This window comes from Anoplophora glabripennis, unplaced genomic scaffold (assembly GCF_000390285.2).
Source record: "Anoplophora glabripennis isolate ALB-LARVAE unplaced genomic scaffold, Agla_2.0 scaffold108, whole genome shotgun sequence".
NCBI classification, from domain to species: Eukaryota; Metazoa; Arthropoda; class Insecta; order Coleoptera; family Cerambycidae; genus Anoplophora; species Anoplophora glabripennis.
This window is the reverse complement of record NW_019416209.1, coordinates 274,228-418,406: the sequence shown is the minus strand read 5'-3', so window position 1 is coordinate 418,406 and position 144,179 is coordinate 274,228. Positions and strand designations below refer to the sequence as shown.

Here is a 144,179-nt window from a genome sequence, read left to right as displayed (position 1 = left end):
TCAAACGGTATCAGGGTTCCCTATAACTATCTCTTCTAGCTGTTAATGGGGGTCATATTGAACACTTATGACATTTTTTAAGTATTTTTTTTTATCTTAGTGCATTATTATTATCAACATACATAATTAAAATTGTGTATTACTTATGTATGAAGTTGATTTTTTAGAATTCTTAACTTTATTCTGCTCATTGGTGGAAAATTGGGATATGTCTCATTAAAAACTGTAAATGTTCAGCTTAGAATCCCATTGCAACGTCTGTGAATAAATAATAATATATAACTGGTGACAGTTCAGTTGTTTGTTTTGAAGTTTTGCTAAAAATTCCACAGCTATCCTCGCAAGAAATTACATGATTTTAGGTGATTACACACAAAATAGTAGATGACTTAAAAACTAGAAGAGATAGGTATAGGGAACCCTGATACCGTTCGAAAGAGAATAAAATTGTGTATCAGAATACAATAGAAAAACATACAGGGTGTTCCATTTAGAAAAACCGACTTACGAAGGTTTGAAGTTAACTAAACTCGGCATTACATTTCTAGCACCCTGTATGCAATTAAGCCACTTTCAAAGTATGGATGGAAAGCTTAGGGGTCTAGCTATCCTCCTTATAAATATTGTTGCTTTATCTTTCTTACTATAAAATACACATGGTCACTGTTTCTCTCCATTTCTTTGAAAAAAATTAAATATCTCGAAAACGGTTAAATTTAGGAACAGGGAAACTTCATAAAAGTCCACCTAAAATTACACGTAGAATCCAAAATTGCAATAATATATAGGGTGTTCTATTTAAAATAAGCAAGTTGATGGCGACTTCCGGCATAACCGGAAGTGGTACGTGGACGCCATTATTTTAGTTGAGAAGGGCATGCCCGAAACCCAGTATCTCAAATTTTCAAAATTCAAATCGAAATAGTTTGAAATAATTCTAATGGGCCGGTCACCGTGAGACACCCTGTATGTAGTTTCAGTTATGAAAAACAACAATTACACCAATCACAGCCGGTGAAACAGAATGTTGCGTTTTAATGTGATCTTGAGCTTATTGTTTCAATAATTTAAAAAATAATAATAATTCCAATTTCCCACTATTATTATTTTTTTGAACTGTAAAATGCCCGACCCTGTATAGAACATCGATTAGATTAATCATTTGTGCGTGCTCGTAACTTAACACGAATTGCTGTTAATTTAATTTGAGACGCTCGCCTGGGAGTGTGGCAACTATCCAACAAAATAAATACAGAATCTTCATTGAGCGTTGAACTTGGGCGATTTTGAGAATCACTATTGTTTGCCCGTCCATGTGGTCGGATCGCTTTCAAAACGGAGAGCTGTTAAATTTCGAGACGTTCATTAGTTGTTTTATTAGCCTTAATGAGGTTTAGAATCAATATTTGTTCAAGGAACCAGATAGGAGTTTTTAGAATGCGATAAATTCGAATACTTGTCTTCTTAGAACTTATACAGGGTAGCTTCAAAAAGGACGTGGGGGCTAATTTTTTTTTGAAAGACCAAATTTAAAATCGATATCTCGACAACTGTAAAAGTTATTAGAAATTTTTGTAAAAAAACATGTTCACTATAACTGTAACACTCTGAGTAGCTAATATCAACTTTTAAATTGCGACCTAACAAGTTGACTTTCTTATCTCACATGTCTGTTGTAATTTGAGGTTTACTTTGAGAGAAAAAAACATGATTAGCTAATAATACTAACCCATTTGTCATCCTCAAAAACTTAATTGTACCCAATTTCAATAAACACATGTAACATAGATGTTATTGTTGGTATTGTTACCTTTTATACATGGGTCATCACAAAGCAGTTATCTCGACAACAGCCGGGTCATTCGTCAGAAATTAAGAGGGTATATGAAACAAATAACAAAATTACTGTTCTGTCAATAAAAACAAATAAATAGGTAACTCACCAGGGGGTTACACTCCCCCTAACCTTAGGATTCAAGGTATATCCTTCCATATGTTTCCATTACATTAATTAGCAACTGTGTATCATTATTTCTTCAACAACTAGCTAGTGTCACCTGAAATAAGTCAAGGCTCCCCCGGACGTCAACTAGTAAGCATCCCAACTACCGGGTGTGTGTCACACTATTATTATTATTATGCCACACCCAGTATGTGTCAATCAAAGCGCATGTAAGACCCCGTAGAACTTACAAGACACACTTTGAAGGAACCACAGCCATAAAGACCGGGAACACGTGGCATGCCCTGGGGTTTTCAAAAACATAAACGAGTATGGCATGTTACTCACAAATTCACAAATTATTAAACAAATATATTCAAGCTAGCACACAGATATAATAACCGACCTTATTCGGACGCTGGCCAGGCACCACTGTCTCAAAGAACACCCTCTCTGTTTCGGCATCTTGAGCTACATCTTTGTATATACCCATAAATTACATTATCTCAAGGGCACATAAATACTTGGCTGGTGCATTTCGTGTGAACAGCTGAGGCCTGATTCAAAGCAACCACGATAGTTTCATTTCATAATAAAATATATATTGATTCGCATTATTACAATACTTTTAAAAATAACAAGTGTTACACACACTGTTTTTGACTCAAAAGTGGATCTTAAAATATATTTTTTAGTGTCACGTGTCTCAATAACAAAAAACAATAGTCTCATAGGGAAAAAAAGGTCTTACTTTTTATGTTCCGCCAACTTCTGTATTGTACCATTTTTGAAATATGCAAATAGTAACAACATCAATGCTTTCAATTTTCTTTCGTTTATGAAATGACCATTATTTTTCTTTTAGGTCGAATTGCAGCTGGTGAGGGTAGGTTCAACTCCAACAGCGAAGTCAACATAAACACCGAAGTGAAGAGCATCCCTGTCACTAAGAAAGGGGTGTATTTTGCCTTCAGAGATCAGGGCGCCTGCATCTCCCTCCTAGCTATTAAAGTAAGCAGAAAAATATCTGAGAAACAATCATTTATTACGTTCATCTCGACCCAGACTCGACAAAATTCCTTTGTTTATCAAAACAAACAATACAAACCAATAAAACAGTAAAAACCATTAAAAAAAAAGTTAAAATTCCTAACATTTTATAACCTTTGGGCAAAAAAGTTATATTTAATTTTTTTTGTTCACTAATTTACATTTATTGTGCATTTATGTATTATACTTAGCATCTGGCATTTATATACTGAGCAAATAAAATCAAAATACCTAATAAGTTGTTACTGTGCACAAATTCATTAAATTACTGTGCAAATCCATTATACTTGCCATCGAAGTTACTTACTTTGCGAATATCCTTCAAAATATCGAGTTCAAAAGGTTTTTTATTGCATTTTTTTGTCAGATCTACTACATAGTCTGTCCAGAGGTAACAGTGAACTTTGCCCGGTTCCCCTCGACCCCCACCGGCAAAGAAATCGTCATAATCGAGCAGGCCACCGGTACGTGCGTCAGCAACGCCGAGGTGGTAGGGGGAACCCCCACCTACCTCTGCAAGGGGGACGGGAAGTGGACGCTGCCCACTGGAGGCTGCAAGTGCAAAGCGGGCTTCCAGCCCGACATGGAAAAGCAGACTTGCAACGGTGAGTTTTCGGGGTACCTCAAGGATACCTCCCGAGACCCATGGTATATTTGATTCTTGTGACGTTTACTTGACTTTTTATCGGTTTTAGTGTGTCAAAGGGAAACTTATAAGGCTGAAACAGGTGATGGTCCTTGTCTTCCATGCCCGCCCCACTCTCAAGGCCCAGACTACGGTTTGACGGAGTGCCAGTGCAATCCGGGGTACTTCCGGGCGGCCACCGACCCTAAGAACATGTCTTGCACACGTAAGTGAAGTAGTTTTTTTTATGAAAAGTACATTGAACATAAAAATTAAAATATGTAAATGAAATAAAAATATCTGGTATGGCAGCTGTAACTGTCCGTTACATTTAAGTATTTGACTCTCAATATGTCTTTTAGGGTAATAGCATCTACTGCGCAACAGAATCAATCGCAAAATGCAATATTTTCTTACCTATTTTTCTAACATATCATAATCGGGTGAATGTTTAATAATTTTTCGAATTTATTGAGCTCCGCTCAAGGAATAATTTTAAATGTTGTTTCATGTATGATTATCTACATTTTTTTCTACTTAGGTTTCCGATAATCAAAATTGTGTATTATGGATCACACACATCAGCATATTGGCAGATTGAACACAAAAATTAGATCATGCAATAAAAATACCCAGTATGGCAGCTGTAACTGTCCGTTACATTTAAATATTTGACTGTCAATATGTCTTTCAGAGTAATAGCATTTACTGCGCAACAGAATCAATCGCAAAATGCAATATTTTCTCACCTACTTTTCTAGCATATCATAATCGGGTAAATGTTTAATAATTTTTTTAATTTATTGGGCTCTGCTTAAAAAATAAGACATTTTTAATGTTGTTTCATGTACGATTATCTACATTTTTTCTACTTAGGTTCCCGATAGTCAAACTTGTTTATTATTGATCACACACATTAGAATATTGGCAGATTGAACACAAAAATTAGATCCTGCGATAAAAATACCCAGTACGGCAGCTGTAACTGTTCTTTTCATTTAAGTATTTGACTCTCAATATGTCTTTTAGAGTAATGGCATCTACTGCGCAACAGAATCAATCGCAAAATGCAATATTTTCTTACCTACTTTTCTAGCATATCATAATCGGGTATATGTTTAATAATTTTTTGAATTTATTTGGCTATGCTCAAAAAATAAGACATTTTTAATGTTGTTTCATGTACGATTATCTACATTTTTTCTACTTAGGTTCCCGATAGTCAAACTTGTTTATTATTGATCACACACATTAGAATATTGGCAGATTGAACACAAAAATTAGATCCTGCAATAAAAATACCTAGTACAGCAGCTGTAACTGTTCTTTTCATTTAAGTATTTGACTCTCAATATGTCTTTTAGAGTAATAGCATCTACTGCGCAATAGAATCAATCGCAAAATGCAATATTTTCTTACATTTTTAACATATCATAATCAGGTAAATGTTTAATAATGTTTTGAATTTATTGGTCTCCGCTCAAGGTATAAGACATTTTTAATGTTGTTTTCTACTTAGGTCTCCGATAATCAAAATCGTTTATTAAAGACCACACACACACATACTCGTATAATAAAAATACCCAGTCTGGCAGCTGTAAGAGTCAATTTCTTTTATACGTTTGATTTTCAATATGTATTTTAGAGTAACAGAAAAACCAGCCGATAAAATCTTTCAACAAACGCAATATTTTATCGCCCTCTGTTCCTTGGCAATATAAACCAAGAAAACGTTTAATAAATTTATGAATTTTCTGGGCATAGCTCGAAGGACGAAACATTTTGGAATATTTTTAGTAATGAAGGCCTAAAGCAGGGCATTTAATGTACTAACGAAATTATTTAATAGCTTCCCCCACCTCTCCGCCTTACTTATGCACCAAATCGTCGAGCTCGTATCATACCATCAGCTCTCAACTTTTGTATTGTATTTTGTAACATATGAAATTAGTAGATTGTGAAATTACATAAATATAAAAATCTTCACTATGTTTTTAAACGATTTGCGTATATCATGAATCGTATTGAAATAAAACGTATTTTTTTTGTCAGAACCGCCATCGGCACCCCAGAACTTGACGGTCACCTTCGTCGACCAGTCGAACGTGGCCCTAAGCTGGCTCCAGCCGGAAAATCTGGGCGGCAGGTCCGACACCGTCTACAGAATAAAGTGCGACGCCTGCAGCTTGGGCCCGGTTCAATACAATCCCAATACGGTAAGTCCTCCACTTACTGCCGCTGTTATTGTTTTCCATAATTCTCTCTTCCAGGAAACGTTCAACGACACGAGGATCACCATAAGCGGCCTAAACTCGGTGACAACGTACCGTTTCCAGATTTTCGCCGAGAACGGCGTGTCCCACCTTCAGCTGAAGTCGAGTCCGGAGTACGCGGACATCGTGGTGACGACGGAGGCGCTTGTCGCCAGCAGCATAACCAACATAAGGGTGCTGTCGGTGAAGAGCACCGAAATTACCCTGGCGTGGGACGCCCCGACGACAGGGGACGGCTCCGAGATCGAGAACGATATGGTAGAGACCTATGAGGTAGGAAATTTTGTTGGTAATAGTTCATTTCCTTCGCGTTGACAATTAAATTTTGATAAAATTAAGAATTATTAAAACGGTAAGATGAAGAGTACGTTAAAACACAACATTCTGTTTCATCGGTTTCCACAGTTTGTCATTGTTCATCGTAGACGAATCATATTGGTGGCACCAAGATTTAGGGACTTTTAGGTGACAGTATCAGTTCCCTAAACACAGCGGTCAGGTGGCTTGTAATCATTTATAAAGGACTTGTATACAGTGTCTGGAGCGTACAAGAAGTGAAGAATGAACTGGACCTTTTGTAAAGGGCATCAGTAATATCGTTAATAATCGCTTCGATATTGACGCTCGATACTGAAGCACGCATCGATATGCTTCCATAAACACATCGATATTCTCGCGGTACTCATTCTGGCAAAAATATTCATTGTCGGAGCTGTTTCAGTGGTGGTTTTTTTTGTTTGAATTTCGAGATTTTTTTCAATTCGAATTCGGGATTTCTAACGTTGACTCACTATGCGAAAAAAATCAAAGAGAAATAGACGCTGGTCCAAAACTGAGAAGCCGCTTTACACATGAAAATGTGCTGAATTTTTCGCGTTTTACAGAACCGGACGAATGAACGAATAAAGCAACTGATATTGAAGGAAATATCGTCAATAAACTCCTAGACGTTCAAAGGGTCCTTCAATATTTACTGAAAAATAACATTTCTATCAAAATCTGTCAAAATTGATAGGAGGCTTCGATACGCTTTTAGACGGTCAATATTTCCATCAATATGGTCTTCCCATCATTATTGAATTGATTATTGACAATATTATTGATCGCCTAGGGGCTAGGGACTTCAATGTTGGCAAAACGGCAAATAAAAAAGTTATAAACAATTTTCTAGTCAACAGTGGTCGTTTAAAATCTTTAGGACTTCAGAAATTTGATTTGTTTTAATTCATAAGTGCAGTTTGTTACTAATAAGTGCCCAAAATTAAGAAAAAATCGTTTAGAACCACTTTATTACGAACCACGTCGCGTAAACCGATAAATAATAAACTAAAATAAATGCAATAAATTGAAGTGGTGACAAATTTGGTCGTTTTCGTTTCGCCGAATTAACGTTGGTCGTTTGTTTTTATCTGGTTTTATACGCTCCTAGACTGTCAATATTTCCTACAATATGGTCTTCCCATCAATATTGAATCGATTATTGACAATATTATTGATCACCTAGGGGCTAGGGACTTCAATGTTGGAAAAACGGCAAATAAAAAAGTCAAACAATTTTCTAATCAACAGTGGTCATTTAAAATCTTTAGGGCTTCAGAAATTTGATTTGTTTTAATTCATAAGTGCAGTTTGTTACATATAAGTGCCCAAAATTAAGAAAAAATCGTTTAGAAGCACCTTATTACGAACCACGTCATGTAAACCGATAAATAATAAACTAAAATAAATGTAATAAATTGAAGTGGTGACAAAGAGTGACTGCAAAAATCGCCCATTCTTTCACAATTCGCAGAGAACCAGAGAAAATACATAAAAATATGTTTTTGGTTTAAAATTACTCGTAAAAAATTAAGATGAGCATAGCTTTTAGTTTTTTGAAAATTTTCAAAAATCACCTCTATTTAGGGACTGAACTATTAGCATGTGAATTTTTCAAACGAATAATTCTTGATACAAAGAAAGATTTATTCTCATGACTGAAATAAGCATGTTGAATTAGAAAATCCATCCTTAAGCACGCTCAGGGGGTGGAATCATCCCCAAAAATAGAGAATATCAGAAATAATTGTAAAAATTCCAAAAAGAATATATTAAGATAATTCACATGCTAATACTTTTTATATCAATTGGTAATATTAAAATTCTTAATTTTTGGCATTTTTTCAACCCCTAAGTGGTTTTTAAAATTTTCAAAATACTAAAAGCTATCTATGCTCATTTCAGTTTTTTACGACAGGTAATTTGTGACCAAAAACAAATTTTTATATATTTTTTTAATTCTCTGCGAATTGTGAAAAAACTGGCGAAAATCACAAGTTTTTTGCTGTCACTCTTTGGTCGTTTTCCTTTCGCCGATTTAACGTTGGTCATTTGTTTTTATCAGGTGGATTGATATCATGTAGTAGTAGTTCACCTAAACTAGATTAGCATCAAAGGTCATCGACACTGACATTCACAAACTAAACTCAGTGCTTAAACAAAAAATCTGTCGTCTCGGATAAGGCTATTAACACCGCAAACGTATTTTCACAGGTAGCATGTTGATAAAAAAATGCTTGAGGCAAAAGGAAATAACAACACTTGTATGCGTTAACTTTGGATCGCATACTTTATGTATGTTAGAACTGACAAATTTTCGAAAAAGAAATTAGTAACAGTAGTTTAAAAGAAAAAATGTGGGGAAAAATTGACAAGTAAAAGAGAATAAGTATTACGGATGGTAAAAATGTGCGATATAATAAGAAATATACCAGAAAACAGTAAAAAAATACGAAAAAATTGTGACTAAACATGTAACTGTGACGGCCGAAAAAGTGAGTGATATTTTTTGACCAAGAAAATTAAGGAATATGGGGATCGTTTTTTTTTTTTAATTTTATTAATTTGGTTCATGTAAAATTTACATTTTTAATATTTTTTAATAAAAATTTATCAAAAAATATTAAGTTGTTACAAAGTTATGAGCCTTGCTGTAAAACTTTTAAAAAAATGCCCCTCCATGGTCACATCGATTTTCCAAAAAACGGATTGTCTGAAAAATAGAAATCAAATTGCATTAGAATCTATTTGAATGTAGTTATCGTTGTACGTAGTAATTTTTTATTTTGATTTTTTACAAAATGGCGACCGATTGAAAATTTTTTTCAATTTTTTGTCCCTTAAGCAACCTTAAGAAATAGTAATAATCAAAATTTTCAAAATCGGCTATGCTTAACCTTAGCCATTGCAAAAACGAATAAAACAAAAAAAAATTAGAAATCGGTTGATAATTAATAATAATAATTACCAGTTTGAAAAAAGTCGTTTTGAATTTAGTTTTTGGACCATTCTTTCAGTAAAAAAATTTATTTTTTTGACCCATCACAGTGGCTATCCCCCTTAAATGTTATTGACTTAAAAACTAAACTGAATCTCGCCTAAATTAAAAAATATTTTGACCGATAAAAAATTGGCTGTGCCCGAAACGCAATAACTCTAAAAAAACGTGACCGGCATTGGTTCGATCTTAAAGACGACCCCATTCCAGGTGCGTTGGTTCCAACGCAACGACATCGACTACAGCAACTCCACCAGCCTGCTGACGGCGGACCTGTCTGCCACCATCACCGGCCTGCAGCAGAGGACCGAGTACGGCCTCCAGGTCCGCGCCAAGACGCAACGAGGCTGGGGAGCCTACTCGCCCGTCATATTCAAAACTACCGGGCAAGTCCTAAACACAGGTAAGCAAAAACGACCCGCTCGTAGGACTTCCGGCGTTACCCGAGGCGTTTTTCTAGCTTATATAGGAGACGAGGAAGGCCTAAGACTGCAACTGGTAGCGGGCGGGATCGTGGCGGTCGTCGTCATCCTCGTCGCCGTCATAGTGTTGACGGTGGTGTTCCTCCGCTCCAGGTCCAACGACGAGTGCAACAAGAAGCAGCCGAGCGACTGCGACACCTTGGAGTACAGGAACGGGGAGGGTGAGTCGATTTTTTTGTAGCGGTTAGGGCGATAAGTAAAAAAAAACATTAGGTTATGCCACGACAGATATAGCAGCACATCTAGGCAGGTTTAGCGCTTAGAGGTCTTAGAATAGACGTCGCTTTATGTGATATATTGTAAATTAATGTCCGATATGCACTTTCACGCCTCCCTTCACCCTAAAAGGACTGGTAGTCACTTACAGTAAGTTTAGATTGTGTCGTCCGTTTATTTATTTACTTTTTTGGTTCGATTTTTTCCATTTCACTATTTTGCACATCATCCTTTATATTTTGTTTGGGCAAACGAGAAGAAAATGTCCTTTTTTAATTTTTTTATAACCATCTTTATCTTTTTATTCTCTTATTCCCATTTGGGAAGAAAATTGAAACTTTAGTACACTGGTTTATTCTACGTAAAATGTCCAAATATAAGATCTTCATTCATAAGTAATCATAATTTTAATATTTTCGTTATAAAAAAAATTCAAAATTACGATTTTTAGGTTATGATGTTTTACTCACTAAAATTAAGTTGGCAACTATCAACTCTAGATTGTTATGGAAATCATAAATTGGACTGCATAAATTATAATTTCTCCCCTTTGTGTTCTAATTTTATTCCACATAAAATTTGACAAATTTAGTTAAAATTCTGTTAATTTTTCATACATTCACTGTATTATGTGAACAAATGGGATTATGGACTTATTTCACTATTATTAGCTTTGTTCCTAGTGCATTAGAAACAGTTTCAAACAGTCCGACGCAATCGCATTTGATTCGAAACAATGAATTTTGAACCTTATGTAAGCATTACATCCATATGCGCATGCGTCTGACTGTTGGAAACTGTTTTGGATTCTACTAGGAACAAAGCTATTAACAAAAGATTTTTGACAGCTATGTTTAAAACCGGTCCGATTTACCCGCACCAGTTTGTCTTGGTGATTTTTAGTACTTTTCCTTTTATCGCGTTACAAACCTGTAGACACGCAAATATGGCGGCGGTACAAAGTGTTTTTAAAATTGTAACCGAAAATGGCAATTTTTTTCACAAAAATCGGTGTTATAGTGTAATATTCTTATAGTACAAAATGTACAAGTGATGTTTCTGTAGGTGTACTTATTACTTCTTTCTATATCAGCGTATTTCAACGTACGCCACAGAGAATAGGGCTTTGCTGTATCAGCAGATTTAGAATTTTGTCAGAAGTGCAGAAAATAGTACAATAAACTTGCTGTATTATGTCCAATCAATGTAATTTCATGTAATAATGAAGTATATTAAAGCGCTTGGTTATTAAATATCCGGAGTTACAGTGGATAGTGAAAGTGATCATATCTTGATAATAAAACGTGAAGCGTGGGACCCATGTTGTTTTCTAGACGATGATTCTTATATTCGAACAGAGAATTTTTATGATGAAAAACTTGGAATGGAATTTGTGAAATAAAAAAAATAAAATATGTGTTGTCAATCCTGAAATCTTGGAAAGGGTTGCGTATTGTATATGTATGTGCAAATTATCTTTTTTCATAATCGACTGATATATACAAATAGGTATTTTATTTATTTTTCACAATATTATATTTTGTTTTTAGTCATACCATCTTATTTCCAAATTCTTTCTGAATTTTTGTCATCAAGGTTCTCGATGTGAGCTTAGAAATAATCCTCTAAAAAATTGGTATAGGCCCCAAAGTCAATTATCAAAATATGAGTACTTCAGTTTTCATCAGCTGCCATTAATGGAGAAAAAAATTTGGGAAACGAAAGACCCGTGTACTAACTTTTAGTTTTTTATTATTTTTACACTTTTTTTTAGTGTTTGCTTCTATATTTTATGTCATTTAATTTATTTTTAGTTCATCACAGCTTGGACAATCCCCCTATAGTTACTACCCATACAAATGGTAATTTTTGTTTTTTTTTTCTTTTTTTCTTTTATTCATTGATTCACTGTAAAGTAGCATCCAAAACTTTGTTGAACTTCACTTCGCGCTGCACTTCTTGAAATTGATACGCTTGGGGATCCTCCTAACTGGACTGAACTCAATTCAACAAAGTTTCGGATGTTACATCCCGAATTTTTAGTACCGCGTCCTCATAAAGAAAAATTTCAGTGACAACGCCGCTTTTCACGGGAATCAGCGGCTCGTCTAGGACCTACATCGACCCCCACACTTACGAGGACCCCAATCAGGCCGTTCGGGAGTTTGCCAGGGAAATCGATGCGAGTTGCATCACGATAGAAGCGATTATCGGTAAGCCGCCTGAAATAGCCGTTATTGTATCGTTCCTTGAATAATTCTTTTAGGAGGTGGCGAATTTGGGGACGTCTGTCGAGGAAAGTTGAAAATGAACGGCGTGGACATTGACGTGGCGATAAAAACGCTCAAAGCCGGATCTCTGGACAAGTCTCGTAACGATTTCCTCACGGAAGCTTCTATAATGGGACAATTCGAGCACCCGAACGTCATATTCCTGCAGGGGGTAGTTACGAAATCGAATCCCGTCATGATTATCACTGAATACATGGAAAACGGGTCCTTAGACACATTTTTGAGGGTAAAAGTATAGACGCGGCACAAAACTTCGGGTTTACTTGAATAATTTGTGACATTTTAGGCAAACGACGGAAAATTCCAAGTGATCCAGCTCACGGGCATGCTGAGGGGCATCGCGTCCGGCATGCAGTACCTCAGCGAGATGAATTACGTGCATCGCGACCTAGCTGCCAGGAACGTGTTGGTCAATTCCCAACTCGTGTGTAAAATAGCTGATTTCGGCCTTAGCAGGGAGATCGAGAGTGCCACGGAGGGGGCGTATACCACAAGGGTAAGTTCTCGAAGGGTATGTTGCCTTTTTATTTTTTTATTATTTAGTTTTGGCGCATGGCTCGAAAATTTGCATGAATTTTCTAATATTTGTCGTTTTTTAAAATAATTGGACTCTATTTTTATAAACGACAAGTATTCAGTATTAATTTTGGTGGTGGTTGACTCAAATTTTAATTTAAAAAATAAATTTTTCTTAGTTTATCGATTTAAAGTGCTTGATCACCATTATAAGTGCTTGATCGCTAAAAAAATGCTTGATTGCTATAAATAGTGCTTGATTGTCATCAATATGCTTGACTACCATCAAAAGTGCTTAATCACCATGAAAAGTGCTTGATCATCATAAAACGTGCTTGAGCTTTTTTCCAGATGTTAAGTTAAATCTTTTTCTGACAATTTTGAGTAACATACACATAACTAGTCAGTTAATGGAAGTTTAAAAAGTGAATTTTTGGTGTTTTTCTGATTCGTACTAATGCAATTTATTGACCAATAATGTACAGTATGTGCTTGATGAACATCAAAAGTGTTTGAGCGTCATAAAAAATGCTTGACTACCATCTAAGGTGCTTAATCACCATGAAAAGTGCTTGATCTTCGTAAAAAGTGCTTGAGCACATTTCCAGATGTTACATTAAATCTTTTCCTGACAATTTTGAGTGACGGACACATAACTAGTCAGTTATTTGAAGTTTAAAAAGTGAATTTTTGGTTTTTTCATACACCTCCATTCCAGATTTTTTGAATCATGCTAATGTAATATTAACCAATAATGTACAGTATGTACTTGAAGAACATCAAAAGTGTTTGAGCGTCATAAAAATGCTTGACTACAATTAAAAGTGCTTAATCACCATGAAAAGTGCTTGATCTTCGTAAAAAGTGCTTGAGCATATTTCCAGATGTTAAATTAAATCTTTTTCTGACAATTTTGAGTGACAGACACATAACTAGTCAGTTATTTGAAATTTAAAAAGTGAATTTTTGGTGTTTTCATACACCTCCATTCCAGATTTTCTGAATCATGCTAATGCAATTTATTTACCAATAATGCACAGTATGTGCTTGATGAACATCAAAGGTGCTTGAGCATCATAAAGAATGCTTGACTACCATCAAAAGTGCTTAATCACCATGAAAAATGCTTGGCCACCATAAAAAGTGCTTCATTACAATCGAAAGTACTTGAGCACTTTTTCAGGTGTTTGGCCATATTTATTCGTCCCAGGTTAAAAAAATTATATGTTTTAAACATTCTTGAGTATCACATCACTAGTTAATAATTATTTGATTAAAAAAAAAAGATTTTTGGGAGTTTTCACACTACCCATGTCAAATTTTGTGATTATGTCTAATGCAATTTATCGATTGAAGACGTGAAGACCGAGACGTTGTAAAGTACATGTGTCTTTTAGGGTGGTAAGATTCCCGTCCGATGGACGGCCCCCGAAGCCATAGCGTTCCGTAAATTCACGTCCGCCAGCGATGTTTGGTCCATGGGTATAGTGTGCTGGGAGGTGATGTCCTACGGGGAGAGGCCATATTGGAACTGGTCCAATCAAGACGTTATCAAGAGTATAGAGAAAGGATATAGGTAATGTTATAAAACGTTAAAAATCGGGTACGGGTGTTACGTTTTATTTTTCTTTTGTAGGTTGCCAGCTCCGATGGACTGCCCGGAAGCCATATACCAGCTGATGCTGGACTGCTGGCAGAAGGAGAGGACACACAGGCCTAGTTTCCAGTCTATTGTAAAAACTTTAGATAAATTAATACGAGTACCCGATACCCTAAGAAAAATTGCTCAGAATCGGTAAGTTCTCTCTTCGTAGTTTCCTCTGATGGCGTAATTTTTTGTAATCGTACGTTTAAAAAATTTTATTTCTTATTTTTTTATTTGTTTTATTCGTTGAATTTATTTTTCGAATGCCTTTTTGCGTATTTTAAAATATTTTTCGCTTTAAATGTTGCATAAATTCCTACGTAGGAATTACTTACAACACCGATGCTTTAAATGTTGTAAAATTTATCATGTCGGGGCACCACTCTTGCTAAAAAGTAAAATTTTCCCTGTTTCTGCAAAATAATCACATTTCGTAAACAGTTTTGCAAAAATGCATTGTAAATTTACATTTTACATTATTTCAAATTCCTATCGAATGTTTCTTTACGTTCAAATAGGTTTTGCTTTAAATGGTGCACAAATATAGGAGTTACTTGTAAACCATTTGCACACAGATGGTTTAAATGTTGTAAATTTTACATGCGATTCATGTAAAATGTATCTATCAGAATATCACACTAAAAAGTAAAACTTCCTATTTCTGCAAAATAATTTCCATTTGTAAGGTTTTGGATACGAAACTGTAACCGATTTATTTTATTATTTAGACAGTTTACATTTTATGAAACTGTAAAATTGTAATTTTACATTTACGATCATATTTTTAAAATAGTTACATCTATTGGTAGTGATACTACACATTTGACACCAGTAGTGGACAATTTTGTGGTATGGTTATTAATGAATTGAATTAAATTTACAGTTTAGTTTAAAAACATTGTAATTTTACATTTTACAGTTATTTGAGTGTCTATTGACTGTTTCTTACATTTAAAATAGTTTCTGCTTTAAATGTTGCACTGTAAACCGTTTGCACACACGTTTTAAATGTTGTAAATTTTACATGTAATCCTTGTAAAATTTTCCGTTTCGATAATTTTTTTTTGTAATTCTGTAGATCTTACAACTTTTACATTTACAATTGTATTTAAAAAATGGTGAGCTTATTGATAAATACACATTTGCAGCAACGGAGATTAATTTTATGATGAATTATTTCAATGATTAAACTTAATTTAAAAATACATTGTAATTTTACAATTATTTCAATTCATTACTGAATGTCTGCGTTTCAAAATTAGGTCTGCGTTAAATACTGCACAAATTCCTACGTGGGAATTACTTGTAACTCATTTGCACATACACGCTTTAAATATTGTAAATTTTACATGTAATCCTTGTAAAATTTATTCACACTTACTAAAAAGTAAAACTTTTCCTGTTTCTGTAAATAATTGCATTTTGTAAGGTTTTGGACGCAAGATTGTCACCGATGTATTTTTTAATTTACAATCCTAACCTCTATAATTTTAAACCTCTATTTAAATAATTTACATTAAATTATAATTTTACAAATTGTAAAAATGAAATGTTTGTCTTTAAAACCATAAGAAAGTTGGATATAGTTGTAAATACACTACATATTGTCAAAATGTAAGTTTTGCATTTAAGACTTGTTAAAAAAGTTGGATAAACTGGAATTGATTGTAAATTGAATTTTACACAGTAAATGTCAATTTTACAATATTACTCTAAATTCAATTGTAGTAGCTAAAAAAATATTTAATTTTAAAATGTTACATTTTAAAATTATTATGACCTAACCTCTTTAATTTTACAACTCTAAATATTCTACATTATGAAACTGTAATTTTACAAATTGTAAAATGTAATTTTTGCATTTAAAACCATTATTAAAAAAAAATTGGATAGTAATTGTAAATTTTACACAGTAAATATCAATTTTACAATATTACTTTAAATTGACAGTTGTAGTAGTTAAAAAAATATGTAATTTTAAAATTTTACAGTTTAAAATCATTATGACCTAACCTCTAGTTATAATTTTACAGCTTTATTTAAATTATTTGCATTACGAAACTGTAATTTTACAAATTGTAAAATGTATTTTTTGCATTTAAAACCATTATTATTAAAAAAATTGTATAAAGATTGTAAATTTTACACAGTAAATGTCACTTTTACAATATTTTTTTAAATTTACAGTTGTAGTAATTAAAAAATATGTAATTTTAAAATGTTGCATTTTAAAATCATTATGACCTAACCTCTAGGTATAATTTTACAGCTTTATTTAAATTATTTGCATTTCGAAACTGTAATTTTACAAATTGTAAAATGTAATTTTTGCATTTAAAACCATTATTAAAAAACATTGTATAAAGATTGTAAATTTTACACAGTAAATGTCAATTTTACAATATTACTTTAAATTTACAATTGTAGTAATTAAAAAAATATGCAATTTTAAAATTTTGTATTTTAAAATCATTACGACCTAACCTCTGGGTATAATTCTACAGCTTTATTTAAATCATTTACATTACGAAACTGTAATTTTACAAATTGTAAAATGTAATTTTTGCATTTAAAACCATTATTAAAAAAAATTGTATAGAGATTGTAAATTTTACACAGTAAATGTCAATTTTACAATATTACTTTAAATTTACAGTTGTAGTAGTTTAAAAAATATGTAATTTTACAATTTTACATTTTAGACTGAATTGAATTGAAGACAATTCTCGAAATCCGAAACCTCACAATTTTCTCGTTCAAACGTCACGCTTTTAACACGCTCACACCTCATTCTATTTTTTTTTTTTGTTTCGACTCATTCTAGACATCCACTGCCATATAACCCCCCCTGGCCTCAACAAAACCCACCCTCTCACCCGACACACGACATACAGCTGTCAGAACTGTCCGTACCCGTGTCCCTGGCGCAACTCTCTCAGAACCCGTACTTCGGGTCCCTCCAGCGCAGGCCCAAGTACACCCCGAACATCATTGGTGCCGATACGCACCCCTATTACGGCCTGCCCGACGTGATCCTCCTGCAGAACTACGGCGTGATGCCGCAGGGTAACTGGCTGGTACCGGACGATCTGCAGCTCCATCAACGGTTGCGCAACGAGTACCACAACTCGTTGATGGTGCACGAGATGAAGAAGCAGTTCAACAGCATGTTGAACTTGAGGGAGGACGTGGAGGATCAGCCGAAAGAGAATAATTTCGCCGAACGGGGCAGGCAGTGCCCCAGCGGCCGGAAACCCTTGAATTTTTTCAACCAGACGCATTTGTACCCCAACGTAGACGGGAATTTCATGGAGATGCAGAACCGATCCGAGAATAAAGAACCTTCGTGCTTCGTTTTCGACGAAAGAGACGAGTATGATCAAGAGACGGAGAATTTTTTCGGGAAGAAACCCGGCGCGCTGTTCGACGACGAGTTCAGCCGGAGGCCCGATCGGTTCTTCTCGGAGGTGTCCCTGGACGAGAACAATTCGAACCTGCTGGAGCTGAGCGAGCGGTTCTCCGACAACTTCAGGGACGATTCCGACGTGCCGGACAGTTCTGATAACCTGTATAATAGGGTGGAGGGTGAGGGGGGCGACACAATCGACACTGTAGAGGATAGGAATAACGCACAGACCGGGGCAGCTTGGGTCAATTTTGTTAATGTGTAAATATGCTTTCTCTGGTTTTTGTTTGCAAAGGTATTTGTCTGCTTGTTTTTTTTTTTAATTCCCTGCATGCTCGAGCCACTCTAACATGTTACCGTAAGCTTTTGTTACTAACTTCGCCGAATCGTCTAGCTCCTTGATGCGAATTAACACGTATGCCTGTTGGAACGCTTTTAATTGAAAAGGGTAGTACGGGCGTTTTGGTAGGTGTGCGATTTTTTGCGAAATGTATCGTTTTTTTTTTACCAATTGTTACATTGCATACGAAGTCTAATAATTTTTTTTTAAGGTGAAATTTTTATGCTGCCAATATTTTATGAACAGTAATGCGTAAATACGTTGAGTTCCGTTCATTGGATATTATAATACTTCAATTTATAATTTTATTGTTTTTTTCTTTTTACTACGCAACTTTATGAAGTATTAAGAGGGCTCTATAGCAAATAGGCAACCAGCAATACATTTTTATAGAATTTACCACTGATACCCTGTATCTCCGCCACTGGAGCATGAAAGTTTTAGGAAAAGTCCTCAAATTTTGGACAATGTCTACATAAGGGGCATTTCACGCCAAATCAACCACTTTTAACCCCGACCCCTTTCGATTTGGCTGAAACTTTTTTATTGTTTTCTACCCCATTGGAAACCTCTGAGAACCTGAGAATTTTTCAAATTTTTTCAGCCAACTCAAAAAGAGATGAATTTTTGAAAAAAATATATATATTTTTTTAAATAACCATAACTTTTTCAAAAATTGGGTTATCGATACTCTTTTTTTCAAAATTTTTGTTTTTAAATGTACTTTTTGAAAAAAAATATCAAAATTATCTGGACCTATCTACAATTTTTTTTCAATTTTCAAATAAAAAACGAAAATTTCTCGATGATTACCATTTTTGAAAATTTTTTTGTTTTTTCGTTTTTTATTTTTTCTTATTGATAAATTATTTTTTTTCAAATTTAGTTTGTTTCACAACACCATTTAAGAAAATAAGAAAAGAAGAAAAAAATAGATCGTTTTGAATAATTTTTTTGGATTTTTTTTCCGAAAACCATCCAAAAACAAAAAAAATTAAAAAAAAAATTGTTATTTGGTCCATTTTTGGACGAACAGTGAGCTTTAAAAAAAGACGTGCAATGCATTTGAACTCAAATAAATCATTTTGAAACCATCCTCTTTTGACTTTTTGAAATTGATTGCCATTACAATTAAATTTTCACCTTTGATTAAAAGTATAATGAAGCGAATGAAAATTTAGTAGATCAATTTGCAAAAACGAAATCTATCATTGGAACTCAAAAAGTGCCCTGTGTTATACCTGACCAAGATGGTTGCCTCATGGTCAAAGATTTTTCAAATTCGAACGAATAAAGACTAAATTATTTAAACGTGCTAGAAAATAAAAAATATTAGATTCAAAATATTGTATGTGAAAGATTAAGATATTCAATAAACTGTACTACGAAGGCATTCTGATTATAAAATATTAAATTTGGAGTTGAAATATTTTTCAAAGCCCATTGTTCGTCCAAAAATGGACCAACAACTTTTTTTTTCATTTTCTTTGTTTTTGAATGTAAATTTGAAAAAAAATGTTTTTTCAATCAATAAAAAAAATTAAAAACGAAGAAACCACTGAAAAAATTTGAGGATTTATAAAAATTGTCAGTTTTTTATAAGAAAGAAAAAAAAAATCAAAAATGGTAATCTAGAAATTTTCGTTCTTTTTCGAAAATTGAAAAAAAAACAGTGAAGTTAGGCCCAGATAAGTTACATCTATTTTTTTTGAAAAAGTTATGGTTATTTAAAAAAATTCTCAAGAGGTTTTCAATAGGATAGAAAATAATAAAAATGTTTCAGCCAAATCGAAAGTGGTTAGGGTTAAAAGTGGTCGATTTGTCGTGGAATGCCCCCATAAATACCTGTGCCCAATTTAAAATTATTTCACTTACTAGTTTTTGTTATTTAAAAAAATTAAAAATATTTTTTGAAGTTTAACACCTTGCATCTTTTTAACGAAGCGTCCTAGATAAAAACTATAGGAAAGACTCCCCTTAAAATTCACCAAAGAATACGAGGTTTCATTTTTGGTCGCCATTGTTGAATCACCCTGTATATGATTTTTCGCGTATTTTGTCAAAGAACTGCCTATATGGCAGTAATGAAGTTGCAGTTTTTTTAAAAAAAGAGATAAAAGTTGTACATAATTAAATTTCTTACAAAATTGCTCCATGAAAAATTTTGTTTTTCCCAATAGTTTTCCCATAGATATTTTTTAAATGAAGTATAGATGTGAAAATTTATGTTTTGAAGCGAAAATAATGGTCAATTCATTTTTAAATTCTACGAAACTCATACAATTTTCCAAGGTTTTAATATTTATGAGCATCAAACGTATCGTTTAAAGGTTTTCGAGGGTGTACATTACAAATTAATATGCGCTTTTTAATATTTTGCAGATAGATCTGTTTTCTTTGAATTTTTTCATTTACTTTGAATATTAAAAAATAAGCACTTACAATAAAAAAAATTATATCAATATAATTTTTTTATTTATTTATAATTAAAAACAACTTTATTTATTTATTATTTTTAACAATTTTTTATGGACTTCCATATCCAGGTTTCTTATGTAAAACTGCTTCATCACTGTAGCAAAAAAATTTCAAAGAAAACGGATTTTCCTGGAAAATATTAAAAAGCGCATAATTAATCCGTAATGTTCACCCTATAAAAACCTATAAAATGATACGTTTGATGCTAAATATTGAAACCTCAGAAAGTTATATAGATTTTCTAAAAATTTTCCGCAATTTTTTTTTTCTCTAAATCACTTATTTAAAAATGAATTGACCATTATTTTCGTTGCAAAACATAAATTTTGACACCTGTACTCTGTACTTCATTTAAAAAATATACGGGGAAAAAAAATATATCTGGGGTACTATACAGGGTGTCTGAAATAGTTCAGCTAAATTTTTATGACGATAGAACAACACAAAATAAATTGAAAATTTCCCTTGGCCATTAGTGAAAAGTACTCACTTACAATGAGACACAATGTTCGATTCAAAATTCTCTAAAATTTTTCCTCAAATATTTTCAAAACACTGAAAAATTTGAGGATTGATTTTTTTGTTTTTTTTGTGAACGGAACTCTTTTGGTGCTAGTTTTATACTCACACAAGTTGTGAACGGTTCAATTGTCAGGCTTTTTTTTATAAAATAACGAATATTAATTTATCCCTTTACACAAATCGTCAAATCCTCGTAAAAACCAATCCCGTCTATTTAAACTTCCAGTTCCACCAACCCCCTGTCGGCGGACGCCCCCGACCTGACCAACTTCACGTCGGTGGAGGAGTGGCTCAACTCCATCAAGATGGCGCGGTACCTGGAGAACTTCCACGCCGGCGGCATCAACACCATGGACGCCGTCGTCAACCTGACGGTGAAGGAACTGACTGAGCTGGGCATCACCCTCGTCGGCCACCAGAAGAAGATCATGAACAGCGTGCAGAACATCAGGGCGCAGATACGGGTCAACGGCTCGGAGGGGTTCTTGGTCTAATGACGGTGAGACGGAGACGGACTAATTTTTTTTTAAAAAATCGTTGGAGTGAGGACCGAACTCGCGCGCGCGTCGGGGTAAACCAGTGACTTTCTAGTATACTTGAATCGTGGCAGCTTTGCTTTATTTATTATCCTATCCGAACAAATCAAAATGCGAACGGACTGAGAAGCGTTTCGTTTCCCCTTTTCTTTTTCGATATTGAGATTTTTATGTGATTTTCGTATACATATATATTTTTCGCTTATGATGTTGTACGTGTACGCGCGTTAGTTAAGTTTTACTCTATTACTAACTCTCTGCTTTTTTTTTTTTTGGTATTGTCGATATTTATTGCCATAACGTGGGAGGGGCGTGTTTAGGCCTCGTTTTATTTCACGGTACACGGAGTCTCTAGGTGGTTTTCAACGCCACAGCGAGTCCCAATTTGCAGGGGCTAGGCCCGTCGAGACGATAAATAAAAAACAAATGAAACGTTGCCTACGAACGCACGGGTTCGAAAACCATAACTTTCTCGAAATTGCTAATTTTTGATCCTGCTACGATTTTTTTAGGCGCCAGTTTTTGAAAAATCGAAATCTACCAACACAATTTTATATACAGTTTGTTTTTGACGTCCCATCGCCTCGTTGTCGTTTCACATCAGGGGTATTCACCAAATAGTGAACAAAGTGCTTCAAAAAAAAATATTTCAAATCTATCAGATTTCTAATTAATCTTTAATATGCACAATTTATAAAGTATCAAAAATAATTATTTTAAAACAAATTATTGGTATTGTTACTTAATAAATCGTGCAATAGTTAAAAAAAAAACATGAAAAGGGGGAGGGTCAATTCAGCCGGTTTACGGAACCCTTCGTTCTTGGCCAAAAATAAGAAAAGTAATCGATTCCATCCTCCCTCCTAGTCAGGATCAAGGTCAATTAAAGGTCATATTGAAAAAAAGTGCATTAAATCAAAGGATCTCGGAGTTTAGGTTTTTTGGGTCGCTGAATTTTAATCGGAGGTTAGTTTGTCTGTATCAGGCCATTTCAAGGTTATTTCAAGGTCAAATTGAGGAAAAGCCGAGCAGTCAAGTCTGACCATATGCTATACATGATTTTGGGGTCGCTGAATTCGAATCCGAGGTCATGTTGTCTGTATCAGCTCATTTAAAGGTCATCTCAAGGTCATTTCAAGGTTAAATTGAAAAAAACTGAACAATCAAGTCTAACCGCCTATTTTACACATATTTGGAGTTGCCGAGTTCAAATCTGAGTTCAGTTTGTCTGTACCGGGTCGTTTGAAGGCCATTTTAAGGTCATTTGAAAGTTAGTTTATGGAATAAACCCTGGAATCAATTACCATTCTTATAGTCGCTGAGTTTAAATCCGAGGTCCATTTATCACTATTAATAAAGGTTCAAGGTTATTCCAAGGTTGATTTGAGAAAAAGGATTTCTGGGTTGGTATGAGGAAATATAAGTTTTTGTGAAGTATTTGGGTTGATATGGTCAGTTCAGTTTTTAGTTTCCAACAAGATTCGGTGAAATACAGGGGTTCAAAATCGCCCGTCACTAATCCTACCAGAAAACGTCTTTTTTCTCAAATCAACCTTGGAATGACCTTAAACCTTCGTTGATACATATAAACGTATCTTGGATTCAAACTCAGACTTCAAAAATGGTAATCGATTTCTCGTTTTTTTCTTGGTTTGATCTTTAAATAACCTTGAATTAATCCTCAAATGACCTGATGCAGACAAACTCACCCCGGATTGTCACTTAGCTATCCCAAACATAACTAACGCAATCTGCTGTTATGTCTGGTGCTGCCCAGTAATCGCGTAGACAAGAGTTTTTATGTTCGGTTCAAAAACGAAATGGAACTATTAAAATTATAATTTACTCTAAAAAAAAACTTGTTGCATTTTGAATTGATTTGATTTTGTCTGAATTAATTTTAAATTACGAACAATTTAAACTCTTTCTTCCGCAACTAATAATCTACTTCTAATATGCGCGTTATTAAGATCTAATTAATAAAAAAAACCTTACGTTACGTCGACGGCTGACACATCTGCGAATTGGGACACCCTGTATATGATTTTTGTTTTTAATTCGGTGATTAACCTGAGGCTCCGTGGGGTTTTGAGTTTTCGAAGAATAAACAAAGTGAAGGGCGAAACACCAAAAAAATTCGTTTACGATGAAGTATAATCAAAATACGTTATTTTTCCACATATCAAGTTGAATATTATAAATATTTATTGCGTTCCGTTTTGAAATCGTGGAAGAAATGGCGGAGTACGATGGTCGGTGCGGAGGTGTCCGTCGGGACTCTTTTTGAGGATATTAAAGATTTTTTAGATAGAGTCAGTGTAACATTTGTCCGTAGTTTTAAACACTATATTAAAGACTGTTTGTCTAAAATAATTCTAAATATGCATTTACCTTAAAAGAGGATAGCAATAATTCAGTGTTTTTTAAAATGCTAATTTTATTTGAGTGGGGAATTACTGTAAATCGAAATTTAAATTTAATGCTGATACAATCATATTCGGTGTGATATTTGGTTTTTCTTTTTTTTTTTTGGAAATTCTCCGATGGAAAAAAAGGAAGGTATATTGGGCGTTGAATTTTGCAAATAGCTCCCGGTGTTTCATAACTGTCCCGCTGAACTTTTATATAAAGAATATGTACAATCGGAATATTTATATGTAACTTGTAATTGTACTTAATTTTTTTATACTGCTCAAAACGTAATAATGTATACATACGCCTAATTATTGTATTTACTTAAAAAAACAAGATTCTTTTTATATATATATATATTTATATAATTAAAATGGTAATTGACTGAAGTATGTATCATGGAATTTACATAGCTCCTTTTATTTATACGATTTTTTATATTATACATTCCAATATCTGTATATTATCTACTAATATGTAGGAAGGTGTCGCATCAATAACTCGTGCATGTACGAAACTCAAGTTAATTCGTCGATTACGAAATTGGAACTCGAAACGTACGTTTTCGATTAGGTTTTTCATAATAAAGGACGAAAACCACTTTCCATAAGGATTCCGCGGGAGCCTTTAAAATTTCTCGATTGAGAAAACAAAATTCATCAAACACATTGGATTCACTTAGAAGCTTAGAAAAATCACTGCAACTGTTGATTTTTTCCACCTTTGAAATTTTCGTATGGGTATGTGCGCGGTGGTTATTGCTGCGAAGTCTTCCCCAGTTTACATCTACTTCATTATTATATTGTTTCGTTGTGCATGACGTTAAGCCTAAATGTGCGTATGTGAGGTGTGACTGTAAAGGAAGCAACCACGATAATACTTGGTATTTTCTGTCATCATTATCATAATTTTTTTTTAAAAGATAGGTTGGAAACTTGTGATTTTTAAAATTGGCCTATTTTTTTATTTATACAATTTTACTAAGCAAATTTGGCCATTCTAGTATTTAACACAAAAATAATGGGGAAGGCGGGGGGGGGTGAAATAATTATTAGTTTCCGGCAGTAATTCTTACACCCTGTATATTTTTTTTACTCAGGTGTGTGATATTTACAGCAAAATCGTGATCAGAGATATTAAGGATGTCCTGGTTGTTTCCTCTTTCCTAAAAATGTAACATTTAAAACTTTAGACAGGTGTTTAAGTGTTATAAACGGGGCGTTTTCTATTTACGTAAAGAAACGTGGAAGCTCATTTCGTACGTCGTGATTTAATAATGCTTCCGGCCCAACTCCGGCAGAAATCCTCCCTACGCGTGCTTGGGAAACACCCTGTGTAACATTAACATTTTTTTCTGTACTGCTCTGAATAAGTCAGTGTAAAATTGTAATATATTTGTAAAATATAAAATTATTCATTATAAAATAATAGCTTTCCCATTTGTTTTATTTTTCCTCTCCGGTGGGTGTCCAAAATATTACCAGGGGTGCCCAAAAATGCATCTTATCAGGGGTATACAAAATAGAGTTTGCTTAAATTGTAGAAGGGGTGACCAGTTACATTTAATCAAGGGTGTCCAAAATATAGTTGCTTTGATTTTATCAGGGGTGACCAAAATTACATTTAATGGCGGGTGAACAAAATTGAATTGCGTAAAGTCTATAGGGGTGACCAAAATTACATTTAATATAGGGTGTCCAAAATCTAGTTTGCTTTAATTTTATCAGGGGTGTCCAAAAACAGATTTTTTTTTAAATGCAATGGGGGGGGGTGTCCAAAACTAAGTTTGCTTATATTTTATAGTGAAGCCATCTGTCTAGTACATAAGAGTTATATATTTGAATAATTCGGGTAAATGTTGCAAAATATTTTATAGTTACAAGTTCAAAATGATCTGATAGATGGCAGCACATATATCTCGCAGACATAAGTTGAACGTAATATTATGAACCCAAAGATGGTATAGCTTGGGTGGGAGGTCAGACAGCAACCATCTTGACTACCACGACAATCTTTGAGTTTGCTATATTATTAAGTTAATCTAGTGTATAATAGTAACGTTTTAAGAGATCATTTCACAGAAATATGAAACCTCCCGGCTCCCCCCCTTCTTGACAAGAGTTACTGATGGTTCAATTTCATATGGTGGGTCTTAATAAACCTTCAGGCAATGTATGTCCATGAGATGTAAGTGGCGCCATCTATTGTGACAAAAAGTACTTTTTTGATCAGGGGTGTCCAAATCCGAGTTTGTTTAATACAATCAGGGCTATCCAAAATTACATCTATCTAATAAGGGGTGTCTAAAATCCAGTTTGCTTAAATTTTTATAAGGGTGACCAAAATTACATTTTAATCTCATCAAAAGTGACCAAAATTACCCCTAACCAGGGGTGTCCAAAGCAGGTAGCAATGAGGAGTGTTCAAGGTTCAAAATGATCCGATAGATGGCAGCACATATATCTCACCGACATAAGTTGAACGTAAAATTATGAACCTAAAGATGGTTTAGCCAGGGTAGTGGGTGGGTACCACAATAATCTTTGAATTTGCTATATGTAAATCTAGTAATTCTAGTACAATAATATTGTTTTACAAGAGATAATTATTTCATAGAAATATGAAACCTCCCCCCCATCATGACAAAAGAGTTACTGACAGTTCAATTCCATATTATGGGTCATAATAAACCTTTGGGCAATGTTTGTCCGTGAGATGTAAGTGGCGCCATCTGTTGTGCAGAAAAGTACTTTTAATCGGAAGTGCCCAAATGGGGTTGCTTAAATTTTATCAGTGGTGTTCAATATTTATTACTTTTGATAAGCGGCGTCCAAAATTGAGCTTGTTTAAATGCGATCAGGGCTGTCCAAAACCGAGCTTATCCAAAATAAAATTAACTCGTGGATGTAAAAATGAGGTTACTTAAATTTTATCAGTAGTGTTCAATATAGTATCTTGACTAGGGGTGTCCAGAACTGAGTTTAAATACGATCAGGGGTGTCCAAAAAACCATTTAATCGGGGATGTCCAAAACCGAGCTTATCCAAAATAAAATTTACTCGTGGATATAAAGAATTTCTAGGGATGTCCAAAATGAAATAAAATCGAGGGTGTCCGTAATTATTTAGGGGTGACCAAAACCAAAGGTACTTAGTGTCAGAATTAGTTGCAGCAAGGTCTCCAAAATTAAATCGAAGTAGATATGTACAAGATTTTAAGGCTGTCTAAAAATTAATTTTATTAGAGCTGGCCAAGATATTGCAAGGGGTGGCCAAAATCAATTTTGATCAGGAGTGGCCAAAATTTAGCCATATTTAATATAAAATCAAAAACGAGATGCCAAAACTTTGTAAAGGTTGTACAAGATCAAGTCGGTTCATTTATGTTCAAAAATAATACCACCAAAATTACGTTTTGAAATATTTTATTAATGACATATAAAATTCATAAACATTAATAGAATGGACCAATTTTATTACTTATTTTCCAAAACAAAATATCTTAATTTGTTGTAGACAAATGGGAAAATTTTATTTTTCTTCAATATTTTAAATTGATGATGAAATAAAAATTGTCCCCCAAATGTCAAAACTGGCCCACTCATACATATATATCCGTTACGCTATATAATACACATTAAGTATATACAAAAGCACCAAATAAAATTGCATTGTTGGAAGAGCTTTAAAAAATTCTGAAAGCTAACGAAAACCCTAAACAATTTTCCCCAACCACTAATAAGGAATCTGTTGCTGTTGCCAAAAAAAAATTATGCTACCCCCAAAAACACCTTTTACTTGCACATACAGTGTGTCCACAGTAAAATGATACTTAAAAAATTTCACATATATTTGTGAATATTAAAAATTGTCTATTTTTTCATTGTACTTTGCCCCGTAAACACCCTATATATGATGAAATAGGCAAGACTTAATATAACAATGCAGGAAAATAGCTTTTTCGAATAAATAAAGAATAGAAGTTAAATTAAAACTAGGTGCTAGAAAGATAAGGTCATCCAAAAATAAAAATATATCTCTAGATAGAAATATCTGAGAATTAAGTGCTATCGACTGCAAAGTCCACAGAATTTAAATAATAGGAATAAAAAAAAACAGATAAAATAAATTCAACGTACTTCAAATGATCAAGCATTATAAAAAACGGAAAGTCATTGTAAAGATAAACGCGAAACAAAATGACTACTTACATCGGATTTCGCCAAAGGCTTATGTCGTCAGATCTTTAACACTACCCTATTTTTGTACAAAAATTATCACAGCAGAAGATGTAATATATTCTCTGTTCGAATTGATTTGAAGTAGATTGAAGATATTTGTATAATTTAACTACAGATCACAGCCTTGATCTAAATGAGGTCGGTACCGTGCCCACATTTCACAACAAAGAAATCCAATTTCACAGAGATGCGACTCGCCGGATGACTAAGCAACATTTCAATTAAATCGTAAGGAGAGTAAGTAACATTGTGAAATACTTTTCCCAACATTGCAACGATACCGACCCCGGCTGAGGAAACACCCCACAAGTTTACTTTTTAAAAGTTCTATCTTTGAACCGTTCCCGATACACCTTGCTCCTGTGAGCTGCATCGAACACGGGCGTCAGTATCTTCTCGATATCCGCCACTTTCCTGCTGAATCTGTCCCTGTCCCGCGCGTACTCCTCCCAGGGCCCCTTTCTCGCCTGCTGGTACGCGAAGGACCACTGCACCATGTTGTGGACCTGGCAGAGTTCCTCGTCTCCGGCAAATCTGACCTGCAAGAATGTAGAGGCGGGTTGAGTTTTTTTACTCTATTTTAAATGTATTCAGCTGATTTCAACAAATTAAAAAAATCTTTATCAAACAAAGTTAATGTTCTTCAATGTCAGAAATTTAACTGTAACTGCTGCTATTGCAGGAGACAACTATGTAAGTACTCTAGGGGGTACATTGTCCATCTAGCATTGAATTATACTACGACAATGTCAAATTAAACAATTTTACCGACATGCATTTCATTGAAATAAATGTGATAAACTTCAGATGCCTATTTTTCATTCATTTTTCAATTGAAGAGAGTTATGTATTAATATTTTTTGTCCACAACGTCCCTTTTTTTTTAAAATATGTAAATATACACAGTGTTCCATTAAAAAAACAAGTTTTTTAAAAAATTATGAAAACGCGATGCTCAATTGTTTTTTCGATTGCATCATTAGAATGGATGGAAAAAATGCTACTAGTTTGCTAATTTAATTGATTTTTGTATCTCCAATAATAAGGGAGTTAGCAATAGTGCGCCGATAAGTGTGGACACCCTGTATATTGGTACCATTAAGTAACACAATCAAAGAAATATCCTGTATTCATGCTATTCTAGTGTCACACTTCACAAACACGTAAAAAAATAGTTACTACAGAGACATCATTTTGTTGCCACATTTTACTTGGGATTATTTCATCGGGTCCTTTCCCGTATGGAATTAACAAATATTAACAGAAAAAAATTGTATATAAATATTAAATTTTATAAAAAAATGATAGTTTGAATTTCTATCTAAAAAAATATTTGCCCATTTTACTGAATTCTAAAATACACAATCAGATTATTTTGATGATCGAAGCTTGCCGATTTGATTTTTATAATCCTCCAAGTTTTAAAAGGTAGTCCTTTGTCTACTGTGCTATACACGTAGTAGAAGAATCATAAAATAAAGTTCACAAGATCAAGTTTAATTCACTTAAACTGAACAAATCCAGTAGTTTGATTATTAACACATAGTTGAGAAGCATATTTTCATATTTTTCTTCCTTAAGAAAGTAAAATAACAGTTCCGTATAACTGAAATAGGAATAACAGAAAAAAGTAGCCATGATAGAAAGATCTCAGATATTTTTGCATTTTAGGAATTATTTTTCCATATGAGGATTTTGTTTCTTTAAATTCTATATAAAACTACTTTTACTATTCTCTTCTAAAAAAAAGCACAAGAGCTAATAGCGAAATACATAATTTAAAAAAGAAATTTAGTGAAAAGGGCAAGGTTAAAAAAGTTATTGTTGTACTGCAACACTAGACGATGTCTTTTTCACTTGCTACTGCTCTTCATATTAGAAATAAACCATCATTCAACAAATTTTTTTTAATGCAGTTAACAATACGGCTAAAAGGAAAATAATACAAAACTAAAAATTTTCCCTCTAACAGATTTAAAATTTATATAATAGATGTCACTCCCTCCGTTATTCTCTCGAATGTCATTAATATCCTGTATCACTCCATGTAAAGGGATCAGCAAAACATTGCGAAAAAAAAACCTGTAATATGTACATTTGAATATATTTACAGTCGTAACACAGTATCTGGAAAGTAGTCGACATTGAACAACTTTTTTATTCACTCTAATCTAGGCGATCTAATATAAATATAACATTAAGAAATAAATATTGTTTCAATACTAACTTAAAACCGTCACAATTTTCTCATGAATGAAGTAATAAAAAAAATAATAAAAAACAATCAATCTCTTTGTCACCGTTACAATTGTACACATATATCCATTGTTTCAAATGCCGTAATAAGGTGCAATAAAAATAAGCAGCTATATAATGTATTTGTTAAATAATTTTAAGTTGGTAAGTCAAATGCATAAAAAACAAATATTACAGCTGCCGTGCAGGGTATTTTTATTAATATTCCATATATGAGAGCCCTAGTATCAAAGGCGGCAATCTCCACCATTTCCACTTTTTGTTAAAGCGCAAAAAACTGCTACACTCTTATTACTGCTTAATTCAAAGGAAGCATAGTTTCCAATGAAAGAAAATGCTAAACTACATTAGATTTTCAGGTTAATGTACCTAAATTTTTTATATTTTCTGAAAAAATGTACAAAAATAAATGGAGAATGCCGTGTTTGATACCAACAGTTGGATTTTGAAAGATTTGTTACCAAAGGTTGCACTAAAATGAGTTGAAAAATAAATACCAAGTATTTTGGAATGGACTTACGGACAAAAGAATAAAATATTAAAATTAATTCAACAAAACGTATAATCAAAAATAAAAAAAAAACTAACTAAATAATAATAAATTCATAACTATCTGAAACAGCATGTCGTGTCACGTCACGTCATATGTTCGCTGTGAGCCATCTGATTGGCCAAAACGGATATTGCCGACTCTGATTCTAAGCGGGTAATGGAGATTGCCGGATTTGATTCTCACGTGATGTTTTAATGCAGTTTTGTAATGGGATACAGCCGCTTTTGATAATTGCAAACCATATATTTAGACAGAGCGCGAAAAACCGAAAAATATCATGTATTTAACTCGATTTCGTCAAAAAGTGGAGATTGCCGCCTTTGATACTAGTGCCCTCATATACGGTTGATAACAAACAGTTTGGGTTACTTTAGAAGAAAAATATGCCTAAGTGGCCACTAGGTTGAAGTTACCATCTGTGTCATCACATTGCATGCTTAAACAATGGAACAACACTAATATATGGCCTTAAGTGGAGAAAAATTGCAGATAAAGAAACAAGATATAGGAAAAATAAAGAAATAAGGCACGTTTTATTGCTTTTTACTGACAACTGTAATATTTCAACGAGACTACAATGTAAGACACTTTAATGATACATACAGATATATGCTAATGTCGTTTGCTGGTAAGATTATTCAAATATATTTAATACAGTTCAAATTTCTTAATGATGTTCCACATAAATGTCAAACTAACGCCCCTTAAAAAATCTAAACATTGTACTAGATTGTTTCACAGAAGAGACAATCTCAACCAATACGGTCTTGCTTAATATTAACAGGTAGAGAAAGAGAAAAAAAATTGTAGCTACTGGTAAAACTAATACTGAATACGACTTTAGAAAAAAGATATGTATTCAATAAAACACCGATGAGAGAGCACACGTTTTGCTTTGCAAACACGCACAGAAAGTTGTTCGTAACTACGAGCATAACGACTTCAAGGTAATCTTTTGTAAAACGTTCCAACAAGAAAATTAACAACAATAATAACAATGAAGAATTTATGAAGTGGACCCTGAAGTCACGTTGGAGAATTAATTTTGATGAATAGGTAAGTGAAAAGCAAAAAATTGGCAAAATATAAAAGGAACAGGTAATATTCCGTAATAGGCATATAAAAATTTCCTAATATAACATCTCTTTGAACAATTTTCATAATTCGTATTGTAATAAATTAAAAATAACTTTACCATAAAATAACAGCAAAAAATCGACCAGTATTTTTTTAATCCCTAAATCGCAATTATTTCCAATTACAGTGTTTTATATCAAATAAAAATTTATTTAAGCAAAAAACGAATTAGGTAAATAAAACTAAATAATTATGATAATTAATCAAAGAATGATATTTAAAACGTGATCATATTTAAAATAAACCTTCGTGTTTTCTATTCACATTGTATTTATCGTCTTTAAAACGAAACGCCTAAGTAATTATTACAAACACGGAGCTGGGACATGCTTTAATAAAGGAAAGAATATGCAGGAATGATTACGCTCTTATCGCTTATACATATACAAATTAATTCAATAAAAACGGAAATTGAAAAATGATGGAATAGTCGAACGGATTGCGTTTGAAAGTGAAGTGGTGGGTCGATAAAAATTTAACTGTCATTCCCAAACGACAATTACACCGATAACTTAATACATGTAGAACAATGTCCTCAATTAGAATATCGCTAAATGACGCAAAAAGGAAGGCGAGAATAAAAAATAGCGTTCGGGGGATGACATGAATTTGAGTGCAAGGAGATACGTTATTTTTCCCCCTAGCACGAAAACCGTTTGTTGTAGGAGCAACCCGAACTTTTCGCACCTAATTTAATGAAAAAATAATTAATTAGTTGCACGATTTTATAGTTTATAATAATTGCGCAGCAGATTTTTACCATTTCAAATTTTTTGTGATTTTCTGTTCTAACAAACTAAGGAAAATACAGAAAAGAGGCAATTTGTTAATTCTATTGGTACACAAACATCAAAATCTGTGGACATAAGAACTTATGTACTTTAACTTTAACTTATTGGATAGCGAAGCTTCCACAAGTGCTTTTAATCACGTAACATTAACGAAATATTGCGCAGTGCATGGCGATTCATTTGATTGGATAGTTAGATATAAATTAAAACGGCTTTGCGCGCTAAGGGAACAGTTCTTGTTATCAATGTCTTATCTTTACGAAACCACATATCGAAACGATCAACTCGAAAAATGGGACGCGAAGACAGGGGCGGCTCCAAATGTTTTGCTACAACAATGGAGTAGTTCTCTTCAACCGCAAAGAAAATGAAAATGCTTGTTTCTTAAAAATATACATTTTATACTTTTCTTAAACGAAAAATTAGGAAAGTCACTAAATATTTGTTGGCAGACTGCGAGGCAAACTGCAGAGATGGTATAGCTGTTAAGAGAATTCTGCATTGATTTTATATTTTAGTCCAGGTGATAGAACAGTAAAAGTAGGATTTGACGTTTTTGTTTGAAGTCATCTATTCACATCACGATTACGTAAGCTATAAATTATTATTAATTTTACGCTTACATTCGAAGGAGGGAGCCTTGTACTTTTAGATTCAATGTATTAGTTTTTTGAAAAAGAATAGATGGCATTACTACATAACCTCAAATATGACAAAAAACAGTGTTTTTGCACATTTAGGTTAGGATATCTCAAAAACCTGACGCGATAGAGCACTCCTGCGGCCAGATTCGGATTCAGCGCACCAAAATCCTTCGGGAATGCATATTAGTGTGTCGTCTTCTTGACCCTTGTTGACCTGTGTAATATAGTTTATAGCGTAAAATGTTGAAAAATGTTAAAAAAAAATTCTAAATGGTTATAACAATGTAAAAATACATATTTTTAGTATTGATCATTGTTTATTATGACAACACGTATATCTAAAAAATTGTGTGCCCCTTTCTAAACCTTAATTTAAACCCACGGTACGAGATAAACTTTTTGAAATTTTCTTAATGAACAATCCTGTCAATCGAAAACCACGCGATCGATCGTTGCAAAAATTTTATCGTAGAATTGACTATTTGTATTTGTAAAAATTGCTCCGAATATACATATGATTTTCTATTATTTTCGCCCACTGTTAATGCAAAATTCAACTTTTTTTATTCGCAGTTATAGCTTTATAGAAAATCGTCAAATAAACAAAAAATAAAGAATTACTTTTTTTTATTTACGACGACTTACTTTCAATGTTACAGGAAAAAATATGTCGAAAAACGGGTAATTTCTCGTTCTTTTTGTATGTTTGCTGTTCTCCCGAATTTAACAATGGTTTTTTGGAATAGGCAAACTCGGACTCTAATTCTACATAATATTTGGGATTATTCTGTGCAATAAAATAGACGACTTCAAATACAAACGCCTCGAATGCTCTGCCGCCTGGACTATACACTTTCTGGATGATTTTAGGACTCAAATAAAGTCAAAATGAAAAAACCACTAGTCTCATACTTTTCTAACCGATTCCCATTTTCGGATTTGGTTAAAATGTTGGAAAATACCTCGTTCATGCTTATATGAACATGACATTTTTTGTGTGTCTCTTAAGACACGCAAAAAAAAGAATGGCACGGTGCATAACTTGATAAAATTAATATTTTCGACGAGTTTCACACAACTACATTTACTGGATTTTTGCGCAGAAGGTACATCCCCCGTCTTTATCGCTCCTATAGCGGACTCTCTTGATCTGCGCATCTCGCGAGCAAGACGAGTTAGGTTAAGCTGTAGAGGCAACTTACGGTTATAAAATTATCGCCCTTTTTACAAGAGTCGCCCTGTATATTCAGAGTGGGTAATCCCAAACGTCAAAGTACTCGAAACAAATATAATTTTATGTGCCAAGTAAACACAGGGAATTATCCTATTTATTGTTTGATTAGATATATCTGGAAAATAAATAAACAAAGCTGGCGCCTATGCAAATAAACAGTACGCGAATCGGACACGTTTTTAATTTTATTTGATTTTACACGAAATTAGGGAAAGTAGAACTGCCAAGTCATTGTACTTGATCAAAGGATTACAGTGACTTTAATATAAATAAAAAACAATGCGCATTACAGTAAAGTTTAAAAAATCCAAACAGGAAAATATACTGCACAAAAAACAATTCTATTACAAATATTTATATATCACTCTACTATTTGACTTTATTATTATTGACTGTACGTTTCTATAATCTGTATGGCAGGAAGTTCCAAGGGTATATGAAATCATTTTGAAAGGCGTGAAACCGTACAATTGTACAGTGAAATACCCATATGTAGAGTCCCTATACGTATAGAGAACCATAGCAATTGTAACAAACAACACAAAAATTCTGATAACGTCTACTTGTAGACTTTTACGACAGGGAAACATCTAGAGGCCATTAAATAGTTCAATAACAATTTAAATACCTTAAAATTAAGCTGATTACATGTTATATCAACTGAAGGTAATATATTTTTCAGGTACCTGGATATCAATTAAGTAATAAATATGCCATAAAATTTAATGAGTGCTTAGATTAGATAGGTATTAAGTATTATTACAAAGGCCATTTATGTACAAATACAGGAAAATAAATTCGACAATAGCAATTAGAGACATGTAAAATGATAAGTACGGTTCTTAATTAGAACGACTCGAGATTAGCGGCGACAATTTTGCGAAAAAAAAAAACGCGGGGGGCTCGACTTGGGGACTTAGCCGTTTGCAATAACAAACAGTTTTAACACTGCTTGAACGCTCTTTAAAATCAAATTCCAAAGTAAATACGACGTATAATTGATAATAATTCAGCAAGGACTCACCTGTCCATGAGCAAATTTCTAGAGGTCATAAATTGAGAAGCATTTTTCGAAAGTTTCATAAAATTTGATTAATTTTTAAAAAATTGGCAATAATTTTAAGAAAAACATCGATTTTTGTCATTTTTTGTAAATTGCTATGCTAACTTATAGAAAATTCCTTTTGGAACAAAAATAATTTCCTGCACTTTCTTGACAAAGCGCGATACAACCGAGATATTGGATAAAAACAGATAAAAAGTAATCCCTGCGACGTAAATTGTTAATAACATTTTTTTCCTCACTATATGACGCTTGCGCATTTTAATGTGTTGTTTCATGACATATTCGTAGCAAAGTGAGAAAATTTTTGGGGTTTATGGAAACTGACCACAATCCCGATGTTTTAAGTCTTCGCCAACTGAACTAACAATAACATCCCTAAGGCATATCACACAATACAATCAGTAGACAGCTGATAAGGGCATGGGCATAATAAATCTAACACTTATATTGCATGGAATTTTAAGTGTTTCCGGTCTTTTCGGGAAATGTACATTTGTTTTTAGAACAGAGCTTCATTTCGTGACTCATCTGTAACTATTAGTATACGACGTAATGATGATTAACTTGAATTCAACGCATCGACGAGAATATGTATGTGCGTAATATCTACAGGGTGTTATTGTAGGAAACATCACAAAGAATCCCAGTCACTTCTGATACAAGATGAGCCTCAAAAACAAAAGTAATATTTACATTTGCATGTAAATGACTGAAATTTTTGACAGAGCTAAAAAATTAGGACTGGGATACAAAAAAATACAGCAGCCTAATGATAATGTTCACTGTGGTGCTGTTTGTTAAAAATCTCTGCAATTTATACAAAATAAAAACTTGTTGCAGACTGAATTTATTGTTATTGAAGCAATTTTAAAAACATGTTTGTTTACTGGCTTTGTTTTTCTTGGCCATAATAGAAGGACTTTTAGGTATTTTCTTTGTTTTATCATGTTTGCTTCACATAAGTTATTGACATTGAAACTGAATAAGTATTCTCGTACAGAAATTTTTAAAATATCACAAGAGAATCTTCTGCATTAAAAAAAATGACTATACAGTGCGTCGTGAGCCATCTTAACATTCAAAATAGTCTATCAAAATATGAAACTCACGCAAAACTCAATTGCAAAAAAATACTTTGACAATGTTACTTTGCAACCAAAACAAATTTGGTTTATGAAATCTAAAAAAAAATCAAGATATTAATTTTGAAATAATTAGGTCTGTAGGTATAAAGATATTAAGTATGCCTGAATTTATTTACTGGGACATTGGTCAATAAAATAACTTGGGTAGTTTATATTTTTTTCAATTTGTTTTATTTTATATTGTTTCGATTTAAACCCATCTTCAGAAAAACCATCATAGGTGATTCATTATGAAAAAATTTTCCAGATGTTAGGTCTAAAAAAGTTTTTGAATTACTTAAATAAAATATTTTAAAAACACTTTAAAACTTACTTTGGTCAAGTAGGTCATTGTTCAAATTTTATAAAAATATATGCTGCATAAAATTTAAACAATACTTGACCGAAGTTTGTTTCACATTATTTTTAAAATATTTTGTTTATTAAGTAGTTGAATACTTTTTTAGACCTAACATTTACAAATTTTTTTTATAATAAATAAACTATGATGTTTCTGGAGATGAAACAATCGTAAAATAAAACATAATTGAAAAAAATATTATAAATTAAGTTATTTATTAACCAATGTCCTAGTAAATAAATTCAGGAATAATTATATGTTCAGGAAAATCATGTATATTTAAAAGGATATTATGTAATACACAAATTTGTATTTTTTTATTTAAATTCAAGTTTAAATTACTCGTAAACAATTTCTGTCTGATACCACTTCATCGGTTTTTTTAAATTAGAAAAAAGGACAAAAAATCATTGATACACAGGGTGTTCGAAAAATAAAGGACTATTTATTCTTTAAAGTTATATGTATAGAAATATCTAAAGAAATAAATTGAAACGGAATTTTGTTTGGATAATAAATGAATAAAATAGCATCTGTATGACTTATGATGGGTTTATTTTCCTAAAAATTATGCCACTGGAAAAAAATGTATTTCTCTATCAATTTTGCAGCATAAATTTTGTTTTCTTAACATTTTTGCACATTTCTTACCATTTTTCATATGATTTTATACACTCGTTCAAAATAACCCCCGTATTTAAAAATATTTTTCGAATTCCAGGAAGACAAAGGTGTATGTAAGAACATATTTTTAAATTTGTACAAGAAATATGTTCCTCCATTTCTTTGTGTAAAAACTTCTACAAACTTTAATGACAAAAGTATTTCCCTCTGTATTTCCTAAATGGTGAAATTTTTGTGTAATTTTCGGTGAGTTTATAGCAGCCTTTCGATGAGAGTTTTAGAAAATCTAAGCAATTTAGAAACAATATCTCTTCATTGTGCCAATTATACAATAATTAATTATAATGATGGGGTAATTTTACAAAATTCTCGACAAAACAGGAAAAGTACATTCCAATTTACAGAAAAAAGTTACTTAAAAAACAGAGATTCCAAAAATGTTGTCAATAATTCGTTATGAAGTTCATCTGTACGAAAATGTTACATAACCTCGTACATAACATTTTTCAATTATATTACCCGAGATACTACCCTTCTTTATATCATAAACATGTAACGATATAATCGTTCTACTTTAGTATCACGTTTTGTCTGTGCCTATCAACAAGATACCCTTTTTATGTAAAAAAAAATGTCTGCGAGACATTCGATGCTTAATAGCATAAAAAAATTAAAATCAAATAACTACACAATAAAAATAACCGACTCACCCTCTTGATCGGTATTGCTGGTGAAGCAAAATCGACTTCGTCTTCCCCCTCGTCCTCTGTCTCTTCCCACTCATCCTCGCTCTCGCTCTCGGATTCTTCCGATGATTCAAGTCCCTCATCAGTCCTGTCGTTGAACACGATAAAGCTGTCTTCTGACTCGGATACAGACACTTGTCGTTCCCTCATACAGGCCCTATTAACGTTTGATGGGGAGACTGAAATAATCGTAGCCACGAATTCATCCTCGTCGGTGTCGTACTCGTTATTTGTACATGTCGCTGCTTTAGGAATTTTACAGGGCTTATTTACTATGAAATCAGTCAAGTTGAAGGTGGTGTGTGGCATCTTCGGGCTTACGGAAATGTCTGTATAACTGAGGGACGTGTCCAAGTCGATTTCTACGTCCATCATGTCCTTTATGTAGTTTCTGGTGTTGGTATTTTTATCAGGCGTTCTCCTTCGCCTGTTTTTACGATTTCTTTTGGACCGTTTCTTGCTGCACATTGGTTGTGCGGGTGATGTTTCAACTATCTCGGGGCTTTTGATAGTGTCAAGGTGGTGCTTTTTAAGGGTGTCTACTAGGCTTTGACTAGAATTTTTCAAGGCGCTGTTTGTATTCTGTGGCTTACTGCTCGTGTTCGAACTGTCAGTATGACTGAATTTTTCGACGGGTATTGGAATGAAGTTATTTCTGTGGCTGTGTATGCTAGGATGATGTTTTATCACAAAGTTTGGGTTAGAAAAAGTCTTTCCAGGGACTATAGGAACTTTTTCCACGCTCAAGCTGAACTCGCGCTTCTGGCTTTTGTACGCTCCCATGTTATGGGCTGGGTTACCCATGGAATTCACAATACTCCACATTTTTTCGTTAATTTCTTCTATCTAGACGCAACACATAGATCTCGTATGCAACATACACAAATTTTTGCCGTGGCGATGTCGATTGTCCATAAACCAGATGGTTCTCCCTTTAAACAAACCTGCGGTTTGAAGATACGTTCTGTGTTTTGTTATAAACTTTTTCTTAACGATTTTCCCGTGAATCGCTGCTTGGTTAACTCTATTTTCACTTTCTTGGGCACTGATAATAACGCTTTCGATAATATTAGCCATTTTTAACAAAGATCAGATTGTACTCTCTATAATCACACTTCTAGGCTGCCATTTTGATGAGAAATGTCAGTTCGGCTTGGATTGGGGCTGCGCAATCGTTCCGTTTTCGTCCGATCGCTGCGGGTTCGGGAAATTCCGGAATACTGGACTGCCTACGTTAATACCGAGAAAAATTAATAATTTTCCGTGACGTAACGGAAATGGGCATTAAGAGTATACGTGATCAAGGCGTTGTACGCAAACTGAAAATAAAAAATGCGTTATTTTACATGCTTTTAATATCCACATTTTATTAAAAAAAAAAAGATATCTACTTATTGCAATAGCATTAATGAGCTCATATTTATGTTTAATGTATCGCTCGGAATGTAAAAATACATTTTAATAACTGTGATGTCATAAAAACAGTTTCTTTAAGTTTTAGTAACAGACCTTGTGAATGTAAATGGAAAAGTTTTCGTTTCTTAGATTAAATTCCAAAGTTAGGCAACCAGACTTACAAGTGAGTGTTAAAAGAGTTGCATATATATAACTACATATATAGGGTGAGCCAATTACGTTATATAGTGGGAGCCAACTACTTGAAGCTAAAATGATACTCGTATTGCTTTTAAAAATTTAAGTTTTTTAATTGAATATTTGTACAAAAAACAACAATTTTAGTCGCTTTGGATTTCCTAAATTAATTTTTAATAAATTATCCTTGTTAAATATAAAAAGTAACATTTATTAGGTTTATTCAGAAACACATGAATACTCGCAGTTCTTGTTATTCCAATTTCTTCTGGACGTCACTTAACTTTAATTTTTCAAATTCAAATTTTTCAACATCCTCTCCAAGTTAGATATTTTTTCTCATTTATATTTCTGATTTAGGCGTCTTTTAGATCCCGAAAATCGGCAAATCCTTCAGATTTTGTTTGAGGACAGCCAGTGCAAGAAAATTGTAAAAAAAATTATGTCAGATATCACCTTTATGTGTCACCAAATAAGTTAAATCATATCAAAATAAAGAAAACACCTCAAAACAGCCTACAAATCTATATACAGGGTGTCTCATAATTAGCTGCCAACCCTGATCAGGCCGATTCTATGATCAAAACTAAGTAAAAAAGTTCATATGAACATGGGTCCGGAAATGCTTCCTAAGGGCACAGGGACCCATTGAAGAGGGAGGAATGGAAATCATTTTTTTGCAATATCTCTCAATCGCGTTGTGATAAATGAATGAAATTTGGTATACACAGCTAAATTTTGATGAGCAATTTGATGGACTAATCCATTTATTTCCACAAGGTCCATTGGGGTGGGTACGGGGGGGCCCTTGGTACTTTGCGTGTGTAACTTTTTCATCTTTGACTTTTTAACAAATTGGACAGCAAATTCCGTTTTCCCGAACTGTTTTACGTTAAAAAGGTACTCTTGTTTCAAATCGTTATCTTTAACGGTTTCTGAGAAAATCGCTCTTGAATTAATCCCACTTTGGTCAATTTCATAGTAATTTAAACAAAAAAAAATAATAATAATTTTCCTTTCCTCTCTTTTCCATTTAAAGGATTAATTTTTATTTAATTTAATTTTTTATTATTATTTTTTTATTAAAATTAGATTAAATTTAAACAAAAAAATTTTTTTTGTTTAAATTACTATGAAATTGACCAAAGTGGGATTAATTCAAGAGCGATTTTCTCAGAAACCGTTAAAGATAACGATTTGAAACAAGAGTACCTTTTTAACGTAAAACAGTTCGGGAAAACGGAATTTGCTGTCCAATTTGTTAAAAAGTCAAAGATGAAAAAGTTACACACGCAAAGTACCAAGGGCCCCCCCGTACCCACCCCAATGGACCTTGTGGAAATAAATGGATTAGTCCATCAAATTGCTCATCAAAATTTAGCTGTGTATACCAAATTTCATTCATTTATCACAACGCGATTGAGAGATATTGCAAAAAAATGATTTCCATTCCTCCCTCTTCAATGGGTCCCTGTGCCCTTAGGAAGCATTTCCGGACCCATGTTCATATGAACTTTTTTACTTAGTTTTGATCATAGAATAGGCCTGTTCAGGGTTGGCAGCAAATTATGAGACACCCTGTATACATACAAATTAATGGTAGTCTGTGTGTCACTCAGGGACTTGAATACCGCTTGGTCAATTGAGCTCAAACTTATGTTCGATACAATAGTGGAAAGGTTTAAAAAGTAGTTTGAGCGATTTTCAATAGGTGGCGCTGCGCATTATGCCCATATAATATTGACAATGCGACAATGCGTCGAATTCGCCTTAGAACCCTTCAGAAACGAATTAAAAGTTTTATAAAATATATCAAATTACACTGAAATTACCTCAGAAAGGATTAGAATCAATCAAACAGTTTTAGAATACAACCAGATGTCAAATCAGCCTCAATCAATCTCAATCAGAGTAAAATAGGACAAATAGCATTCAAAATATATAAAAAACAACAAAATGCATCAAAATAGCAGTAGAAATAAGTTAGAAACCTTTAACATTACCAACTTTGGAAAAATTACATTTTGGTCTGCCTACACTTAAAAATTTAAAGTACTCTTAAATGAAAGGATGAAAACTTTAACTGAAATAGAACTATTTTTGTTTCACTGTCAATAAAAATTTGTTGAAAATATGTTTCTTAAAAAAATGTAGTAAAAGGGACATGTTCAGTTTTTGTTTCAAAATATCATTTTTGTACAGGGTGTAAGAAGTTTGACTGTCATTACTTCAACATGAGATAGAGTAATCACAAATTAACAAAAAAGTTGTATATTACAGGAGCGTAAGATTAACAGTTTTCAAAATACAGCGACTATTAATATTGGGGAGTTTCATGACAACGTGACAACAGCGCTTAACCTAACACTACACAGCTGGTGCATACGACGTGTCAGACTTGTCCTACGGAAAAAATGTAAGCAATAGTTGTTTACATTTTTTCCGTAGGATAAGTCTGCCGCGAAAGTATTTAGAAAATTTCAAGACAATTGTTTTCCAGTTTTTAAATAAATCAAATAAAATGTACCTATTGATTTTGTAGTAGGAAGATAGTATTGTGCTTAAATTTTACCTCGAATTTTAGTAATTATCAATATATATATATATTAATGAATCTCTTAAAACACGAACTTAATTTTTAATCAAATTATGAATTTGAAAAATATGTAATTAATAAAGTACCCAAAGATTCACGCCAACCAAATAATCATACGTATTAAAAATAATTTAGGTAGGTACTTACCAAAAAGCAAAATTCAGTAATTTTTAAACGCACAAGTACAAAACAAACTACAACATTTGCTTAAAATGTCCATCACCATTTTCGATGTACGCACGATACCTTCGAATCCAATTTTCGCGTATTCGCTGGAAAACACCTCAAGAAAAGGAAATAGTGGTACGCAAAAAACACTCCAACACGGTTCAATTCCAGATATCAACACCAACTGAATTGCGTATTGCTGGACACATTGCTCGATATGAATTTTAAATTTATTACGACGCTAATTATCATTTAGAATTAAGCATAAAGAAGTTAAAAAAAAGTGATAAACATTGTATTTCATGGTGTTCTATGGACGCAGTTATGTCAATATTCCTTAATTAATCGAACTTTTGTACATCAAGTTGGAGATTTTGATAATTTTTTTTCTCGGAAATGGTCGAGTTTAGGACCCATGTCATATAACGTTTTTTTGTATATTTTAATGTATTCTATCGTCTGTTAATTAAGGCAGTTAAACTTCTAACACCCTCTATATCATTTTTTTTCTACTAATATTTACAATTCCATACAATAAGGAAGGTTACTTGATGAAACAATCCCAAATAAAGTGTGGAAATAAAAAGATCGTTATGTAGTAGATATTTTTTTTACACGATTGGTCTTTGTGAAAGGTGATAATAGTACAGCAAGAATACAGGATATTTCTTTGAACGTTTGCATTATTTAGCAATTTCGTTGTATCGGAGATGTGTTTTTGTATTAATTATATTTAGACATCATTTTTAGTTTTTATATTGTATAATTATTTATTTCTAGCTATTTTACCGAGTATTGCTGATGTAATGCTAGTTGAGGCATGGCCTATACGTTATATAGTAGTCATTTCCTGCAATATCGGCATGCCTTGATTTCTAGTATTGAACAACATTGTTTGTCTTTGTTTTGAAAATATTTTTAAAAAAATTGTTTGAATTTTTCAATTAGGTTAATATCTACCTTTAAAATAGAGCAAAAAATGAATTTGTTCAATTTGAAACCTGCTTGAAAATTTTCTGAAAGGAACTCGAAAACTGTCAAAGGATATGCCGCTTTTCGAAAGTTGTATCCATTTTTTTTAATTCCAATTAAACCAAAAATTTTTTTTGAGATACATGTTGATATAATTTTAAAATAAGAATTTTCTCTCCAATAGTGAAAATTGAAAGAAAACAAGGGTATCTTGACAGCATAGGAAGATACAAAAGTATTGACACCACTATTTTAAGAAATTATTTTTCCGAAAAATGGGAATATGCTTTGGGTAGAAATGTTGGCTTTGGGAATAGAACATCAAACTGTTGTACTTTTTCAATACAGGAGCCCTATCCGGACCTATAAACGGTACAACTGTGTGAATTTTCATAAACTGTCATGCTTTTTTCATACATTTTTGATACTACCTGTATGTATATTTTTTAAATACTTGTTACTTACCAAAAGCTTTTAAATACATCTGGAGCTACCACCCACAAGGAAATCTAGTTTAGGTATATCAAACAACAAAAAAAAATGCAAATAATAAAAATAATAAAATAATACAAAATAAAATAACAAAAAATAAATAAAAAAAAATATAATTTAATAAATTAAATTTATTCCGAATCATGATTACAAAAAAAAAAAATAATTAAAAAAACAATCACACAAGAAAATTGTAATATAAAAATATGAACCGGAAAATCATATAAAAAAAAATAGATTGTATCACATTTTATAGACCTACTTTAGTTGTTCGACTACGATCACTAAGAGAGAAATTTCATGAAGCGTTCAGAGTAGAGTAAAACAGTTGAAGATCAGCGTTTAAAGACGGAAAAAATAAATATGCTCAGATCTCATTTTTTTTAACGCCAAATATTTTAACTGCAAAGTAAGGAAGAGGGCGGATCACGGGAGGGAGAAGAAAACGAAAACAAATAAAAAAAAAGAAAAAAAGTGAATAAATTAGTAAAGAATTAAAAAATCATTCAAGCCTTGGGGGTGGTCGAGGCTTCGGCTGAGGCGTCTTCGGGTACTGGGGCCACGGTGGGGATCTCGGGGTATTCCAGCTTGGCGCCCTCCTCGCAGGTGAAGATGGGGCAGCATTCGGGGAAAGCGGCGGTCTTGTTGGTCTTATCTGCAGGGCAACACATAAAAATCAATGCAAAGCCCTCGGACTGAACCTCAAACACTTTTTAGACTAAGCGACCTCGTTTTTAACGAAATACTCCTCATAACTAGGTGTCTACTAACCTTCGTCGAGTTTACACTTGGGGTTGGCCAGGGGAAGTGGTCCGCAGTCCTCAACCAATTCCAAGAGACGTGGGGGTTTGTCTTCGGACACCACGCAGGTGGAGCGGCCGCAGAAGGGGTGCAGCTCCCAGGTCTTGCCCGGTTCTACGGTGGCGCATCTGGTGGAAGCGAAGCACATGCCGGGGAAATCTGCAACGGAAAATCAAGATTGTGAACTGCAGAAAACTAACTTCGAAATATTAAAAATTTATTATACAGCTGTGGACGATAAAAAGTTGCCTACTGGAACTGCTTATTATTTTTTTGCCAGCCGTATTTTAAACAACTTTAGCGGTTTTAGGTGGCAAACCTTTTTGTCCACGGCTGTACAAGAAAACAATTGTTTTTTATAACTTGAAAATATAAGTGTTTTTTTCAATTGTTAGTATATACAGGGTGATCCATTAACGGTACGGAGCGGCTGCATATTATGTGGTAAAAAATCAATTAACAAATACAGTCAAAAGAAATTTCAAAATATAGCAAGTACTTTTTTAAAGACTAGCTTGGTATAGTTTTACAATTTAATTTTGGCCTGGATTATGTCAATGTTATTTAGAGAACTAAATAAATAGGCGAGCGGTTCACCCCTAAAGAAAGGCATGAACTTAGAGCATGAAACTTTTTTATTTTTAGTGTATTTTTCTGATAATATATATTTATATTAATATTTTTTATATTTTTCGGCGTGGTCAGTCAATTGTTAAAAACAAAAAAGTTGTAAAAAAAAATTACTCGCCGAATGCCAGTTTTTTTATTGTAAAATGGACAATATACACAATTGTTCTTCTTTGACAAAAATTCGAAAAATGCTTTGTTTCCGAGATATTTACAATTTGATGTGAAAAAAATGACGAAATCGACCAATTTTCGGAATTTTTTTCTGAAAAACTACTACAGATTTTAATTCTAAAAAAAACATAATAATCGGGGGATTTCCTACTTTAAGACATATTATTTTGGTAATGGTCAATCATTTTATTGAAGGTCTAAAGCGAGTAAAAAAAGTCTTTTAAAGAAAATTATGATAACACTTTAAATTTAAATTTTCTTTTTACAATATTTTGGATTACATTATACAATTTACAATAAACATTATTATGATTTTTTTAATCGATATATGTTAACAGTACAAATGTTCAAAATATCATTTTGTTTGGTTTTGTAGCCGGAGTAGGGTTTTTGCAAGTAATTAGTAAAATTTAAATACATATTCGATTTTTGGTTTTATAAATGGCTAAAATTGACTTGAAAGTTATACAAAATTAAACTAAATAAGATTTTTAAATCGTAAAATTAACGTAATAATAATAATTGACCTAGCGATCTCGAAAGTTATTGGATAATTTATTGTAGGTATAGGATAATTATTTTATTTTTAATTTACAAAAATATTAAGGTCACTAAAAGTATATTAATTTCTTTTTTATTTAATTTTTAAATAATAAGTTTTTCGCAATTTTCGACAAGTTCTTGAGTTGAAATAAGCGTTTCATCATCAATTTCGGATGAAACATTCTGACATTCACCTGAGCACGCACAGACTGTACAGCATTCCAGGTTCGATGACAAACAGTTACAATTTTTCGTAGAAATTATATTTAATTATTATAAATGTAGGAAAAATTATGGTTATTTCCGCATTAGCGGATTGAATTATTAAATGTTATTGTTATATATCGATTAAAAATATCCTAATAACATTATGTTATGCCATTTTGATGCGTATGTTTATCGTGATTTTCTTTAAGACTGTTTTTTACTCGCTTTAGACCTTCAATAAAATAATTGACCTACACCAAAAAAATATATCTTAAAGTAGAAGATCTGCCGATTATTATGCTTTTTTTTTAGAATTAAACTGTTCAGTAGTTTTTGAGAAAAAAATTTCGAAAGTTTGTCGATTTCGTCACTTTTTTCACATTAAATAGTAAATATCTCGGAAACGAAGCATTTTTCGAATTTTTGTCGAAGAACAAAAAGGGTTTATTTTTGGTCCATTTTACAATAAAAAACTTTCAAAGCCATTCGGCGAATAATTTTTTTTACAACTTTCTTGTTTATAACATTTGACTGACCACGCCGAAAAATATATAAAAAATATGTAAATTATCAGAAAAATACACTTTATAAAATAAAAAGTTTCATGCTGTAGGTTTTTGTTTTAAAAATTTAGTCGGTTACCTTCAATTAGAAACATCTTTTAAGGGGTGAACCGCTCGCCTAAAGAGGATGTTCTATCACAACTTTACTATTTTAGCATTAACTTGAAAACGAAAGAAGATATCGACCTCCGGTTTGTGTATTTGTTTTCCTTAATAAATGGTCTATAAAACCATGAAAAAAACCTACCTCGTTGCATTTAATTTTTCTTAGTAAAAGGAGACAATTAAAAAACTTTTCTGATTACCGTCGCCTACCGTTGCACAGGAAAATAATATTTTTATTCCGGTATCATAAATGTAAATGTTATTAATAGTTCTTTAAAATGAGCCGTCATTAAAATTTCAAGATGGCGTCTTTCATATTGGCGTTGCTACGGAAATAACAAAAAAAAAGTTCATACAAAACTTGTGAAGGGTTTAACAGTGTATTTAAAAAATGTATTTTCAACATAGGTTATATAAGGGAAATTCCGAAAAAACGACAATTATTTGTAACACTATAGCAGTTGCGCCCCCTAGCGCTGATGTTACAAACTTGAAAATATATCAATTTCTTTTGGCTGTATTTGTTAATAGATTTTTTTAACGCATAATCGTGGCACGGCTAGTTTCCTAAAAATTAAAAAATATATCTATTTCTCTGAAAAGATATTTTACATTTTTTAGAGCAGTTTAAAAAAATATAAAATTTATTACTTTTTCTGCTTGTTGACTTTTTAAATTTTTATACAGCCGCTCCTATCACCCTGTATAGTATGTAATTATTTATTTGCGTCATTCTCACTTATTATTTTTACTGAATTGGGTGAAAAGAGAAAAACCGATTGGAGAATGAAGGGGAATGTTTCTTTATTTATTTTTTTTGTCTTTCACCTGTTCAAGACAAATCTGGGGACAGGTTCAAAATTATCTTCCTTTATAACCGAATATTACAAAATAAGTATCACGAATCCTCTGTGATTAATCGGTGTAGTAATTTGCAATAAAACAAAGAGTTTTTCAACAAAAACCTCTATTTAACAAGTGCTGTTCGTTAGCATAATGCCTGCCATTACCGAACCGCGACCAAATGGTGAATCACCGCATTTAAACGACAATAAACTAATTAGAGGTGGAGGTGTAGTAATTGTATTATGACTAGCGAACCGTTAAAAACAGCTTTTTTTCCACGAGAACTGAGATCAACATTCTCAAAACAGACGAGGAAAGAATATCGCTAAAAAAATTGCCAGAAGAAACATGTTACACTTGAATATAATTATGTACATGTTTGTATGTATGCAACGCACAGTACAAGCATTTGGCAGCAACTGCGAAACTGTAGAATAATTTTAATAAACAAGGAAAGGCAGTACAGTTAATTTTTTCAGTGTAGTATTTTTATAGGCTGGTTCTAAATCGATTCTCTGTATAAAAAAGATACTGGTAACTTTTTTTTAAACTGTATTTCAGATAATTAATTCAAAATTCAAAAAATGATTGATCTCTTCTATGCAAAGCTAATTTGGCACGACTTAAAACAAACGCCTTGTGCATCCGGTATATTTACCTCCTTCTGCAAACTGCCTTGAAGTACACCCAATTGTTTTTTTCAATTTTTTCCTCGGAATACGTACAAGGTTGTTTCCCAAGTATGTAACAGATATTATTGCAGGATTTTTTCGACTACCGAACAAAACTAATTAAATGTGTAAAAAAATGACAACTTGCCGATTTTTTGCGACAAATCCGATTAACTATGAAGTAGGTGTGGATGCTAAAATGGAATTTACGAACAAAACCTGCGTAAAATACATTACTGCAGTGTTCTTGTTAATGACGTATAGAAATTGTAACGGAAATAAATGTCGAAAATTTGGGAATTTATGGAAAACGTTATTGTGTTTATAAAAGGAAGTTTGTCTTCTTTTCCCCGACGTATTTTTTTAACAAAAGTTTACATCGCCTCGTATACTGTGTTACACGTAAACTGATCCAAAATGACGATGATCTCACGTAATTACCTATCGCAAGGATAAAGGAAATTACCCCAATTACAATTTTATTCAGACAGTTGAATATGTATCTCTCCATTGTATCTTTTCCACTTTTTGCCATTTATTATTCGAATCTTCAAGCGTTATGTTTTATCAAAGTCTAAGGTCACGAATCAATTGGTCAGATGTCTCTGATTGTTTCAAATCAGTCCTCAACTGTTGTAGAAACACACCTAGTAAATGTGTTGCTTTTGTTCTCAACGGTACCTTCTTTGCCAATACAAGAAACTCTAGCGTTGCGGAGTAGTGCGACTGGCTGGCAATTACCGGGCATTGTAATTCTTTGTTTCTGTTTTGGCGCGGGACAACGTGATACGCTACGATCCGAGGCATTTTGCAACACCAGAAGGTCATGAAAAAAATTATATGGGTAATTATGTCCATTTGATACAGTCTCCGGGCGGCTGCAGCTATTAGTAATACAAACGGAAACTGTTATTTCTGTTGAATTTGCAAAGTTTAGGCGTCAGCATTTGATCACATTCCAAAGGCAATGTGGTATTGTGCATTAAAGATGATAAATTTTGTTTATATTGACGATTTTCCATTAACATTTTTCTAACAAATTGTCGTTGGTCATCAAACTTTGAATATGCCAAAAAAATGTTAATATAATGTTTGGGTGAACCATTCCAACAAGTTTTCAGATAAATATTTTGATCAAAATTTTTTCTGGGACAGAAATATAAGTGGAAATTGAACAAAGCAGCAATTGATGGTAATTTAAATGATCTGCACTTGATCCAAATGTATTTGGGATAAGCGGGTATTGAGATAAATGGAGATCGAACATCAAAAACTAAGAGTTTTTCCTATGGATCAAACTTTGGCCAGATCTTTTCCGAAATACAAAGTGTTGCATTGAAGTTTGGTACGACGAAATTCTTAAGGATGCTAAATGCTACAGTACTGTTAAGTTTATGTCTGTCTTTTAGAGGCCATCAGCTGCTACCTGTCCCGAGAACATACTTTTTTTGAGGTTAAGTTACATGAGTTCCAGTCCCTGTTGATACAATCAACTGTTTTTTTATACACTTCCTTGAGATCGGAATAAACTTTGCTAAAACTTTACTGTTTACCATTTTTTTGTAGATAGAAGGTCAAATAATAGATTTAAACGCTATAGGTTGGTACCTTTTTTCCACGATTGTCCTTAGTGATAAATTTTGGTTCCCTGACTTTAATGTATACGCAGATGACTTGGAACGTATTCAATGATGATTTCTAAAATTCTTATGCTAAAAAGAGAATGGTTTTTATCCCAATATTGGTTTTCCGCATGACGATCTATTACAAAGATTTTCGATGTCCAGTTTAGCGGCACGCCGACTTGTGTTTTAGCAAACAATAACATTTCTTTTTACTTTACACAACTTAATAGACTGTAATATTGGGTTCACTTAACTTTGGAATGTCTAGGGCTGGTTTTACACTTGATATGATGTGAAATTGTACAATATAAGTGAGATTCGACTTTTCCTTAAGCTTAGTGTACTTGATTTCTCCACTACTGGGAAAGTTCTTATTCTTCTTCTTGTTCTAGTCACTTGTCACTATTTTTGTAGAGGTTGTACAGGTTTCTATCTCTCAATTTGTCTCTTCAACCGCTCATGAGTACAGTTATGTATTCCAAAATCGAAATAAATCCATTCTCGTTTTCAACCTAGACTTTCCCTGGTTTCGATTCGCAACTCAAAAGGTGAGGCTTCTTCCCACCTTACCTCTCAACCCGATGATTTACATACTCTTATGGCAACACCGTTACCCTTTAGCGGTGACGGCGAAAAAGCGACAGCAATTTCTTTGTGCAGACGTGCAGTGAAAGCGGCGACTTTCGGTCTCGCGTCGATTCGCGGAATATGGGCCGGCGATTTGTTATTATTTTTTTCCGTCTGATTTGCAATCGAAAGTGTCCCAGATACACGCCGACATGTAAACGGCCCGAAGAGAATGTTTTGCGATGGGGGGTGGTCTCGGTGTCTCGGATGATGCGGTAATGACATTTCGGAGCGTCACGATGGAGAGGAACGTCGTGAATTCATTAAGGACGAGTGAAAGTACAAGAAAGAGCATGAGCGGTCATCGGAAACTATAGAGAAGTGGTGTCTTCCGAGAAAAATTACAAGCGTGTTGAGATTTTACTCAGTAACATTTAAAGGCATAACTTTTTTGAGGTTAGGTTTTCTGCATTGCGTTTATTCGTATACGGAGTGGGCGACATCTATTGGTGTATAGCGAAGTCACTGTAAAGATGATCAAAAAAGTTGGTTACGTTACTCATATTGTATTCATTTTGTATTTCTTGTATGTTTTTGATTATAATCAGTATAATATTTGTATTCAGTAAAATAATATTGTTTTAACAGACTAAAAATATGCATTGACCAAAAATATGTGTTGTTTCAGTGGTCGTCAGTTAAAAAGTCAGTCACTTAATTAAAAAGTTTTCACGTAGGCTGCTGTTGATTGATCACCTTTATGTCTGACATCTTAGAAATTTGCAGCGCATCTATTAGTGAACTGCACCAATAATGTAAAATTTTACTATACAAAGAAATGTGCTTTTTACTAGCATCTGCAATTGGTCATAGACATCGCCACATCTATATTTAGGTATTATAAAAAATTTGACTTCAAGTGAAAATTTCGAATCAAAGTGACATGTAGTTTAGGTTGGGAACTTTTTACTGTCCACAACTGTACGTGGCCAGCGAGCTGGAAACTAAATTTATTTCCTGTACGCTGTCATTAAACAACGTTGATGGTGTGCAGCGCTTTGGAATCAGGTTACTTTTACAGATTGACGTTCTTCAGTCGGTCAGACCGGTTTCAACGTGTAATGTGTTGCAACCGCACCCAGCATTATTTCACTTCACTTTTAGTCTCGATCTCGTTTAATGTTAATGCATTAATTATTGAATTAAATCGGTCGACTTTTATCTGGACTGGTTTTTTTAGATAAAGTGAATGCGTTGCAGAACTAAAAAAAAAGGAAATAAGACATGAAGTTGTATGTACGGGGTGATTCAGTATAATTGTGTCGTTTATAGAAGTGCTGATTACTTTTTTGATTATCCCGTTTCATTGGAATTCCTCAAATAAACGGATGAATTTCTATTAACCCCACAGATTCCATATTTGCACCACAGGAGTATATTTTTAAATCTATATACAGGGTGGTCCGAATTTTATGCAGGAAACTTCAACGGCAGATAGATCTCTTTAAAATAATAGCTGTTTGCCTTATAAACATAGGTCTGGAACGGCCTCGTTTTAGAGATACAGGGTGTTGAAGTTGTTAAAAAAATTTGATTTTTTGTTTATATCTCCGGAATCTATTAACCGATCTCAATAAAATTTAATACAGATAATGTATGACAGTAGGCCTTGAATTACTTAAAATATTAGCTGTAAAGGTTCAACCAGTGGTGTACAACTGGACAGGATCACTTCTTTTTTATAAAAAAAACCCTACGCCACTGTATTTTTTACAAGTTATTGTAACGGATTTATATTCTAATGCACAAAATACGTAAAACAGGTAACTTGAATTTTTTCTGTAAATTTCACCGTTCTCAAGTTATTCATACCAATACAATCCCCTTGTGGCAGATACTTCTAACCATAATATTACAATAGTGTTTATGTTTATGCTTAAAAGTAAGTGCAATTTATAAGCACTTCAATAAAATTCTTTACACTCGTCGCTTTCATCTTTTTGGATTAAAAAACGTCTCGGCAACTCGGGATGAGTAAATCGAAAATTTGAAAAGTTCTACATAAAGATGGTAGAAGTCTGTACCATTTACAACCTGTGCAAAATTTACTTCCGGAAGATGCAGAGAGACGCCTGAATTTTTGTCAGTGGTTGTTAAAGTCATAACATGATCCAGAATTCTTACTAAAAATACTTTGGATCGATGAAGCTACGTCATGAAATTCGAACAAGATCTTTTCAAGACGAATTTTACTGTGAAAGTGTGACTTGGAATAATTCGCAATAAAGTTTGTGGACCTTTCTTCTTGCTACCATCCAAATTCCCAATAATTTCTAAACTTTAGAAAACCATCTATTTGAATTATCACTTTCAAGCATAAACATAAATATTCTTGTAATCTTATGGCTTAAAATGTCTGCCACAAGGGGCTGTATTGGTATGAATGACTTGAGAACGGCGAATCTTAGGGAAAAAAATTCACGTTACCTTTTTTACGTATTTAGTGCATTAGAATATAAATCCGTTACAATATGTTGTAAAGAATACAGTGGCGTAGGTTTTTTTATAAAAAGAGGGCGACCCCTGTCCAGTTGTACGTCACTGGTTGAACCTCTAGAGCTCGCATTTTGGGGAATGCAAGGCCTACTGTCATACATTATCTATACCAAATTTTATTGAGATCGATTTATAGATTCCGGAGATATAAACAGAAAATTATTTTTTTTAACAACTTTAACACCCTGTATCTCTAAAACGAGGTCCTTCTAGACCTATGTTTATAAGGCAAACACCTATTATTTTAAAGAGATCTGTCTGCCCTCAAAGTTTCCTGCATAAAATTCGGACCACCCTGTATACCGTGCGCGCCTAAAAGTATGGAATAAATTCAGTAATAACGAAACAAATTTTTTTTGGAAAAAATCCTCGAACAGATCGACTTTTAATTTAAAAAATACATATTTTAGCATAAAAGGCGATTTTCAATCGTCATTTGTTTTCGAGTAATGACGTCATCGACATTTTTTTAAATAGCAACCCCCTATTTTTTCTTGATTCTGAAAGATCGCTTCATTGTCGATCCGACAGTATTAATGTGTTGCCATCTTACATAGGAAAGTTTTCGAGTAAATGACGATTGAATGTTAGAAAACCCAAATCAATTAAGATAAAGCAAAAACGTTATCAAATTTAAGGCTTTTTTCGCGAGTGAATATTTGTGAATACGTCTGACTTGTAGTTACTGTTTCTATCTGTTTTCATCTTTTTTCTGAACAGATCGCGAAAATGTATATATTCACTATTCACTATTCAGTGGTGCAGCCTGTCATATTGTAATATGTATTTTGACGACTTTGACATATGGGTTCTAACTTCTAACCAGTAACCATAATTTGTTATCCTTTATTGCTTGTGTTGTGAGAATTGGTGTTATCTCACTAAATAATAATGTATTTGCTTCGAATAAAACTGAAGGAATATATCAATGCTTTCTTTGGAATATTTTTAAGTGGCAAATTTATAAAGCGTGAAAAGTATGTTAAATTTTTTATAAAAAAAATTAAACTAGAAAGAGGTTAGGTCGGTTTTTTATGTAATTCATACAAAAAAGACCTGAATTACAAATGATTCCACCAATATTATCTCTGGCCTAGGTCACAAAAAAAAGAGGATAATCCTGAAGCAAAGTGGATCGCAAATATATCCCATATAAAAAATTAATCTTACCACTAAGTAAAATATTTGCTGTTTCAACGTCTACGTTTACTAAAACATCTGTGCCTCTAAAGTTTAAATTTAAACTGACCACTTCCACAGCCGTATCAGAATCCATCATTTTGCTGAACGATTTTTATCCTCATTCAAACAAAATGTCAAAAAGAAAAAGGTTAAGTTACCGGCTGATAATACTAGTTGAATATACCAACAGAATATTCAGCTGAAGGGTGAAGAGTTCAGTCATTTGAACTAAACTTGTGACGTCACATAGTAGTTTAAATGACTGACTATTCTCGCAAAAACGTAATATTCACTCATACTACACATACTACAACATACGACTTCACTTGCGAAAAAAAGCCTATAGTTTTTCGAAATGCCTGAAGTTTTTTATGGATCACGTAGGTGTAAATCTTTACAAAGTGTCACTGTCATACCGACTTTCTAAGTATTGTAAGCGATATAAAAATTATTGTTGAATTTAAAGTATTATGGCGCATTTAACTGTCACACAAAGAACTGAAATTTTAATTCTTTTCGGACGCGGGGATAAGACTAGAACGCAGGAGGAAGTTTGCGATTTATTTAATGAAAAACATCCAGATCCCCGTATCAGCCAATCAACAGTCAGTAAGATAGAATCTAAATTTAGAGAAACTGGCAATGTAGATATTCCAAAACTTGGAGGTCCAAGCGTTAGTGAAGATCACAAACAGAATGTTTTGAAAAGTATGGTAGATAATCCTCATAATACTTCACGATTGGTTGCATTAAACAATGAAATTGTCAGATCACAGTGCTACGTATCCTGAGGCAGGAAAAATATCATCCCTACAAAATTCAACTTGTGCAGAAACTCAATGAAGACGATCCCGACCGCCGCTTACACTTTTGTGAAATTATGATGGATTTATGTTAAGTAAATAGAGATTTACACCGGCAAATAGTTTTGAGGCCACGTTTTGTCTGAATGGTACAGTGAACCGTCAAACTTGCAGGCATTGGAGTCGGGAAAATCCTCATTGGATGGCAGAGACACATACCCAACACCCACATAAATGAAATGTGTGGGCTGGAATAGTTGACAACAGAATAGTAGGGCCTTTCTTATTTGAAGGAACCCTTACAGGAGAAAAATATTTAGAGTTTTTACAAAATGACCTTGTTCCAGCGCTTGCAGTAATTTTTCCTAACGATAATGACCCTGATATTCCTGATGACACCATATGGTATCAGCAAGACGGTGCACCTCCGCACTATGCGTGCCCTGTTCGAGATTTTCTGGACAATTGTTTTCCTAGGAGGTGGATCGGCAGACGAGGACCGATAGAATGGCCCGCGAGATCCCCAGATCTTACACCCCTGGACTATTTTTTATGGGGTTACTTAAAGCCCAAAGTGTACGTTAATAGACCATATAATTTAGAAGAACTCCAGAATTGTTAGTTACCCCAGAAATAATTCATAGTGTGCAAGAAGAAATTTTACACAAACTTGCGTATTGTCAAGAAGTGGGTGGCAGTTCGAACACTTAATTTAGGTAGAAAACTTAACGAATTGTATTTGCTTGACATAGGAATTGTTATTTTTTTAATGAATAAAATAAAATTTTCTAACATTCAATCGTCTTTTACTCGAAAACTTTCCTATGTAAGATGGCAATATTTTAATATTGTCGGATCGACAATGAAACGATATTTCAGATTCAAGAAAAAAATAGGGGTTGCTATTTTAAAAAATGTCGATGTCATTACTCGAAAACAAATGACGGTTGAAAATCGCCTTTTATGCTAAAATATGTATTTTTTAAATTAAAAATCGACCTGTTCGAGGATTTTTCCCAAAATAATTTGTTTCGTTTTTACTGAATGTATTCCACACTTTAGGCGCGTACTGCATATTTAATTTTATCAAAACTCCATCATCTGAACTTCTATTTTATACACTAACGATTTCATATGCCCCCACAGGTAGAAATGGCATGGATTTAGGTCTGGCGATCGATCATGCCATAAAATAGGTCCATTGCGTCCGACTCATCTATCTAGAATTATTTCATTTAGAAAATTGGGTACCCTGCATCGAAAATATGGTGCAAATCATGCAAAAATCATATTCCATCCTTTCAAATACTAAATGGTACATTCTCCAAAACGATAGACCAATTAATCTTTGTGGTAGAATGAAATGTCCAATTAGGACACCACTAACAAAGCCCACTCATAACTTAATTGAAAATTTTTGGTGGAAATTCTTCCTTCGGATATCACTTAGACTTTCTATGAATTATGTTTGAGACCGCGTAGAACCGAGATGCTTATTCAGAATTTTGAAGGCATTCCCCGTAAATTAAAATCATGCCCGTTGTATCTGCGTGCCATTGTCTCAAAAATTAAAAGTATATCGCCCATTCGCTCCCGAATATCCTGTATAAAGAAAGAAATGCCAAAATAAAACCGTTTCTCTTTAATTAATATTACTAAACTTCATACTTTATTTCATACGCCTTGTTAGTGATTACTATTGCGGATAAATTCCGTGTTGTGTCGAAACGGTCCCGTTTCGTCAATTAAAATCCGTCCTTTTGTTTCAAATTTCCTATCAGGAACATCTAACGGTAAACTAAATAATATTTCGTCACATCCACACACTCCGAAACAAACAAAACGCGCTTAACTGTAAAACGCTGCACATTTTCCCGACCGTTCACCGGCCGTTACGAATTTCGTGTTATTTTAAGCGGGTCCGTAACAAATGGAAAATTTTCCGGAGCGTACGCCTCCTATGATTCACGTATTATAAAACAATTTACCATCCTTTCTGCTCATCGACGTTCAAAGGATCGTTTTACGGTCCCCATCGCGGCTCCCATTGTTCTCCGGGAACTGAGCTTCCCATGGTGTGTTCAGAAACAGCGGATATTCGCAAAGTTGCAACAATAAGGGAGGTAAATGGGCAATTGTGTTTAGTAGGTCGCCATTATTTGGAGTTAAATGATGTGACGTCTAGACCGGCGAAATCGGTGTTGAATTACTGAAACTTTTACAATTTCTAATAATAAGCTGAGAGAGTTGAATTGGCGGTCGTTAAATGTTTTATAAAATTTAGGTTAGGTACTGTTAAAAATAATATTAACAAATGTTAAAAGTGAAAAAAAGAGACTGTCCAAATAAAGACATATTGCAACAAAAAATGAAAAGTTGACACAAAATTTTTCACCTCCTAGCAATATATTTTTTATTAAGCATTGAAGGCATTTTTTTGGGTTCTTCATCTTCATCTTCATCTAGTGGTTGGTCCCAATAAGTCCCATAGCACCGCGGCCTAATTAGGCCTATTGTGCGTCCCAATACTAGTCCTATTCAGCAAGTAGATTTGTCCTTTTAACAAAGTCCAAAAGCTTCCTTGCTGACACTTCTCTCAGTTCCTTGGGTTCCAAATAGGGTCTCCCAAGGAGCGCCATTCTGCTACGTGCAAATCCCGGGCACTCGCCCAGGATATGCAGAGAAGTTGCATCCGCCGATTCACATCCTCGGCAGACCGGACTGTCTACAAGCTTTAGCTTATGTAGATGTTTCATAAAGTGACAATGTCCCGTTATGAGTCCTGTCACTCTCCTGAGCCGGATTCTATTCAAGCTCAGTAGCTCATTCGTTCTTCTCTTCGATGGATACTCCATAAGCTCCTTAGAATGGCTATGTCCTGGCCTTGAAGTCCAGTATTTCCTATGTTCTGTCTCTGTCCATTTGCCCAGAGCCCGCCTGACCACACTGGGAGATGTGCCACAGAAGGGCTCCGGGCCAATGAACACTGTCTCGGATCCCTTCCTAGCAAGTTCATCCGCTTTCTCATTTCCACAAATGCCTTTGTGCCCTGGCACCCAACACAGTCTGACTGTATTGTTGGTGGCCAGTTCAGTCAGCATTTGTAAACAGTCCCACACCAGTTTTGAACTTACCTTGTGTGCGGCTAAAGCTTTAATTGCAGCTTGACTATCAGAGAATATATATATGAGTTTACGTCTATAACCTCTACGTACATTCTCTGCCAGACACGCCATTATCGCGAAGATTTCTGCTTGGAATACAGTAGGGAACTCCCCCAGACTGTAGCTTGCACTCCATCTGGGTCTGAGTCCATATATTCCTGCACCCGTCCCTCTGGTCATTTTGGAGCCATCTGTAAACCATACTAGGCTCCACCTTTCCAGGGTATTAAACCTTTCCTCCCACTCGCTTTGATCCTCTATTCGAGTCTCAAATGGCTTGTGGAAGTGAAACTTTGGAACCATCTTGTCGGATACCATCCCAAGAATTGGTTCCGACATAGATGTATCTTTGATCCTGGAGTGGGAACCACCCCTCCAGTCATTATTATTCCTGAGTCGATATGCTGCTAGCCGCGCTTCTCTCTCCACCACTATATGCAGCGGTGGCAGATTTAGCATGACTTCTAGTGCAGCTGTCGGGGTCGATGCCATCGCCCCCGTTATACCTAAACAGGCCAATCTCTGAATTCTATTCAGTTTTTCCTTCGCTGTGGTCTGTTGTGTTTTCTGCCACCATACCACCGCGCCGTAAAGAATCCTGGGTCTTACTATCGACGTATACAACCAGTGTGACATCTTTGGTTTCAGTCCCCAGGTTTTCCCAATAAGGCGGCGGCATACACACAGTGTCTGCTTCGCCTTACTCACCACTTTTTCCAAGTGCGCATTCCAGGTAAGCTTATTATCCAGTATCACTCCTAGATATTTTACTTCCCTGGAAAATGTAATGCCCCTCTCCCCTATTATAGGTTCAGAGAGTCCAGTTAAATTTCTTCTCCTAGTGAAGGGTACTACGACCGTTTTGTCAGGGTTTACTGACAGTGCCTGCCCCTTACACCAGTCATCTATCCATTTCAAAGCCTCTTTCATGAGTTCTGAAACGATAATATTATGTTTCCCGACTATGAGAACGACCAAGTCGTCCGCATAGCCTTGTGTATAAAATCCCTTTCGATTAAGGCCCTCCAGTGCGCCGTCCACCACTAATCCCCATAACAGGGGAGACAGTACGCCTCCCTGGGGGCAGCCCCGGCCTACCTTACACCTTTTTTTGGGTTAATCAACTTCTACTTATAGCTAAATGATATTTCCCTCAGTGAATCGTTAAATGATATTTAAATTATCAGTTTCATCAGCGAATAAAAGTTTTATAGTTTGTTGCAATCTATAACTTCACACAAATCGTTAATAAATATAATAAACGGCAGAGGACCTAGATAGGAACCCTGTGGCACTTCCTTTGTTGCTAAATAAGTTTGGGATTTGAAATCACTAAAACAAATATAGTAAAGGAGTTTTTAGACCAATAATTTGTTTATTAATGTAATTTGTCCGATCAAAAATTTAAAAAAAAATTGAAATTGTAAAATTTTGTCTAAACTCCTGCTGGTAATTGGAAATAGAATTTTTAATAGACAAATATATACTGACATTTCAAAAACCTTAGAAAGTTGGACAAAATTGCAACAGATTTATAGTTGATTATACAGGGTGATTCAAAAACGGTGGCCAAAAATGAAACCTCGTATTCATTGGTAATGTTTAAGGGGAGTCTTCCCTATAAAGTTTTTATCTTTATTTTTTATCTTCGTTAAAAGGATACAGGGTGTTAAACTTCAAGAAATATTTTTAATTTTTTTAAATAATTTAAAAACTAGTAAGTGAAATAATTTGAAATTGGGTATATGTATTTATGTAAACATTGTCCAAAATCTGAGGGTTTTTCCTAAAATTTACATGCTCCAGTGGCGGAGATACGGGGTATCGGTGGTATATTTGTCTAAATAAAATATCAAGTCAATATCGTAAAAAAAATTTAAAAAATTAGTATAATCCTTATAGTTCTTGAGAAAAAAATTATTGAAGTTGTAGTATTTTCAACCTCTACTTCGTTGGGCTACTGTGGCGATTTCGAATACTAAAATTAGATTTTAGTATTATCGTTGCTGTGATAGTGTTTACATTAGTTTTTCAAGTGTCAAAAATGGATTTCGTGTATAGCAACTCGGAGTTGATGGATATCGTTTTAATTTATGGTGAAGCACGATAACATTTGTGTTAGTTCGTAGAAACTGGTTAAGACGGGCCCAAATGTATTTACATGTCGGTGGACAAAATTTTGAACAGTTGTTGGATAATAACATCAGGTAAGTCAAATTATTTAATTAATTAAAACCACAAATTAATTTAATTAATTAATAATAATATCTCCGATTATTTTTTATTATACTTTGCAGCCGTGTCTGTAGCCGACTGCATGTTTTGCATTGCGTAAGGTCAGGTTTTACAGTGCAGTACAGTGTATTTTTAAATAATTTTTGAATTACCCATTTTGATTTTTTATTTACAAAATTCAAAAAGAGTACATTCAAACATTTTTCTTTGGATAGGTTCTAAATCACCCTGTATAGCTGTAAAATCTGACGTTTCTGCTATTAAATCAATCATATGTTACATGACTAAAGTGGCTTTTGATCAGTCGGAATTGGTTAAATAATGCACTTTAGCTTCTATGACTGTTTTTTAACCTGCAAAATAGATCGAAACATAGATTACATATTTGTACCTATGTTTTTGTATAACTGTAAATCGATGTATATTCAAAATATTTGGTTTGTAAATTACACAGGGTTAGATTATCATAAATAAATTGCTATTTATTACATCGATAAGCATGGGCGTAGTAGCTACAATTGTTGCTTGGGGTGAGCCCAGTGCTATAAGCTCGAAAAAGCTCTCAGAAATCAGCAACTTCCCGATATATAAAATTTGAACAAGTTTTGAATTGATTCGCAGTCACCGACTTAGCGATAGGACAAAGACTATAAAATTAGATCTTTTTTTCTGGGGTGGGCCGTGCACACACCTGACCCCTATCTACGCCCATGTAGAATAGTTTTAAATCCTTTAAGTAACTGTGAAAAATGTTGTTATAAACTATCGCGGTATATTTCGATGAAGCAATTAGATAAATGAATTCTATAACTTTTACAGACAAATAATGACTCTAATGCTCCTAAAACGCCAGATATCGTTTCTAGCACATTCCGCGGAAAAATTCCAACCATCCATTCTCACATACCAAACCCAGTTTCACCTGAACAAGGAAAGGCTTACGTAAACCCTTAGAAACCTCGTGATTGCATCTACCGTTCTACTAGACTAGTTTTCGACTATCAGCGCTGTGATTACGCAACCTTTAACTTTGTGAGGTAGATACTACCGGTAAGACGACTTCAACGCGGTAGTATCATACAAATGTTCGAATTAGAATATAAACCTCTCGACATGTAAGCTTGACCCACTTGATGCTTATTAGCTATTAATGTATTCAAGAGGAAAAGGTGAGCTACTTGTTTCGCTGTCGTCCGGTTTCACCAACACTAGGTTGTATTCGTGCACAGGATGATACGGAGAGCAAACGGTTAGCAGTTGTGCTCTTCGTACAAATAACAGATTTAATCGATAGGAAGAGGAACATTCGAATAGAGAACTAAATACACTTGACCGAACAGGAGAAATATTTCCTGGTCTACAACTGTTGTTATTAACTATTACGAAAACAATCACTAAAATTACTTGCCTGTTGACATGGTTCTATTAATTTTTTGCGCTGTCAGCCTTTCCATTCGAACAATTTGCACATTCAAGGCAACATTTATTTTAATTTAGACATAAGCACACAGACAATAAGATCTTGAATATTTCGATTACCCAAATAATTAATCAATGATTGTATCCAAAACTTATATTCAGAGATGTTTTGTGATTTTTCCGCCACTGTTAGCCGATGCAGGGGCCGATATTACCACCATTAAACGACATGGGGGTGGCGTTCTAGTACGGTAGCGGAGACATATATAGAAATTCTATACAAAATAAAATTTCAATCGCAAATAAATGGTTACCATCTTCATCAGAGTCTAACGGAACTTGCCAATAGCCAATGCCAAGCATTGAATCTGACAAATTTAACTCACTGCAATATCGGTACTTTCAATTTACAGGTAGTGCAAAATTAATTGTAATCGTCCTCTTTAGGATAGTTATGACTGTTTTGTATTGAAATGTTATATTACTTAAAATATATATTGTTTAATTAATAAAATCATAAATAAGTTTGAAGAAAGGACAAATTATTTTGACATTTGTTTCATGTTCTAGAACGAAAAGGACTTTGGCGTTCTAGAACATAAAAGTATTTTGCAGCTAGGTGATAAAAAAACTCACTTTATCAACTGAAAATTTAACGAAAATGTCGGCAGTTTTCGAAAAAGTAAAGTTATCAACTTGCAAAGACATCTGCAACCAGTAACTTCCTGTTACGCCCAAATAACTCAACCTAATTTTTTATGCAAACTGCCGAGCTTTCCTTTAAGCATTATCATATATATTAATCTGAATTTTGTTATATAATGCAATAGACACGAACCCGGCAACAATAAACCGTGGACTTAGCAAGCGAAATACTTTACAAGCTAATTTATTTAAATAAATTTGCTGGATAATCTTTTCTTTATAGCAGAGCAATCATTGACATTTGAACTATCGCGTATAGTGAAAGTTAGCCGCTTACTTTTGGTTTACGTATCAAGTCCTGGTCTTTTATAGAAGCACGCTATTAAATGCACAATTGCAGTATAAAATTGCATGCTGTCATAAATTCTACGAGACCTCAATTAAATTGAAATAATGACTGGTTACTTTGAAACGGTTTGGTAACTCCTCAGATGAATTAATTCGAAATTAGCTGACGTTCTAAAATAATTGAATACAGCTATTTGATATTCCTAAAAGGACTGGCGTCGAAAATGTTACCCAGTGGCGTAGAGACAAAGATCACGTAATTTTCCCGCGATGCTCATTTTAATGCATCGGTTGTAAGATAGGAGACACCTCTTGATTCAGGTATTTCCCACGCTTAAACGTTAAAAATAAATAATTAAAAGGTCGAAACAATTGTTAACGGTGATCGGAACAAAACTTGCATACCGGATTTTTACCTGGAATGATTGTAGTCATTAACAAAGCCTCTTTATCGGAGAATTTTATTTGGCAATTACTTACAAGGGTATCACAATGTATACTTAATCATGTAAATTTTGTAACGGTTCTTGCGACACTATTTTGAGCAATACTTTGTAAACAAAAGTGGAATTTAACCTAGTTAAAATTTGTTTTCTGTAATTTTTTAAAAATAACCTCGAAGGTGCGGTATTTTATATATTTTGTTGGAAATGTTGAATATTAATGAGGATTTACGCAACAGAGATGGAAAATATGTAAATATAATAGCCTTAACGTTTGAGGAATAGAAAATTTTATACAATGCATTTTTTTGTACTTTGTTTTATACTATCAGTTTTTGCTCTAGAACAAGTAATAGTATTAAATAAAATATGTTTTTACTATAGAAATAGCCGAGTTTTATTAACAGCTTTGCTCAAAAAAGGGCAAGATATTAAAAAAATTGAAGGTCTAAACTGTAATTGAATTAAGGTACCATAGAAAAGCATACTTTTTAGTTTCTATAGTGGAAATTTATCAACTATTTGACCATGATTTTTTTCACTGGACCTCAAATAAAATTGGTAGCTAAATATACCGCTTGTTTCGTCTAAATCAAACTAGCTTCAACTATTTTATTGCGGGTTTCTTTTTTTTCAAAGTCAACCTTAAGATGCGTGAACGAAAAAAGTAGTGTTTGGTGTTCAATTTTATAAAAAGTAAATTCAATTACAGCAAATTATCACTTCTTTAGTTATTTCCACATAGCAACACATCAATTGAAAAAGGTCGCTGTCGCATAAAAGTTACCACTAGTGAAGCAAGATGTCTTCACTTTATTTCTTTGTATATTTTTAATAATAATAATAATAATAATAATAATAATAATAATATATCTACCCCTCACTAATCTAAACCCAGAAGTCGGAGACTTGTGCGGGAGAGGGGGCCGCATATTATTATTCACTAGGCCATCTTCCACCCTACGAATATAGCTGATCCACGGTCTTACGGTCGCGGGATTCGAACCCGCAACAGTGGCATTCGTCGATTCAAGTACAGACACCTCGAACCTATCGACCACCAACCCAAGATTTTAGATAAACATGTTCAGTTGAAATTAAATTAACTAATTGTGAAATTTAGTTGTAAAAAATCAAAATGATGACATTTCTTCTTCGTTTCAAATGACGAAATAGTTATTTTTGATTCTGGGTCTAGAAACAATATTTAAATAGAGAATATTAAGAAACAATTAGTGTTAAAATACTACGACTCTAATATTAAATATGAATGAAGTGGAAAGTGAAACGGATTTTTCAAATGATGAAGGATATTCGTCATTTCAAATATCGAAAATCGCAGAAAATGCAGCATCCCAACTTTTACCTAAGACCAATATGAAATAGACATAATGTGGCATACTAAAAGGAAAATTAGGAAAACATCTGAAAATGTATTCAATAAAAATGTTCAAAAATAAGTACCTAGTCATATCATTGAAGCAAAAAAGGATTTTGCATTCCAATTAAGTAAAGTGTGTTTTTGACACTTGGGAAATGTCACCATTTTTTAAAACTTTTCGAAAAATAGCATTTTCGGCTTAAGAAAGAAAAAGTATCAGTTTCGTAGCAATTGAGCTGTGAGAAAATCCTTAATTTCGCAAGTATTTGTAAGAACCTGTCTCTTATGTCAAAGTGACAAAAAGGGCACATGTATTTATGTAAAATCTGAGGGCTTTTTCTAAAATTTTCATGCTCCAGTGACGGAGATGGCATATTTTTCTAAATAAAATAGTACGCCACTGCTTTCAGTTGGTCTTTTAAGTTTTACTCGAAAATCTGATTTTTTTCGAAAAACATAAAAGAGTAGTAATTTGTAGAAAATTGAAGGACGAATCCGAAAATATCATGGTTGTTACAGTAAAGTAGTGGCGTACTATTTTATTTAGAAAAATATGCCACCGATACCCTGTATCTCCGCCACTGGAGCATGTAAATTTTAGGAAAAGCCCTGAGATTTTGGACAATGTTTACATAAAATTCACCAAAGAATACGAGGCTTCATGTTTGGTCACCCTGTATATACATAAATTAATACGATTTAAAATATTATTTGTACTTGGGTATTTATTAATTTAGATTTTGGTAAGTTAATAAAATTTTAAGATTTTATTCATTTATCACATAGATCTGTACTAGTTACTTCAATTTTTCGTAAAACTTAAACAAAAATGCATCAATTTTGTATTATACTTTTATCCTTTCGCGAGATACCACGACCCGACGATATCCACGACCCTTTTTCGCACTTCTCGCGCTACCGCTGGCGGAAATCCTTCCGCCCTCCGCCCGTCGCACCACCAGCAAGCCGCGCACGATCACACCTCTTCCCCGGGATCGCCGTCCTTACGGACTTACCTCTGAGAACGTCGGCGGGAATCAGCCTCTTGAAAGTCTTGGGCCTCTCAGCGTCGGCCTTCTCCTCAGCGGCATAGGCGAGGGCTAGGAAAACGGCGAACACCACGAAATACTTCATTTTTTTTTATGGAACTGCTGACCTCCAAGAAGACCACTTCGGTGAACTTTCGAGTACCAACTGAAGAACCCAGTCGCGGACGCCGGGTTATATAGGCTTGGGGCTCCCCCCCAACGGGTTCCCGTCGGTGGTTCCTGCGGTGATGGTGCTCTAGGTGGATCCTTAAGGGGTGGCGCGGTGTAATTCGTCGGCGCGGCGCCTCGCGAAGCGGTCTCCGGGGATCTGATTCGGTGTAGGAGGTGAAAAGTAAATGTTTTCGATGCTATTGTCAGATCTTGGGAAGTGCTAGATGTGCATGCAGAGCTTCTGCATGTTTTTTTAGACTGTAACAGTTGGTTTTCCTTTAAAAAGTTTGTTTAAAACATTTCGTACCGGAAAATAATACACAAGCATATTTAAATTGCAATACTGGAAAAACTAGAAACTGTTTTTGGACTGTTTAAGTCTGAGTTACTCATGATGCATAACAATACAAGGTGTCCGCCAATTTCACCGACAACGTTTGACTGCACATTCACGACGATAAATAAAGATCTACGAAAAAAGTGTTAAATAAAAAATTTTTGGTTTCTGAGTTACAAGCCTTCAAAGTTGTCAAAAATAAAACTAATTTAATTAATAACTTCATAACCCTTTTACCAATCGCGTTAAAATTTGGTACAGTTATTTGAAACATTATTGCATATTATTTCTTAAAGCTTTAGTTAAATCGATATACTGGGTGATAGTTTTCTCTGGTTACCTCTCCCTTTTAGCGGTCAAAACTTTTACAGTGGTCGTATTTTTTTAGAGCGGGCGGCAATATTGAAAAGGTCGTTTTATTTAAAAAAAATATTGTCTCTTGAGAAAATCGCCTACAGAAAGCCATTTTTGAGAAAAATAGCATTATTTGCATATGTGTATAATGCCATTTTTCTCAAGAATGGCTTTCTGTAAGCGATTTTGTCAAGGGACACTACTTTTTTTAAATAACGACCATTTCAATGTTGCTGCTCGTTTTAAAAAAAATACGAATACTGTAAAAGTTTTGACCATTAAGAGTGAGAGGTAACCCGAGAAAACTATCAAAGCCTGTGTAGAAATTACCCCAAACCAAATACAAAAAGTAATTACGAACGTACGTAAAAGAACTGAGAGTGCATATAAGGAAATGGTGGATTGATAGAAGTGACAAGAATATAATTATTTAAGGTTTTAGTTTCAGTTTCATTATTTTATTTTTAATTTGTCAAAACTAAGATTAATAATAATTATTATAATACCACATTACGAGAGTTTAATTAATTTCATTTTTTGTTTTTGTTTTGCTTCATGGACAACTTGATATCAACAACAAATTTATAAAAAAAAGTAAAGACGTGTGAATTTTTGATTTGGCTACAAAATCGTTATTATTTAAATTTTTTGATAAAATTTGGTATTGCCCCAATTTGGGAAGATATGAATCCAGTAAATATATTTTTTCTCAAAAAATCCCTTATATGAAATGTTAGAACTGTACTGCTAAAAACGGACGCAGTACGCCTTGGATTTTGTGAGATCACGCTCATTTTCTTTCACAAAGCACACTTCATGAAGCTCTACATCTTAAAAAAATCGCACATTAAAGATTTTACAAAAACAAATGGGCCACACTGTATATATATAAAAGAATAGTTATTTTCTATTCGTTTTTCAGAACTGCGGCAATATTCAATCAAACAAATGCATACCTGGCAATTACCGACCAATGAAATATAACTAAAAACCGCAACAATTAACATGAAATCGAGGAAGTTTCTTGTACGATGTCGAGATCGTACAATTACTACGTTAGATCGGAGATTACTATTTCTTACAATAAAAGGGGAACGTTGTAGAGTGAAATTTAGAGAATTTCTAACATATGTTTAGTACCGGTTATTAAAAGTTACAATACACTCTCATTAGACTAATAAAAATTTTCCGGAAACCATACACATTGCAGCTACTACCAACCCATACAAGATTTCACATCGATCAAATCAACGAAATTCCACATCCACTGTTAATTATTTTTAGCATATAGTTCAGGAGATTCCCATGGAAGATAAGGCATATTCTACGGACTAAAGTGCATTTCGATCATTAAAAATTAACTCTAGACATTAGTTCCTATATACAGGGTGTCCGGTAAGTACCTCCTAATCTCTCGGGAGTGTATAGGGGAGGTAAAAATAAAACTAGTCCTTCCTATAATTTTTTTTCCTAATGTGCCCCCTAACGGAGTTATGGGGGGTCAAAGGGGTACCTAGAAATTAACGTTTAGGGTTATAACTTTGAAACCACCCTGTATATTTTAATAAAATTTTCGTACGTTGTATTACACATGGAGCTCTACGATTTGATGCTAAAATCAACTTTTTGCTATTATCAGGTGTCCAGAAACGGACTGGCCCTATCACAATTTTTCTCAAAATTTTGACAGAAGTAATTTTATCAAACTGAAAATATTATTATTAGATACTCTGAAGGTTTTTCTTTAAAAATGGTACTCTTTATTTATTTCGAAAAAATGAACGGTTTGCGAGATAAATCGGTTTTGAAAAAAATTGGTAACAAATACAACAACAATTAAAATTTATTTTTTTTACATATTATTTCATGCATTTAATTTCTTTAACTTTATCAAGTCCAGAAATCTTTGAACGGGTTGGCTATACTTTATGAGCAAGTAGTGACCAATTAAAAATAACATTTGAAAAATAACTTACTTACAAGACATGCAACAAAGAACATTCAACAATGAACAAAGGTACCTAAATGTTACTTCGGTAGATGTTCAAAATGAGCACCCCGTACTTCAATGCACTTTCTAATCCTACGAATGTTTTCCCGGTGCACTTGAAATAATATTCCGTGATTATTGCGGAGATGGTCACAGTTCTGTGTTAGCCTCAGCAGAAGTTCCTCTCTACTATTTACGGGTGTTGAATAAACGTTATTTTTTAAATGACCCCACAGAAAAAAGTCTAATGGGTTTAGGTCGGGCGACCTAGGTGGCCATAATACAGGTCCGCCTCGACCTATCCATCGATCACCAAAAACATTCGTCAGATGTTGACGTACTAAACGATCAAAGTGGGGTGGTGCACCGTCATGCATGTACCACATTTCAGTTCTTATTTGAAGGGGCACTTCTTCTAACAAAATATTTAGATTTTCCTCTAAAAATTGCAAATAAAGAGCACCATTAAGTCTTTGCTCCAGAATAAATGGACCAATCAAATGATTCCCGATAATGCCAGCCCACACATTCACCATAAACCTTTGTTGGTAGCGAGTTTGAACTAAAGCGTGAGGGTTTTCTTCATCCCAGACATGTAGATTATGCGAATTAATTATGCCGTCTCTTGTAAAACCTGCTTCATCGGTGAACAAAATAGATGTACCAAAATTATGATTCCGAATATGATGCTGTAAAAACCAATTGGCGTATTGAAGTCTTTTTGGATAATCATCTGGAGACATAGCATGTACTTTTTGGATGTGGTACGGGTAAAGCAATTGTTCTTTCAGAGTTTCATGTACAGCCCATTTTGTAACATTGTTTTGCGCCGCAAGCTTCCTTATGCTATTTGAAGGATTATTAGCAACGTCTTCCAATATTTGTTCCTCTACATGAGGGTCTCGTACTCTCCTCGGGGCTCCTGCTCCACCACGGCGTGGCAAAAAGCTTCCTAAATAAAGGATTCGGAAGAAATTAGTTTCACTAACGTTTTTCACTATTTTTTTTTACCTGTTTCTCTTAAACTACGATCAACTCTTTCAAAAGTTTTTGGACTCGGCAAATGTCGACCCGGAAACCTTTCCTCATAAAGTCTTCTTGCCTCCACGGAGTTGCATAATGCTTCCCCATAAATTAGGTGCATATCAGCATATTCTGCACAGGAATATTCTTCCATTTTTAAATGTTATTTCTAACGGCTTAAAACGAATACCACAATAAAATTGAATTTTTATTCTGTCACGCGCCTTTGACAAGTACTTTAAAATCAACAGGGTCTAACAACGAAAACAATAGAAAAGAACTCCATGGAGACAAGAGCAATAATAATTTGTAGATGTATTTTGGTCATAGATGTTGATTTTACAAGAAACGGCATTATTCATTCCCTTAATTCACCACCAGTAAATGTTTATGGTGAATCTGTAGGCTGGCACTAGCGGGAATGATTTTATTGTAAAAAAATAAATTTTAATTGTTGTTGTATTTGTTACCAATTTTTTTCAAAACCGATTTATCTCGCAAACCGTTCATTTTTTCGAAATAAATAAAGAGTACCATTTTTAAAGAAAAACCTTCAGAGTATCTAATAATAATATTTTCAGTTTGATAAAATTACTTCTGTCAAAATTTTGAGAAAAATTGTGATAGGGCCAGTCCGTTTCTGGACACCTGATAATAGCAAAAAGTTGATTTTAGCATCAAATCGTAGAGCTCCATGTGTAATACAACGTACGAAAATTTTATTAAAATATACAGGGTGGTTTCAAAGTTATAACCCTAAACGTTAATTTCTAGGTACCCCTTTGACCCCCCATAACTCTGTTAGGGGGCACATTAGGAAAAAAAATTATAGGAAGGACTAGTTTTATTTTGACCTCCCCTATACACTCCCGAGAGATTAGGAGGTACTTACCGGACACCCTGTATAAAGGGTTAGTCACTATAATCTGACAACTTATTGTGAGTTTATTATTGGAATTACAAAAAAGTTTTTAATACAAAAGTTTTATCTTTTTTTATGAATTTCTATAATACAGTATTAGAAAAAACAATTGAATAATGGAAATAACTAAATTAAAGATTTTTTTTAATGGAACTCTATATATCAGTGCACCCTCAAGTGGATCACGTCGGGGTCACTACTTGAGGTTGTTTTCGCTGTACAGCAAGAATAAAACGCTCTCTCAACGGTACAAATAAACTATTTTTATTGAAAACTAAGCTTGCGTTGAAAAAGTAATGTTGACGGTTTGAGGGTTTGCTGGAGAGTGCCCTGTGGTTGAAGTCGGTCGTAGGTAGCTTGGTAGTCGGTGGCAGAAGTCCCTGGTCCTGGCGCCACTTTGCCGGGGTCGTCTTCCGGGAACCCCGTGGTGCGTCCGGCGGCTTCTTGACGTTGTACTTAAAAATGGGTCACTTGCAACATGTGTATTCACACTGTATTATAAAAACTCATGAAAAAGCTAAAACATTTGTATTAAAAACTTCTTTGTAATTTCAATAATAAACTCACAATAAGTTGTCAGAATATAGTGACTAACCTTATACAAATACTCCGTTACTCTACTCTGATTTTTTTCTTCTGTGACAATTTCGGTGGCGAAATCGCCTTGTTTACTTAACTTTTTCACTATTCTGTGACGAAACGCGTAATTCGCTCTCGTGCCAATGAGGTCGGGTTATGTGTCTAGTAACCAGAAGACAATGGGTGCAGATAAAAATCTTATCCTCGCTCTAGTAGAAGAAGGTGAACATAATTTAATAGAAAGGATCTACACGGAGATTCGATTTGCTATGCCAGATCGCTGGGAAGGTTGATGTGTCAATTAGATTTCAGTAAAAGTTGGAGGTTTCTTCAAGAAATGTCGACAACCCCTTAGGGAGTGATTTGTCGAAACAAAGAAGAATATTATTAACTAAAAATGTATCCTTTTATCAAGAACTAAACTATCCTTTTATAAATAGCTTTAGTTTAGTTAATAGTGTGCTAGCATATAATAACAAACTGAATAGATTCCTTGCTTTTTTTGTTAGTCAAAACTATTTTGGAATCCAAGAACTAAAGTGCAATTGTAGTCTCTTTAAGGACTACAGCGCAACTTAGTATCTAGTGTGCTTAGGGACTAAACTCAACCGAGAATGACTAAAGTGTAACTTTAGTCATACTCTGAATATATATCTTGCTCTCTCTGTTGCGAACTGTTCCGCTCCTACCTTTCCATTTGTTTAAAAATTGTAAACAATATCGCGAGCTAAAAATATATATAATTGAATTATTTACGTGGGGTTTTTAGCGGCTTAGACGACCGCAGCAAAACGTGTAATAATAACAACAAATAACTTTATTATTAACACTTATTACCGTCAGGTTTCCGTTTCATGGTCGGAACATGAAGGAAAACTCTGTGACTCAACGAAATTTCGTTAGAAAGATATTATCTGTAAACATATCACTGCCAGGGTCGCACGGTACGTAATATGGCAGTGGAAAATGTGTTGATATAAGTTTAGTTTCGGTAGCAAACACAAACAAAACAACTGCTGACCTTATTTCCGCCTGTGAACTGAATATTATGCATTTTAATTTCGTGTACGACATTCGAAAGGATATTTTAGACAAAGTAATAGCGTATGTACTTATTAGGAGCTATAGTGTACGTTTTAATCTTTACACTTTAGTCATGCGGTACGATATGCAATTTAGTTTCTAACAAGAGACTAAAGTGCGTTTTTAAATCCTAAGATTTTAAAAAGTACAGTCCTGGGATATACGATGTGTTTTAGTTCTGCTAAAGAACTAAAGTGTATATTTAATCCTAATCCTAAATTAAAAGATGCACTTGTTATAAGATGTATTTTAGTTGTGTCAATGAATAAAGTGCGCTGCTAAACACCTATATTAAAAAATACACGTTAGTTTTATCATACAATATGCATTTTACCTCTGTTAAAGAACTAAAGTGCATAAAAGATGCATTTTAGCTCTGTGAGAGAACTAAAAAGAATCTTTAATCCTAAATTAAAAGACATACTTGTTATAACATGTATTTTAGCTCTGTCAAAGAACTGAGAAATCTTAATATAGAATATGCATTTTAGTCGTATGGCATAAGATGTATTTTAGTTCTCATTGAACTAAAATGCATGGTTAATCTTCAAAATTAAAAAAAAACTTTTTAGTTCTATGACACAAGATGCACTTTAGATCTGTCAAAAAACTAAACAGTATATTTAATTCTTAGCTAAAATATGTACTTCAGTTACCTGAGTTACCTTTGTTAATAAACTAAAATGTATTACCTATTACTTTTGCACTTTAGTCCTTTTGTATATGATATAGGTATTTTAGCTCTGTCAAAGAACCATATGTAATCTTAAGATAGAATATGCATTTTAGTCGCATGACATAAGATGTATTTTAGTTCTCAATGAACTAAAATGCATGGTTAAACTTCGAAATTAAAAAACTTTTTAGTTCTGTGATACAAGCTGTCACAACACTAAACAGTATATTTTATCCTAAGATAAAATATGTACTTTAGTTAGTTGAGTTACATTTGTTAATAAACAAAACATATTATTACTTTAGCACTTTAGTTCTTTTGTCAAAGAACTAAAGTGCATATTTTAATCCCGATCCCATTTTGAATTAAAACATTTGTGTCAGTTTTAAAACTTATCCAATGGCTTAAAATACGACAATTTTATGCTTATATGTTGTGTGGGGGAAGGGTACGAAGATTATTACTTGCTCCCAACTAAATATACTGAAAAATTAATTCACTTTGCGTGCGTTATTCATCAAATCATTGCTGTTTCTAACATTTAAGCTAACTAGCATCTACACCGCTTAATGAATGCATAATGCATCACATTGTGCTGGTAATGGCGTTGTTACACAATTATTAATTAACAATCGATAGAGGCTCGCGATAATTACTATAAATAATTGATGATTTTGTTGCTTATAAATGTATACAAATTTATTATCAGTCGATAATTCAGGTAATCCAACGCAACGCTGAAAAACCGAAAGGGCATGATGCTTGACAAAGGCAGTTAAAGTTCACTGATTGCTGTGTTTAACACAGAATGCGCTTTGTAAAGTTTTTAGTGTACTGCTGAGACAAAAGCAGTTAAGCTTTACAATAGAGTTATTGTCGGCTATAATGTATGGTTAGTAAAGACTGCACTTTATTGCTGATCCTCGTATTACTTAAGCAATTTTATAAAAAAAATCTCATTGTACTTATACGAAAAATTCTCAAATTTGCTGACAAAAGGAAATAAGATTAAAGTTTTTTCCTTTCAATGATACACAGTAGTTTGTTTTTTCTATTGTTGATTATAAATGTTATACAGGGTGTCCCAAAACGACTCGGACCCCCTCGATAAGTTTTCAGGATTGTGTGGTATCAAAAAAAGTTCCAAATAAATACTGTAGGATGTCAAGGAATCATGATGGCGGTGGTTTGACCTTGACTTTACATTTCAAGGTCAAACCAAGTTTAACTTGGAATAATGGAATACTTTATAGAGCGCCAAAATTTACGCTCGAATATAGAGTCGGAAATTTTTCCCGATATGTCCTTGCATTTCACTTAGAGGTCAAACCCATTTTCTATGAATAACTCGACAAAAATATTTCAAGTAAAATTTGTTGGATTTTGAATGACACATTAGATCGACCCAACCTTGAATTGACCTTAGACATTCCATTAAATTATAGCACTTTTACATAATTTATTATTAAAAATTTTTTTTTAACGATCTGCAAGGTAAAAATTCTCAGATCTCAGATTCTGCCATAAAATTTCATGCTGTAACTGTTACTGCCACAAAAAATAGCGTATTCCATTTGGTATTAAGTCGGCTTTAGTTTGACCTTGAGACTTGTGGTGAAGGTTAAATCCCAGAGAGTCACCATTAAATTGTCATTCAAAATCCTACAAATTTTGTTTGAAACATTTTCTTCCACAATTCCATTTTGTTGAGTTATTCGAAGAAAATAAATTTGACCTTCAAATGATCAGCAAGGACATACCAGAAAAAAATTTTGACACCACATTCGAACATAAAAATTTGATGCTCTATAGATTGCTGGCATAAAGAATATGGTGTTCCATTGACCAATTGACCTTGGTTTGATCTTGAAACTTGGCCGGGTTCAGATTAAGGCCTCCATAAGTTGGCTTGGCGGAATACGGAATCGAAGTTGGGAGCATCTTTGAACCAACTTAGCAACTTGTCCATAATTAAACTCATTAGTCCAACTTTAAATTCATCCAACCATTTAAATGATATTTAAATAAATGTCAACTATTTAATATTTTGTGAACACCCTGTACGTCAAAACGTAAATTTTTCTATGCTAACGCTATTACTTTGACAAGAAAATGTTTGACTTCTCAATAAATTCAAAAATAAAAGTGCTTCTCCTTTTCGGACAATAATCCGTGAACACGCTGTATATATTCTCGTAGATATTTTCTATAAAATACGCGAGACTACAGTAAAACCGAGATTTCTACATTAAATTTGTGGGCAGAAACAACTAAATTTGAATGGGACAACTCTGGAAAGTTCCGAAACCTCTCCTTTCTTTTTACACGAAAACAAGTTCATTTAGTAAAGGTTAAGCTCGTTCTCTGCGTGAATCATGGTCGATAACGAATTCAAATGTATTCAAATAGATGCATTTATAATCGTAGCGAGTAGCGCTCCAGGTACACTGGCGTATTCTAAATTAAAAGCGATTTAGCTCGTAAAAAATCACTCCATATACGCTGACGAGGAAGAAATATACCAGTCGTACGTCCATCAGCGTGTAAGGCATAAGGCAAGAATAGGTGCATTAGTCAATTTATTCATCTACACTTCCGGCATGAAATCCGTTACGTAAGAGTTACAGCTGCTCTACAGGGTGTACAAACTTAGTAGGACTAACTACTATTATAGGCTATTGATTATATCCAAAAAAAAAACAAAGTTAAAACTGAGAACTATGACGTTCAAACAATTTTATTTTTATTGTATGAATCGTTCAAACGGTCATTCTAGATGAAAAAACCGCGGGTGCTATTAAATTAGAGTTTGGAAATTGGAGATAGGGGTGAAAATGCACCCCTTTCAGTTTTTTAATTGTAGCTCGAAAACAAAGCAAAATTTCGCTATAGTTCATAGGAGAAATTATTTAGAGAATTGAATTTCCCATCGAACTGGCTTATTTAAAAAAATTAAAAGAAAAAGTTTATGCAAAAAATCGTTAATAAACAATTTGAAAAAAAAACAAAATATAAGATTTTTTGTTTTCTTTACTTTTTTGATTTTTTTTTTTAGTAGTAGTAGGCAAAGAAAATTGCTTTACATAAAAACTAGATGAGATTCCCTTCAAAATGATGCGTTATCAAAAGTTTTTGGACTAATATTGACCGAGTTATAACCGGTCAAACATGTGTTAGATTTTCGTCGGTTTTAACATAATAATGGTTATAATTCTTACTATTTTTAAAACAAATCGGTTCTTAATAAAAAATTATTTCAAAAGTTTTATTTGTTAATAATAAATAAATATTTTCACAAGTCAAAAAAGTAAAAATAAAACAAAAAATCTTATTTTTTTTGCTTTTTTAAACGTTTATTAACGATTTTTTGCATAAAATTTTTCATTTAATTTTTTTATATAAGCCAATGGGAAATTCAATTCTCTAAATAATTTTTCCTATGAACTATAGCGAAATTTACGAGCTACAATTAAAAAACTGCAAGAGGTGCATTTTCACCCCTAGCTCCAATTTCCACCCTATAATTTAATAGCACCTCACGGTTTTTTCATTTTTAATGACCCTTCGAACAAATCAAGTGATGAAAATCCTTGAACGTCTTATTTCCTTCTTTTTTTTTTGTAAAAAAAATGTGAATTAAAACGTATAAGGGTAAACCCGACGAAAATCGAAAAAATGGCCTTTGAGCGGCCATATATCAGTCAATTTTCATCCAAAAATACTTTACAGTCTTTTGTTTTGAAGGAAACTTTATCTACTTTTTTTTCTATGAAGCAATGCCTATACCTATCTTTACTCAAAAAGAGAGGTAAAAAAGTAAAAAAAATAAAAAAATCGAATTTTTAACTTTTTTTTTTCAAATTGTTTATTAACGATTTTTTGCATAAAATTTTCCTTTTAAATTTTTTAAATAAGCCATTTCGATGAAAATTCAATTCGCTAAATAATTTTTCCTATGAACTATAGCGAAATTTTGCTTCGTTTTCGAGCTACAATTAAAAAACTGAAAGGGGTGCATTTCCACCCCTATCTCCAATTTCCACCCTCTAATTTAATAGCACTCCGCGTTTTTTCATCTAAAATGGCCCTTTGAACGATTCATGCAAAAAAATTGCTTGAACGTCATAGTTCCTAGTAAAATCCTATAATCAATAGCCTATTATTCTAATTGAAACAAAACAACAAAAGTCAGTAACGCTCAGGATACGTTTTTTCATGCTTGATCCGGTGGTGAAAACCCCATCTTGCTGTCACGTTTAGTTTTGGAGATACATGATATTTTCGGAGATGCTGTAAACGCCACTATTGGCTGTTGCTGGCACTACCACATAGGAAACTAATACGAGTATTTACAAAAGTTAGGTTCCACTGGAATCTGACTGAAAATTATAGGAGCAGTATTAAAAAAATGTGGAAGGGGTATAAAAAAGTGTCTTTTTAAAATATGCAGTTGACGAATCCGAGGGAATGTCATAAAACTTCATAATTTCGAAAATAATGAATTTATTACATATTTCTCTTCGACACTGTACACTTTCTGGTAAAACATTTCTTAATATATAATTTATTATTATACCTATCCGTTTAATGACATTTTTTTTTTATGTTCACATTACAAATCTTCAATGCTTCACACAACAGCCTACCTCTAATTCTAGGTAACTTCATAATTACTGCAATTTGTACCAGTTATAATAATTTTTTATACTTTCTGTCACGTTTTCGTGTTCAGAGCTCCCACATATTTGTAATAGCGGATAATTTCATCTTTTCCAAGCGCACTGAGCCGGTTTTATTCCGTTATTCCAGAATGTGCAGACAAACAGATATAGATGGGTTAATACTTTATTTATAAATTATTCTGAAAAAAAAAAAAAAAATTGAATTTATTATTACTTTTTTCCCAACTTTATCTGGTGTGTCCTTTAGATTTACTGGACAAAACTAAGTCGGTCAGAAGTTAATTTCTCATTTAAAAAAGGTCTGTAAAATCTGTGGTTGAAATAATTTTGTTTCCAATTTTTTTTTTACTTCTATGTATTAACAGTTTTTGATATTTATTTCTTTTCTTTGCATTTTTATATTACATTTTGTCAGATGCTGTTATATCAATTAAGTAATCTGACTATTTCTTGTGTATAGTCAGGCCCAATATGGTTTATAATATAATATTCTCTAATATTGTTCGTGGTATGTATGTAGAGTTTTTCAAAAGTAACGCGAATTGTGCGCCATTTGATTCCGAAGAGCTGGCAGCATTGTGACAAAATGGAGCGCTATACGAAGGATGAGCTAGTAAAGATTGTGAAAATTCATACAAGGACGGAGAGTGTGTAGTTGAGACTGTGCGTAAAGTACGTGGAATTTCCGGTAGAAGGAACGCCTTACAAATTTGAACAAACAGGTTCGGTTGCAGACAATAAAAAATCGTTGGAGGAGAAGTTTTTTCCAGTACAAAGTAAAATACACCGTGTCACAAAAAAGTTTTGGCAGTTTAAGTCCGTCCTAATGGCGGCTTGTGGCGCCCTCTAGAAGATACAACGAAATCGTAGATAAATTCGAATTTCTCATCCAAAAACACTCCCGAACACGAAATTTCATGAAATTTCGAAAAGTAATCGAAAGATATTAAAGAAAATATTATTTATTTTTTCAACATCAACAGGGTGTATGTCGAAAACTAAGTGTTTATGAGCAACATTGTATACGACTTTTCCCCATTAATTTTCATCGTAGAATCTAGTGATCAAGTTTGGCCCATTTTTTAACGGACACCCTGTATATTACAAAAATAATTATGTAACAATATAAACTAAAGTTACATAAGTATCATAATTTTTTTATTTGAAACACATGTCAATTTTAAAGGTGGTGAGAGCAGCAGTTGTTAGAATAATTTTTTATTTAGATTGCGTCTGGGTAAAAGTAAAAAAGGATACACTTTCAAGCTGGCGTAAGCTTTATATTATCGTCCTAAAAAAAACTTTCCTCGGTCTCCGATCTATCGGAATTTATGAGACAAAACAAATATTCAAAATATCGAACTGGACAATAAAATTTGTCGGCGGTATACTTATTTCGCAAGATTAGATTTCTATTCGAAATTGGACGCGACGTCACTTGTTCCTTTTTCATGCAAGAAAGTTTATGATTAAATCGAGTAGGCACTTATGATTTACGGCCGGTCCTTGTTCGACAAAGCATTAAAATGACTATTAGATATATTTCGTTCAAGGTAAATCTATGTGTTTACGGAATTACGTGTGACTGGGTTATAAATGTTAACAAGCGACTGAGAACCTAATTTGATACTGACAGTCATAAACTAGATGCTTTTAAGGCTAGGTTGGAACTATACATTACTCCCAACAAGGACTAGGTTCTATCGAAATTTGATAACAAGGATTTTTTTGACGATGAATGGTTGTATATTTAGAATTATTAGTCCAATTAAATAATCCTTTATACCGCAATTTGGTCAGCTTGCCTGAATTTTTGATATAAGTTAGTTTGAGATATACAGGGTGTGGCGTGTATAATCTATAAAAATTAAACTACAGCTTCCTAACAATATTTGTAATATAAAAGTCTTATAAGAAAAAGTTCTATTTTCGCGTTTTTTTTCGCAAATTAAACTTGAATTTACAAAAAAAACGCGAAGACAGAACTTTTTCGTATAAGACTTTTCTATTACAAATATCATCAGGAAGCTGTAGTTATATTAAAAATTCAGGCAAGTTGACCAAAATTGCGATTCAAAAATCATACTTAATTATAATAAATACAGTTTCATTCTTCGATATGTTGTACTTGTGGATTTAAAAAAATTGATAAACAGGACGGTCGGGAGTTGTATTTTTACAAACTCACTTTTGTCTAATATGGAAGTTGACAGAGAAAGTAGAGCATGCAAATAAAACAAATAAACATATATCACTACAATGTTTCTAAAACTTTATGTTTCCAATTACAAAACATAACTTTGAATTGATTCACTCATTTTCTTTTACACCCACCTTAAACTGTTTTTTAATTGAAGATTTACTATATTTACATGCCTATGGTTTATTATGTAGCTAAGTTGGCAGTGCCAATAACGCCCAATACTACCGAATAGTCGCTTAAGTGCAGAACTCAACTCAACAAAAATTAAGAAAAAAAAAAGAAATAAATAAAATATAGACGGTGATCCTTTTTTCCTACAACTTTTTTTTATAATTTTAACGCGTAAAAGCTTCATTTGAAATTCCATCAAAAACGTCTCTAGCGAGATCATCGTCATCGAGCATCTTTAATTAACAGCTAATATCGCTCTAATAAGCTGCTTATGCTATCCTAATAGCTTGCTAATTCGCGGTGTAATTTTAAAAGACCCAAAGGCGGTGTAAATAAAGCAAAAGTGAACGGCGGCAATCGAAAGTTTCGGGTTAGTCATCGGTCGAGGAGGATATACGCCATATTTCACCGTTTCTGGCACGGCAAAAAAAGCGTGGATACGCCGGCTATATGAGATGAGAGATTAAATCCGCCCACGGATGCGTTGTTCTCTTAAGGAGAATTAAATTTCGGTATAAATGATAGCCTGACGACGGGAGATATACTGAGAAAAGGATTGATTTGAATTGTAAAGGGTTAATGGTTTTAAATGAAACCAATCCCTGATTTGTATGCATTTTGTAACGAATCGACCCTATAGAAATAATAACAAAGACGAAAAAAAATGTTTTTTCCTGAATATTTTTTGACACAGTAGATATTTGGACCAAATTTGGTCTACGGGAGTTTATCGTGATGCATAATTTTAGGCCCCCTTCATTTTTGGCAAAAGAAAAGAAAATTTTTGTTTTATTATTTATATCCAATAACTAATCGATTCTACACCAAACAGAACCTACCCCCTCTTTCCTAGTGAGGATCAATTATTAGAGGTCATATTGAGAAAAAGTGCCTAAAATCAAAGGATCTCGGTTTTTTGGATCGGAGGTTAGTTTGTCTGTATCAGGCCATTCTAAGGTTGCTTCAAGGTTAAATTGAGAAAAAGCCGAGCAATCAAGTCCGATCATATATTATACAGGATTTTGAGGTCACTGAGTCCAAATCCGAGGTCAGTTTGTCTGTATCAGGTTATTTGAAGGTCGACTTAAGGTCATTTCAAGGTCAAGAAGAGAAATTCAAATTTGAGGTCAATTTGTCTGTGTCAGATAATTTTAAGGTCATTTGAAAGTTAATTTATGGAATAATCATCCCTGGAATCAATTACCGTTCTTATAGTCACTGATTCCGAATTCAAAGTCCATTTATCTGTATTAATAAAGGTTCAAGGTTATTCCAAGGTTGATTTGAGAAAAAGGACTTCTGCTAGGGTCAGTGAGAGACGATTTCAGACAAGGTCATCTGAAGGAGCAAATGAACAGATCTTTTATCTCGAAAACTACTTATTTGACACAAAAATAACCTCTACAGAGGTTGTAGGAATTCGCATGGGTGCCGCATCAGTGATCCCTTGACCTAAAACTTGACCAATCCTCCTTACCATCGGTTCACATTAAGCTAATCGACACAAATAAAGAAGTGGAGGACTAAATCGTCATATAATTATTACCTTCGGCTTTAGCATTATTCAATGTGCACTACGAGGGTTTTTTTCTTGGTTTGACCTTTAAATGACCTTGAAATAACCCTCAAATGACCTGATGCAGACAAACTGACCTCGATTCGAACTCAGCTATCCCAAAAACCCATATAACAGGCGGTTAAACTAATTGCTCGGTTTTTTCAATTTCAATTTTTTCGACCTTCAAATGACCTTGAGACGACCTTTAAATGACCTGATACAGTCAAACTAACCTAGGATTCTAACCCAGTGATTTCAAATCCTGTGGTTGGACTTGATCGCTTTTTCTCAATTTGACCTTGAAATAACCTTGAAACAACCTTATAATGACTTGATACAGACAAACTAACCTCCGATTCCGACTTCGCGATCAACAAGAACTAAACTCCGAGATCCTTTGATTGAAGATACTTTTTCTCAATCTGACCTCTAATTGACCTTGATCCTGACTAGGAAGGAGGGGGAAGTTACCGTTAGGGCTGGAATCGATTAGTTATTGGATATAAATAATAAAAATAATAAAGGAGGTCGAAAACTGACCTAATTAACCCCTGTGATTAGTATTTTGTCACATTTCATAAATGGCCACAACTTTACAGGATAGAGAGGAAAATTTTTGCACTCACGTGACGAAAGCTTGTCGCGTATAAAAAGAGAGACAACATAGTTTCATTTCTCAATTTGTCAGTTCCCGACTTAGGCGTTTTCTTTCGTGTCATATGCGTGCAAGTAAATGAAACGTGTTATTATTGTCACATTTTAGCTATTCCTGCGTATTTTTTAAAATGGAATCGTGTGCTAGTGTTAGTGGCCAATTTATTAATAATAACGGTAGTTGTAAGGGAATGAATCTAACGGATCAAGAACGTTGTATGATAACCAGGGAATTCAAGAGCAAAACGCCGTTAAGTCGACGAATGGAAATGTGCAGCTCTTTGACCAACGTATCTGCCAGAAGTGTTTATCAATGACACTGAAATATACAAAAATTCACAAGGATATAACTTTAAAAATGAATTTTCAATTTTACACAAAATTTTCTTTTAGATTTTGCTTGTTGTATTTTCTTTCACATCTACTTAATGAAACCTAACCCGATTCTGTATTGTTGTATAAATTAGTACTAACTTTAAACTAAACAAAGGACAATTGCATTAAACAGTTTTCTCAGTGTAGGTCGCTCATGCCCAAACAAAGAACTGCTATCCTCGGATTTTTTACGATCTTACGTAAAAGTTTCATCCAAAGAGATTGCGATTTGTTTTCTCCCAAAAGGCCAAACTCGCCGCGAAATATCGCCTTACAACAGATCTACAACAGATACAATACAACCTCTGCATTTATATGCAACAATAATTTCTCTTTCATATCTCGGCTGTCCGCTATCCTTTCTTCGCCGCCTTGATAAAATTCAGGCTGTTTTAAGTGACTAGAAATCTTAGACAACGCTCGCCAGACTTCGAAAGGTCGGTACATTTAATTTCAGGCGAATAAGAATTATATTTCAGCTATTTTTAATTGAGGTTTATAAATAAATTGCTAAAGAACGAAATGATACAACTTTTTACATATCTGTTAGTCGAAAACGGCTTCATATTTTGTTCCGATGCTCGATCATGATCTGCCAGACAGATTTCTCACACTGAATCTATGCACTGGCAGTCCTTGGCACAAGTCGTGGTTGATTTTATTATTTCGAAAGAGTTTGTTCCTCTTTCTTAAGGTTTAAGGTGGGACGGGGTTGGGTCGTTATACTTTATTTATTTATTTATTGTAATACGGTTTAAGCTCAGACCATAAAGTTTACGATTTTATTATTGAAACCCATTCGTCAATTGGGTGTGTTGCGCAGCATTTTTTTAACCGTTGTTTATTTTGCATAAAAATAGCAACAATCTATCGTTACACAGAGTGGTCGTTAAATACGTTGCGACAATAAAGGTGCGATTCTCTGAATAATTTTAAGGGAGAAAGTTTCCATAAACTTTGGTTATAAATATAATTGAAACAAAAAGGTACATTAAGCCCTGGGATGTTACAGCAAATTCTCACGTGTTTATTTACTTAGCAGATTGTGGAACACATAACTATTTTGAAGCGTTTTGGTCGTTGGAAAAGCGATAAAGTAACTGAAGGGAAGGATATGTCAAAGATTTTCTTCAACAGAAGACTGGGAAAAAAATTTTAAACCACAACATTGCTGACGTTACCTCTTCTGCAGCTTGTTCTCTAATTACGGTAACAAATATTAATAGAATGACGTCTCCCAAAGAAAATAAGTCCCCTTGTGTTAGTTTTGGTTGTGGAATCCAATTTCATACTGCAACTTTTCATTTTGATGTAAATACAAATAAATAGTTAATTGTTTAATATTGTTTTTTATATTTAAATTATTATTTTATTTCGCTAGTGACTAAAATAATTTTATCACTAATTATTATTAAAATTTTATTTTAGTTACTAGAAAAAAACAGCCTGTAAACTTCTACAAATTTGCAACTGTTGCACAAAGATTAATTTTGTTCGAAAGACGAGTGAATTTCTAGTTATTTTTTAGGTTAAAATAGACTTACTACACAGTGGAAAAAATTGAAACTTGCAGGAACTATTTGTTGCAAATACGATTTTAAATACAAGTTAACCACTAAAAATTCAAAAAAATTGCCGACGTAAAAATTTTGAACTTATCGAATGACCTTTACTGATTACTCAATTACTGTATTCAAAATTGTATTTGCAATAAAATATTTCTATACTTTTTGGATGTAAAACGAAGTTTCAGAATTATTTTCGATTTGTTGAATTTTGCCAAGAAAAAAGAAATACTGCGTCTTTCCGAAGTCAGTTGAACATGTATAAAAACGCCTAGCAATAAAATTTAATGAATTTCATAGGCGTCCCTAAAAAAGTTTTCTGCTAAAGGTAAAAAATAATATTAATTTGTATACAATGTGCAGAAACTTTCTTTTATATGTATCATCATTTGGCCAACAACATATTTTAAATATTTATGTTCTCAAACAATATTATATTGATGGTAAATTTTGGTTATGACATATCAAAAAACATTTACATTTTCATTAAATGATATTACTGCTCTCCAAAAACCAATGGGAAGGTATGAACATATCCTTGCCAGGAAAGGTTGTTAGTTTAGGTCAGAAAAGATATTAAATAAAAATAATCAACAATAAAATAATTCCGCATTGCTGCACTGCACTGCTAGGAAATTTGTCAACAACTGAAATTTATGGCCCAATCGCCCGGTGCGGCTGTGTTTGTTCGGCCTTTGCCCGCGCGCGCATTCTTTAACTGGTCGTATATATTTCTACCACCTGCACAACCAGACCTGTGTATGGGTATGGCTAAATAAATATGGGAACAAGTTTTTCAAATATTTCAATGCCGAGTTGCTGTGTAGCGACCGAACCTGGTACTCACTGCCTACCATATCTCTTTGGTCTTCAATTGAGATCGGAACGGCTATACTAATAAAATTGAGCATACAATTTTTTCGAAATTGAACTTTCCATAACATCATCTAAAATAGTTTCTAGAACACATTTTAAAATAGTTATGCGTTCTTTTCACATACTCGAAGAAAACTGGTATTACAGATACGGTTGCGTTATAGAAGAATTATCAAGAGCGAAAGTAAGTCTAATTTATTTCGAAATTTGTTATGCCGTTAGTGACGTATATTTAACTCTAATATGATGCATTTTATTAAAAAATGCATTTAGACAAGAACATTCGCAGGTCTCTAAACAAATTTAATCTTTTTTTGACAGTTACGAAAGTTTTTTTTGAAACACAGTTCCATATGATAAGAAGGTAGATTTGAAATGTCTACTGCAAATTTTTCATTAACAAAGGACGTATGTCTTCGATTTTTAGAAACACTCGGTACATTTACACAAATTTTCAAAACATTACGGATGTACAAAACTAAAACAGATCTCCCTGATTAACATTTTGAGCACCACTCATTTTTTCACCAAACTTTCGACTTCTTTACAAAAACTGGAAGCTCACTGCTGCCGTCATTTGTTATTTACAGTTCGGCCATGCAAAATCCAAGGCCTACTCACAATTTTTCGTATAGTATACATTACAGAATTGTCCGCAAAAATACTTTCAGTTATTCAATAAGATTCCAGCAGCCGCTTGCATCACTTACATACAAACTACACTGTTTTATGTAAGAAATAATGATACCTATACACCTACAGGGTGTAACGTAAAGGTTGGGAATAAATTAAACGGTGGATTCTTTAGTTTAAAAAATAAATTTTTGTCACATGAAGTTATGCTCTACGGGTTTTCTTTTCCAAGCTACAGGGCGCTAAAAAATTTCAAAAAATTTAGTTTTTCTCCAATAACTTTCGAACATTAGAAGATAATGGAATGAAATTTTATCCATAGCTTAATTTGATAATCCCCTAGTAACAGGAAAAAGATTGGCTTTGTAAGTTACTCAGTGGCGTGCGTACGTCTTATACCGTAAGGTTTTTCGAAGAAAATTGTGGTACGCCACTGGTAAAAACATTTTTTTAATATCTTTTTATGATGCACATTTTATTTTAAACAAAATTACCGTCTTGCGTTTTATTCCTAGCTCTTGTCATTTTTCCGCAAATAAAACTTTTGTAAATACCATTTTTCCCCGCTGCTAACATAGGAAAATGAAAATAACAAAACATTATGATGTATGCTTTGACTCAGGCACCGAAAATGGTCAAATAGGCATTAAAAAAAGACTTATTTGTATTGAAAATGATATTAAAGTATCACATTATTTTAACAATAATAAAAAAACACTAGTGACTTAGGAATTTAAAGAATTTATTGAGTAGGTAATAAGAAATAATAAACAACAAACAAGATTACAAAAGATGCTGGAAATGTTGCCCCTCAACTTCAGTACATTTTTTAATGCGTTTTCTCATGGATTCTCTTACTCGTCCAAAAATTCCAGGCATATCTCGAATTAGCTGACAGCCCATTTCAACTCTTCTTCAACGAAGAATCTGTACATCAGAAATGGGAACGGAATAAACTATGGTTTTTAAGTGCCCCCATACATAATAGTCAAACGGATTAAGTTCGGGAGAACGAGCAGGCCACGCTCTTGGCCTTACACGACCTATCCATTTATTGGGGAACGTTTCATTGAGGTATTCTCTAACTTCTCGCCTAAAGTGAGCTGGGGCGCCTTCATGCATAAACCACATGTTCTGGCGTGTTTCAATTGGAACTTATTCTAAAGTCGCATAGCTAACACAGTATTCCCGTTGGCAAGGCCGTAAATAAAATGCATATCTGCTAATTCTGGAAATGAGTAGTCCATTTCTAACAGATCTAAACCAAAATACAACCGTTTAAGGAAAGCTAAATGTCATAACTGACAATGATGTTTTGTCTGAAAACATCTGAAAACAAATTTTGGTGGCTTGGTCAAAGCATACTTCATAATGTTTTTATTTTCATTTTCCTATGTTAGCAGTGGGAAAAAATAGTATGTACAAAACGTTTATTTACGGAAAAGTGACAAGAGCTAGGAATAAAACGCAAGAGGGTAATTTTGTTTAAAATAAAAAGTGGATCATAAAAAATTATCAAAAAAATGTTTTCACCAATGGCTTACCACAATTTTCTTCGAAAAACCTTACGGTATAATCCGTACGCACGCCACTGAGTAACTTACAAAGCCAATCTTTTTCCTGTTACTCGGGGATTATCAAATTTAGCTATGGATAAAATTTCATTCCATTACCTTCTAATGTTCGAAAGTTATTGGAGAAAAACTAAATTTTTTTATATTTTTTAACGCCCTGTAGCTTGGAAAAGAAAACCCGTAGAGCATAACTTCATATGACAAAAATTTATTTTTTAAACTAAAGAATCCACCGATTAATTTATTCCCAACCTTTACGTTACACCCTGTATATATACACGTATCTAATCAACCAGTACCTATACCAATGAAAAGCGACTGGAGTTATTTGTTATAATTATTATAATTCTCGCACTAGCAATTGGATCACGTTGTTTAGCGGCTCGGTTTCTCAACATTGCTCGGAATTTGCGGTAAGAGTAATAAAAAAAAAGGTCCGAAAAAATCGCCAGCGTCGGCCAATCCCATGCATTTTTCATAAAACTGTAAACAAACAACGGTAATTGCTATTGTCACGTAAATAGAGATATATAGGTCATTATCGTTAGTCTGTGCGACAAACCAGTCGTATAAATCACTTTAATTAAAGTGTAGTTATCGCACTAATGAGAGGTAGTTGGATTTCAAAGGTCGTGATGTGAAATATGAATTTTAAGGTTTTTACATATACGCGCAAAAGGTTAAAATATTATTAAATAGAATTTCACTTATGAAAACGACTTTCTGTAAAAAAAATTGACTATTTACAACACTTTTGAAGTAATCAAAATCATCTTGATAACCACACTCATAAGACAAATTTGACATTTTTACCACACCTTATACATATACAGGGTGTCCCAGAATAACGTGTACAACGAAAGACCATGTATAATAGGCCACTTACCGTGAATAACCCTGTATAAAAATACATAATAAATATTATATTATTACTATAATTATAAGATATCAAGTAGATTTTATGTAGTTTCCATGGGAATAAAAATAGTAACAAGAATTTTGTATTTGATTAGGCAAATCTTTGAAACCTGTGACAGAAACGGTTTAGTCCAATTAAACGTAAAATCGTTATTCTTATGTACTATTCTTATTTACAAAAACATCAAAACATGTTATTGAAACGTCACCTTTGCATTTTCACTCCTCTCATCTCGGTACTGATAAAGTCGTGGATTTTATTTAAAAAATAACCATTAACAAACCTACTTCTGGCAAATTAGAAGAATCTGCTTTTACGAAACTTGCTTCTATTTTTTAAATTTAATATGTACAATCCGCAGATGCGGAAATTCATCTGGAAGTAGCGCCAAGCCGACTGACCGTCCCATGCGGTGACGTCATTGCATTGTCACGGCCGGCTGAGACAAATATTCGCATTTTAAAATTCATATAGTTTGAAAACTGCACAACGAATTGAGTTGAAATTTTCAGAATCGGCTAATCATGAACAATTCTTTGTATACAAAATAAGAACGTTTTTGAAAATGTACTAAATGACCCCATTCGCCAGCTGTGTGTACAATTTTTATATACAGGGTGTTAGTAAATAAGTATATCCAAACCGTTGGATATGTAGGGGAGGTACGGAACATTGGCCTGCTCGCTCGCCGAAATTAAATCATCTTGATTTTTGCATTTGGGGTTTTCTTAAGTCATTAGTTTATTCCACTCCCGTTGAAAATGTTGATGACCTGAGGAATCGAATTATAGTCTGCTGTGAGACAATAAGAAATATACCAAGAATATTTGCGCGAATACGACAATCAATGAGGCGAAGAGTTGAATCTTGTGTCACGTCTGAGGGAGGTCATTTTGAACATTTGTTGTAGCTTTGCGCCTTTTCAAAATTTTATTAGTGTTATTTTCTGTTATTGTTCTGGTTTAATGTTATTGTATTAGATAGTTCTTGATAATGTATTAAAGAAATAAAAAATACGCGTTAGGATGTTTTATTTTTTGCATCAAAACGGCGCCCCATACGAACAAAAGGCAAGAGAGATTTTTTGTCACAAATTGAACGAGAAATTCAAAAATGATTTTTAATTTGTAATATCTCAGTGGCGCACTATTTTTTTACGCGCGCCAATGATAAACATAAAATTCTTAATTGCGTGTCAAAAAATGCGCAATAACTACCTCTTAAAACCCACCAAATTTCATTTGCACATCTCGACCGGTTTCAGAGCAATAAATTAAATCGTCAGTTTCTAAGAAAAACTTTGACACCCCGTATCTCGGAAAACGAATCATTTGCGGACATACGTTTATAAGCAAACTGCCATTATTTTCTCATGTAGAATCACCCCCTGAAATTTGTCACACTTATTTACTAATACCCTGTATACAAATATTTATTAAAGTAATTTTTGTGGGTTCTCTAAAATATAAAGAAATTCCAATATTTAAAAATATGTATAGGTATTCATGATAATAAAAATATGTTAGACATTTAAAAATATACTGTGAAAATTTAAATCATTAACCAAACACGTCTTTCTTATTTTTTTTAAAATTTGATCGTTTGAAATTTTTTTTAATACGATATTACTACGTATCGAATTTACAGTCATTCATAAGATAGATAGACCCGTCAAAACGTTAAGTATGTCACATAAAAGTAGGCCGCGTAGCGATTTACAATTACCTGCGTATAATTAAACTATCATATCGACCTTATAATACGTACAATTGAAAAGTATTTGCCCATTAACTGCGTTAGTATAATTAAATTTGGGACTAGCTAGAAAATTCGTTCGCGAACAATGAGGAATTGTCAAGGTTTGCACGGTAGACGAAACGACACTTTAATTTGGACAGAACAATCACTGTAGGTAATTTATAATTGTTACATTGCCCTGGAAATATGTAATGATGACGTTGTTTCATGCAGCAGGTAATTCCCAGATAAAAATTCTGTAAAATCAATTATACCTAATATTCAAAAGTATATCAAACCGATTAAAATTGAAATGAACACAATACTTGAAAAAATTAAGGGAACAACAAATTTTCCGCTACAGTACTAGAACGCCACCCCCACATTGTTTAATGACGGTAGTTTCGTTAGAATTCTGGACTCTTTTTCGGACGGTATCCAACTGATTTGGTTTTCAAATATGGTATTAGTTTTGGAAATTTTCTGATATTTACAATTTTTTGGTATTCAGTGTACTTTTTAACATGGAATATACTGACCATAACGTCGCAGATAAAATTTTATTAATTTTATGTTCGAAATATGCCAGTAACGCAGCTTCGGACACTTTTTGAATTTTCTTCGAACTACACCACCCTTTGAATTCGTTGTAGGTAATCTCATACTATCTCGACGATTTTTTGGGGATTAATTGTGAAACAGCACTTGTGCCGCTTCCAATACTTCCCCTGATAAATGCCCGTCTTCACTTTGTACCAAGTTATAATGTACCCTCTTTAAATTTACAGATTTGACCTTGTTTCATTTTATTTACTGACTTTATTCTAAGTATAAGAATGTTTGTAGTTTATGACCATTTCTTTTTGTTAAATATTTTTGTGGCTTTTGTAGGTTATAGTTAGATACTGTTTTTTATGTTTATAATTATCGTTTCTACCTTATCCTTTATCCAACACTTGTCCATTGGGTATTGTGGTATAAATAAATAAATAAATAAATAAATAAATAAATAAATAAATAAATAAATAAATATATTGGCAATTAGGAATGTTATTGAAATGTAAAATCCTTAAATNTTTAGTGTTACCCTGTTATTGGGATTTTTAATCCTGTTGTGTTCCCTACTTCTTAAATAAATAAATAAATAAATAAATAAATAAATAAATAAATAAATAAATAAATAAATATATTGGCAATTAGGAATATTGTTTGGGAGTATACAAATCTTTTACATGTCTAGATTTTTTGTATCGACTTCATTGGTAGGACTTATTTGAAAAAAAATTACTTTATTTGACAATCAGCTTAATACCTTTAATATGAAAAATGTTCACATTCTCATTCAACGAAACTGCCTTAATTGCACTAAAGACAATATACACGTATCGTTCCATTTTTCACGGTATTTGAGCAAGAATATGACTAGGCATCTGAGTAACAAAGTTGGCAGAGCTCTGAATGCTGAATGCTCTATTTCTTTCAAGTAGTTTAATAATGCACGAATTTTAGTAGAAATGGAAAATTATATGTTGTCGTCAAGATTTTTGTACAGCTATCTACTTGACCTCTTTGTTTTCTTATAAGTAATCTCAGTGATATCAGCGAGATCGTCGTTGCTAAAGTGCACACAGCACAGACCAGCCAAGCCTGTGGCTACTCGACACAGACACTAAAACCGTTTCAAGGGCACTGAAAATAAAAACCCGTTCATGAAGAAAAGTTACCTCTGGGCTATACCGCGTGTCCTGAATTCTTACGCTAATTTTTGTTCTGGTTATTAATGAAACATACTTAATTTGGAAAGAATTTTCTGACAATTCAAAAACCTATATTTCCGAAATCGGTCATAAATTAGACAGCCACACCAAAAAAAAAGTTCTGACCCAGAAACTAAAACTATCATACTTTATGTATTTTTACCTGAATTGAATACCGTAAGCCAAATTTAATTTTATGGTGTCATTTTCTTTAATATTTGATTATGTGCCAAAAATAACCCATGTCGAATGAATTGTTCATCAGTGACTTCTTGTATAAATGTTTCGATACGTTTAAAAAATTATAAAATTTACATATTTCGAAGAATTGTTCACTTTATCTACTCTATAGCAACAGCAAACGTTACAACATAATTTTCTGACAAAACACCTAATTTCAATGCGCATTACTCGGAAATCACTTTTACTTTTTCATCTTATCTAACACAAACGAATTTTGAAATGTCTGTCTTCACTTAGCATCAGTTCTAAAGATCCTTATAGAAACAAAAAGACCGAAACACCGGTGTAAGCTGTAATTTACGATTTTCGACAAAGTAGAATCCATATAATTTTTAACTTTAAACATACGACTGGGTATTATTTTTTAAATATAATAATTTTTATATGTAGATCGGGAATACCCTACAAATTACATTGGTAATATCGTTTTCCCAATGGTATGTTCCGGTATCTACTTTTTCCACGAAACATTGCAATAAACGTCTAATAATATGTAATGCAAATTTTTAATGTTATATAATAACATAAATATACCTATAATCGAGTCGATAATACTAAATTAATATTAATACTGACATAATCGTTCTGTGTGTTATAAATATATTTATATAATGCTTAGAATAAGAGGAAATTTATCTCCACGAATTACATTTTAGAAAGTTTTTAAATATCCTGTCGGTGTAATATATTTTTTGGAGATTGTCGCTGTAGCTTGATAGGTATCTTTAGTGGGAAGACTGCGTTTACATTAAATTAAATAAATCACCTGACGAGGTATCTTCAATAAAATTGATGTGATCATTGTGATCCAAATTCAAATTCCGCATGTTTGTATGGTCACAAGAATGTTATCTATAATACATATAATCTTTCCGAAGTCAGTTGAAAATGTACAAAAAACTTGAGGGTTGCTTTCGCTATACAGCAAGAAATAAACGCTCTCTCAACGGTACTAATAAAGAATTTTATTGAAAACTGGTGTACAGAAAACTTGTGCATGAAAAGATGTGTTAACAGGGTGAATGTTCGTTGGAGAGTAGTCTTCTCTGTGTCATTCGGTTGTAGGTAGCTTGGTAGTCGGTGGCAGAAGTCCCTGGTCCTGGCGCCACTCTACAGTTGTCGGCTTCCGGGAACCCTGTGGTGCGTCCGGCGGCGTTCTTGACGTAACGCCTAAAAATGGGTCACTTGCAACATGTGTACCCACACACCCCCCTGCCTAGCAATTTAATTAATTTTCTGTTAAAGGTAAAAAATTATAATAATGTATAGAAAATTTCTATTATTTATGTTCATCTGACCAACAACATATTTTAATTATTTATGCCCTCAAACAATTTTATTATATTGACGGTAAATTTCGTAAAAATTGCCTGAATCACACCAAATTCCGCATTGCTGCACTGCACTGGTAGGCAATTTGTTGACAACTGAATTTATGGTCAGGTCGCCCAGTGCGGCCGTATTTGTGCCGCGTTTGCCCGCGCGCTCATTTTTCAACTGGGCGACCAGACCTGTACAGGGTGAGTCAACGGTTGGTTAAAGTAGATTTACTCCGAATTGCTAAAGTTTATCAAAAAACTATTTATACAGGGTGATAAGTACGCTAACAGGTACATTTTGGATAAATAAAATAATCAAAATTGTTACATTAGACTTGTCAGTGCATTGTTATTGAGATTTTCACCACCAAGAACGGCGGTGACAACATTTTTAACATTAAGGCGATGTTTCGCATTGTATTAGCTATATCCTGCACTTTAGTTTCGTGCAACTCTCTCGGTTTCGAAGGTACTAATACATTGAAAAATGCAAAGGAAAAAGCCTCGGAAAAAGAAAAAGGGTGTGCAGCGAAACTTAATTTAATGGTTGAATTAACTTTGTTGTGATAATACAAACCGTTTTTTTCCTTCGGCAAAAATGGCGGTTTGTCAGTGTTATTATAAATCGTGTTATGTTTATAAATATTTAATACACTGCACCCTTTTCAAAGCGACTACTGCAGCACAAAGAAGTGTTGATTCGTTACATTTTTACCTTTTTTTTTCAACCTTGGCAGCACGAGAATGCAAAGCAGATCAACCAGATTTCCGTAAATTTTTTGTTGTTTTGACTGGATTTGAGTAGGAGTAGATTTTTTATAAGATAAATAGATCAAGGTAATTGGAAAGTGTCACAAAATGACACAAACCATAAAAAAATTGACAAAAACTTCGATATTTCGTTTGACTTCAAAGGGCGCTAAGGAAGAACACCCTGTATGACACGATTCTAAGACCAGCCCAGGAAGCTTCTACCTCAAAAAAACGACAACGTTATACAACTGTTACAGCATGAAATAAATGTTAATGAAATCGAAACTTGCTAAAGGTTAATCATTTCAAATTAATCGGTAATATTCCGTTCGTCAAGTGGGATTTTGTATCTAAAATCTGGTCCAGATCCGCAAACAAAAAATTAGAACTATGTTTTATGCGATAATAAATTACTATTCCCCAAAGAAAGTCTTTGGTTAAATTTGGGTATGACAGATGTATATTTTTTAATACATTCTATAAAATCTCGGTTAGCAACAGACACAAATAAACCAGAAGATATATTAGCTTTTCATCCTTGATTTTTTTTTAATGGTAAAGTGATGTGTTGGAACTGGATTCGTTTGACATGATGCGAGATCCGCGTATGAACTGGACCAATATTTCATTTCGGTCGTTTCATAATATAGAAGAATTAATTAGGTAAATGAGATAATTTAAAGTGTTTTTTTTTTAATTAAATATATGGATGCGGTTGACGAGAACACTAAGGTAGGTGTTTCAAGAACACATTAGAAAGTGATGTTCCAAATCCTGCTGAATGAGGAAATGGTACAAAATTTTTAACTGATCTTTCCAAAAACCTTTCACATATATTCAATTATAACATTTTAATCTGCAACAATACGAATCGTATGACTCAGAATTTCGACTGATAAATAAATCATTAACAATAATCGACTTTTCTGCCTTTGTACAGTAGACCAGGCGGGATCTGTTTCAAAACACCCATGTATGGATGTTTTATATAGTATCGCTAATTTTTGCTTTAATGGTTCTAAAATGATATAACAAAACATAATTTCAATATGCGCGCGCTTCAAAACATGTGCTAAACTTATTATTAAACAAATAGTCGAAAAATTGGAAAAAAATCCATTTTTTTTTCGCCTTTTTTCAACACTGTTCAAAAACTATTCATTTTAGAGAAAAATTGAAAAGGAAAAAAAAGATTCGTAATTAAATTTTACACCTATATACCTATTTTCAAATTAAAAATACAAAATAATTATTGCAAATATAGCAAAAACAAAAAAAAGTGAAAAAAATTACAATATTTTTGCGCTTTTTTTAAAAGTACTTATATTATATGTAGGATCCTCATACTTGATCAAAAAATCTTTTTGATATAATAAAACATCGCACCAATTTTCGTTAAAATCGGTACGATAGTTTTCGAGTAATAATTTTGCAAGATTGTTGAAAAAAAATTGAAATTTTTAGCAAAATTAACTGAGCCTAAATTAAGACTTCTAGATAGTTGAAAATGGTATCACATAAAAAAGGGTACTCAAACTTTAAAATGCGTCCAGAAAAATTGAAATCCGTTAATTAGGAGAACCGTGGTATTTGTTTAAAAATACAGTCATATGCATCAGCCGGAGGTGTCTATGGTTCTACTGCTTAATATACAGTGTGTTCCAAAGTGATGGAACAATTCATATTTTTTCTTCCAGTTTAAATTTACTTTACTTCACTTTTCTGCAATATTTTCTATTTTTTGAGCCATGTTCGACAGACCTATAACATTACCGACATTTTTATTAATAGGGCGCTCTATATTTTATAGTATAAATAGATAGGCTATTCCTACTTTTTTGTCACAATTATCAAAAAATAGAAACATTAAATGAAAACAATAATTTAGTACTATTTTTTTATTTTATTACAGCAAATGTTCAAAGTGGCCCTCATTAACCATTGCACAATGCCCAATTCGGTATTTAAAGTTATCAATTACATTTTGAATAACATTTGGTGTTATGTTTCGAACTTCTTTTCTGATACGATTTTTCAATCCTTCGATAGTGCCTGGTCTGTTCACATATACTTTTGTTTTTAGATCACCCCCAAAAAAAATCTAGTGGGGTTAAGTCAGGGGAGCGTGGTGGCCATTCAAGCGGCCCTATTCTGCTTATCCGCCGATTTGGGAAAACTTTATTAAGGTAATTTCTTGTGGAGGGGCACCATCATGTTGGAACCAGACATCACCACCAGGCATATCGTGCTCATTAGGGTTAGGAAAAATTAATTCCAGAGCTGGAATCAGCTGAAAACGCAAAAAATCCAAATAAATGTCACCTGTCAAATTGCCCTCAAAGAAATAAGGTCCCAGTATGCGATTTCCTACTATTCCAGTCCAAACATTCACTTTTTCCGGCCGTTGTGTATGTTTCCCTTGCATCCAATGCAGATTTTCTTGCTTCGTCAGTGAAAATTATGTGATTTTTTAAGTTGAGTTGTCTTGTCTCTGTCATCTGCCCACAGTTCTTGTAAGACGTTAACTGTGTAAGAATGTCACTTTTGAGACTTCAGAGTTCTGTAAACTGAGGATTTCGACAAGTTGAAGTTGACCGAGATAGATCCAATGGATGAGTGAGGATTTTCAGTAACGGCGAGCATCATATTTTGACGGTTATTTTCGCTTACCGTTCTTCGCCTTCTCGAAAAAAAGCTTTAAAGTAAGTAGAAAAAGATTAATAAAGAGTAGGTACGTTTTTTAAAGTACAAAAGAGACTATTGATTGTTTGAAATAGTCGTCAGTACGATATAAAAGACAATTTTTTACATTTTTTTTTTTGACAACTATGACAAAAATGCAGGTGTAACCTTATATCGCTGAATTCATCTATTTATACTATAAAATATAGTGTCCTATTAAAAAAAAATGTCGGTAATGTCTGTTAAACATGGCTCAAAAAAATAGAAAATATCGCAGAAAAGTGACAATTTCTATTCACTAATTGACCTGTTTCGGCGATTTTTTTATATCTGAACTGGAAAAAGAATGTGAATTTTGTTCCATCACTTTGGTACACAGTGTACCTATATTCACATATAATTAATTACTAATGTAAGTAATTTAATGTGTCGTTATCATTAATGACTTGTTCTAAAAAAAAAACTTTCTCTTCTGATCCATTAATGCTCTAAACTTGTCGCTCACGTTGATAAAAGAAAAACTGATGTTATATTTTATGAATATTTATATAAGGCTTACAACAGCTTTCAAATGAATGTTATAGCTAGACGAGATTATGTATTTAGTAAAAAGAAAATACATGTTTTTCTCTGCATATGTCATACATTACAGGAGAAAGAAAAAAATTGTGTTACCACATACAGAATTCAATATTAATTTTTTTTTTGGTGGCAACAATTTATTGGACCAGTTAAGAGAGAACGTTAAATTTTTGAGTTTATCTTATCCTCATTATAAAATCAGTTTTATGTTTTAAAGGTCAGATGATAATAAATTCGGTTACGGTGACTGGATACTCAGTCGTTTTCTGTTAATTTTAATTTATTTGAGACAACTTGGAGATCTGCTAAAATCCGAGAATTACTTGAATGAAAAAGAAATTCCAAGTGACGTAAAGGTTAAAAATCATAGGCAGGCACGAAAATTCACAACGATTATTTCTGGAACAAATTGCGAACCACGCGAAATGATCGAAATTAATTGGTTACAATATTTTTTAATACCATGAACGTAGAGCGTAAAAAAATCAGAAATTTTATCTTTTTTTATATTTAACTAATTGTAAGATAGATTATTCTTCTTCTTCCTAGTGGTTGGTCCTAATAAGTCCCACAGCACACGCGACAATTAGGCCTATTGTGCGTCCCACTACTAGTCCTATTCAGCAAGTAGATTTGTCCTTTTAACAAAGTCCAAAAGCTTCCTTGATGACACTTCTCTCAGTTCCTTGGGTTCCAAATAAAGTCTCCCCAGTAGCGCCATTCTGCTACGTGCAAATCCCGGGCACTCGCCCAGGATATGCAGAGAAGTTTCATCCGCCGATTCACATCCTCGGCAGACCGGACTGTCTACCAGCTTTAGCTTATGTAGATATTTCCTAAAGTGACAGTGTCCCGTTATGGGTCCTGTCTCTCTTCTGAGCCGGATTTTCTTCTAGCTCAGTAAATCGTTTGCTCTTTCCTTCGAAGGATACTCCATGAGCTCCTTAGAATGGCTATGTCCTGGCCTTGAAGTCCAGTATTTCCTGTGTTCTGTCTCAGTCCATTTGCCCAGAGCCCGCCTGACCACACTGGGAGATGTGCCACAGAAAGGCTCCGGGCCAATAAACTCTGTCTCGGATCCCTTCCTAGCAAGTTCATCTGCTTTCTCGTTTCCACAAATGCCTTTGTGCCCTGGCACCCAACACAGTCTGACTGTATTATTGGTTCAGTCAGCATTTGTAAACAATCCCACACCAGTTTTGAACTTATCTTGTGTGCGCCTAAAGCTTTAATTGCGGCTTGACTATCACAGAATATATTGTAATACTATAAATAATTATTAATTTTTTTTTATATTGATGGAAATTTAATTGTGTTTGAGATTTGTACTTAACTGACAAATTTAATCGTCAATTTATAGTATTATAAAGATCAAGTTTATCTTCGAAATGTCTTAAATTGTTTAAATTCTGATTGTTTTTATAGTATTCTTAAAATCTATAAAATTATATTCTATACTTACCCAAACAAATTCTTTTAATCTCACACGTAATTTTGATTTTTGGTCTTTACAGATAACTTTATTTTTTATATAAATTTTTATTTTTTTTTTAAATTATTCTCAAACTATAATTGAATGATGACAAGTTTTATCGAGCACTTGAAATCTCAGTAGTAAGTTCACAAGCTATTCACATTTATAAATATTTTATGAGGTATTTAAATTTGTTTCTTTGTATTTAAAAAAATTAGGAATGCTTAATTGATTTTGATCTTGATTATGATTACCTATCCTACACTTTGCTGTCTATTTGTCTGTGGTTTCTTACTAGTGGATGTCCTTTCTGTCTTCTCCTTCCTGTATCCTCGCCTTCCTTTCCGTCTTTGAACTGTCTTATCTGTTGCAATTTTCTTTTATTCCTACTATCTGCTAATCTCCTCCTTAGATTGCTACTCCTGGCCTTTTTCTTTTCTAATTGTCTACGACAATGGAAAGAATATTTTAGTTACCTTTATGATGAATATATTATTTCAGATTTCTTAATTTTTCCTGGTTGCTCCTTTTTTTATTGGTTTTTAACAATCCCACACGGTCGCTGTGTTGTACTCTGCTACTCTTCTTCTCGTCAATATCTGATCTGTTCTTGTTATTTATGGGATTCCCTTTTTTATTTATTCTTCTGTAATTTTCTCAATACTCTTGATTTTCAACTTCTTTTTATGGCTCCAATTTTAATATCTTCCAATTTGACTTTTTCTGTCTTAATTCTCCTCTCACTATTTATTTTTTCGTCTCCTAGATAACCACCTTTCTCTTTTTTCTTTCACCGCACTCTTATCTCTACTTACAATAATTTTGGATATGTCGTATTCAATATCAACCAATCATATCTCTTTATTACTTTATACAATTTTACTTTCCCAAATTTAATACCTTTTAATTTTTTTTTTTTTTAACTACATTGCTTTACTTTATATACACTTTTACTTCCTTTATACAGAGATTTCATTTTACTTTTAATATTATATTACATTGTCCAATTTTATCCCGCTGTCAACTAAATCATTTTTTCTATACTGTCACCATCTATCTAACATGTCATTATTTATCGTATTTCAATTTCTACTTATTACAATATATATGAGTTTACTAAGACAGATTAGGCCAGACTAGCTTTGGAAAACTGTTTTTTCTTAGGTGCGGAAAATTGTAGGGTTGAGGAAAGTTATTTACACATTACAAAGTTTTTTTTTCAAATTTTAGTCGATAAATAGTTATTTTTTATTCTAGTATGCGTGGTCGATGGTTTTTCGGGTTGCTATGACGTGCTAGGAATCTTTGACTTGTCCTTGTTGTTCTCGGGTTAGGCTCTGTGGGCGCGGATTCGCTATCAGAATCCCTAGTCCTCCTAATGATCAGCTCCTCAAACAATGGTGATCCAGTGTAACTGGTTATATTAAAACATTTTGCAGTTCTTCACTGTCTAATACAAAACTGTATTAGGTTAAACAACAAAAAGAAAGTTGGGGCCGATAATACGTTTCTATAGTTTTCAAATGGTTTGAAATCAAGTCAAGTTTGACTAAATTGATCTTGCCTCTATTTATAACTATTTCAAAGTAGATTGTCTATAAAGGATTCTATTAATGACCGATATTCACCGTTTGACGTTTAAACAGATAATGAGCTCCGGTGATAGTCTGGTAACACTGCGCATCTAAAACTCGGGGATATATTTTTTTTCAAATCAAGTAAAATAGTTCTTATAAGTTTGCAGCTACTTGACTTGATGTAGTAGTAACAGTAGCCGTAATAGATAACATGAGGCTATCTGTAATATTGACCATATTCACTCTTAGATTTGGATTTTATCAGACTTACTGGCCAGGTACTTGTCTCTGGTTATATAACTGCAAACGGTCATAGTCGACATTCGGTCGCCTGTAAGGGAAATGCGTTGAAACATCGCTATCGCTGTCGGCAGGAAATGCAGGTAATTTTTGGAGTTTCTTCTACGATGGATGACCTTGCCTAGTTTAGAATATTTTATATATTTTTTTAATTTGTTTAAATTATCTTAATACTTTTATAATAGAATAAAATTATGCACCGTAGTCTCGCGTCACGACTTTTATTTTTGCTCTTTTCCGAGCCCCCTAACGCATATCCCTCCGCACGCCCATGGCCGGCACTTGGGAGCAGGCGATCACCCGAAAGTGCAGAAACCGTACGGGCATCCGAGTATCGAGCAGGCCGTGCTCCGCGATAATTACCCGTTGTTTCAATGCTACAGCGGCTAGAAAGCGTGTTTCCCTCGGTTGACAGTCGCTAGAGTGACATGTCGCCGTGACGAAATAGCTGTTAGTACGACCACTGACATGTTAAGGAGAATAAGGACGACGAAAACAATTAAAACTCAGCCGATGTGGTACACGTGGAAACGCCCGGGGGCAACATGTGTTGAGTTGAGGACGGATATGTAAATGGGAGCAACGAGATGTTGCGAAAAGTGATATACAGGGTGTCACAATATTTCTCACAGTCCTGTTAATGCATTTACTTCGTATCATAAAGTGACATCTTATGTGGAATATGGAAGTGATAGTGTATCAAATTTCAATAAAATCATAAACGGCGTTTCAAAGTTATTTAAAAATATATATATTTTTATCAATGCCCTCTAGCGTCTAAACCAAACGACATGAGTTGGCAGTACTGCTTAGAACTTAAAACCTTAAAGTTTATTTATTTCGCTAAAATTACCTTCATTTTAGTTACAGAATAAGTAAATCCTTAAATTTTCTGCGCAATTGCAAGTACTTATGAGACTTGAAGGCATAAGGGATGTTATGATGTATGATGTATGTAACTTAAGTAACCTTGAACCAACTTTTAGAAGAAAAGTTAGTTTCCAAGTTAGCGTTTGGAATCAAGTATGAAGCCTTCTCCAAAAATCTCATATTGCTACAACGAAACATTTGCGTTTAAACCTTTCTTCTTCATGAAATTCTGAGTGCTCTACACCGAACTAATACAAGTTTTAGCTTTGGAATAATAGAAAATAAACAAAGTGTTAGCTAATCACATAATATTTCTTTTATTTAATTTAAAAATACAATGGATGATAGTAGTTTTAAATCATTTTTTATGATAAATATAGTAATTGTGGTCTAATAAAATTGAAATACAAAATTTCTTTTTCTCTTTTTAAATATCAATTACCCAAATTCATTGATTAATACAAAATTTTAAAATCAAATATACAAACCTTTCTCAGAACCTCACCCTGAGGTAAGATTGCTCATATTAAAAATTCTTTATCTTATTTTAACTTTTTTTTGAACAAAGACTTTTTCTAATAACTTAGCGGAAAAAATTTAAAATTGAATTACAACTATTTGCTCATGTGAGTTGGCGCCCAAACAAGAAATAGGACACAGAAGAAGCAAAATAAAATAAGCAAATAAAGGTAAGAAAAGCTCACATATCCCAAGATTATTACAATATATGTACAGTGTGTCCACTAATTACTGGCCGAAGATAATTTTTTGTTTATTTTTGAGAAGAATTATTCATTAAAAAAGTTTGCTTGTCATAAAAATTGCATTGTCACAGAAAAAAATTAGAATCTATTGTAGAAACGTTCAAAGAATAAGATGTGAACAAATGGAGGGCGAAGTGGCTTAATTTTTAATTTTACAAAAAAAAGTTACGTAAAAAATTCTTTATAACTCAAAAGTAGAAACAAATGTTATGTTTTACAACAAAAATAAAAAAATAAGCGTCATACCACTGACACGTACACAGGTACGAGTATATTATTATACGTTTTTAAATAATTTCTCATTTTCGAAATTAGCACCTTTATATATTCGTATTTATCTTAAAAATCCATAATGGTGAATTCGGAATTTTGTCAAAAGTGTAAGCCAATCAGTTATGAATCAAGTCAAATGGCAAGGGCAACATTTTATAAGCTACGTTATCAGATAAATCAATCTTGCCTACTAATTTGTAGGCCGTCAGAATTCAGGGTGAATTCAATGTACTCAGATTTGACCTATTATGAATTTGTTATTCATATTTATTACTTTTATTGCGGTATTATAATACTTTAAGTAACAAAATGCCCCTTTTTGAGACACACTTTCTTATATCTGAGGACATTGAGCGTCCTGCCACCTGGCCCGGACGGCCCAACTTCTCCAAAAATTGTGGGCAACGTTAACAATTAGACGAACCCTCTTGTCATGTAGGTATATCTAAGAAGGGCAACATGTTAAAAATAAATGTGACTTTTTACTTGTCAAAATTTTCGTTTTTCATTTCTCATTTTTACTATTCGAGATTATTTTTCTTCTTAGTAGATTTAAAAGGATGATCCAAGATTCAATTACAAAGTAATAGTGGAGCGGTCCGTAAATGATTGCTTGAAGACTGGCAAATGAAACAAAAAAAAACGAGTGCTTCTACTTCTGATCAATTTTTCTTAAAAGTCAAAGTAACAGTAACATTATAGTCCAATTTTTCCATACCCGTTAATGAAAATTGCGACTTTTGAAAATAAATCAAATAATGCCCTTGGACGTTTGCAGATGCAACAAATTGATTATTTTACTGAAGAAATTGATAGAGACAAACCTAAAAATTTGTATTTTTTGCCTAAATCAGAAGCCGTATAAATTACAAAGGCGCACAAAAAAACCACACACACTCGGATCAAACCTACTGCTTTCTGTGTACTTTGGAGTGCTGAACTCAAATCCCAAGCCGGAATTGCTCCATTAGATACTCACCAATTTTGAGAAAATCACCCCTAAAATGTTCAAATTCCTATATACAGAATGTTCCACCTAAAAGGGATTATTCTGTAACTCTGCAACTGTAAAAAATAAAAATAAATGTAATAAAAGTTGTCTGGGCCATGTAAAGTAAATATTTCTAGCTTTACAGGGTGTTCCATTTCGCGTGGGCGCTACGTAATTTTGTTATTTTAAATGGAACCTGTATATTATTGCATTTTTGAATTTCTTGGTTAATATTGGGTATAGTTTATTAAATGTACAAGATGTTTAAAACTTACCGTTTTCGAGATAATCATGAAAAAAATCATGATTTCAGCTCTCTAAATGAGGCTAGATAGCGTCTAAACCGTAAGAGTTAGAAACCTGCAGTTTTCACAGTTCGTTTTTGCATAAATTTCTCTATCTTGTCGTCTTTTAGTAAAACGTGTACGTTATTCAGACTCGGAAATACTGAGACCTACATTTAATAATCTCACGAGTTAAAAAACCTTTTTTTTCAAATGGAATAACCCATATTAATTGTCATGGGTGAATGCAAAATTGAATGCCCTTTCAACTGATATAAGGTTGTCCATACTTAACTTTAACAGTTTTCCAGAAAAATCAGGTTCTCTTCTAAAGTCCGAAAAACTAGTTATGTAACAGCGTCAAGAAGGCCTTGCAAAACCATTTTTCTCTCACATTTTATCAAGTCTGGACTGACAGTGTCGATATTTACTGGCGTGTTTAAAAAATGGTTTGACAAACAAAAGTAAACCACTAACAATAACTAAAACAAAACGCAGAACGAAACAAATTGAAACTCGGAACACATCAAGGAGAAGAATACTTAGACCGCTGATTTACGTCAATTGCTCGAAGTGTCCTCCATTTTGATTAATACACAAACGAATTCGGTTATTGAAAGACTGTTCAACATTGGTTAGCATATCTGGCGTAATTTCTTGAAATGCTACTGTAATGCGCTGCCACATATTATCTTCCGCGGTAGTTGATGATGTAACGTAAACTTTGCTTTTTATAAATCCCCATAAAAAGAAATCGCAACTTGTCATATCTGAACACCTTGAAGGCCAACTCACTGGTCCCCTGCCCCAATCCATCTGCTGGGAAAAGATTCGTGTAAAAACTGACAAACCGCAGCGGCATTGTGAGGTGGAGTACCATCATGTTGCATCCACATTCTTGGAAGTGTAGCTAAAGGAATGTCGCCTAACAAATCTTCTAGAGTGTTCGTTAAAAAGTTTAAATAAACTGCTCCAGTTAGATGCTGGTCAAACAAAGAATTGTCCAATGACATGGGTTCCCAAAATTGCTCCCCACACGTTCAAAGACCATCGTTGGCTATGAGTTGTCCGGAATTAGTGAGGATTTACTGTCATAATAATGGCAATTATGACTATTAACGAAACCATTTTTATGAAAAGTAAACTCATCGGAGAACATGACGTGTTTACAAATATCATCTTGATTTAACATCTCAAGTGTCCACTGACAAAACTCCAGTCTCCGCTGAAAGTCTACTTTTAGGAACTCTTGGTGTAACTGGATGCGATAAGGATGTGCTGCGCTGTGCTTTTGTAAAATCCTATTTATCGACGTTGTACTAATACAATTGCAAGGCCTTCTTGACGCTGCTACATAGCTACTTTTTTAGACTTTAGAAAAGAACCTGATTTTTCTGGAAAACTGTTTAAGATAAGTATGGACAACCTTATATCAGTAGAAGTTTTGCATTTACCCATCACAATTAATATGGGTCATTTCAATTTATGCCAAAACGAACTGTGAAAATTGCAAGTTTCTAACTCCTACGGTTTAGACGCTATCTAGCCTCATTTAGAGAGCTTAAATCGTGATTTTCTTCAAAAACAACTGATTATCTCGAAAACGGTGAGTTTTAAACACCATGTACATTTAATAAACTCTACCTAATATAGTAGAACCGTTTTAAGATTGCCATTACGTCACGAGTGTGTCCCAATATCAAAGACAGTCGTTGCGGGGGTGAAATAATTATTTGTTATACGCCAAAAAGAGATACAATGATGGCATCAATGTCTTCATAGTCTCAGTCTATCACAGACAATCGTTCCAATATTTTATGTGTATTAGAGTGAAAGAAAGTGGAGGACGTTTGTTGGGTATTAGTTTTAGACTATAGTTTGACTAGCACATTTAAAACAGAGTTGACAGTCAGATTAAAATTTTAACAGTTGTTTTGACCGCATCTCAGTACCTAATAGTTGGAAATATTTTTGGAGCGTTGAAATATCCATTTTTTGCATATTTTCGTATCCAGTAACACCAGTATTAAAATTTGCGAGATATCCAGATTTGGGAATTGTCAAGATGACATTTCATTTATATGCAAACAGTGGCTAATTTAACTAGGATTTTTTGGTCTTAGTTCATACGAATATAGCTTGTGACGCAATGGAAAATACACAGCAGTTTTAGTATATTAACCAAGGAATTGAAAAACGCAATAATATACAGGGTGTTTCGTTTAAAATAACAAAGTTATGTAGCGCCCACGCGAAATGGAACACCTTGTAAAGCTAAAAATATTTTCTTTACATGGCCCACATGATTCCAGACAATTTTTATTAAAATCATTTTTTTTATAAATTTTACAGTTGAAGAGTTACAGTTCCACTCTCTTAGGTGGAACACCCTGTATGGCACACAAAAAAATGACCTTACACTTGGACCAAACCTACTGATTTCTATGTATTTTGGCGTGCTAATTCGAAATATAGGAATTGCTCCATAACTCACCAATTTTCAGAAAATCGGTCATAAATTGTACAAATTCCTATATATGTGATGGTAATGGGGTGTAATCGTGGAAAACGATTAGACGTGATTATCACCAGGGGTTCAGGGGTTGATAACTGAGCCTCTGGAGAGTATAGGGCGAAATATGGGTGCATATAAAGGTATAGCAGGATCAAATACACAAAATAAAAGCTGAATTTCATCAATTCTATGGAACTCTATCCACAGTAGATATTCATTGCCCAGTATCATTACGGTTATAGCGTTTCTTTTTATCATTGAAGCTCCTGTGTAGTGGATTCTGAGGGCGTTTTCTATTTGTGTCTTTAATTTCTCGATTTAGTTTAGTAAAAAAATTAACCTGATTGCATTTGAAACTAATGATATTAGAACGGTTTTATATATACCAGCACGAAATTAACATTTAAAAAGTCACGTTCTTAGAGGTTGTAGTCATAACAAAATAACTATAGGGTAAAACAAAAAGTACCCCCATTTACTTCTCCAACTTTTCTCAAAAATTATTGATTTAGTTAGTTTGAATGAAATAAACAAACATATTTTTTTATGAGTTTTTCTTATTTCTTCTTCAAATTTTGAATACTTTCTTTTAACATCCTGTATTTGCATCTCAGATTTCGAAGATAGTTTATATTGTTTATATGTATAGTAGCCGCACTCAGATAAGGAACAAAGAGAAACTCCTAAATCCCATTATATTTATTGAAAATGTGTACAACATATCTCAGTGAGGGCGATTCTTCTCGATAAAAGAAAGACGACATCTAGTCTTGGAAAACGACCAGTATCAAGTGACCGATGGCGCTAACAAGTTGTGAAACAATAGCGGAGTTGTAGGACAAAAGAGCATCGTTAGCAAGCTTGGCGAAGCTGGACAAATCGGTTGTAATTGGAAGACCTCTCCACGTTGGACAGTTCTAGAAAATAACGAGCGTCCGATTGAACTAAAAAAACAAACACCGGAACAGAAGAGAAACACTTAGGTGTAATGTTTCAGTAGATACAGTGTGGACCAAGCATAGGCGATGGACGTAATATGAGAATTAGATTAAATTTAACCCAGTATATGAACGTGGAATATTAAAAATGATCTACTTAAGTAATTTAACAAATTTGATAAGTGTCATTTACTCTACTTTTAAGGTATACTTATAAAATTTTCTTTTTCTACAAATATTATAACGATACTCTTCAAGATTTTACTCTAAAACTGGTATCAAAATACTTATAATCGCGGTTCTAAAAAAAGTTATTAAAAAAAAAAAACAGTCGAAGATCATGTTTACGATATATTTGTTAAAATTAACAGAACAATTGCTACTTCTTTAGTAATGTGCACAAATCAACATTTCCAACAATAGGCGAGTTAACAATATTACCGACTTAAAATGACACATGCACACTTCCAGAAATGGCCTTGGAAGCAAAACAAGTAATTTTCAGAACAGCTTTAATCCCAAACACCTTAATTAAACCTGAATTAACAAAAGTGATTTATTTATGTCATTTAGAAAAAATAAATGACTTAATACCCCACAAATTGTTTACTTTAAGTTAATATGTACTCAGAGATCTATAAAGGTACTAAATAAAATAAATTATTTACGCAATTGGCCCTAAATACAATGCATATACCTAACATTCATTTTTTAGGAATATATTATTCCATGTAACACGATGGTTTCGAAATGTATTAAAGTAACACAATTATTAGGTATGAATTAATTATTGAAGTTTTTATAAATTTAACCTATAGATTCACAGAACTGTAATGCTTTTTACAGATTTCACGAAATGAAATGAAGGTGATTGAAGGCGATAATATGAACGTCAACAATGTTTTATAAAACAATTAAGACAGTTGGAAGCAGATTTTTTAATTGTTTTTCGATAATTAAATAATTATTTTGTTTTACCTACACTTAATTTGGTAACATTTCTCATTTGAGAATTACATTTTTCAGAAATAATTCAATATGTTCTAAACGCAAATCACATGTGTATTTCTTTGCATTGACTAGAACATAATTTGCGTTTTCTATAATATAAATTATACAGGCTGTTACAAATTCGCTTCTCACTACAGGGATCTCGGAAACGGTAAGAGGTACCAACATTATACCTCTAACAAATCAAGGCTAACATGATTAGTTTTCGAAATATTTGAAAAAAAAAACCAAATTTTGGAAATCCGTTTTTGTTTCATTTCAGCCTTGTTTGAGGTGATATTGAAAAAAGGAGAACACTATCTTATGGCCACTTTTTGCCCTCTATTGAATGGCATAATCAATTTTTGTATGTAACGTTTCGTCTCTTCAGGACCATCATCAACTTCATTTTTTTAAATACGACCCTAGACGTTTTATTACATTTTGTGCAAGCCTTTATGACCCCCAATACTCTACTGCCTCAGACTGAACCATATTCAGACGTTTTGTCTCGAAAAGTTCATCTTCAGTATATTCGTTCCAAATTTATCTAAATCTTTTATTTAGATTTTTGTTCATTGAATCATCGTACACTGTAAGTGTCGTTAGACCCTGTGAAATCCATCTAGTTATTTAAAGTATTACCACCACGCGTTACTATAAAACATTTGTTATTATTAACTATTACATCACTTTGTCATACATAACTCAATAAGTTGTTGCGTCAAAATTAAAACATTATTACANTTAAAAAAAAAACGAAATTTTGGAAATCCGTTTTTGTTTCATTTCAGCCTTGTTTGAGGTGATATTGAAAAAAGAAGAACACTATCTTATGGCCACTTTTTGCCCTCTATTGAATGGCATAATCAATTTTTGTATGTAACGTTTCGTCTCTCCAGGACCATCATCAACTTCATTTTTTTAAATACGACCCTAGACGTTTTATTACATTTTGTGCAAGCCTTTATGACCCCTAATACTCTACTGTCTCATCCTGAACCAAATTCAGACGTTTTGTCTCGAAAAATTCATCTTCAGTGTATTCGTTCCAAATGTATCTAAATTTTTTATTTAGATTTCTTTGTTTATTGAATTATCGTACACTGTAAATGTCGTTAAACCCTGTGAAATCCATCTAGTTATTTAAAGTATTACCACCACGCGTTACTATAAAACATTTGTTATTATTAACTATTACATCACTTTGTCATACATAACTCAATAAGTTGTTGCGTCAAAATTAAAACATTATTACAATTTTAATTTTATTATGACAAATTAATTCTTAAAATGCATATGAACAACCAAAACGCCAACTGAATATTATTCTTTAAAAAATTTCAATTTCAAAAACATTTTCGTTTTGGCAAAGGTTAAAAATGAAGATCAGCGTAATATTATCGGAATTTATTATATCTGTAACTGCAACTGTGAAAAAGCATGCCAGACGTTTTTTGTATGAATATCCTGAAAAAAAAATATTGGAATTTGTTTGAATTCTGAGCACTCGAGAAGCCTAGAAATAACTATGGACACGGGAATAAAACTCTAATAATGATTTATTGTAACGCGTGGTGGTAATACTTTAAATAACTAGAAGGATTTCACAGGGTCTAACGACACTAACAGTGTACGATAATTCAATAAACAAAAAAAATGAAAATAAAAATTTAGATAAATTTGGAATGCATACATTGAAGATAAATTTTTCGAGACAAAACGTCCGAATCTGGTTCGGGCTGACGCAGTATAGTATTGGGGGTCATGAAGGCTTGCAAAAAATGTAATCAAATTTCTAGGGTCGTATTTAAAAAAATGAAGTTGATAATGGTTCTGGAGAGACGAAACGTTACATATAAAAAATGACTATGCCATTCGATAGAGGGCAAAGAATGGCCATGAGGAAGTGTTCTTCTTTTTTCAATATCACCTCAAGTAAGGCTTACATTAAACAAACACGGATTTCCAAAATTTCGGTTTTTTCAGATATTTCGAAAAGTAATCACGTTAGCCTTGATTTTTTAGAGCCATAAAGTTGGTCCCCTGGCTACCCAACTTTGCCCCCATTTAAGCTACTTCGTACCTCTTACTGTTTCCAAGATCCCTGCAGTGAGAAGCGAATTTGTAACAGCCTGTTTCTTCATAATTGAAGATATGACGTTCCCAGACCACAAAGCACTAAATAAATGTAAACCAGCGTTAAATATATGGAAAGAAGACTGCAATGAAAATATTTAAGAGTTTTCGTCATCAAATATCATCAATAAGCCTTAACACAAAAAGTAGATCATAAAATAGAACATACGAGAACACCTGCGGAATTCTTTTAATAAATGTATACCTAGGTCCTAAAGAAATATGAATATATTCAATATCTACGAACTAAATGCTGTCATTGACGTATTAGAGTCAGATCAGACAACTACGCTTTGTCGGCAGTTTTCACAAAAAAGTTGAACGCATTTTTAACTCTGAAATACCTATGTATTTAGGTATAAGTAGTAGAAAAAATAACAACCAATGATCCAGTTAGAGCAATCTTATCACTCAAACCATGGCATGTAATAACTTTATTAATGGAATTAATTTTTTAATTATTAGCTACAACTATTTAGACAATTTGTTTGACTAAAATTAAATTTAGAATTGCGTAATTAATAAAAAAAATGAGGGAAACTAATTGCTCTCTCTCTGTTGGAACTCGTCGAATTTCGATATTTTTGTCTTGTGTGTTTTTGTAATATTTAAAAAAAAATACAAAGCCTTTATAAATAAATGATTATAAGTACGTCAGAAAAGTTCGGAAGAGTAACTTTATTTCTTTAATGTTGACAATTAAATTTAACTCAAATCCAAAAGTTTGGTAATGGCAGTAAATTAGCAAAATTAAAAAAATATCAGAAATGTCCTAAATATTGTTAGAAAATACTTCGCGGAATACGTGTTTTTGATTCTAATAACAACAAAAAGTGCATTTACTTTGTTTTTTAGTAGGTACAGATTTGTAACAAAGTAACATACAAAATAGGGTTTCCTAAGAATTGCTATTAGATTTTAATATTTTCCAAATAATTCAGCTGATGAGAATAATGGTCAAATACTAAATTATTTTAAACGTTTCCAACAAATTCAGCAGATACTTTTAGCTACATAAAATGTGAAAATATATAAAACCTTCACTATTGCACCATTCGGAGATTCATAAAAATATGCCGCCTAACTGATGACTGCAATGATTGATAAATATTAGAAATACTTATTCATTCATGTACCACGTTTTTGTTACACATAACAAATTATGAGGGCCGTTTGATTACTTGTCCATTCAGTTCCGTGAGATTTTGATCGTGTTCCGTAAACATTTTTAATGATCTGCCCGCATGTGTGGTGCTTCTCACGGTATTTTAACTTGGGTTAGGCTTTCGTGTTGTGACTGGATGCTGTTTGCTTCAGTCAATAAATTTCATCTATATTTTATCTGTTTATTTAAAAATCTTGCCCTAACCGATAAATTTCTAGTTAAAGGGCAAGACGTACAAGAAAAAAAAAGTAAAGAATTAAGTAATTTCCATAAAAAGTGAATTTAAATGTAGAATGGGACACGTATTGATATTATTTGGTATATGCGTTGTTGCAGTAACTTATAAGTAAGTATACTAAATATACCATGACATACGAGATACAAACCTGTACAAAATAAGTTATTAACATATATTTTGAGAAATAAGTGCCGAAATAAAAGGCATCAACATAAGGAAAGTCCCATTAATTTCGCTGAATCTGTGGTTAACTTTTTTTATCATCCTATGTGTACATTATACTTTTCTCGTCTTAAAATAAAAAAAGTTTTAATATTTTATGCGATATTTTTTTTAAAAAGGTACCAATCCAAGTCTAAGGTAGGTACGCTACATGAAAAAGTACCATTCAAACAAATCCTTCTTATATAATGTTGAGTCATTCTTGAAATATTGAAGTTGCGAAAAGTAAATTGAGCAAACAGTTATTTTCTTCTCAATAATATTTTTCGTTTATTGATTTTTTTATTTTTTCTTTATTTTGAAATTCTTATTGATGTAAAAAAAATTTGACGATCGAAATTTAGGAATAGGATATTGCATACATGACTATTAAATATTTGTCTCCAATAAATTAATTTTTCACATATGCAAATGATTCAGCAGATTCCCTAGTTTCATCTTAGGTTATAATTTAAATGAAAAATTAGATAAAAAATAAAAAATCTAGATCAGAGTTAGGTATATTGAAACAATAACGTACTCAAATTATTAAGAGACATCACTACAAAATGTCTACTTTTAGTGGTGATTTCAAAATATAACATCACATGCGAGCAATATACCATATGTCTCAAAAATTTGGAATAAAATTAATAAAACTATTATACAGGGTGTTGTAGGGGAATTCAAAATATGGTAATTTAACGCAAGTTACCTTTATACTAAGTTGCACCCCTGAGAAATTATAGGCCCTGAAAGAGGGTTTCAAATTTCGAAACAATTAGCAGTTATAGGATAGAGTAATCTCTGTAAAACCTCATCTAGCTAAAATATATGAAACTATCTTAAAAATAGGGACTTTTCAATCCTCAACAATTCGGTTTTCGCAGTATCGACCACTCTAGCCATAGATTGTCTAACATCCACAATAAACAATAGTTTTGAAGAAGGGAAATAAGTTGCTAGTCAATTTTTAGATCTGACAAAAGCTTTCGATTGTGTTTCACACGAAATTCTTATACATAAGCTACATAATTAATAGTTTTTCATCGTATAGTTCGGATTTATTAAGATCATATTTGAGTAATAGATTACAGTATGTTGTATATAATAATGTGAAATCATCCATAAAAAACATTGAACATGGAGTTCCACAAGGTTCTATATTGGGTCCGTTACTGTTTTTGATATATATATATATATTAATGATTTTCCTAATTTGTTGTTTTCCTTAAACTTTGAACAGTTAATGACATTAACTTATGTCCAACATGCATCGCTAGAAAACTGGTTTACTAGTAATCAACTCACTTTGAATACTTCGAAGACCGAAACTATGATTTTTAGTCTCCGGAATATGGAAAACTGGGATAATCCAGCACGCGTAAAATTCTTGGGAGTTCATCTTGAGCCTAAACTGATATGGGATCAACATGTTAATTATGTTTGCTCCAAGATATCAAACATATTTATTTACTCCGGAGTCTCAAACGAAGAGTCTCAATATCAAGCTTGCTGATAGTTTATCATGGCTATATCCATTTCATCATAACATATGCTATTTTAGTATGGGGTCATGCTCCCTCTATGAAAAAAGTTTTTACTATTCAGAGAAAAATTATTAGAATAATATCTGACCTTAGTTTTAGAGATGACTGTAGAGAGCAGTTTTCTAAATTGAACATTTTGACTGTACCCTGTGCATATATACTTCAATGTCTTATTTATGTCAAAAAACACATACATAACTTTGAAATCAGAAGTGAGACTCACTCTTATAATACCCGAAAGAGCATATACTTATGTAATAAATTTTTAAGACTTAGTAAAACGCGGGTCGGTACTAATTATTGGGCCATCAAATTTTTTTAATATAATACCTCACCAAATTCAAATTTTAAATGAAAATAATTTTAAATCGAGGATAAAAATATACTTAATAAAAAATGCATTTTATAGTTTTGAAGATTTTATTGACAGTAATGTAGCTCGAATATGAATGTTATCATTAATCTTAGTATGTCGTTTATCCTATTTATTTTAATTATATGTTGTTTATGTATATTTCTATAACAGTTAGTTGATTGCTGTCAACTAACAGTTATAGTGTTAAGTGGTAAATAACAATACACTATGTGTATTGTTATTTACCACTTTATTTTTTGGACGCGTGTAAACACTTTTATGTGTATGTAACATTAGCCTTTATAAATAAATAGAGTAGATTTCAATTTTCGACGGAATAAATTTATGCCTGAGAGAAATCGTTGAACAATTACTATAACTGTTATATATGTTATATATGTTATATATGTTATATATGTTATATATGTTATATATGTTATATATGTTATATATGTTATATATGTTATATATGTTATTTCATTTCTGTTGTTTAAGTTGTTTGTTATTCTTATTCCAATTTTTTTTCCTGGTAGTTTGACGTTTAAATTCACAGCCAACCTTTTTAACAAGAGTAAGAAAAGTTTTATAATTAAATTTCCATAATTAAATTTCCATAAAATAAAGTAATAATGTTTTCCTGTTACAGTAGTTTCGATAACAGAACTTTATAGGCTTATTCTTTTTTTGTAATTTTATCTCAACAAATACTGTACGGACTGTACACAAAACATCATTAATAGGAAGTTTAAAAGAGAACACGATTATTCTAATGAATGGTGAAAATGTATGTATCAAATTAATTCATGACTTGAATCCTTGTTGGCTGCAAATATTAAAGTAAAACGTGAGGAATAAGAGAATAAATATCTTGGTATGGAAGAAGCAGAACAGACGAAAGTTAAGCTGTCATATTTCAAATGAAACGGCACTCCTAATTTGGAGAACAAAATTATTTTTATAGTAATAGGTATTACACCGTAAAAAAATAGAGTAAATTTTCACTCAAAAGCAAGTTAATTTTCTGTTAAAACGAGTCTACGCTCAATTGTGTTCAAATAATAACACTATTCGTTGAGTAATATTCACTTAACTATTTGTTACCTAAATAAATTTTATATGGATAACACTGAATAACTTTTTAGTTGGCTTGCTAAACTGTGGTGTGTCACATTGGTATACCACACGTGATGGTAACTAAAACCAATTCTTAATTACAACTAAACTAAGTAAATGTATTTGTTGTTTGACAGCAGATTCCAAACTGTGCGTCGGTATCTTTTTGTACAATAGATTGATTTTAACACAATACGTTTTCATTCTTACACATTTTAATTCTTCTAACTAAAAATTGTGTTGATAAGCTCATTTCTTTGTTAAAATCTAATGTTTTATAATTCAATCAAAATAATTTCGCTCATAAATAACCTTGAACTTACACTATTATTTTTTACTGTGTATCTACTTTGCCTGGGTGATTTAGTGATGTACTCATATTTTTCTATTTTTTTTATTTGTCTGTTCTTTTCTGGGTGATATTTTTGGTTAGGCTTTCATAAAATAACTCTCAACTGATACTTTTGGTGTTTACTTAATTAACTTTTAAATATTTTTCTACAGATGAAAAAGTGCCCAAATAAATAGAAAAAAGTTATTTTCTGACTTTGAGTCGTAGCCTACATAGTAATAAATCAAAACCAACTAGAACATGGGTGGCAATAGAAGTATTTCCAAAAATGGGTCAGATGCTCTGAGTCCATACAGAATTGTGCTTAGACAATGTCAGACCTAGTTAAAATTGTAAGGTTCCTGAAATACTTGGTCAGCCATCACAATGCGATCGACCGCATGCGGTTCTCTAGACGTTCCGTCATAAATAATAATAAACGTTTCACCTACCGGCCTGGCAACCCACATTTTATTGAAAAAAGTACATTTTATAATAAAGTTTATTGCTCTAAAGTGAAAACTGTCATAAAACGGTGGCCAAGGAACTATTTGCATTGCGACTATAAACTCATTGTGAACTCCAGTCCTAATATAACTTAACTCAATAAAAACAAACCATAAAATTATTTTGCCCTACAATTTCACTCTATATTGAAATATAATGGTTTACAATGCGGTAGAAAGTCAATTTTGTTTATTTTATTACGCTATATGTCTCGATTTCTGTTTACTAGGTTTTAAATGCATAATTCAAGTTTTGGCTTTTTCTGTATGAAAGGAATATAGATAGTAAGAATAAAATTATTAAATACTCACATTTTCAATACAGGGTGTAAATAAATAACTGCGAAAAAATTCAGGGGGTGATTTCCTGTGGAAAAATAAATAAGGGTCTTTCATATAAAAAAATCTCTGCTAAGATACAATCGCTTAAAGAGGGTGCCAAAGTAGTTTTTAATTTTCTTCTGAATACCAAAAAAATTACAGACATTTGTTGATTTTCCCTTACGGTTTTAAACAAACATTAATCATTTAATATAATTTCTTTTAGTTTGTAATAATTTATACTAGTGTGTTGTTTTCTTTACATACAGTGTGTTTCACTTATAGTCGGAACACCTCCCAATTTAGGATCGCATTTCCAAAATTTGTTTTTTGATGTGATAGTACTCAAAAAGGTATACTTTTTGATATTATATTTTTTGACATGTGATTTTTCTACAGCCTAGTATCATTAATTAAAAACCTTCAAAAATTAAAAAACAGATTAGGCATTTTTTAAGAAAGAAATGGATACAAAATAGGTGCAAACTTCGAAAAATTTCACTTATTGCAGAGTGTCTGGTATTAACAGTGGAAAATATTTTCAAGGTATTTTCCCATAATTTTATTAACCGTAGGTATATCCATGCAAAGTCATTGATTTTACTCATACAGGATGCTCACCATATAATAGCTAAATTATATATTTTTTTATTGTGCCAGAAATGAGTTTCACAACGAAATTATATTTAAATATTACTGTTTTCTATTAGCCCACCACCATTTTGTATACACTGTTCAATCCGTCTCCTATTATTTCTAATAGCTCTCCTCAACTGATGTGGTGTTATTTATCAACATGCTTATCTTGTCTTGTGAGGTTTCATGTGATCGAACAATCGGGCCCTTCTTTTTTAGTTAATCTAAACGCAGAGATTTTTTAAATAATTATTTCTGAGATTCAGTACATGCACTTCCTCTTCATGTAAGACAGAACTTCTACCTTCAACTAGATGGAGCATCATGCGGTAATAGTAAGTTATTGGTTGAATGAGAATTTCCCGAGAAAGTGGATAGGTCGCAACAGTCCGTTAGTTGAGTGGCCGTCAAGGGCTCTAGACTTGGCGCCCCTTGATTTCTTTTTATGAAGAACTTTGAAAAATAAAGTGTATTAAACAAGACCCCAGAAGATATGTATGTAATAGAATTATACAGGCATGTCGACAAATAACACCACATCAGTTGAGTAGAGTTATTAGAAATAAGAGGAGACGAATTAAACAGTGGACTAATAGAAAACAGCAATATTTAAATTTTATTTTTTGTGAAAGTCATTTCCGGTATAATAAAAAAAATATATAATTTGGTTGTTTCATTGTGAGCACCCTATACGAGTGAAATCAATTAAACTGTATGGAAAAATTAATTAAAATTATGAAAAAACACCTGGATTTTCCATATTTTTTCCATACGGGACATTGCAATAAGTGAAATGTTTCGAAATTTGCACGTATTTTGTGAACACCCCGTAAAAACTATAATAATGAAACTTTGTATTTAGGGTTTTGAGGTATGATCAAATCGAAAATGATATCCATTTATTTCTTAAAAAAATGCCTAATATGTTTTTAATTTGTAAGGGTCTTTTATTAATGATAGTGGGCCGTAGAAATGATCACATGTCAAAAAATATAATATCAAAAAGTATACCTTTTTGAGTACTAGGTACCACAAAAAAAATTGGAAATCGACCAACGCCATCCTAAATATAGAGGTGTTCCGACTTTAAGTGAAACACCCTGTATATGTAATAAAATTATTGAATTAATTATAACAATTAAGTTGCCATTACAAAATGTCAACGTGACAGCTACAGCCTACTTGATAAATTACAGTTTAATAAAATTTCTACCCTATAATAATCATGCCATGTAACTGATTTTAAATAAATTTTCGCTCAGAAATCGTTAATTTTACAAAAATTTACAAGACCTTTTTTGTTTAAATTGAATCAGGCTATCTGAAATGAATTTTTAAATGGTAAGGTCGTGATAAGAAAAAAGTCTTAGAGGTGGCTTTTTCTACCCCTTACAACCGTCGCTGAAATCAAGGAATTGTTTACTGAGTGCCTTCTCGATAGCATAAAACGTCTACTTAATTTAATTTCTGTTACTTTTTTGGTATTTCAGTAAAAAATTAAAAACTACTTTTTTGGCACCCTCTTTAAGCGGTTGTATCTTCGCAAGGGATGTTTAAATGAGATTAAAGGAAATATTTCATATTTTCACATTGTAAAAATATTTTTTTTTTCTCTTCAGATTTATGTGCTACAGTAATAATTTCTCAGGACATGGTCTAATTGTAAGTATAAAATAAATCAAGATAAAAATATCTTCATTGGAGATATTACATATTAACAATTAAAAATTCTGAATTAAAATTCTAAAGTAAATTTTAATTAACCTTTTCATGAGTTATGGTAATTTCTATACCACATTTTGTTTAAATCTAAAAATATTTAAAGAACTAAAATAAAATGATGGTTTGGGTATGACTAAACATTTTGTGTTCAGTTTAATTTGGAATACACCAGGATACAGTAAAGTGTTAATTACATTCTGATCAAAGTTTTTGCTGTTCCTATTATGTACAAGACGATATCAGTCAAGTGAAATGTGATCATTATATTTTATGTAGTTATTTAAACATTTTTAGATAAATATGTAAACAATCTTGAAGATTCGTACAAATGTAGTCTTTTACTTGAAAGAGTGGCATATTCACTGTCGTGTTTAAAGATAAAAATACTTTTGTTATTAGATAAATAAGATTATACCACGGAATAAAGCGCGAAAGGGAAGGATATCAACCTAAACCAGGATATTTGAAAGACAGTAAAGGGGAATTAATAAGGGACGAGGATGACATATTGAAACAATGGGAAGAATATTTCAAAAAATTGTTAAATTGAGATGAAGATGAGAGCCAAGAAGCAGAAGTAAATTGGGAATTTCAGACACGTAACATACAGGAACAAAGAGAAGATACGCTAACATTGACTGAAGTAGAAGATATTATACATACATTGAAAAACAACAAGACTACCGGAGAAGATTAGATAGCAGCAGAATGGTTAAATATGGTGGGGAAGAGTTGGCCAAATGGATTAATAAATTATTGCAACAAATCTGGATACAGGAGAAAATGCCAAAAAATTATACTCTATACTCGTACCACTTTTCAAGAAAGGTGATAAAATGCAATGTTCCAGTTACCGCAGAATAGCCCTGCTTAACGTTGCTTATAAAATTCTGTCTTCACATATAAAGAATAAATTAACAGAAATAATGGAAAAAGAAATAGGGGAGTATCAGTACGGATTTAGGAAAACAAGGTCAGTGGTAGATCAAATTTTTACACTTAGAGAAATCCAAGCAGAGAGTTACGAACATAAAAAAGAGACACATGTGGCATTTATAGATTTCAAGCAGGCTTACGATCGAGTTATAAGGAAACAGCTCTATAAAGCATTAAAAGATTTGGGAGTGGATGATAAACTGGTTAAAATGATTCAACTTACACTGAAGGAGACCAACAATAGAGTATCATGTAAAGGTAAAGTAAGCAATGTCTTTAAAGTAAAGGAAGGACTAAGCCAAGGAGACCCCCTATCAACTACATTATTTAGCTGTGTGTTAGAGTATGTAATGAGAAAGGCCAACTTAAATAGGTCTAATTTGGTATATCACAAACGACACCAGTGTTTAGCTTTTGCAGATGATGTAGCAATACTGACCAGAAGTAGAAAAGAGTTAAAAGAATGTATCTTAAAATTAGAAAAATACGCACTGATGATGGGTTTACAAATAAATCAAGATAAGACGAAATATATGAAATGGACAAACGAGGATTACAATAAACAGGGGAAATTGAGCTTAACAAACGAGGATGGCAAAACATATGTTTTTGAAGAGCTTGAATATTTCACATATTTAGGCGTGCAATTTAGTAGAAAATCGGATACAAGGAGGGAAATTGAACAAAGAATTATGGCTGGGAATAGATGTTTATATGCTTTAAAAGGATTTATGAAAAATTCTAATGTATCAAGAGGACTTGAAGCAAAAATTTATAAAACAGTAATTCGGCCAATAGTAACATTTGCGAGTGAGGTGTGGGTCCTTGGTACAGCGGAGCAAAAAATGTTAAGAGTGTGGGAAAGGAAAATTCTTAGAAAAATATATGGCGGAAAACAGATGCAAGGAATTTGGGAGAGGAGATGTAATAAAGAACTAAGGGAGCTATATAAAGAACCGGATATTGTAGGAGTGGTGAAAGGGCAAAGGTTAAGATGGCTAGGGCACGTAAAAATAATGCATGAAGACAGAATACCGAGAAAGATACTAGAATCTAGCATAGGTGGAAAGAAGAGACGTAGAAGACCTAAAGCGAGATGGAAGACTGAAGTTATGATGGATATGCAAGACTGCAACATTACCAATTGGAAAGAGAAAGCGTGTGACAAAGGAAAATGGAAAAAAGAAGTACATAAAGCCATGGGTGTCTTGGCCTGAAGAGCTAATCTATATTAGAGATACCACTCGCGGTTATCGCCAAGTCCACACTGGCGCGAACAGTACGAGGGCTGTATGGTAAGTACCTAGCCTAGACAAGAGATGGCGCTGAAATTATTTAAAAAGTGATATTTTTCGAAAATATAACCTTTCACAACAATCCTGTCAAACTGTCAAGTCGCCATGTGGTATAGTTTGTGAATGTCAGACATCATTAATGTTTTTATAACTTTTGTTAAGTGCCTTTCTAGATCATTTTCTGTACAAGAAACTTATATGTAGTACAGAAATTTCACTTTTTTTAATAACATTAGCTATATCCATCCGTCAATATTGAGCGTTCGAAAAAATGTCACAAGACAAGTATCATTATATTTTTTATGAATGTTTCGGAATACAGATATGTGTAGGACAATCAATTCTCCACAAAGACTTAATGTATTATATTCATCACTTCAGTAATTGTACGTCCTCAAGGACGACAATGTTATTATAGACCACTTCTTTGTTTTTTTATATCGTTAATGGATTATATGATTAGCTAGTCAATGTAGATTTTCCCCATTAAAAGAGAAACAGTATTTACAACTCGTAACTATCTCCATTCTTTTTGGCTTTGATATAATTTAAAAACACCATAAATTCTTCCACTTTTTGATGTGTAAATGTCTACTACTGAGATAACTACAATGTTATCGAAGCAGATATTAAGACATACTAAATACACAGTTTTGTTCGTATAACTAGCTTTCTTCTTGCCAGAGCATTTTTTAAAAATGTTTTACTTTATTTTACTTTTACTTTTAATTATGAAGTAAATACTCAATAATAGTAATCAGTGTTGAAGGTTTTGCTTCGTAAATATGTATTAAAAGCGTTTTCTACCTTTTATTCGTGAGACCCATTGTCTAGGATTTCCCGTTGTTTTTACAGTACACAAATAACTCTTGCTTTTATTACCGATATTTATGATGTTTTAAGATTCCTAGAAAACAATAGATGCTGTATTTCATTTAGACCAATGGGGAAACGACGCCGATATTTGGAATGAGTTAATTTATGATCAACCATAAAACGTGAAGTAAGAATGACGACAATGCGGTCAATAAAAATAAGGGCAGATGCCACTCAATGTTCGACTGGAACCATTACTGCAACCTGCTGGTTTAAGTTTTAGGACTCGTAAAGCAAAATATGTTCCAAATTGTTTAAATGTAATCAGCATACTCGTTATCCTCCACTTGTTTTGCCTTTTTAATGGTTGTCTGGACAAAATAACAACAACTTGATTGGCAATTTTTCAAAAACTTTCTATATGTAATTGTATGTTCACTTTTTATTTCGAAATGTAGATGCAGAAAAATGGAGTAATTCAAATTACCTATACTACAAAACAATTCTGAATAGAAAAACTACCTACAGGAATTATAAAAATGTTAAATATTTTTTTATATTATCGTTTTGGTAATGGTTATGTGACAATATCTGTATTTCTGAACTATATATCGTAAATAATAGTTACAAGTATACCTATTGCTGTTATTTCGACAATAAAAAAGAAACTGTATCTCACTGAATAGAAGTGTGTGTGCTGTAACTTGTCTGAACTAATCCTGACATCCTGTGATGTGTTTTAGGTAAACATGAAGCTGACAGAGTCCTATTAGTTGGCACGCTACTTAACTATATGTATTTCAGTCGGAACAACATGTTTGGATTTGCTCCAAGCAAAATATTTACAGAAAATTAAGAAACATGCCGCACTAATTAATATCAGTACTAATCGTATACTTACTGTTGATATAGAACAAAAGTTTACGTGACAGAAATAAATGTATAAGTAGAATATGGTATAATACAGGCTGCATTTTAAAGTCGGGCGCATCTGAAAACGAACTGATACAGATTACGATCGAGGATATCACGAATTTTTCAGAAACATAGATTACCTACATGCATATCACTTTGCAAGAATTCAAGAGCTTTTACCCGGAGATTAACTTTTACGAGTGAGATTTTGCAGAAGAATACAATGTGAAATTCAGCGTCAACCTGAATTTGTTGCAAAAATAATATTTATTGACGAAGCTTTATTCATAAAGAATGGTGTTTTTAATTACCATAATATGCATCAATGGGCAGATCAGCACCCACGTGCTTTAACGGCAACACAATTTTGCAGTTAACGTGTGGGCGGGTATTATAGGAGAATATTTAATAGGGCCCTTTATACTGCCAAGACATTTAGGTGGACAGCAGTATTTGAACTTTTTAGAGAACTTTTTATTTGAATTGCTGAAAGATATACCTCTCCAACTAAGATGGCATATGTGGAGCTCCCGCGCATTATACTTTAGCTGTAGGGCAATGGCTTTATAACAATTTTTCAGAGCGATGGATTGGTGGAGGTCAAGACCAGTGATGGGCGGGTAGACAATGTCGACGTAGACAATGCAATTGTCTACACGTAGACTAGATGAAGACTTAATTTGGAAGAGTCGACAATGTAGACAATCTGGACAATGTCAACAATTAAGAAACTCTCAAAACTAGAAAAAGGAGTGGTAGGTATGTACCTCAAAAAAATAATTTCGTAAGGCTGTAACTCGTGATTCTTGCAAAAAAAGAAAAATTGAAAATTTGAAATTTGGAAAAGTACTTACCTATCACAACCATCTATAAAAAAAATGTATGAACCGAGTACAAAAGATCAAACACTATCTGCCGAGAATTCACAAAAAAAAGTGTGTCTCGCTTGATGCACCTCGATAGTTTTAGGTCAGGTCAGATTGACCAACATTTTTTTTTTCTATAAAATCTTTAAATAAAGATATGTCGCATATATTCTTTAATGAAAATTTTATCATTTTTAAAGTCAGCAACAATTTGGAATATCTGATTAAGTTTTAAGAACACTTTGTGTAGATATTTTAGTTTAGTTAGAACACGTTAATTTTATTCTTTCTAAAGGTGTTAGAGTTACAGAAATTAATAGAAAAAAATTTTATTAAATATTTCTACTAATTTATAATATAGGTACCCTTTCAAAATAATTTTTGTTTCAATCCTAGATCATATTATGTAAATATATAAGATCTAAGATTTTAATATCGATCATATAGAGCTGAGCTTTTCAATAAACGATAAATGGTAAATCAAACACTTCGCGGCATATTTTCTGCTGCATTTTATTAATTCAAATCTTAACCGACCAAAATTATAATTTGCTTTACGTCCGCTCATTTTATGTTTATGTAAAAACAGCCAAACAGAAAAAGTTGAGTGATGAATTGAGTACAGCACAAAATAGATCATACGTAAATGTAACGCAAATATAATATAGGTTAGATTAAACTGAAATTAGAGCGCTAACGCCGCTTTGTCTACATTGTCTACATAGTCTACGTTGTTTACATAGTCTAGGCGAAGTCTACACGTAGACGTCGACAATTAAAGTCGACGCGTAAACGCCCATCCCTGGTCAAGACGCGCCTATTACATGGCCATCGAGGTCCCCAGACCTCAATCCCTTTATCTGAGGGGCTATATGAAAAATGTGGTCTACTCTACAGAAATTAACTCTGTAGAGGAATTGCATAATAGAATATTTAATATTGGCAAAGAAATCCGAAATTCAGTGGAAACGCTAGGTAGTGTTAATTTTAATTTCATTAGAAGATTGCAATGTTGTGAAAGATCCGACGGAAGACATTTTGAACACAATATGTTGAAGTGTTTTTTTTATTTATATCTTATGTGCTTTTTTAGTTTTAGTTTAAATTATTAAGCATTGAAATGACACATGTCTTATATGTGATTTTATTTATTATGATTTCCAGTTTGAAAGGGTGGTAACTGATAAAAAATATTTTTTTTACTCAGAAAGTACTAATTTTTTGGAAAAATTGAAAGAGCAAGAAAAGTTTCTAATTTCATAGGGCAACAAAACCGTTTAATTTTTATCCATATCCATCTAGAAAAAAGTTCTGACCAAAACATCAGGAAGGGTTGTTTGTTTCAACCATTTCGAAGTGAAGGGTGCAAATAAAAATTTATTGGTAAGACATAGTTTCATCAGTAGAATATACGTACCAAATTTCAAAATTTTAGGTTAAGCGGTTTTTGAAAAAAAAAATGAAAACCGAATTTTTGGTTCACCCCATAAACGCGAATATATCTCTGCAGGGAGGGCTCAAATCGAAAAAAAATATAGAAGAGACCTCCCCCCTAAAATAGGCCATAGAATACCCCGTTTCAATATTTACCTGGAATTACAGGACACTCTGTACATCTACAATCTACAGAATTCACTTTGTGACTTTCGCTCCCAAGGAAGTACGTTGGGATAGTATTAGATGCGTATGTGGATATGAAGTTTGATATTAAATATGGGAAACTGTACATCACTAAAGAAGTTGAAGAATTAATCCTTTCACTACTTCTTTTTCTCTATCTTAAAAATTTTCGTTTTGTCTCTCCATTTATTTCATCAAATAGTGCCATTGTATCATTTAATCCCTACTTTTCTCCAAGCTCTGTCTCCTTATACGTATTTTCTATAGATAATAAATCGACAAATATTGGATATCTCAGACATTTTCAGCAAAAGATCTAAGAAAATTGTTATACAATTAATTTATTTTCTGAAGATTAGTGTATTTTTTGCCTTGTACCTGCATCTTTGTCAGTTTTAATATTTGAAAAGAGTCATTTGAATCATCTGCAATAGAACATATTTTTTATTTATTTTTTGCTCATTTAGCCAAAACTTTGTTAATAAATTTGTATGTGATTGTGTCGCAAATTGAAGGTTAATGCATTATTTAGACTAATTCCGCTATTGATCGATATAATTCCGTAAAATTTATATACATACTAAGTGTGCAGGTATACCGTTATGGATTATCGGAAGATATACAAATTACATTTTTAATTACGTCCTTTGGTGAGGTAGGCGGAAAACAATTAGTGGACGTCTTTTTCCGGCAAAAGCTACCCGGATTATTGGAAGTCTTTGCGTCAACTGTATCGCAAAAATAGCCGTCAGCAGTTCGGAGAGCCGTCGTTAAACACACGCCAGGGTTTTTCTTTGTTTTTTCGGGCGGGGTGCAACTGTGTTCGTGTTCACTGTTGCCAACCCTTAGCGGACAATAATTGATTCAATAAGGGAAAAACACGCGCTCGAGCTGTGTCGACAGCAAACATACCTATATCAGCGGACTAAAATAAAAATAAATACGTATATACAGACGGCGGGTGTCGCAAATATTTTAAGTTACGTTGCGAAGACACAGATTCCGGGCACGAATATGATGGCTGAAAAAAAGGCAGTAGGTTTTATTGTGAATTTTGTGTAGTATCGGGAATTTTTAACTATATTCTATATTTTTTATTACAAAAATTTTTACTTTTACTCTAAATGTATCTAACATCAAATTATAGGCCAATCATTATAGCTTTTTTTCGGGAAAAAAAATACTATTAGAAGTTTTTCTGCAGAATATTGTTCAGAAACGTGTTATAAACAAAATATCAAAAAATCAACTCGAGACTAGTTGGGAAACTTTGTTAAAACAATGGTCAAAATTATGGAAAAGTAGTTTTTCGACTGGCGTAAAAAAACTGTTATTCATAGAGAAAAAAAGGTTTATACAAAAAAGGTAGGTATTAAATAAATCTGTAAAATAAGACAAGTCCGATTAAATTCCGATAATTTGTTTATGCGCAAGAGCTCAAAAATGGTCGAAATTGTCCGCTTTTTTCAATTGCTAATAATTAATGCAATTTTCATCGCAGACACTTGTAATTCAGGATTTTTGAAGCTTTTTGCACCCTTAATAAGTGGTAAAAATTTCAGCCCAAAAACTTCATTAGCTTGGCGTTGGCGGAATTTGTTATCTAAGAAGATGCTATTTTCAATTCATTTTTCCCAAGCTCACAGGCGTTGTAGGGTTTCGATCATTAGTTGTTTTTGTACCTAAATAGTTGTATTGACATATGCATTTACTGATAATTTAATTTTTCAAATTTAATTTGTTTAAAAATGACTGAAAAAATGTTAATATTTATTACATCGTTAAGCGCGCATGCTAAGCCTCGCCTTCCCCACTCGTTCGCTAGACCAAGTAATAGAACGCATCGCCGCTATCTTCTTTTTCGAAATTAAATAGTTGAATTCACCTTAATGTTAATGTAGGACATGAAAATATAGCTCTTAATGTATACTCTCTCCAAATTTCGGCTCTTAATATTAATAATTAAGGTCACTGCGATTAAATAAATAAAAAAAATTATCTCAGCTTCTAATCAACTTACAACAACGATTTTTTTTTAAATTCGAAGAAAACTAAAGTAAAGAGGTTACTATTTTATTTTATAATAATTACCTATCTTAACAATTTAATAAATATTAACATTTTTTCAAAGTCAATTTTAAACAAATTAAATTTGAAAAACTAAATTCTCGGTAAATGTCTATGTCAATACAACTATTTAGGTACAAAAACAACTAATGATCAAAACCCTACAACGCCTGTGAGCTTGGGAAAAATGAATTGAAAAATAGCATCTTCTTAGATAACAAATTCCGCCAACGTCAAACCAATGAAGCTTTCGAGCTGAAATTTTTACCACTTATTAAGGGTGTAAAAAGCCTCAAAAATCCTGAATTACAAGTGTCTGCGATGAAAATTGCATTAATTATTAGCAATTGAAAAAAACGGCAATTTTCGACCATTTTTGAGCTCTTGTGCATAAACAAATTATCGGAATTTAATCGGACTTTTTTCATTTTATAGGCTTATTTAATACCTACCTTTTTTGTATAAACTTTTTTTCGCTATGAATAATAGCTTTTTTACGTGAGTCAAAAAACCACTTTTCCATAACTTTGACCACTGTTAAAACAAAGTTTCCCAACTAGCCTCGAGTTGATTTTTTGATATTTTATTCATAACAGGTTTCCGAACAATATTCCGCAGAGAAACTTCTAATAGTATTTTTTCCCGAAACAGGCTTTTTCATGTCTATAATGACTGGGCTATTATAGGTTTCTCATAATCCCCAAGTATTTGAAACTCACAAAAGGTTTTGTATTATACAAAGACCTACCTTGGGATTTTATTAGATGTGAAACAATTGAAAGTTCACGATTAGACCACCCTTGTAAGAGCGCTGAAGTAAGTGACACAACTATGTCATTTAATACAATATTTATAACTAATTATTAACTAAATAATTATTTATAACTAATTTTATTAGTTCTGATTCAGTGCCTGTCGAGATAATTACATATAGGTACTGACCAACATTGCAAAGCATCATTTCATTTTTATTTTCAAATACATCAAGTTTTCAAAATCTTTCCGTCGAAAATGTGTTGATTATTAATACAATAATTAATGAAGCGAAAACCTTGCGATAAAATAAGAAATGAAATAGTACCTACGGCCAAAGAAAAAATAAGGATATCTGCTTATGGGTGCGAATACTATTCCCATAAATTTCTGTAAATACAGTGCTGGACATAATTAGGTTCACCCCTAATTTCAATGAATTTTTTTTAGTATAACTTTTTTTTCGAAATCATTTTTCCGAAAAGCCGTTTCGTATCCATGTTTGTTAAGGTATTTTATTTGTTTTCTTAAAATTTCGATTGCATTCTTTATTAAAAAATTATAGGAATTCAAAAAAGATTTTGAATTTTTAAGGCCTTGCAACTTGGACAAAATTATAATTTCATTGCCGTAAATCACGTTTATCTTTATTTTTCTCATATTAAGTATATTATTTGATGCTTTACATATTCCTTTTGGATTTTCAGAAAAATGGCAAAAGATGTCAGGTGTTGAAAAGGATCAAATTCGAGTTCTACATGATCGAGGCCTTAATATTCGTAAGATTGCCACTAAATTTGGTCGCAATCTTTGCGTAGTGAACAATTAATTATGTGTGGAACCTGTTCGGTAACAGAAAGGAAATTGATACTCAACGGCGTAGGACGTAAAGCAAATAAAATTACCATCTCTAAAGGCAATTCACAAAGAAAACTGTCCCCGATTTACCATTGACAATATGTAAATGGATTGTAATAAGGTGTCGTTTTTTGAGAATCACCTCAATCATAAATTTAATTTTGCTGTTTTTAAGATCATCTGGAGTAATGAAAGTAAGTAGGTACAACCAGATGGGTTTCGTCATGATTGGCATCATTTGAGAAAGGAAAAGCTGAGACTTTCAAAGAAGAATTGCGGCAGCCTGATGGTATCGGGGGCACTTCAGAGCCGATATCAGCTGCGTTTGGCGTTTGTTTCCAGTAGAATGCACAGTGAAGAGTATCAGAAAATGTTGGACGCGATTTTGATACCATTTTATGAAGTGCAAGGTACGTCTTTCAACAAGGTGGAACGCCAGCTCACCACGGCAACAAGACCTGACAGTGGTCGAATGGGAGCCAACTTAATTGGCCAGTGTTCTCGCCGGACATGAACCCGATGGAAAACGTTTGTAGCATGCTCGTGTACCTCAACGTTGCTCAATTTAAAAGAGTACTTTTGGAGCATGGGCAGCAATACCCGAAGATCAGTTGGAAAATCTCGTTCAAAGTATAAATGCCCGTAGTTTTCAAGACGGAAATCGACATGGTGGTGGTATTAATTTATTAATGTTTCCTTTTTTTGTTAAATGCGATATGGTTTAATCATTAAATTGTTCTTTTAAATTAGTGAACTTATAATTTTGTCTAACTTAGGAGGCCTTTAAAATTCACAATCCATCTTTGAGCAGTCAGAATTTTTTTATGAAGAAAGCAATTTAGCTGAAATTTTAGGAAAGCAAAAAACACCAACAAACATGGAAATGGGCTTCTCGGAAAAATGATTTTGTTAAAGAGTTGTGTTAAAAGATACATTCAAATTTGGGGTGAATTATGTCCAGTACTGTAGAATTTTTACTTAATTAAAGTCGTCATGGTATTTTGTAAAATATATCATAATGGTGACCGGTAGTTCTTTTAAGAGTAACATCTTAACTAAAATGTAATTATTCCACCGTTTTTGTTCTGCAACGAATCTGATTTAGATTTTTTTCGTCCTACATCATCATGCGCAAGCACTCCAACCCTCCCATGATTACCGAAAATAAATAAACACGTCTACCCGCACATGTCCGTATAATAAACATAATGCGAGCGGCACATTATTAAAAACGTGTTTAGTTTACAGAACGCACTACACCCCATAAAGCAGATAAAAAACTGGGGCATCGGTAATCGCGTTCCCAAAACAGTTGACACGCGGCGAACAACAGAGTAACGAGAGGAGACGGCGCTCAATTTTTGTTATCCGCCGTGGCCTGCGGCGATTTCTAAATAAATACCGAATAATTAAAAGATCGGCTGGGCAACGTAGGGGAACCCCCGGTGAGTAGCTGCAGCGGCTTGGCTTACTGATATCAAATGTCTACTATCCTTCCCCAGCAAATCTGTTGGTCGTACAGATTAGTGTTTTGTGTTCATTGCTTGGTTTTAAAAGCAAAATATGTTATGAACAAACTAATGATGGTGTACTAATACATAGCGGCTATGAAAAAGAATTAAATTAGAATAAGTTATGTAAATTTTTTATAAACTGAATCATAGGGTTTACGATTTTCAGCAATCGAGCACGAAACATACAAAAACACATCAAAAAATATATAAAACATATGAGAAAATTTTGTTTTACAGATATGGATATACTATTTGCAATTAAATTTTATTTCGAGCATTTTCGCAGATTCCATGTCACAAGTAACAGAACGAAAACTACGGCCACTTTAAAGCACTTTTATCGATAGATCATATACGAATTATTTTGCTCCGAATTCCTCAATAACTTCGGCTCTAAGTAGATTTTGTTTGGCTTCTTTTATAAATAACTATGAGAAAAAATTATACCTCATCAAAGAAGTATACTTATGCTTTCAAAAGGTTTTGGGTAACTGTCTAAAAATTGTGTTCTACGTTCTATTTTTGAAGGTGAAGCCACATAAATCGATTTAAGAAAATATTCTTCAGATACCCTTTTCTCTCTGATTATTTCAATGAGAAGAACCACTCGTTCAATTTTGTTCGTCGTCTCACCCCACACATTTCATAATTTCAATACGATGGATGTTAATGGTATTCCACCCTGTTTTATAAAAGAGTATGTACAATGGAATTAAAAACTTTTTATTACATATTTTTATCTTACATAGCTTTAAAAACTCACACAATTCCATCTTTATGAAAAGATGCACTTGCGGCTTCAACTAAAAAAAAATGGAGAAAAAGGAAATCTTAGTATCTTGCATCGTTTTTAGTTTCACCAAAAATGCCTTATGGATATTTTCTTCATATCTTTCTAATTATCCGGGCATAGTTAAACATATGAATAAAATTTCTAGTAAATTTATGGCCGTTTCAAGAAAAAGAGAACCAATTACGACCTCTGTTATTCTTTATTAGTAACTGCCAACTGTTCACTAATGAGATAGAATTCATAGAACAATCGTAACAAAAACCGACTATGATTTGTTGAAAATGAGATATTGATATACTGGTATGGTTCAACTTGTCATAATAAGTTATCTTTAAACTTAAAAAAATATATTCGTCATGGCCTTAACGAAAAATATACTTAATGTACAATCAGTTTTTAGTGTAATATAAATGAAGACATTTTAAAGAAAAGCACATGTTGCGGGCATGCATTCACTCCGTAGTCGCCGAATGTTATTGTTGAGTATCCAAGGAAATAATAGTATTATTAAGATTGTGTTTTTGATATCAATCTAGAAACTAAAGTTTTAAAAGTCTTGGAAACGTATGTAAATAAACCTAAATAAAATATGTTATCGAAATTATGTAATTAATTTATCCTACACGAAGGCTAACATTTTAAACGGAAGACAGAAGGCCGCAATAAGGGGCTGCAGTGTCAGCGAAAAATTTTGAGCGAGAGACAGAAGGCCGCAATAAGGAGCTGCCGTGACAGTAACCATCTTCAGCTTGAAGAAGTCGGACGAAAACTAAAAGGATCAAGAAAAGTAGCAGTCAGTTTCCAGTCATCATCTGTCAAATCAAGTACGAGCGAGGTACAAGAAACTCAAAAGGGAGAAACAAGAGTCAAGAAAAGGAACCGAGTTATTCATGGTCGTAAAGAAGATCATATCTCCAAAGATTAATGTTATTACAAACGCAAATAATGAACAATAGGAGTAATAACAGAAATTTTAGTCCCAGTTTAGTGGCTATAGAAAAATTAGAAGTAACAGTAGAGATAGAGGTTATAATAAAAACGAAAATATGTGTTATTATCATCAAAAATTCAAAGATAAGGCAACTAAATGCGAAGGATCATGGTGCCAATTTTTAAAGTTGAAAGAGTTAAACTGAATCGTTCCGTAAGGCGGCAAATCACGGAATATGTTTTCAATGCCGCCGAATGTTCATTTATGATAAAACTAATAGATGAAACTTCTTAATCGATACGGGAGCAGACATTTCGGTCGTGCCTAGAGATATTTTTAAAGATTTCAAAAAAGATACAGATATACAGCTACCTGCAGCTAATGACTCAAGAATTTCAACTTTTGGCAAAAAATATTTAAAAGTTAATTTAGGTTTGAGAACGGAATTTCTTTTATTTTCACAGTTGCAAATTTTAACCACCCTATTATTGGCGCAGATTTTCTTACAAAATTTGGTTTAACTATCGATTTAAAAAATAAGCGATTAATAGATATTGAAACAAAGCTACGAATTAATTGTGTTATTTTGAACACTGATACTCATATTCCTAAAATATTTGCGATAGAAAATAAGTTTACAAAACTTTTACATAAGTTTCCATCATTATTAGCAGAACCAGATTTTACATTACCATTTAAACATTCAGTTAAACACAGAATACTCACTGAAGGTGCATTACCTTTCAATAAATTTAGAAGATTAGATAGCAAAAAAAAGAATTTGAACATATGGTTCAACTTGGTGTATTTAGACCTTCGTGTTCATATGTGTCTTCAACGTTACATATGGTCCAAAAAAGAAACATAAAGATTGGAGACCTTGCGGAGATTATAGGCAGCTAAATTTAATTACAGTACCAGACAGGTATCCTTTACCACATATACAACATTTTAATATGTACCTACATGGTTGTAAAATATTTTCTATAATAGACTTAGTTAGACCTTACCACCAGATTCCTGTCGCAGAGGAAGACATACACAAAACGTTCATTACAACTCCTTTTGGGTTGTTTGAATTCGTGAGATTACGTTTTGGATTAAGAAATGCTGGTCAAACTTCTCGAAGATTCATGAACGAAGTTCTTAAAGAATTAGATTTTATTTTTTGCTACTTAGATGATATCTTAATTTTTAGTAAAACTAAAGAATCTTAAACACTTAGATAATTTCAATATTAAAGCTTACCAAGTGTCTTGTTCTCAGATTGCAGATATACGAGTACTCTATTTCCAATTCTATTCATCTTTCCTAACTTGCATAGCCCTATCACCTAAGGTTATCATCCAATAATCTGTTTTATACCACGCTATATTAATATTAATTTATTAAATCCCCAAAACTGCGGGAAACAACTACTCGTACTCTATAGGCTACATGCTCCAACTATTATTGAATTACACCACATTAGTATTGACTACACAGTTAGTGAAAAATAAAGTAAAATTTAAAATAATATTGTTGAATTTGGGGTAGAGACAATCCTAGGGTAATTCAAGAACGACCAGCGTATACCAAAGAATGACAGTGTGGTGTGGATTTTACGCTGAAGGGATGATTGGTCCGTTATTTTTTGAAAATGACGCTGGAAACGGAGTGACTGTCAATGGAGAACGGTATCGAGCAAATGCTATTGAACTTTTTGTAGCCTCATTTGGATGGCATGGATTTGGATGACATTTAGTTCCAGCAGAATGGTGCCACCTGCCACACGGCACTTGAAACTATCTACTTGTCATATAAGAAATGACTCATCTCACTCGGCCACCAAGATCATGCTATTTTAAGCCATGTGACTTTTTCTTGTGGGGATTCGTAACTTCCAAAGTTTATTCTTCTCAAATGAATACCATTCCAGAATTAACGGCAAAAATTTGGAGAGTTATCAACGAAATTCAGCCGCAGGTATGCGAAAGCGTGATACAGAATTCTCTTAAAAGAAGTCAAGTATGCTAAATAAGTCGGGGAGGACATTTGTCCATTATCTTCTTTCATATTTAATGGCAATGTCTACCCTTTAAGAGCATGCAAAAACTTTTTATTTAATAAAGTCTTTTTTCCTTATTTGAAATCCTGCGTTTCTTTTGCTGTGTGTTGTGAAATAATGTAAGTGTACAGGAATTCGTCCTTGGACAAATGTCTCAAAATAATATCATGTTTATTTGAAATTTGTATTTAAAGAAAACTTTTTTATTTAATATTTAAATGCGACGTTTTAATTTTACAAGGGCATTTGTACGTAACTTTTGTTAGTTTAATTTTTTACGATTTCATCAATTTTGTTGTGTTTATTCCTATTATTCGAACCTTAAATTTAAAATTGTGTATGTTCCTATACACTATGTTTATTGTTCCGATGAATGAAGCACCGAATGTCAAGAACTGGTTAATGGCTCATCTAACAAAGTCTTCAGCATGCGGTTTCCAAAGAAAACGTTTAAATCTGAACTAATAACAGGACTACAACTCGTGCCAAAAACAGATTAGTGCCTCCGTGTTGAACAAAGCATTTCCTGTGACTGTCAAGAAAGCAGATGTGATGCAAGTTCCTATTGTCGGTCGGTATTTGTCCACAATAGATGACTTAACTATAACATTATTGCCTTCTAGTCTTATTATTGTACGCCTACAATTATGGCCCTCTAGATATATAGAAGCTTTAATAGTTACGCTGGGCATATTCAAAATAACTTAGAACTATGTATTGTAGACCGGTCTGCAAATGATAGGCGATACTAAAACTGACAGATTGTAAATAAGTAAAGCTAACTGTAATGTACAAAAATTTACTCCCTCTACTGATTATTTACAAATTTTTATATGTCAAAATAGATATTTATTATACAAGGGAAAAAAGTACTAGATTTTAGCTCGAGGTTGTGTTGTCACAAAAAACCGAGAGGTAAAATCTACTTTTTTCCCGTGTATAATACACTATTTTTTTCTGTGACGGGAAAAACAACGATTTAATATTGAAAAAACATTATTACAATATATTAGTCACTAAAGTTTTAAATTTGTAGGCTGTTATACTTATAGCGACAATTACATCTGCGTTGCTAAGGAAACCTTTAAAGTAATCAAATATCTGTCAACTTAATTCTGTGACTTGATTTAAAAATTGCAAACTTAGTGGTTGTTTAGTAGTTATTTTTAATAATATAAAGTTAAAATATTTCTGATTCCGAGTTTTCTCTGACTCCACCGGAGTTAGTAGAAGCAGCGAAAGTAGCGTCACAAAAATTATTGCCAGCTAAATCGCGTTACTTATGTATATTGTATATATCCGGGAAAAAAGTACTCACTTTTTTCCCGGGGAAAAGCAATTTCATGAAAAGTGACATTTTGTTACCTGTCAACAGAGATAAAATGTCAAACTTTTTTCCCGTTACAGAAAAAACACTTTTATTATATATTTGCGATAGTAAATTTAACCCTAATAATATGACAGTATGAACAAAATTGTTATACTTTATATACAGTGTGTCCCAAAATTCATATTTTTTCCAGTTCAGATTTAAAAAAATTGCTGAAACAGGTCAATTAGTAAATACAAATTGTCAGTGTTCTGCAATATTTTCTACTTTTTTGAGCCATTTTTGACAGACCTATATTTTATAGTATAAATAGATAACCCTTCTAAAGATCAATTCAGCGATATAAGGTTATACCTACTTTTTTGTCGTAGTTGTCAAAGAAATGTAAAAAATTGTCTTTTATGTCGTACTGACGACTATTTCAAACAATCATAGTTTCTTCTGTACTTTAAAAAACGTACCTACTCTTTATTAATCTGTTTCTACTTATTTTAAACATTTTTTTTCTCTCTCAGCAAATCGATAAACACATAAAATACACCAGGGTACCTTAGGTATAACGTGAATCGCTTTAGTTCCAATTCATTTGTTGTTAAATTATTTTTAAAAATGGTTGCTCGTTTAAGAGAAAACAGAGAATTGAAATTAAAACTATAATTGGATGAGGAGATAAAATCCGTAGTCAACAGGAGGCATGTGCCTTATTTCACCATAAGTATCCAGACCAGTCGAGCTACAATAAGTATAGTATCCAAAAAGTTTGAAGAAACTCGAAGTATCTCAGCCAACTTCAACTTGTCGAAGTCCTCAGTTCATAAAACTCTGAAGTCTCAAAAGTGGCATCCTTACAAAGTTAACGTCTTACAAGAACTATGGGCAGATGACACAGACAAGAGATTACAGTTTTGCGAGGAAATTAGAAATTTATTTGAAAGACAACCCAACTTAAAAAATCACATAATTTTCACTGACGAAACAAATTTTTGCTTAAACGGAACCGTGAACAGGTAAAATACTGGGTTTTGAAGCCCAGAAAATCAGCATTGGATGGATTAGATAACTGCTTACTAAACGGTAGTATTGTCACTAGTGATTTTCTCGAAACCGGTTAGTTGTATGAAAAGAATGTAAAAAGTTAAAAATCAAGATCATTGCATTACTGTTTAGATGGTGAAAATAAATTTTAAAATATTTCATGGTAAATAGTTAATAATATTTGAAAATATGGTGTGCATTTAACGCTTTATCAGCCAATATCTCGAAAATGGTTGGCTTGAGAGATTTCGACCAGGTATACCTCTTTTACTTAAAATTTATAGGGGAATAAACGCACTAATATGAAATGTCAATGTACGGGGTAGCAAAAAAGTTAGGGCCAATTTAATTCATGCGTACCCTTGTAGGTGGCGCTCTTACAAACAGCGTCAAAACCAATGACATATTTAAATTTATCACCTAAGAAACCCTCGTACCCCAATTTTTACGCCAACATTCAAATTTGTTTGGAAATTATTCCTAACAAATCAAAAGAAATAAAATCTTTAACATCCTGTGTATCAAAAACTAAGCATTTGTGGACCCACGTTTATAGGAAAAAAGTCTTATTTTGACCTGAAAAATACGCACCTAAATTCTTTGTACTGAATTTTGAATTACCCTGTATATAGAAAGAAATTTCTAATAAAATACTGTACCTAGTAATTTTCAGAGCGATACTTTCAATAGCAATCAGTTTTGAAAAAGTAAAAAAAATGGTCACAAATAGATAATTGACGCTATAATTACACAGAATGTTAGGTTCTTATATAAAGTCTATCTAAATGTTCGAGAGTTGAATGACCTTTGAGGTTGACCGATTCATCCATAAGCAGAGACGTACCTAATGTTTTTTAGAAAGGATTATAATGGTAAATATATAGGAGACTTTTTATTTTAATAACATTAAAATAGCACTAAATGACTAAATCAGATTTAACAACTACACAAATTCTCATTTTATATAATTTAATATAGCATTTGCAAGACAATCAAAAGTTTAATAATGATAAATAATGTACTTCTGAAGTTCTATTACATTGGTGCTAGTTGTTCAGAAATACGAAACATCAACTTCATCAACAATTAGCAGCAACAATCATAAAACCTCTACAAATATCTGTTTATTGTATTTCGTATGCAAAACACGAAATAAATGACAAAAATTGTGGTTCTGTTACTATACAGGGTGTAGCGTCCGACAAACTTTAAGGGTTGATTCCTTCCTGATTCAAATAAACAAAGAAAAATACTGACAACTGATTCATTTATAGGCAAACTCATTTTCCTTCCTATTGCCACCCCCGGAATCGTGGATTATTCGAACTACTTCTTTTCGACGCACAAAAATACAACCAATAAAATAACATGAAATTCACCTCTGCATGCAGCAGTAGCGACCGATTATTATTTATTATACTTTTAAAGCGTTAGGTATACTATCTAAGTATTCCATTTCCAATCATTTGTATACACAACTTATCCAAAAAAAAATTGGGAATAGATGCGGCATGAGAAATGGAGTCAATATCGTAAAAAAATTGTAAAATACCTACAGTTTCCGAGAAAAAAATTATTGAAGTTATAGTACATTCAACCACTACATAGCTGGACAACTGTAGTTTCTAGCGTCATTCGCAATAGGCGTGGAGAGCCACGTGGCCTCATCGACTCCGAATACTGAAATCCGATTTTGCAATCGTCGTTGCAATAGTGTTTACCTATGATCTGTGGTGTTTACAATAGTTTTTTAGAAGTTAGTGTCAACAATTGTTTGCGTGTATAGCAACTCGTATGGATGGATATCGTTTTAATTTATGGCTAAGCAGGACAACATTTGTATTATGGTAAAGCATTTGTGTTATGGTGAAGCAAGACAATATTTGTGTTAGTTCGTAGAAACTGAGTAAGACAGACCCAAATGTGTTTACACGTTGGTGGATAAAATTTTGAACAATTGTTGTTGTAACATCGGGTATGTCAAATACCCAATATTACCAATATACCAATATTATTTAAAAACATAAATTTATTTTATTAGTTAATAATAACAATAAAGGCAAAAGCAGTTGAATTTGCCAATATAAAATAGGTGCTATAAAATTCTATTTATTTCTTTTCTTGCGAAAGTTTTTTGTTCGTTTTAGGCTTTACAGTGGATCAGTTTCCAGTACCGTGCAGAAGTGTATTTTTAAATCATTTTCGAACTGCCCTTTTTGATTTTTTCTTTACAAAATTGTATTTGTAAGGGTCCCCTGTACATCCAGAATTTTTTTTGAATAAGTTCTGAATCACCCTGTATAGAGACATTTCTAGTACTCCTAAAGAAGATTTACATTGCAAACGGATTGTTGCAAAATGGTTCAAGGTGTTCCGTATGAAAATTATTAGGAATAATCGGTTTTCTTCTATCTCGCATAATTTGGACCACTTTATACAGGGTGTCCGGAAATTATGCGTCAAGATTTCAGGAGGTGATTCCTCACAAAAATTAGGGTCACAAAGTCATATACCAATTTTTCGAAAACTTACTGGAGGTAGTGTCAAAAAAAAATTTTTTTTTTAGTTTTTCTTAGATAACTTTTTTATTTGTGATTTAAGTTTTTCCAAGTCTTTCCTATGTATTACTAGTGCCCTTGTAGATTTATGTTCCAAATCTGATGCAAATACTCCAGTGCCAAACGGTCTAACCCGACCTTAACCTTCGATCTATGGCCCACAACTTTTTTGTTTTCACCGCTTTATAAATTTGAACAGCACCATGTTAAACAGTATCAGAAATTGTTTAAAAAAGTATCTTGTCTTACGATACAATAAAATGAACCGTTTCTGAGAAAAACGACTTTTCATGTGTTAACGTTGTTTTAAGCTGATATTCACAGTTTCATCTCAACAATACAAAATTTATTCACTAACTACATTATTAAGTAACATTTTTATTTAGTCTACATTCTTATAATCAGTTCTCGAAATGTTGTTCTTCCATTTCGACAAACAAATTCATTCTTCTCAGAAAGTTGCGACGAACCTTGAAGAATATGAACTCTTTCGCTCTTATTATTGCAAAACTGTCAATAATTCGTTGCCTCAGCTCTTCCACGTTATTCAAAGGCCTTCTGTATACCAGTGACTTAACATAGCCCCAAAGGAAAAAGTCGATCGGGTTCAAGTCGGGCGATCAGGCAGCCCACTGTATGAATCCACCACGCCCTATCCACCTCTCGGGGAAAATTTCATTGAGGTACTCTCATGCAGTAGCCACATTGCACGTCGCACTCCAATAGGAACGTTTTCCAACAAACCTGGCAGATTATTTTGTAGAAAGTGTAGGTAACCTCACCACCAAGCCTTTGAGGAAAGAAATGTGGCCCAACTAAATGATATCCCACGATGCCAGCCCATACATTCACAGAAAATTTATTGTGGAACCCAAGTTCCACCACTAAATGAGGATTCTCGTCACACCAATAATGTTTATTATGTAGATTTATTACACCATCATGCCCGAATCCAGCTTCATCCATGAAAAGAATTGAACTGATGAAATTTCTGTTGCCATCATGGAGATTTATAATTGTCCTGCAAAAATTCAGTCGTGCAATCGGATCTCTAGGGAGTAGGGCTTGGACCTTTTGATAGTGGAATGGATGCAGGAGTTGTTCCTGAAAAAATTTCATGGACTGAGCTTTTGGGAATATTTTCCTGCGATGCAATTAACCTGACGCTTATGTCACGATTATTATCAACCACATCCAAAACACGAACTTCAGCCCCAGGAGTTCGAGTTCGTCGTGGGCGACCGACATCAAACCGCCTCGTCTTAAAAGAGCCAAACTCACCTAATCTCTGATGGACAGTACTGAACAACTGCGGTCGTAGAATTCTTCTATTTGGAAATGCATCTCGATACAAACGTTTTGCTCTTGATGCATTTACCGCAGCTAAGACATAATAATAATGCATGTCGCACAGCTCCTCATTCGAATATTTATTATAATTATTATTGTTATTATTATTATTCATTTTATCAGTTTACTTATTACACACAAGTTATCACAACAGAATAATTCACATAAATTATCTATCAAAAGTAGCTAAGGCAACATTAAGTTATTGTTTTCAAAGCCTCCTTTGTAAATCTTAAAAATCAGTTTAAAGCAGCGTTAACGTATGACAATGTTTGAAGTCGTTTTTCTCAGAAACGGTTCATTTTATTGCATCGCAACAAGAGAAACTTTTTTAAATAATTTTTGATACTATTTAACATTGTGCTGTTCAAATTTATAAAGCGGTGAAAACAAAAAAGCTGTGGTCCATGGATCGAAGATTAATGTCACGTTAGGCCCTTTGGCACTGGAATATTTGCATCATATTTGGAACATAAATCTACAAGGGCACTAGTAATATATAGGAAAGACTTGGAAAAAATCAAAACACAAATAAGAAAGTTATCTAAAAAAAATATATTTTTTTGACACCCTGTATCTCCGTCAATATTGAGTTTTCGACACATTGTTATAGGACTTTGTGACCCTAATTTTTTGTGAGGAATCACCTCCTGAAGTCGACGCATAATTTTCGGATACCCTGTATTTCAAAATAATAATACCAACTTTCGTTTTAAATTATTTTAAAAATAGACTAAAACTGTTTTTTCACCTCCGTTATGAATTGATTTGAAAATCTCTAATGAGTTAATTTACAATTCAATTAGAGCATTTTTGTCACGAATTACCCAGTCTGGCTAATTTCGGGTATTTAATCAAATGAAAGACGTTTAGCGTGACTGGCACAACATAAAACGTGTTGTAATTGAAGGCGCAACCCATAGTTGTTTCTCTGTTAATGAGAGTAAATAGGGGTGTTTTGGAAATAACGGTTAAAGCATGATAAATTAATCAACAGAGGGTGCTGCGGAAAAGGAAGTGTTTGGAGTCATACGCGGTAGGATGCGGGCCTATTATAATGCAATCATGTTAATAGATATACTGTACTGTACTCCAATTAGGATACAATGGACTAAATTAGGAAATTGTGGAATAATCTGCCCAGCTTTTGATCGTAATATCAGCTTAAGAGTCGTTTTATGTTTTACTTGAAGAATCCTTTTCAACTGCAATTATTACAATTTTATAGCAACAACTCATCGAATTAAAAAGTTTTAGTCATGTAATCCCAATATACAGGTTGATTCAAAATTTACCATAAAAAAAATTGGGGAAATTTGCGCCTTTAAAAATTGGATTTGTATCACCAAAAATGTTTTAATAAACTATTTACAGATTGACAAGTTTTTGGCGCGCGTCTCTCTAGGTAACTTCGGTCGATATACCTAATTTGGCAAATGTTAGTATTACTATGGTTTCCATTGTACCCTTATTACCGTGGTTTATTGTTTGTGTTTGTTGTGGTTTATCAGTGTTAAAAATGGTCTATGTATATAATAATGTAGAATGAATGGATATTGTATTAATCTATGACGAAGCTGCTAATGCAAAATGCATCAGCAGCTTCTCCCTTACGCACATAACGTTTTCCGAGCATATGTACTAAATGTTACCACGATTTTCCAACGAGGGCGCGAAACGGAAAATGTTTAATCGAATCTTGGAGGAAATGGAGGTCGCAGGATTCTACATCATATTGCAGCAGCCGAAGAACATATGTATTTTAAGTACAATGGAAAAAAATCCCGTTATAGGTATAAGTGTGGCAGTCAACAATATGGCAGAATATGGCACGGGATACATTTTGTGGATGGTTCTAACACCTAATACTTTAGATATGTTCACACGAAATATTCAAAACATACAAGTATGAGAATTTGAAAACATGTCATCATTCACTCGTTGAATATTTGGGCGGAGATTATCGTTCATATTGTCAAATTGAAAGGATTGTTTTCAGTATTCCAGTTTTCTATCAAATGAATTTTGAATTTCTTGAAAATATGTCCTTAGCTTTACGACGAAGCATGATGGTTAACACCCTCATTTTCGACATGTTCGCGGTTACCTTATTAAAGTGATCATGGCCACATTGGCCTCCTGAATTAAATCCTCTCGGTTATATTTAAAATTAAAAGAGTGTCTTATTGAAAAAGAAACCACTGACGATTACGTAAATCTATTACAGTTCCAGCCCTTAATTTGCGGCTGCAGGTCCAGCGAGAAAAAGAAAAATTTGCCTTGATTTGTCAAAACTGAAATTTTTAACAGTTGTAGTATCACGTCAGTACCAATTTTTCCTTTTTTTGAAAGAAAATTTTGTTATACTTCAATGAATTAACAGAGATCATTAAAGTAAGAAAATATATTTTTTTAATTTAATCATTAAAACGTGAAGTTCATGGAAAGCATTGATAAACACAAACTAATAAAACTTGATTACTATAATACAGGGTGTCCCGAAATTCATGCAACAAAATTTGGTCACAGATTCTTAAGACAAATTTAGGGGACCCGTATTTTTTATTTTTGCCAAGTGGCCCCCTCTTTCGGAGTTACAGCCCCCTGAAGTTCACCCCTAAGAATAATCTTTTTTTTAAATCTCAGAACCCTGTTGTACGAGAATCACTAAATTTGATACACAGGGGTTTTATGACATGAAGAATCTGATGGTGCTACGTTTTTTGACGGGGAATCCTCTTAAGACAATTTTTCGTGGGCCCCCTTGTCTTTGGAGCCAAAAAAATTTGGTCGCATATTTAAATTTCTTAAAAATTATCAGTCCACTAGAAAGCCATTAAATTTAGAAAGTTTTTGTCTCTTTATACTTTTTTCGTAAACGCAATGTTTTCGAGAAAAATGTTAAAATGTGATCAAATGCATATCGTGATTCGCTATTTTCCTCAAAAACATTGCATTTTACGAAACAAATATCAAAAGATAAAAAGTTTCTAAATTCATTAGCTTTCTAGCTAACTAATAAAAAAGCTTATTTGCGACCAAATTTTTCTGGTTCCAAAGACAAGGGGGACCACGAAAAAGTGTCTTAAGGGGTTTCTCGCCAAAAGGTTTCTCGTGAGATTCCACATGTCATAATAACCCTGTGTACCAAATTTAGTGAATCTCGTACAACGTGGTTTTGAGATATAAAAAAGACTTCTTAGGGGCAGATTTCAGGGAGCTGTAACTCCGAAAGAGGGGGCCA

At 33.1% G+C, this 144,179-nt stretch overlaps 3 protein-coding genes across 5 annotated transcripts in view; 1 reads left to right on the top strand and 2 right to left on the bottom strand.

The window, feature by feature from the left end:
* Nucleotides 1-22,581, top strand: part of LOC108906588 (ephrin type-B receptor 1-B) — a 319,577-nt gene extending 296,996 nt beyond the window's left edge. The window contains exons 7-20 of one of the 3 annotated variants that reach the window (XM_018709891.1): nucleotides 2,808-2,953; nucleotides 3,360-3,597; nucleotides 3,688-3,843; nucleotides 5,670-5,833; nucleotides 5,888-6,163; nucleotides 9,417-9,609; nucleotides 9,667-9,849; nucleotides 11,719-11,766; nucleotides 11,977-12,117; nucleotides 12,171-12,421; nucleotides 12,482-12,691; nucleotides 14,109-14,287; nucleotides 14,348-14,506; nucleotides 21,329-22,581. In XM_018709891.1, coding sequence (XP_018565407.1) covers nucleotides 2,808-2,953; nucleotides 3,360-3,597; nucleotides 3,688-3,843; nucleotides 5,670-5,833; nucleotides 5,888-6,163; nucleotides 9,417-9,609; nucleotides 9,667-9,849; nucleotides 11,719-11,766; nucleotides 11,977-12,117; nucleotides 12,171-12,421; nucleotides 12,482-12,691; nucleotides 14,109-14,287; nucleotides 14,348-14,506; nucleotides 21,329-21,596 — 2,612 coding nt within the window. In that variant the 3' untranslated portion in view covers nucleotides 21,597-22,581. Of the gene's footprint in view, nucleotides 1-2,807; nucleotides 2,954-3,359; nucleotides 3,598-3,687; nucleotides 3,844-5,669; nucleotides 5,834-5,887; nucleotides 6,164-9,416; nucleotides 9,850-11,718; nucleotides 11,767-11,976; nucleotides 12,118-12,170; nucleotides 12,422-12,481; nucleotides 12,692-14,108; nucleotides 14,288-14,347; nucleotides 14,507-21,328 lie in introns of all 3 variants that reach the window. The other 2 variants (XM_018709892.1, XM_023454425.1) reach the window with 2 other exon arrangements.
* A 5,343-nt stretch (nucleotides 22,582-27,924) lies between these two features.
* Nucleotides 27,925-39,986, bottom strand: LOC108906589. Its single transcript, XM_018709894.2, has 2 exons — nucleotides 38,791-39,986; nucleotides 27,925-28,829 (listed from the first exon to the last, which is right to left on the bottom strand). The coding sequence occupies exons 1-2, from the start codon at nucleotides 39,649-39,651 to the stop codon at nucleotides 28,602-28,604; spliced, it is 1,089 nt and encodes a 362-aa protein (XP_018565410.1). The 5' UTR covers nucleotides 39,652-39,986; the 3' UTR covers nucleotides 27,925-28,601.
* A 4,835-nt stretch (nucleotides 39,987-44,821) lies between these two features.
* On the bottom strand, nucleotides 44,822-66,759 carry LOC108906571. Its single transcript, XM_018709871.1, has 3 exons — nucleotides 66,569-66,759; nucleotides 45,419-45,607; nucleotides 44,822-45,302 (listed from the first exon to the last, which is right to left on the bottom strand). Exons 1-3 carry the CDS (start codon nucleotides 66,684-66,686, stop codon nucleotides 45,154-45,156), a joined length of 456 nt encoding a protein of 151 aa, XP_018565387.1. The 5' UTR covers nucleotides 66,687-66,759; the 3' UTR covers nucleotides 44,822-45,153.
* Between the last annotated feature and the right edge of the window lie 77,420 nt (nucleotides 66,760-144,179).

Coding starts and splice junctions, on each gene's coding strand:
- LOC108906571 (XM_018709871.1), bottom strand. CDS start 66,686: ATGAAGTATTTCGTGGTGTTCGCCGTTTTCCTAGCCCTCGCCTATGCC. Junction 45,608..66,568: donor TCCCGCCGACGTTCTCAGAG/GTAAGTCCGTAA, acceptor TTTCCGTTGCAG/ATTTCCCCGGCATGTGCTTC. Junction 45,303..45,418: donor CAAGTGTAAACTCGACGAAG/GTTAGTAGACAC, acceptor GTTGCCCTGCAG/ATAAGACCAACAAGACCGCC.
- LOC108906589 (XM_018709894.2), bottom strand. CDS start 39,651: ATGTGGAGTATTGTGAATTCCATGGGTAACCCAGCCCATAACATGGGA. Junction 28,830..38,790: donor CAGCAATACCGATCAAGAGG/GTGAGTCGGTTA, acceptor ACATTCTTGCAG/GTCAGATTTGCCGGAGACGA.